The sequence below is a fragment of the Carya illinoinensis genome, chromosome 4, assembly GCF_018687715.1.
Source record: "Carya illinoinensis cultivar Pawnee chromosome 4, C.illinoinensisPawnee_v1, whole genome shotgun sequence".
NCBI lineage: Eukaryota > Viridiplantae > Streptophyta > Magnoliopsida > Fagales > Juglandaceae > Carya > Carya illinoinensis.
The window spans coordinates 18,947,459-19,091,637 of NC_056755.1; the positions used below are offsets into that span (position 1 = coordinate 18,947,459).

The window sequence follows — 144,179 nt, forward strand, 5'->3', positions numbered from 1 at the left end:
CGAGACTCACCAAGTCATAGATAGTATTGGAATCTGACTTATTAGCCAAATTATTATTTTCTTGTTGCAACATGACATCAATGGTAGCTGCAGAAAGGACAAGAGATTGAGGTGTAAAATACCTCATGGATGAATCCAGAGGAATGTTAGTAGAATGAGCCATTGAGAAAAGAATTGAAAGCTTAAAGTGAGAATGTTGAAGAAATGCAGATGAGTTATAGAGATGAGAAGAAGATTTGATGCGGATTGGATGAACTTTAAGACTGATTTTATAGAGATAGCATAAAGAACAAGACAAGCTATCATCCAAGTCAATGAGTAATGTGATTTCTTTTTGGTATCCAATGAATGAAAATAATCATTTTTTCAACAACACCAGACGATTTTTAAAATCTCTTGCCACACTTGTCGGGTTACAGGCTGCTCCAATTTTTCAACTATCTATAGTATCTATTAACACACCGTTTTTTCCCTTCAGTCTATTTACTTGCTGTGGATCCTTTTGAATGATGCCAAAAGGGGGAGAAGTTTTAGACTAGATCTTTAACATTGTCTGAAGTGCTAAACTTGTTATATATGTTTGAAATTATATTTATACTTTTACTTGAAAAACTAACACACATTCTCAGTAGGAGCTTAAATATTAATACATGCTTCATGTTTTATCAAGTATTTGTCATCGTCAAAAATGGGGAGATTTTTTAACCCAAAGTTTCAAGTTTTGTGTGATTATATATCTACACATTGATTTTGATGATAACAAATGAATTCAAAGAATAAAAGAGTCTCAAGCTCAAGTTGTCTAATAATAGAATCAAACACATCAAGGAACTAAGAATGAGTAAGAAGGAAACAAGTTTACATTAAAGTCATAGAGTAATGTTATAAATCTCTTAAAAATTTGAAATTAGGATTAAGGTTCAAAATTAATATTTTATCATAAGCATTAAAATACATTTTCCATATGTGCATGAATATTTTGAAAATTAAATTTGAAAATTTTGAAAGATGATTGATTGTCATCTTTCACATGTGCATGACATGATTAAAGGTTTGAATTTTGAAAATATTAAAAATGATTGATTGTCATCTTTCACATGTGCATACTTTATTTAAATATTTTCAAAAGTGATTGATGCTCTTTTTTACTTATGCAAAAAGTAGATGATTTTGTTTGAAAATTTTTAAAATATTAAAGGTGATTAATTGTCATCTTTCACGTGTACATGCTTTATTTAAATATTTTCAAAAGTGATTGATACTCTTTTTGACTTATGCAAAAAGTAGATGATTTTGTTTGAAAATTTTGAAAAGTAAACTGTGCTCCTTTTATCATATGCAAAAAGTAAAAAGATTAGGTTTGAATTTTTTGAAAAGTGAATGATGTTGTTTTTTACATGTAAATCTTTTTAAATTTGAATATGAAGTCTCATATGCCTATAAATAGATCATTTGAGAGTTTCACATTCACAACACCAAGAGCATACAATATTCATTCAAAATTTTCATTCTCTCTTCTCTAAGCATTGAGTCTTGATCTTTGTTTATTTTGAGAGATATATATTTTACGTTGTATTGTTCTTATTTCAGTCATTGAGGAGTGTTTTTTGATAACCTACCCACTATCAACTCTTGTATCAGTAAAAGGGTGTGTATAACCCCTGTGCGTGTAGAAAGTGTTCTTCATAGAGAATAGTTGAATCACCACGTGTAAGGTGATTGTAAGTGTAGAGGGTGTTCTAGACGGATCCTTTGTAGCGATGTTGTTCAAATGTGTGATAGATTTCTATCTCTACTTGAAGGAGGTTGAATAGTGAATTTGGGAATGCTCAAAAGGTAGCTTGAGGCTAGGACTGTTCAACTGAGCCGGATTTTTATTCGGCCCGGTCAGGAACTTGGATAACCGGATTCCGGTTTCAGATTTCGGCGTGGATTGAATCTGGGCTGGAACCCGTATTACAAAATCCGAACCTATCTAGTCCGGATACGAGTTGTATAACCTGGGTTCCAGTTTCAAAACCAGGGTATCGGGTTTATTTACCACCCAGTTTCTATTTTCTAGGGTTTTTACTTAGCTTCAACCGCACCCCCCTCCTTTTGTTTCTATTTTCTAGGGTTTTCACTTAGCTTCAGCCGCGCCCCCCTCCTTTCGTTCTCTCTCTCTCTCTCTCTCTCTCTCTCTCTCTCTCTCTCTCTCTCTCTCTCTCTCTCTCTCTCTCTCTCTCTCTCTCACTCATGCCAAAACCTTAGCCTCATCTGCCGATCAAAGCGTCGTTTTGATCCTCGTGCCGTCGTTTTCATCCACGGGTATTTTTTGTTCTCTTTGTTTGTTTTTTTCTCTCATTATTGATTTTGGGTTTGTTTTGATGAGAATGTTTGAAAGGTTGAGGATTATTTTATAGGTTAGATTTATAATGTTTTTATGAGTACGCTTGTTCTCTCTATAATGGGGTGAAAATTTTTATGGGTTTGCTTGTTTTGTTCTACATTTTGTTTTGGTTTGTTTGGTTTGGAACCTGTCGGATGGGGTTTTTATGGGTTTCCTAGTTTTGTTCTGTTTTGTGTAGATCTAGTGAACTGGGTCTTTTTTTTGTGCAGATTTTGGTGCCATATTTTGGGGTTCTTCACCATCACTTCGGCATTTTTTTTTTCTATTCCAGATTTGCAAAGGATCCCTAATCAGTGGATGCTGGTGGCTATTGCGGAGATCTAACAAAGGGAGAAACTCTTTGCTTTCTGTTAGGGGGTTAGTACATATACTTTAATTGATGTTTCATTCATCTTTCTGGGCCTAGATTTCTAGAGAAACAAAACCCCTTGCAGGTTGACTAGTAACTGATTTTTCTAATAAAGGTTCTTAGCACATAATAGTAGTAGAATACGTGTTCTTTTGTTTCTCTCTCTCTCTCTCTCTCACCTGGAGGAGACGATTCAATAGAGAAAGGTACAAATAATAGAGTTTGATAAATAATTGGATCAAGCTACCATAAGTTCATAATTGAATTTCTTGAGCTGCACATTCTCAACTTCGTTATTGATTTTCACTGTTTGAGTTGATGATAGTAAATCCAAGAAAAAGGAGACGCCAATCTTTGTAATTTTTCTTTTTTTAAACAGATTTTAAGTGAAATACAAACTTCTCCACCGTTGAGTAAGCAATTTAAATAGAATTTTTCTCAAGACTGGTGAGAATTTTCCTTATTTTCAACAACTTGAGGAAGAAAGAAACTTTTTTGGCATATTTGGTGTGTTTATTCTTTGTTTTAGTTGATGTTCTGATTGGATTTGCTGCTGTTAGAACTTTGGTTGGTATGATCCATGGGTCTTTGACTAGCCTTCTTTCTTTGTTCATTTTTTTTTAGTTTCTGATTAGGAAGTTTGGGTTGGATCTGGTTGCTTTGATGATTAGATTTCTAGATTTTCTTCCTTTAATTATATGTGGTTACGTATGAAACATAAAAGATTTTGTGTTTTTTTTTTTGGGGGGGGTCAGTTAGTGTTCTCCGAATGGCAAATGAAAATTTCCGTTTGGGTTCATCGTCTCGATGCCTCTCTCTCTCTCTCTCTCTAAACTCTAAACCCCTATCTCTAACCTATGTGGCACTTCTTCTTCTTCTTTTTTTTTTTTTTTGTCAAAAATGGAATTTTTCTTGATGGGTTTCTACGGTTTTATTTCCGTGTGGTAGTCACCAGTTTTGAGCAAAACAGAAGGCTGTAATACTTTGACTGTGTTCAAGAAATGTTAACACGAGTAATGCTGAGATTTTAGTCCTTTAATTTTCAGCCTTGTCATGACCTTGCTTAATTATTAGCAAGAGCAGTTCTTTTTAAGTTGAGAAATCTGAAATTTAGTTTCATGTGATGTTCATTAGGTGAGTTGATACTTTGACTATGAAGATTCAACTGGAGCAGTGAAGAAGATCTGGCAGAGTATTGCAAAAACTCCTCTGATTGGACTGAAGATGATCAATCTATGACAATGGCTTGTAAGTTTGTATTTTGTGATGAAATACCAAATAATGTAATATGAAGAGAGTTGAATTAGGTGTTGCATGCATTTTATATTATAAATATTGAATTTCTATTTTTTAGATGCATTTAGTTAAAAAGATAATTAGTTTTATATAAAAAAATGTTTTTCAAAATTTTTTCTTGAAAAACATTGTAATAGAATATAGGCTTTTAGATAAACATAAAAAAAAAAAAAAAAAAAAAAAAAAAAAAAAAAAAAAGATTTTCAGCAATATGTTTTTCTAGAAAAGAAAATTAACAATATAGCCTCTAAAAAAAAAAAAAGGTACAGCCCGGAACCTGGAATTCTGGGTTGTTACAATCCGGATCCATCCAAGTTTCGGCTCGGGTCGGGTCAAAACCTGTGTATACCCGGTCCGGAACCCAATCCGGATTTGAAATCCAGGTTCCAGGTCGGGTATACCCAGATATCAGGTCTGAAATCCAGATGAACAGCCCTACTTGAGGTGAGGACGTAAACAGTGGGTCTGAATCTTGTTAACATACTGAGTTTGCTTATCTCTTACCCTTACTCTTTATATTTATTATTGTTTCGTATTTTGTTTATATTTTATATTGTATATTTGATTTATAATTGTTAATTTTTAAATACAACTCAATTCACCGCTCCTCTTGTGTTAGTCATCTGGGCAACACGCTTGCACTTCACGTGGTCGAGCTTATCCCCTGTTTATCTCATTAAGACGAGCTATGCTCGGACATTGCGATGTAGAGTCCATCTCTTGCCGTAACCGAGCTCCGTGCTCACACCCTGTTCAACAAAGGTCAGGGACCACTTGGCCTCCCAGGCGCCTGAATAGGTGGGTACGACGCTTAACTGCCTGACCATCCTTTGCAAGCACTCTACGCAGTCGAGCCCATCTTCTGCCTTAGACAAGCTTAGCACTCGTACTCTATGCGATCAAGCCCATTTCTCACTTACTCGTTAAGACAAGTTTACTCGCACGTTACGCGGTTGAGTCCATCTCACGCCATAGCTGAGCTCCATGCTCGCACCCTATTTAGGAGAGATCCGAGACTACCTGACCTCCTAGGCTCCTGGATAGGCGGGCAGGCAGCTTGATTGTCTGGCCATCCTTCGTGCACATTTTATATGGTTGAGCCTATCTCCTACTTATCTAGCCAAGATGAGATGTGCGCTCATATTTCACGCAATCAATCCCATGTCCCGCCTTATCCCAACTTGGAAATCTTTATTACTTAGTGCGAGGAATGGATAAGGACCAGCTTCCATAATGATGAGCCTTTTTTTCTTGTATCAATCATCCTTCACTCTATTAGTTTATAAGTTCCTATGGTGTTTGATTTACTTATCAATTATGTTCTAAATGCCATATGGTGCGCATGTAAACCCAGCCAGAAGTATACTTTCCATCTAAACCTTTTTTTCTTTGAAAGAATGGCTAGGCTAACTTCAATTATATATGATGTGTATTGTATGTTTTCTTGTTTTTATTTTTATTTTGTAAGCATAGAAAGTTTTCACCCGTTTATGAGATTGTTGCCCTATGCTTTGCAGGTCTGGTTTGTGAGATGGTGTAGAGGAACGATAGAAGTTGATGGGCAGGATCTTTTTTATTTGGAGGTTCTTTTGTGTATGTCTGTATTAGGGGTGTGCAAAATCCCAACCCCTCCAATTCCGACCAATTCCCGCTCCAATTCCAACTTCGTAACAGAAGTTTGAGTCAGAATAGGTAACCCACCGGTTCTGAATTCCGACTCCGAATTGCAATTTTTTTTATAAAAAAAATCTCCAGATGCAAAACGGTGTCTTTTTGCATTTGAATTTTTCCAACTATTGATTGGAACGGCGTCGTTCCATTTAAATGGGAACAACACCGTTTTGAATATACGACTAAATGCCATCGGTCTGCTCTTTCTTCCTCGCTCAATCATCTCTCTCTCCTCAACTCTCAACCTCTCACAATGACAAAAACTCATCATGCCCTCTCACATCGCACGACACCACAACCCATGACCAAGCAGGATTCCGCCGTAGATTGCCAGAGGTCACTATCGCTGCAGTGCCAAAATCCTCTCAGTTTTTCCCAATTGGTAATTTTAAATTTTAAGGTTTTAAATTTAAGAATTTACTCCAAATTTTTTATATTATTTCTTATTCAAGTTGGAAATTGGATTGTGTATTATATCTAATTCTGTGAATGAAATCAATGAATGTATTGAGGAAATGAGGGTTCTGATGTTTCCACCCTTAAAGTTTGTGATTTTGGACTTTGAATGCTACATGTTTGTGAAAATGTCACAAACAAAAAAAAAATTGTGATTTTGGACTTTGAACGCTATCTGATCTTAAGACTTGAGAGAGGAGAGTTTCTATTGTAAAAAAGGTTGATTCAGTTTTAACTTTTGGAGCTAGTTCTTTAAGATAGCATGCACTGGTTTATATAGGCAGAGTGATCATATATAATAAAAGTAAGACCCGTGAACCACAAAACTGCTTGTTATTTCAATATAATACGCACTAAAACAAGCAAATATCTAATCTTTGTTATAAACTATCTTGAATTGTATGACCACATTTATCTAGTCGTCAAATGCATAGTGCATAGTGCTAGCATAATACCAGCATAGTGAGTTGGCCGACATATGCATAGTGCATAGTGCTAGCATAGTACTAGCATAGTGAGTTGGCCGACATATGCATAGTGCATAGTGCTAGCATAGTGAGTTGGCCGACATATGCATAGTCCATAGTGCTAGCATAGTACTAGCATAGTGAGCAAGCATAGTCCCTTTGTACGCCTATATATATCATTGAATTCTTTAAGAAATTTATAAGTTTCATAACCTTTCTGAGCTCTATCTCTTTCTCTCTCATTTTAAAAGTTTTATAATACGTTATGGCTCTCTCTTTTCTATGATTTCATAACACGTTATCAGCACGAAAGTTCTGACGATTTTGAAGCTAGTAGTCCTCTACTTCAAGTAAGTTTTTCAATATATTTTTATATTCCTGATTTATATATGTAAAAAATGTCAAATCTTACAAAATTGGAATTCATTGCTTTTGACATTTCTGGAAAAAATTATTTATCTTGGATCCTTGATGCTGAGATCCATCTGGATGCGATGAACCTGGGAGATACAATTAAAGAAGGAAATCAAGGGTCCCTGCAGGACCGTGCTAAGGCAATGATTTTCCTTCGGCACCATCTTCATGAAGAATTAAAAACTGAGTATTTAATGGTGAAAGATCCACTTATTTTGTGGAATGATTTAAGGGAGAGATATGAACACCAGAAAATTGTAATCCTCCTAAAAGCTCGTCATGATTGGATGCACCGAGGTTGCAAGACTTCAAGAGTGTTAGTGAGTATAACTTTGCACTCTTTAAAATTAGCTCACTATTGAAATTATGTGGTAAAAAAGTCACTGATGATGACTTATTAGAAAAGACATATACTACTTTTCATGCCTCGAATGTGCTCCTGCAGCAGCAGTATCGAGAGCGAAAGTTTAAAAAATATTCTGAACTTATATCTTGTCTTCTATTAGTTGAGCAAAATAATGAGCTTTTGTTAAGAAATCACCAGTCACGTCCTACTGGTTCTATATCATTCCCTGAAGTGAATGGTACTAGATTTACATCATTCTCAGAAGCGAATGGTGAATCTTTTCAAAGAAAACGAGGGAGTGGACGTGGTAGGAAAAACTATAGAAGTGGAGGTCCTAGAAGTGACCACACTAAAAGGAACAATAATAGATATACACCGTACCAACAGAAGTGATTCAACTCAAAGAAGGGCAAAGGTCCTCAAAACAAATTTTTAAAGAAAGATGAAGATGGATGCCATAGATGTTGTATGACTGGACATTGGGCTCGTATTTGTCGTACAGATAAGCACTTGGTTGACTTATACCAATCTTCTATAAAAGAAAAAACAAAGAAATTTGAAACAAATTTTGCTGAACCATCATATGCTTTAGATTCTATAGATGGAGAAGATATTACAAGCCTTGATGTTTCTGATTTCTTTGAGGATTCTAGTGGTAGAGTTAATCATGAAAGTGTTCCTTTTTAATTAATGTATTTCTTTTATCTTATTATAAAATATTTTTATATTCTGCAATGTTTTGTAGTAATGAAAGTTTTATTTATTCTTTTATACTTGTTATAAATTATTGATGATATGATTTATCTGAAAATGGAAATGGAGCATCCCTGAAGGATCGCCCTAAATCAATAATTTTATTAAGTATCTCATATGAGTGATACTTGTACCAAAAGCTCATTATGATTTATGCACCTGAAGTTGCATAATTGAAATTGTGGAAAGAATATATATTTGAATAAACGTCTCGAATGTGCTCCTGAAGTAGCGATATCAAGTATGCTCCTGAAGTAGCAATATGAAATGCAAACGTTCACAATATATTCTAAATTTGTATTAGGTCTTTCAGTGATTGAGCAAAATAATGAGCTTTTGATAAGAATCATTATTCACGTCTTACTAGATCTATATCATTCTCTGAAGTGAATGATAATGAATTTATATCATTCTATTCCCTGAAGTGAAAAGAATGATGCGTTTCATTCAAAGAAACTAAGAGATTGGACGTGATAATGAATATCTTTTCGGGCCAAAAGCTCGTATTGGAAAAGCTGTAAGCTTTCTCTTTGAGATGATATTATACAAATTATTGAATCAAATATTATGATGCATCAAAAGGTTATATGATTCAAAATATTTGTATCTTTTCATGGTTATCTTGATCATCCAAAATCAATTACGATAAGTCGAATGATTTTCATTTGGACGTCCATAAAAGAACCAGAAGATTCTTTTACTATAAAGTTTTACCATCAGAAGTGGAAAGAAAAATTTGCTTGAAGCAAATAAGATGAAATTATTCGATGTTATCTTGATTATCATATGTGAACCAGAAGTTCAGATGATAATTAAATTTTGGATACAATAAGATAAAAATGTCTCATATTCTAGCTGCTAAAATTTCAGCGAGGATTGAAGTCCCTGTAGGACAATTAAGAAATTCAGCAGTCTAAAGACATGTATAAAGGCATGTGAGACTTATCTATACAAAAGATAGAGTATCTCAAAAAAGAATGGCACAAATAATTTGGTGCTCCTGAAAAGGCCATACCCACAAAACAAGCAATAAAGTCCATCCAAATTCTCTGTATAAAATTCTCCTATATAAACTCTTGAAGAGTGCCTCCTGAAGAGATTTTTCATGAAAATGTCTTCCCTTAAAAAGGGACAGGTACCTGAAAATAACGAAATCTCGTTATATTTCATGAATAATGGAGAAATTATGGATAGAAATAAAATCTTTGTCGACAACGTATTTCCATATGAAATGGCAATTGACATTACCAGAGGTAATGATGAAAGTGAATCAAGAATCGTCGAAGAATATGACGTAAAATATTGGCCAAATTTGAAAGAAACAATTCCTGCAGAATTGATTCACTAGTAAAATATAATGCATCGGGACTTATAGTCTAAACACCTAAAGAGGTGATGCTTGTCGAATGTCAGTGGGCATTTATGGAAAGGAAATAAAAATGTGATATATAAATCACGAGTCAGTTTCTCAATTCCTGCAGAATTGATATCACTAAGTAAAATGTAATAAATATGGACTTGAAGTCCAAACACCTAAAGAGGTGATTTTTGTTAAATATCAGTGGATATTTATATACATGATATAAAAAGCCTGAAACTTTTAATATGAAAATGTAATATAGAAATCACAAGTTAGTTTTTCGAAGAAACAATATTGATATGATTTTAAAGTGGTTGAAATCATATTGAGATTTTTATTAGCTTGAAAGTTACCGAGAGTTTGGATATGCGTGATTAACTGCATATTTATATGGATCATTGGATCATGATATATATATATATATATATGAAAATCCCTGAAAGATAGAAAATGTCTGAAACTTCTAATATGAATACATCTGGAAATATGTATTCTATCAAGTTTCAAAGATTCTTATATGATCTAAAGCAATCCAAACGCAAATGGAAACAAGCTATTATTGCAGTTTATATAAATGATTTAAATGTCATTGAGGCTCCAGAAAAGCTCATAAAAACTGCATATATTTGAAATATAAATCTGAAACCCTTGCGGCTTCAAAGGGAAGATGGATGATATTATTAGTCATGAAATACGATCTTTTAATACAATTAGTATTTCAGATTCATATTATGGGTTTGATATGAAGTGTGCATTATGAAAGAAGAAATAAAAGGGAGCACACAGAACATCTACCAAAAGATAAAAACACAAATATGAATATTTGTGAAATATTATTTTATTATCTTGAAGCAAGAATTACAGAAATTTGAGGCACTTTGCCTCATTCTTCAAACGCTCTTGTTCTTCAAGAATCTGCATGGCATCCCTATCTAAAGGGGTGGGTAATCGAAAAGAAGATTTAAGCAAGGATTTTAAATTCCTATTCTCTTGCTTTATTGATTCTATCTTCATGTTGGACTCCAGAAGAAGTCGCTGAAGCATAGCAATATTCTCATGGAGATTGTCAACTCCACAAGTTCTAGATTGCAGTCGCTGAGAAAATGCAACAATGGATGATGAGTATCGGGTACCGAGACTCACAAGCTCATATATAGCTTCATTATCTGACCTATGAGTCAGATCATTATATTGCATGATAGCACCTGTGGTAGAAGCAGGAACAGCTGATGAACGAGGTGCAGAGTACCTCATATATTGGCTATGAGAAGATCGCTGAGCCATTGCAGGATAAGAATACAGAAAGAGATTGCAAAGTAAAAATGCAGTATGGTTACAGAAAATTGAAGAAGATGAGATGCGAATGAAGATGAGCTGAATATCTCTTTTATAGAGAAAAAATTATGATACAGCATCTCTCGTGAAGCAAGAGAAAAAAGACGAAATATAGCTTCATAGCTCTGCAGCGCCTGACAGCTGCGACACCTGACAGTACGCCTGACACCTACAGAGGAGTTGAAAATCCGCGGTGCTTGTCTGATCTTAAAAGGATGGCCACCGTTTTTATTAAAAAATGAGGTTAGCGGTTTAATATTGATGAATTCTCCACTAACTGTGTTATTTACAAGAACTCCAGAAGAGTACAACTCTAGAAGAGTAGTGATGAGCAGAAAGATCCAGTTGTGATTATTTTATCAATATGGATCAAGTCCACAATTAGTTGGATGTACAGATGCGAGTTATCTTTCAGATACACACAAGAAGATCATTGCAATTCATGAGAAGAAAGTTGAAATTGATATCAAGAAGGTACGGTCAAGTAAAAATTTGGCAGATTTATTCACTAAAGCATTACCAACTGCAACATTTAAGAAGATTATGCAGAACATTGAAATGCGAAGGTTTGAAGACCTGTTATCATGCACTTTTCAGGGGAAGTAATGTCTTGAAGACTTGTGCTGATTGTACTCTTTTTCCTTCGCTAAGGTTTTATCCCACTGGGTTTTCCTTTGCAAGGTTTTAATGAGGCAATCCTAAAGCACTCGGCAATACACATGAATACTGTACTCTTTTTCCTTCACCATTGGTTTTTTCCCACAGGGTTTTTCCTTGGCAAGATTTTAACAAGGCATATTCTTTAAATATGGTCATCCAAATGGGAAGTGTTATAAACTATCTTGAATTGTATGACCACATTTATCTAGTCATCAAATGCATAGTGCATAGTGCTAGCATAGTACCAGCATAGTGAGTTGGCCGACATATGCATAGTGCATAGTGCTAGCATAGTACTAGTATAGTGAGTTGGCCGACATATGCATAGTGAGTAAGTGAGCAAGCATAGTGCATAGTGCTAGCATAGTGAGCAAGCATAGTCCCCTTTGTACGCCTATATATATCGTTGAATTTTTAAAAAAATTCATAAGTTTCATAACTTTTCTGAGTTCTATCTCTTTCTCTCTTCTTTTAAAAGTTTTATAATATGTTATGGCTCTCTCTTTTCTATGATTTCATAACAATCTTTACAATATTTCAATTCAGTATTAAATAATGTGGGGTCTTTAAGATAGCATGCACTAGTTTGTATAGGCAGAGTGATCATACATAATAAAAGTAAGACCCGTGGACCACAAAACTGCTTGTTATTTCAATATATTACGCACTAAAACAAGCAAATATCTAATCTTTACAATATTTCAATTCAGTATTAAATAATGTGGGGTCTGAAAGTTGATTACTAGGTGTTCATGGGTGAGGGTCATCCATTTGGAGCGCCATGATAGGTTGCTCTATCTTTCTAGTGGTTGTTAGTCTCTTTTCATCATGCACAACATTAATGATATATATTGATTGAGTTGTCTGTTTAGATACTGCATGAATTACCATAATTGTAATAAGTTTCTTCAAAAGTTGAACACTAAGGTAAAAAATGTGAAAAACTCAAATGCTGATTTTGCAATTAACCATTTTTCCTTAAGCATGACTTCATTAATTTAAATGATTGAGATCCACGAGTGGCTGGACTCTCTGAATTTGTCATGGTGTAGCCGTCAAAGATGGTGGTCGATTGTTTTGTACTGAATTTGCAATGGATAGAGGCCTGCCTTAAGATGTTGTGTGCTCATTTTCCCCAAATGCCTCTCTCAGGATTGGTTTTTTTAAGTATTGCAGTTTGCATTTTTTAAATTTTGGCTAATTCATATTCGTTTAATATGAATGCAAGTTCATATGAAACTCATGATAGAATTCGTATTATCATTGGGGTGATAATAAAATGTCAAGAAAAAACCTTGAATGGATCCACATTAATGCATCGGAATATCTTGGGAATAAATATATTTTTCATCCGTAAAAATAATAAATTGTACTCTCCAAGGATTAACAAACAGTAATACCTGTCAAAATTGAATAATTGAGATAGCAAAAATGTAGATAACCCGAGGCTCACTACTTACATACCCAATTGAAACTAACTCTTTGCCCAATCAAATCACCCGTTTGTTTTCATAAATTATTTTATTTTATTTAATTATTACAATTTTTTCAATTTTTCACACAAAATATAATGAAGAATTCAATTTATATACCTATATATGTGTGTGTCAGATTTCAAGGTATGGATGCGCAATCATATGGGACCCCAGAACAGGATCAGGATGCCAAAATTCCATCCCCAGCACCGAGATCCAAACTCACTTCCAGAATACAAACTTCGTGTGCAAGTAGTCGATTCCTACTTCCGATAGACATAGAAGATGAGGATACATCTAATGAGGAGAAGGAGATGGCTATTGCGGATGAGCTAGATGTACCACATCCATCCGCGAGGCCACCACAACCAAAATCAAATAAAAAAAGGTCATGGAAGTGAAAACATTTCACCAAGGTTGACAGAAATCCTGAGGAACCGCAGGCGGCTTGCAACCATCATGGCCAAAAAGTTGGATGTCATTCAAATAAACAAGGCACCGCTTGTTTGATATTACATCTAAATGTTAGCCAGAGGTATAAGATAGCGAAGGGATTAGCAGCCAAAGATCAGACAGAGCTTAGTTACGAAACTTGTACTACAACTGATGGTATGCAACTTAAGAATGGTTTTTATGATGTTCATAAATCTATTTAATTTATATTTTTTTATCATTTCACAGATGTAATTGTGAACCCTAGTATAGTTGTCGATGATTGATGGAGTATGGATAAGGATAAGTTGACATAAAAACTAACTTACATTTTATTGGTATTAATGGTAATTAAATTCTACTTTTACTGTGTTCAGTTTTCTGAATCAATTTTGGCTACATTTATTGATTGACCACTTCTTTATCTTAATTTTAGGTACTCCGAATGACCAAGTACGATGTTACAGATGATGTTTTTCTTTTTAACTGAACTAATATGTTTATTCTTATAGACTGTTATATCAAACTTTGAAATGGAGTGTTATTTCTATTATCAATTATTTAGGACTTTCTGAATTATGTATAATAATTAATTATATAGTCTAACGTGTTCAAACAGATTTGAGCTTTTGGGATGAAATATTGTCCCTAATACTCGTTCATTGAAGATAATTTTCATTTGAACAGTACATACTGCTATATAAATTCCATTTGAAGTTTAAACGGTAAATAACATTTTAAGCTATCCAAAAAAGTTTTGCTTAGATAATAATTACATATTCAAACTACAAAAAATAAAATAAATCCTATTTGTTTAATTGAGAAATATTAAACAAGAATAAAATCTATACAAAGTGAGTTTTTATTAAACAAGAATAAAATAAATTTAAAACAAGAATAAAATGGATGGCTTTTTTCCAATCGAAATTCGGAATTCCGATTCCGATTCCGACTTCCCGACTTCTGATCAGAGTCGAGTTTCGATTCATTTCGAAATCGGAATTGGAGGATGATTTTCGGAAGCTCCGATTCTAACTCCGTTGAAGTCGAAGCACAGGCCGGGTCTGTATAGATTCTATTATATTCCATTCTTGTAGCGTGGAGGTAAAGGACGATATATACTTTCTTATTCTTCATCGATGCTTGATATTTCCTTCCTTTCTAAAGTAATTGTGAAAAATGTTCTCATCTTTTACTCATATTTGATAGGGAAGCTCTTAGTTATTGTGCTTTTACTTCCCACTTACCCGTTCTTCAAAAGTTAGAGCTCTTTGCATAGTGTATAAACTCTGCACCGAGTATAGAGCCTAGTTTGGTAGTGTGCTCAGGTTAGAATATTTGTTATTCTTTTGTCAGAAATTGAGCTTGTATATGTTTGTTCATACTTTTAAGCCTTGCTTTCTCGTTCCAGCTACAGCACCAATCATGTTTATTCATATAAGGTTTTCTACAATTTTTTACCCAAATTTTATAATTCAGATAGAGATAGACACAATATAGATTCGTTTAGAACAGTAATCAAGCTTAACCGAGTCAAGATGAATTTAGAGCTTAGCTCATAATGGTAGAGCTCGAGCCTTTTTTACAAACTTTGCTCAAGTTTAGATGGCTTTAATTAGCTCGACAAGCCATCGACCAAAGTGCTTTAGTTAAGTCTTGAGATTTTTAACTTTTTAAAAGAAATGATTTGTACAAGATTTAAATAAACAAATTTCATACATGCTCTTGTAAAAAAATGGACTTCATCTAAAAAAAGCAGAAAAACAATTATTTTTTATTTGTAAAACCCATTTTTTTACAAAGGGTTTGCATGAAACTTTTTTAGTTGAAACTTATACCTAACAATACTCATTGAAGAAAATAAAATTAATGAGTAACTTTGCCTAGCAAAAGGCAAGAAGATGATACAAAATATAGAATAAAAATAAATTGAAATATAATTTGATCAAATTTAAAGTAAGAAAAACGCCTAAGTGGTAAATGCCTTGGATTTGGGAGTATGCTTCTCAAGTTTAAGATTCAAATCTCCTTAAGTGCAAACAATTTCTAAAAGTCATTGGATTGAGAGATTTTTTTTTTTAAAATTACCTGAATTACACTTACGGAAAACTCTTTATCAAAGACTTGTGCACCTCTGGAATTAGTTAGGAAGCTGTTCTTGGACAACAATAAAAAAAAGGTTTTAAGATTTAATGTTAAATACTAAAATAGTCCTTGTGTTTTGCCTCTAATACAAATTAGTCACAAGTTCTAATCTTGAACTTTTTCCTTCTTATGCTATCAATTTCATCAAATTAATCTTTCTGCCACTATTTTGTTAATCAGATTTTAAAAGTATAAAGTAAACACCAATAAATACTTGACACGAGTGCATCATATTTTATAAATAAAAAGCACAAAAAAAATATAAAATAAAAATAAAAAGTTGTTTCAATTTTTTTAAAAAAATCTTAAAAACAAATATCCATTTAAAATGAATAACTATGTATTTCTTGTGAGTTGTATTTTGGTTAAAAGAAAGTAATTTTTGACACCTACATAGTTTTTTAAAAGTTTTAAATTTAAATTAAATCCCAAATTGTATTTAGAAGTTTACGTTGAAATCAATCTTAAAAATTATATTCATTTTAACTTGACATTTGTTTTTTAGATTTTTCTAATTTTTAAATGACTTACTTTTTTTTTATATTTTATAAATATTGAAGCACATTTGTCAAATATTGGTTAGTATTGATTTGGTGCTTTTAACAGTCGAGCAAGTGAGTTTTTATTTTCATTGACTAAGATTGAATCAAATTTAACCAAACTTAATATAGAGCATAGTGTCAAGTAGACTTATTTATTTATAGTTTTAATTTTATTGTTAATTTATATTTAATGACGGGTTCATGTAACTCATAGGTAGCATGATCTCGTTTGGATAATGAAAGTGTTTCATATTATTTCATCTCATTATTATAATTTTTTTCAAACTTTCAAATAAAATATAATAAACAATTCAACTTTTTTAAATCTTAAATTAATAATAATATTAAAAAATAATATTTTAAAATATTTTATTCAACTTTCCATTTTCATTTAAACAATTTTATCTTATCTCATTATCTAAACTACATCATTTTATCTTATTATCCAAACCAACTTAATACAACAGGGTCTTCACATGTCTATTCAACATGTAGAGAGGATTTGAATAAAAAAAAATTGGAAAAATTTCAATCCGTTTGATCATTCAAAACGACACTATTTTCTCTCTCTTCTTTCAAGGGAACATAAACCCTGAGCAAACGCTATTCAAAACATCACTTCAAAGCATAGGTTTAATCTGGAACCATGATATATATACTTGGGAGGATTATAGCACGGAAAAGAAAACACGTGAACAGTGTATAAATTTATCCCTTGTGTCTCATTTTCGTGCATTTGCTTACTACAGAAGCTTATGGATTATTAGTGGGAACACGTGTAAGGTATGCGTTTAATTTCCCGAGCACAAATTGTGATAAATAATATAAAAATAAATAGAATATTCTTTTTTTCAAGAAATGAATTCTTTGCTTGTATGCAGAGGTGTATAAGAAATTGTAGAATCGGCTGTGATCGACTTAGACCGGCCGTCGGAGGCCTGAATCGGCCGAAACTGTCAAGAAATCGGTCAGCGAGCGGCAAAGTTTAAACAAAACCGACTATCGTCGGTTCAGTTGCGGTTTAAGGCCAACTCAAATCGCTGAACCGGCCGATATAATAATACTCTTTTTTTTTTAATTTTATTAATATTAAACAACGCCGTTCCACTTGAACTTAAGTGGAACGACGTCGTTTCACTCGTACATTTGTGTTTTACACACAAATTAAATGACGTCGTTTGTTAGTAAACTAAACGGCGTTATTCTGTCTATGAGGTGAACAAAAAAAGTAGAATGGCGTCGTCTGGTATTAAACCAAACGGCGCCGTTTAGATATTACACAATTGTCGTCTTCGTTCTTCTTCCCGTATCTGCGTTTCTAACCCTCCCTCTCTCTCCCCTTTGCAACTTTCTCTCTCTACTCTCAAACGAACGATGCTGTCGAGGGGAACCGAAAACCGACCATGAACCGCCGGAGTCGATACGGCCAGTTTTTCTCCTCCCTGTGACCGGTTACGATCAGTTGCTCCACCGTTCAAACTCTAATTGGTCGGCGGTAGTTTTGCCCAAAAACTATGCCGAAGGGATCGGTTTTCACCCCTACTTGTATGGAATTAGTTCATGTGATGGTAAGAAGGGTAATCGAACTCCTAATTTTTTGGAGAGACATTCATGGTAATTATGTGAAGGACGTGTCCCACCATCAACTGTGACTATTGACCTACAACTAGTAATATTGGAGGCACGATATGTCTAAGACATTTCCGATATTTAAGTTAATAATAAATTAGGAATAATATTTTAAAAATACTCAATCAAATTATCAGAAAGTTACCCGTTATCTCTATATATGCGTGGAGAATAATGAATGAGTACTATTAATTGATCAATTTTGCATAAGACTAACAAAAAATAAAAGTCTATCTTTGATATCACGAAATTATCTGTTCGCCATTCTATTCATATCTTCAATATAAGAGTCTATGTGTCCTAATAAATAGGATAGCTAGAGTCTATGTACAATCCATAACTTTTTTTTAACGGTTATCCTTTGTGAAAGATAAGCCTTGAACCCTTCCTCGGACCAAGTCAACATTGACTCTCCACTCGGATTACAACAATATGTAAGATGGTTCGATTTTGTCGTTGCTTACAACGTTGATGTGTTCAATGACATCCCACGACAGCTCTACGAGCCTCTAATTGAAGACCCATGAGGCCGTCGTGAGAACGTGGTTTGGTTTTATCAATCCACTACGCTATTATTATAGGTTGACAAATTCCAATGGCAATGCCGTCAGTCTAGGACTCAAATTAACATTGCTGTCGGGGGTTTCATAGATCTATTGGCGTGGGTCCCTCATTCTACGCTATTATTATAGGTTGACAATTTCCCATGGCAATGCCGTGAGTCTAGGACTCAAATTAACATTGCTGCCGTGGGTTTCATAGATCTATTGGCGTGGGTCCCTCATTCTCATGTTGTTGTGCATCTGCTTTGGGAAGTTTGATTTGTTCATTGGCTTGATTTATGGATGGATGGTTTGATCTGAATTGTCTAGTTTGATTGGCCGAATCATCTGATTTATGTTGGATGGTCTAGTTTGATTCAGAGAGGACATTTTAGTCTAACCATTATTTGTAATAGAGGCATTTTAGTCCAATCCAATTAGTCGCAATGGTACTTGAGTTAAATCCGAAATCAGCGGTAGGGTTATTTTGATCTGATGTGTACAGAAGCATTTTAGTCCAACCAATAAATTATTAAATCTATAGCAAAGATATTTTTAGTTAATCAACTGCAACAAAACCTACGTCTTTAGGTTCGTTTTTATTTTTCAACCGCTTTTAATGCTCTCTCAACTATTCCGAACTCCCAAGGGGCCTACATCATCACAGTCTCATATTGGCTGTACTGATGGGACCCTGCCTCTTTCCTTCGGTCTCCTCAATTATCCTCCTTTTTCTCTAGCCATTCACTCTTTATCTTGGTCAAGCATTCCGGCCACGAGTTCCATGCGCCGTTGTGCTCTACTGTTAAATCCGCAATTTCGGCTTTCCTTTCATTCCCGTCAGGCTAATCACGTATGCACCGTCTCAAAACTCGCTCTTACCACCACCATCAGATACTTTTTAGTGTACCACCTTTATCCCAATTAAATTTTTTGAATAGTTCACAAAAGTTTGTTGGCAATATGTAATTGGAGCATTGCTATGGAATAAAAGGCGTTTCCGGTTTCCAACAGTATAACTAATTTTTGGAACTTTTTATATAATGGGGATGTTCCTGAATTCTTACCGACAGTTTTCTTAATACTTTTTTTTTTTTTTCCAATACAGTTTTCTTATACTTTAAGTGGACGGAAAGAAAATATATATATATATATATATATAAATAATTTCTTTTTGCAGATTTAAAACAAATTGAGACCAGTAAAATAGTTAATTCTTTTGTCTGGGCACAAATTTTTACTATCATTATTTTTAAAAAATAAATAAATTCATTGAAATTACAAATTTTAAAACTATATTAATCATTTTTTTAAAGATATTCAGGACAATTTTTTAAGTCTTAAATGTTAAACTGAGTTAAGATAAGTTAAGTTCTGTATAAATAATAATAAGTTAAAATGATAGAAAGACTTTCGTGAGATCCACTTAAGAAAAGTTTAGATGTATTTAGATATTAAGATAAATTTAAATATAAAAAAATTAAAAAAATTATAAGTTTCACATATAAAAAAATTTTGATTTAAAATTAATTTATCAATTTAAAAATTAGATGTTTAAATATTAAATTTAATTTAAAATTATTTTAAATTGATCGGAGCTTACAGACCAGATTTAAATAATACTTTTTGGACTTATCGCAATTCTCTCCTAATATTTTAATTAAAAAGTTAAACGAACGCCAAAAAAAAAAAAAAAAGTTTTAATGATAAGCGGATTAGGCCGCTCGGACCCAAGAAGTACCTACTTCCATTCTATACCCATATTATTATTATTATTATAATTATAGCTTCGACTTTCGGTACCGTAACTGTTCAGATGTTACAGATTTGCTAGAATAGACGTTATATGTTATTTGCCGCAGATATTTTGTAATGATAGTATGTGATCATTTTATGATAGCTCCTATAAGCTCACTTCAATTTTATTTTATTTATCAAAAATATTACAAAAAGAGTTCTGTTGCATTTCTTTTAAAAACAATATTATAAAAAAATTTCATTATATACAGTTATTTTTATATATTTTATTGATATAATTTGGTCTAATAAATTATTTTATATTAAAAAATAAGGTAGTCAATTTTATTAATAAAGCACATAAAAAACATATAAAATTGACTGTATATAAAATTTTTATTATAAAAAATATTAATTAGTTATTTTTTCCCCAATTGTATTAGGATCTGTTGATTATCAAAAATAAAAATAAAAACAAAAATACACTGCTTAAAAAGCAACGACACTTTCTCTTAATTGCTTTTCATTAATAAGTAATTAATATTTCTAAAATCTTTATTCTAATTTCTAATTTAAAATTAAAACATCTTGTTATTATTATTACTATTATCAAATTCACTAGCTTTTGTGGTAGGTATTTAAATATAATTTAAATAATTATATTGATTTGAGTTTATGATTTTAAATATTTAAAATAAATAGTAATTTAGTACATTGCAGGAATAGAATTACTAAATTTGAACTTTTAACTCTACATTTTATCCTTTTTTATTAAAATTATGGGAAGTAGAGAGATTGCGTACTTTATCTTTTGGCCAATTAATTTCTCTCATCTAGTAGGTAAAGTATGATTGCTTGCAGTCCAAGCAGAATGTGTTAAGGAATAAGGATATCCCGATTCCAAATAGTTAACCAAAACTTCCTCGTTCAAGATTTGCAACTAACTAGCTTCATGCATGGCCAGCTGTAGGTGAACTACAGGCATGAATATTGCCCTATGCTTGGTAACATATTTATGTTTGAGACAACATGTTTATTTATTTATTTTAGATAGATAAAAATATAATATAAATAATTAAATTTATCTTTTTTTATCGGCTTAACTTTTAAGAATATGTATTATCAAATTAAACTTGTGAAATTAACGATGATTTCACTATACCAATTGAGGGAAATAATATAAATATTTTTCAACTTGGATTTTATGGTTCTTAGTCACATCAATTGGTATGGTTCAAGTGGCTTATTCTAGGGAAATAAGTGTCTTTTTTGTATAAATTGTTGACATAAAATGTTATTTAAAATGTGTCACATTAATAGACGTGATTAAAAATAAAAAATAACATTTATTAGATATTTATTTTCTGTTACTAAAATTCAAGTCCTATTTATATCAATTTCCAAAAGTCTTTTAGTAAAAGACTGTTATTTTATATAATTAAAAGTTCTACATATTATACTTTTATTATATTTTCTTATATGATGAGATGACATATCCTATAAACTTTTGAATTTTTTCCTATAAAAAAAATTAGGATATGAAATCATCACATGTGCAGAAATTTAAATTGATGAAAAGAGATAAATTTAATTATTTATATATTTATCTTAATATAAGACAATTAGTAGTGATAAAAAGTATTTTTTTTTTTTTTGAAAAGGAGCACTACTTCATTGATCAATAAGCCGCAGCACGAGATACATCAAAACGGACAGAAGCTTTGACCACAGAAGGGCCATCTTCTAGCCAAAATTTTCACAAGAGTCCTTAATAGCTTCCTTAGCTGCAGCGTGGGCAGCTTGGTTTGCTGATCTATATACAAAAAATAGTCTCCAAAATGGATGAGCCGCCATCCATTGTTGAAGGTCCTCAGTTTCTTGGCCATGCCACGAACTATCCATCTCCTTGGAATTGATTGCATCGATAACAACTTTGGCATCCCCCTCAAAAATGACTTGATGCATACCCATCTCAAAACACATAAACATAGCCCTTTGCAAAGCTGCTCTTTCTGCTTGTGCAGCTGAGAAGACCCACTCTTTAGGAGCTGTTAAGCATGCTTGGATCTTACCTTCACTGTCTCTCACAATGATGCCCATCCCCATCCTGTTTAAGGACTTGTCAAAAGCTGCATCGACATTAACTTTGAACATAGGCCACTCAGGAGGCTGCCAAACTTGGTTTGATGTTGCTACAGCTGTTCTTCCTTCAGGTCTGTTGCTGTTCTGCTGTTTAACCTCCCTATGCATATCAATCTCGGTTTGAGCCCTTGCTATAATAGATCCTGGGTTGCTGAATTGGTCTTTAAAAATGAAGCCATTTCTTCTACTCCATATATGATAGCAGATGACTGCGGCCAACTATAATTCTTCACTTTTTAAACTGTTTGTCATCTCTTCCCACAACTTCTGGAAATCAGGGAAAAAACTATTCCATTTTTTGAGCTTACTACCATCACTTCCCCACACATCCCTTGCTGCTGGGCAAGCCCAAAGGGTATGTAAAGAAGTTTCGGCCTCCCTTATACAAATGGGGCATAGATTGCATTCCACAATGTTTCTTCTGTATAAATTGCCTTTTGTTGGAAGGATGACTGAGAGGCTTTTCCTAATTAGCATTTTAACCTTGCCCGGGACCTCAAGTTGCCACAACTCCTTCCATGTCCCTTTGTTCATTCCACCTGAAGATGATTCAGCTACCCTTCTACTAGCCAGCTTTGTATCCATAAAATATGCACTTTTGACAGAAAAGATGCCTTTTTCAGTCCCCACCCATATCCTTTTATCTCTGGCCCCTGTACTACTAATATGAATCGAGAATATGGACTCTTTTTCCTCTTCATTGAAGATAGTACTTACCATGTTTACCTTCCAAGTCCTAGAATCTTCCTCAATTAAAGCTTTCACTTTGCTATCCGGATCAAGAGAGTTAACATGGGTCTGAATCTGAAAAGTTACTGGTTTAGGCATCCATTTGTCCTTCCATATTTTTATGTTTCTCCCATTTCCAACTCTCCAAACCAGCCCCTCCTTTACTAGTCCCATATTGGACCAGAGGCTCCTCCAAATGTACGATGGTGACCCTTTTAACTCAGCCTCCATTACATCACAATGCTGAAAATATTTCTGTTTGTATACCCTCGAGACTAGGGATTGGGGTTGCTTTACCATTCTCCATATTTGCTTGGCTAAGAGTGCTCTGTTAAAGCTGTTGAGATCCCTGAAACCTAAACCTCCTTGATTCTTCACTTCCCCCATTTGTTTCCAGGATTTCCAGTGTATGCCCTTCCCTCCCTCTTTATGCTTCCACCAGAAACTGGCCATCATTCCTTCAATCTCTTTAAGGAGTTTTCCAGGCATCTTGAAGACACTCATAGAGTATGTAGGTATTGCTTGCAGCACACTTTTAATTAAGATTTCCTTTCCAGCCATTGATAGAAACTTTGATTTCCAGTTGTTTATCCTCTTCCATATCTTCTCTTTTAGGCTACTGAAGGTGTTGTATTTAGATCTTCCCACTAGGGTAGGAAGCCCGAGATATCTATTGTAATTATTACACCTTGCTCCATTAATCTGCTGCAGAATAAAATCTTTTGCTTCCTTCTTTGTGTTAGAGCTAAAGAACACACTGGTTTTCTCTTTGTTCAAGGTTTGGCCTGAAGCTTCCTCATAAACAGCCAGTAGACTCTTGATCTGATACCACTCAACTAACTTGGCTCTGCAAAAGATCACACAGTCGTCAGCAAAAAGGAGGTGGTTTATCCTCAGACCATTCCTCTTCACAGCTATCCCTTCAATAAGGCTACCATTTTCTGCATTATTCAAGAGGGTACTGAGGGCTTCAACACAAATTAAGAACAGATAAGGTGACAGTGGGTCACCTTGTTTTAGCCCTTGTGTGGGGAAAATTGTCTCTCCCGGTATCCCATTAACAAGAGTAGAATAGGTTACTGACCTGACACAAGCCATCACTATTTTGGTCCACTTCAACCCGAAACCCATCTTTATCAGAATAGCCTCTAAAAAATTCCACTCCACTCTATCATAGGCTTTTGACATATCCAACTTGATGGCCATTGACCCCTCCCTACCTTTCTTTTTTGAGTACATAGTATGAAGAAGTTCATAGGCAACCATAATATTGTCAGTTCTGAGCCTATTTGGAAGGAAAGCACTTTGGTTCCAGGATATCACCTTTTCCAACACCCCTATCATTCTATTTGGAATTACCTTAGAGATGAGCTTGTAACCAATGTTGCATAGAGAAATTGGTCTAAAGTCATGGACCATGGATGGGGCATTTACCTTAGGGATTAAAACAATATGTGTGTGGTTCATGATCCCTGGCATATTCCCTGAGTTTAGAAAAAACAAAACAGCTTCTGAAACCTCCTTTCCCACAGTCTTCCAATGCTCTTGGTAGAATCCTGCACTAAAACCATCAGGGGCGGGTGATTTATAGGGGGACATCTGCTTCAAGGCTGTTTCTATTTCCTTTATAGAAAAATTCCTTTCCAGATTGACTCTCATGTCTTCTATTACCCTTTGCACAACTCCCTATAAGCAGAAACTGATGCACTCTGGGTTAGCCTGAGTTGACTGATACACTGACTTAAAGTATTCTTTAAAACCCGCAGCTATGGCTTCCCTCTCCACTAGCTCAGTGCCATTCATATCAATCAGTAGTGATAAAAAGTATTAATGATATAAAAATAAGATAAAATGTGATATCTATGATTATTCTTTATATGATGCATGAATGGTGCATGCATGTGAAAATAGATAGTAGTTTTTGATTTTGGCTTACAATATGTAAAATTTTATCTATTTAGATATTGAAAGTGTTTTATTTTATTATTATAATTTTTTTAAATTTTAATATAAAATATAATAAATAGTTTAATTTTTTAAAATTTAAAATAATAATAATATTAAAATAATATTTTATTTAATTTTTAATTATTTATATGATTCAAATTTAAATGAGAGTGCATGGAGTGGGCTGGAGGGCTACCTCATCGTAGTCCAATTCGAAGTAATAAGTTATTACCGGCTCTGACACCGCCTCACTAAATACACTTCATTTCATCCAACTCTGTCTGGCCACCACCTTCTTCCATCAACTCTCTATCTCTCTGTCTCTCTCTCTCTGTATGATTTTTCATTGAGAGAGTGTGAGTTGGTTTTCTCTTCTCGCTGGTTTTCTCTTCCTCTCTCACAAATGGAGAGGCCTTTTCTGGGCGGAGAAAGCAGTGGAACTGGGGCTCGTCGGAGAGACCGCCATAATCGGTCTGATGCTATAGCTTTTGGGTCGCCTTATGAAAAGGCTGCGGCGCTGGTTGATCTGGTCGGTTACATTCGTTGTTTCCTCTGCCATTTTTTCATATTAGACATAGTTCCTAAAAATGCTGATCCCTTCAAGTTTGATTTTTGTTCTTCTGGATAAGCTAAGGCGACTTAGCTGTGGCTTGGTACTGGTTTGGTGAATTCGGTGGTGGGTTTGCGTTTTAAACTACTTGAAAAGTACTGAGTGATAGTTTTGGAAGTGGAATAGAAGTTGGATGTCACCCTAAATTTCTGTTCAAATTTTATAACGCGTTCGAGATATGAACTATAATGAACGATCTTAGTTATGGTTGTTTACATTCATTTTGTTTTCTTTGGATGTGATTCGAGGATATTGAATTGAATTTTCCAATGGGTTTATGTGCTAGTATATGCAGTCTAATGAAAGATCTTGGTGTTGGTTTTTTAGACTTATCCAACAAAGCCTTCATATGTTAGCATTTGTCCAACATTTATACAACAAAGATCTTGGTGATGATAAAATGATTCTAACTGCATATATGGTTTAGGCTTTGGTTTGGGGGTTGGCTTTTGAAAAATTTAAACGTACTTATCTGGTTCTGAGGTGAATTTCATAATGGATTTTTATTTGATTATATGCAGTTTGATGAATGATATTAGCTTATGGCCGTTTAAAATGATTTTGCGTTCTTTTGGATGTGGAATATTATGGATTTAGCTGTGACTTCTGAGTTCGAAATGGAATATAACGCAGTTTAATTAATTATTTCAAGATATTCAAGATTAATGTTTGGTTCTACTGTTGAAGTACGTGGTATATATACATTCATTTTTTAGTGGACTACCATTAACCTTATATTTCAATAGAATTTGAATTCTTCTTACATTTTTCGTGTTTGAATTTCGAACTTGATCTCAATGAAGAAGAGTTGTATGTGTGTGTGTGTGTGTTAGAACTCATCATAAATGTGATTTTGAAATTTTAATTTGTAATAGAAGTACAAGTGGTGGCATATGTGATATGTTTGACATTGACTGCAGATAGATATATATTTTTTCTTTTACAAATAATGCTAAGTGGTGGCATGTGTAACCTATTTGACATTTACTGCTGAGTGATACTTATATAATTTTCATTTCAAGTATGGGGTCTTTGAAGTCAGATCTTTCTACAAAGCCCTTCATCCCCATTCTAACATTTCTCTTCCTTGGAAGAGTATTTGGAGGAATAAGACTCCACAGAGAGTAGTTTTTTTTGATGGCTGCTCTAGGAAAGAATTTTAATGGATAATCTAATTAAGAGCCAGGTATTGGCAGTGGATCGGTATTGTATTTACAAAAGTAGAGGAGAATCTGTTGACCATCTGTTACTGCTTTATGAATTAGCTAGTGCTCTGTGGAATTATATGTTGTATCTTTTTGGAGTAGATAGGGTAATGCCTTGAAGAGTGGTACTGGACATCCTTGTGTCTTGGAAAGGGCAATTTGGTAGTCACCCTTGCGATTTTTTGTGGAAATTGACTCTGTCTTGCTTAATGTGTTGTATTTGAAGAGAAACAAATAATTCCAACTTCTGAGATTGTGAGAAACCAGTGGAACTTTTGTTTCCGTACAGAGTTTTCAGGATTTTCTTCTTCTTTTTCCTTTTATTGCTTAGGGTTAGATCTTCTATGCTCACTGTGTACATGGGTTGGACCTTTTCGAATTTTGGCAAAATCTTATTTACAAAAAAAAAAAAAAAAAAAGGAACAAGAAAAAGAATCCATCAACAAATTGACAGCTTGTGAGGTTTTCGTATTACTTCAATAAGAATTTTATTCTCAATTTTCTTTCAAACAAATAATTAGTTTTATTTTAAATGCATTGTGCAGGCTGAAGATGGTATTGGTTTACCTGAGCAAATTCTTGAACAATCAAACTTCCAGAATGCTGCAAAATTCTACTTCATGCTTATTCGACTTGATTTCATTTGGGTCCTCAATTATTTTGCATTGATAATCCTAAATTTCATAGAAGTTAGTACACTTTCTCTTCAATTTTGGTTGCTTGGTTAAGGCCCTAAGCAATGCACTTTCATAAACAGAAGTTGTTTGTTTATTCTTAACTTGCCAATGTGTGTGCAGAAACCTTTGTGGTGTACCAACTATTCTACATATTCTTGCAACAACAGGGACTACTTTTATCTTGGGGAACTGCCCTATTTAACCGGGGTGGAGTCTCTTGTATACGAGGTAAGAGTTAGATATTGAAAAAAGTTATATTCTGCCTACTTCTCTATGCATACATGCATTTGTGCTTATCAAGAAGTGCTATGAATATATTCACTTCAAGTTTGAGTGCTGACCCACTCACACAAAATTTAAGATATCATGAAAGGTTGGGAGTGATGATAAATTCTTTTGACCAAGTAAAACCTCACCAAGGGATAACCATTTGGAACCACCCTAGAAGAGTAAACCTGGGGTAACAACCTCGTCCACCATAACCGTGTATTTGATTATCTTGGAGAACTCCTAGTGTTAAGCTGAACCTTGAATGTCTGGGTCTACAGCTCATCTGCCCTTTGACCACTTGGCTGCAATATGACGGGTGGCGTGATGATAAAATGATTCTAACATTTATCCAACAAAGCCTTTTATGTCAGCTTTTGTTCCTTCAAGTTGCTATCTTTATGTGCCAAGGGGGTAGGTCATAAATCAACTTGATTGGGGTTTATTGTCTTTCAGATGTGTGATTTATCCCTAAAATTATCATCACGATTCAAGTATACTGTATATTTAAAGCAAAGCATGCTAGGCATAATATGAAAATATTAAATGGTATTCCATGGTGAGTAAAATGTTTCAATACTCCATTTTAATTAGCATTTCCAGAAAGAAAAAAATTAATCGTATATGGATTCTGTTTGTTTTCCTGGATTGCAGGGCGGGGCCCCATTGGTATCATCCTGCCCTCTGCCCCCTGCCCCCGCATGGGCAGAGAGGGGTAGCCCGCCTGCCCATGCGGGTGTGGGGTACTGGCCCCTGTTGCCCACCCCTAGCTGAATGTACTGTAGGTATTGAAATATCACCTAAACATCTGTCTTTGACATGACCCGAAAAAAAATCGATTTAGATTGATTTTTCCTGTTTAAATTGAGTCGGTTATAAATCGAATTGATTCCACTGCATGATTGGATTCCACCACCGAAGTAGTTAAATTGGCCGATTAGACTACTTCTAGCCGGCTCCAGCTAATTCAGGACTCTATTCCTTGTTTTTTGGATTTTGTTTCAAAGGCTATATTCATGAATTGCTTTCATAGTGATGCTATTTAGATTCATATTATACTTTTGTTGAAGTTGGCCAATGAAGGCACATATTAAACTCATTCATACTGTTTTCAAATGCTTAAATTGCATTTTGTATTTTTAAAATATGTTTATAACAATAAAATACCTGATTCAGAATATGTCTTGGATCATTCGATTCAATAAATCCGATTCCTGTTTTTTTAAGTTGGTCTTATTGGAAGAAGCCCTCAGTTTGTCTACTTTGCTCAGAACACAAGTATGATCATGGTGGGCGATTGGGTGTTTTTTTGGTTTTTGTTTTTTGGGGAGGGGGGTTACTTAAACTCGCACGATAATTAGTTCTTCCATGGAAATGGGTATTAAATTGTGGTTTAGGTAACTCTGTGCTCTCCTGTTAGTGATAATTCAATGGCGCTTTTATTGTCAAGTTTTTTAATTTATTTATTGTAGTTGCTATGGTCAGAAATTTAATGATGCTAAGGTGGTACCCAAGTCTTGTGTGGATGCTTCAAAGTGCAGAGCTGTTTGCTTTTAGGGATTTTTAGATAGTTAGTCATTTGCATGTTGCATAAGTTTCTGTTCTTATGCAGGGCATAACTCTCATCATAGTTGTGGCACATGCTTTCTTTCCAATCTCGTATGAAGGGCATCGCCTTTATTGGAAAGATCCTCTTAATCGCTTGAAGGTACTTCCCTCCAGATTATTTCTTAAAAGTTAACTTTTGAGTAGCCAAAAAAGAAAGTTATTTTCTGATTTTTATCTTATATAATTGCCAAGAAGCTATTCTTTTTTTTGTTTTTTTGTTTTTTTTTTTTTTTTGTTTTGTTAGGTAGCTAGAAACTCCTATCTATAGTTTGTGCTATGGTTTCACATTATTGACTCATTTAGCTAAGAAGTTTACCAAAGAAACTAAATCTTTTGCTGGGCTTGACCTGTTTTGTTTTGAAGTCATATTCTCAATTATATTATTGCCACTTTTAATTCCATCTACCGTAGCCGATTTTTTTTTTTTTTTTCTTTCCTCTGTGCTTGATATTGCGTTATTGTAATACCTTTAGTTTGAATCAAAATACTCTGAGCTTTTGGTGCATTTTTTGGGTAATTAAACATGTTAGTATTACCTTGAATGAAGTAACCTCATCCATACTTGCATTGTCATTTTTTCATCTTCATATTCTTGATTGTATTTTTTAGATCTACGTATTGCTTTTCGACTGCCTATTTTGTACCTTAATAAACTGTTGTAATAACTTTTAGCACTTCTCTTGTAGAATTCCCATATATTAGGGTACTCCTACTTTAACAAAATCATCACTTGTAAAAAAACAGTCTTCTTTCTTCATTTGATGGGGGCTTAAGCAAAATTATCTATCATGCAAGACAACCTGAATGTTCCTTCATTTGGAGTTTTTGTGAATGAATTGGCAGAGTTGGTGGAACCTACAATGGTGTATTATTTGGGACTTATTGTAATTTTTCCCTAGAAGGAGATCATGTGAAGCACATTTCTGTCAAGCTATGTTTAAATTCTTGAATTTTATTATTAAATGAAATCTCATTGATCTTTGTTTAGTTACTGGAAGTTTCGTTTGAGCCAATAATCAAGTTTCACCCTCATGGGATTAAAATGATAGTTTTCTCATTTCCTTAGACTGGGAAAGCGCAGTTTCTAGAGCTTCACAAAGAAGGCTACCATGGCCTTGCTTGAATCATTTCCCTCTTCTTCTTGATTGTGGGATTTTTTCTGGTGGTAAAAGGAGCTTGAAATTATGTGGTAGAAGTTTGACGGATGTGTAGAACAAGTAAAGTAATGGCACTAGGTCACCTTATAATCTTCATCAGTCTCATCTTGCCTTAATTAGTGAGGGACTCCATTGGGTCATCATAGGCACTAGGTCCAAACCTAACCAACAGTGCCTTGACAATTGTGTCCCAATCTGTAAGCTGACCAGATTCCTCTAGATCTTGGAACCAAACCAGGGCCTTCCCCTCCATGTGGAGGGTAGTGTAATCGGATTCTGTGGTAATGTGTTGTGAAAGTTAAAGAAATGGTGTACCTTATAAAGCCAGCCTGTGGTGTCCTCTCCCTGGAAAACAGGGAACTCTAGGCGTACCTATTGTGTACGGTTCTGGTCTGGACATCGCCTCCATGGTGGTTGTCCCCCTCTCCACGCAATAGTATCCCTAATGATAATTCCCCTTGACTGTAACCTTGATTTTTTTTTTTTGTAACTTTGTTGTTAAAGTTGTAAACTGTTGCATGACAGATGCTGTTTGGCTGTGCTTGGGTAGTTAGATGAGATCACTCCACTACTATTCAATATTTTAACATGACTTTTTTACTACATTTCACTACTTTTTACTACTATTCATTACTATTCAATATTTTATTATTACTTTTGCACTACTATTCACAGATCATCTGAGATTATCTCACTACCCAAATGTAGCCTTAGTCTTTTTAGGGCCATCATCTCAGTTTCCAGGGTTTGGTATTGTGCATCAGTGGCTTTCTTGAGTACATTGAAACCATCCTGTAGCTGAGTCAGTCGGTTTCCTTCAGCAATGGCAGTGTATTTACTTTTCAGTTTCATAGAAATTGGTGTTCTTTGATACCAAAAATGTAAGACACCCCTTGGCTTGTATGGATTAGTAGTGTAATTTCTCACTTCTAGGGTGAGAAAACCTCCAAGAAATTTAGATTACGGAAGAAAAAGAGAATAGGGGAAGAAGATTCTATTACTTTCTGGACAAAAAACTCAGTCCATCCCACTACAGCTATTTGCCTGAATCCCCAACGGAATTCTTCTCATCTAATGCGCCTCATGGGCCAGGGCTAAATAAAGTAACACACAACAACATAAGGAAGTTAAAGAAAAGTCCACTACATCTTTAATCTATGTGGGCTGAAGCCCATTACAACTAATAACCCAAATTTACTAACTTTTTAATGACGCCCAACAGCTGCTACGAATGGTAGCCCAAGCCCAACTCTTGAATTGCTTTCCTCCCGTACGACTTGAACTCAGAACACTTCAGTTGTACTCTTCTCACTTAAGCAGTTCACTTCTTCTACACTTTTCCTTTTCTGTTCTTGACATTATGTGGGGTCCAAAGATGTAGATGATTTACTGATTTCGTCACTTGTTTGCAGATGCTAAATTGGTTTTTGGTGAGGCAAATTCTGATAATCTTTGCATCATCTGTTCTTTTGTTTTAAAGTAGTATATGTCCTAAAGAATAACCGTCTAATCTGAATTGCTCCTTGTTGGCAATGTTGGTGAATATTCTTGGCTGTAGGGTTACTTCATTCCCATGAATTAGGTCTTCCTATCCCTTTCAAGGAAAAATTTATTTGGGATGGGACTCTTAAGATGATAGAATGTAGTTTATGCAGGTGGAAGTGGCTGCATTGATAAGAGTTTGGATTAAATTCATCAAAATGACTGTCGAACTTACCTACTTAGCTTTTGTCACTCTTTCTGCCTTCAGGGAATTGTTTGGAGAAATTACAAAGGGCTTTCTTGTGTTGTGGTACTTCGGTTAAGTGGTCCAAGATGTGTTCTTTAGTTTCCTTGGGAGGATTGGGGGTCTGAAGTTTATTACGGTTTAATAGAGGCCCCTTGTAAAAAGGAATTTGGCATTAGGCAAATGAGAGAATTTTTGGAGAATTGTGTTGGATGCAAAATATGGGAGATCATGGGATGGGTGCTGTTCTAATGATGTTAATGGGTTGTATGGTGTAGGCCTTTGGAAAAATATTTTGGAGAGTTTGCTTGTTTCACTAGCTTTTCTAGAGTTATTTATCATTGCTCGTTTTGTGGGAACTACAGTTCCGGATCACTTGTAGTTTATCAGAGCAGTACAAGACTGGGATTGCTTTTGGATCCCTCGAATTTGAAAAGGCTTATAAGGGGTGGTGAGGGAGGATTATATCTGTCGGGTCCACTCAAAGTGTGGGGTGTTTGATGTAAAATCATTCTATGCTTCATTGTATCCAGAATATTATTGCATTGTTAGGTGTCTAGTGCTCTTGCAACTACTATTCTCGGTTTTGTTGGCTTAGATTGGGTTAGGCCTTGCAAAGTGGTGGAGCTTTTGGTAGATGGTGGCGGACTTTTAGGATTTTTTTTTTTTCCCCAAAACCCTTTATCTTTGGAGGCGTACTCATTTTGTTTTTTCTGTTCTTTTATGGGCTTGTTTACACTTCTTTCATTTCTTGATTAGTGTTACTCGTTTATGCACTGCATACTCAGGCAACACATTTTGTTTTTTACTAATAGCAGTGGCTTATTTCATCATTAATAAAGTGTAAACTAAGAACAATAAATTGAAAATTCTTATGCTGTTGAATTTTCTATGGTCTAGGATTCTAAACTGTACAGATATAAGTGAATAATCTTGATGAAAACAATGTCTCATGAAGTCCAATTAACAAAAAATCCTATATAGGATAAAAATGGACATTCCTAAAGTGTGTTGCGACTGATGTTTGGAATCATTTAGAGCATTGGCAGCTGTAGCATCATGAAGAATAAGGATGAGCAGTCAGAATAAGTATTTCTGCATCTTACAAATCTTTTGATCTTCCACTTTTTGGTTTAATTCATAAGTTCTGTCTTTGTATGAAATCCGTAGAAAATATTGTCTGTTATAATAATCAGAGGTAAAGGCAAGCTGACATATCTTATTTATCCTCTGAAAGTATAATGTTATGATGTTGTTTTCCTTGAGTCTGATTTAAACAGTTCCCTTTTATGGTTTTTCAGGTGGCTTGCTTGTTAATTTTGGTTGCTGACATATTGGTTTATGCCATCTATTTGTCTCCAGTGGCCTTTGACTATCTTCCATTCAGAATCGCACCATATATCAGGGTCGTGTTTTTCATGCTTAACTTTAGGTAATATGTGATAAATGGGTAGTTTTGTTTTTCTTTTTCATGTGACCAATCCACTTGTATGCTTAAATTCAGGAAATGTAGGCGTGCACACTGATTTTGAAGATGTCTGTACTATGAACTTGGGCTTTGAAAAATTTATGCTTTGATATATGATATCGCATAGATGGTAAATGGAATCCTGCATTATTTGAGAGGGTGAAGTTCATGCTCTTTATGATGATTGCAAGGGACTCCAATTGTACCATGGACTAGTCCTTTTGGATTATGGCTCAAACATGGTTTGGACCTTCCTTTGGGGCATTATAAAAGATATCAGAACCTATTCCAACAGAAATGTGGGATTTGAGCTGTGCCACCTATAATGGAATGGTCCAACGAGGATGTTGGGAGTCTTAAGGGGCTGCATAGATTATGATACCTCCATATTGAGTGAGTATAGGTTGTGAATGGGATCCCATATTGCTTGGCAGGAATGTTCATGCTCTTTATAATGATTCTAAGAGACTTCAATTGTAACATTGACTAGTCATTTTGGAGTATGGCTTAGATATGGCTTGGGCCTTCCCTTGGGGCATTACAGAAAGTGAGAGAATAAGAAAGAGATAATAATATGAAGCTGGCACAATTCAACTTCAGTTTCTATTCTATGCTGGTCACATGAAGAGAGAGAAGAGGAGGGAGAGAAAAGAGAGAAGAAAAAAAAGATTCTTCAATTTTCTTCAGCTTTAATTTATAACTAAGGCTGTTTGTGCATTACACCTGACCATTAATTGTCTTTATAAGATCTTAAAAGAAGTGGGAAACTTCTAGAACTTTTCCTAGCCTATACACACACACAGATATATCCTAGCTAATACTTAAATTTACTTAAGCAGGAATAACTTCATAAAAAAATATAGCAATCTTTAGTAACATATTTAAGTGCTGTACTTATAAAGAAAAAACATACCTAAGTACTGTGAAGCAGCCTTCCATGATCTTACTGAATTCTACTTCGTTCTGCCAGTAATCCCTTAAACTAGTAGCACTGTCACAGAAACTGAAGCACTTCATTAAGAATTCTAGGTGCATGCAATTACTTATTGGATTTCCCTTCACGTCGCCCAAAGTTTGGGTGTTGACATAAAGTATTCAAAGGACTTGCTGCTTATGGTGCTTTAAAGTGAATCCTAGGTAAATGGATCAGTTATATTTTGTCCAAAGGAACCTCTTGTTCCTTCAGTCATTAATGTTGACAACTGCAAAAGAACTGAAGGCATCATTGAGGTAGACACGGAGTTTACATCAGATATAGCAAATGAGAGAAAAGAGAAAAACAAAATCCTGGAAGCTAAAGCTAGAAAGACACGTGTGGGCTGCCATCCAATGATAAAGAGAACTGAAAAAGAAAGCCTTAAGGCCTTCCATGGCACTTGTTCTATCCACTAAACTTTGGCCATTAATTTCCCCCCACATGTCCCACATCAAACAAGTTGAGATCATTTTCCACAAGGAAACATTGTGATGATTATCAAACCATCCTTTCCAGGATTCCTATTGATCAACCACTCATCTTGGCATCATCCAATTAGACCAAAAAGACTAAGAACAACCTTGACATAATGAGCTAGCCACTTCACAATGGAGTAAAAGACGATCAACGGATTCTCCATTTTGCTTGCACATACAACAAATCTATCACCATAATGTGTCTTTTAATAGAAGGATCTTTGCTCATGCACCCATCTACAAAAAGAAAGCTGTGTTCAAAGGAGCATTATTCCAAATGGTCTTCCATGCGGATCTTTGCTAGTGCACACATTTTATGCTCACTTGAATTCTTTTAAATGGAAACAAGGTGGCAGCATATCTTTTCCACCTTGTTTCCATTTAAAAGAATTCAAGTGAGCATAAAATGGGTAAGACAACCCACCTCCCAATCTATTGCCACGTGGATAAACTCCACTTTAGATTGAGAAGGGCCGATATCTGTAAATTGTTTCTCACCAATTTTTCCTTGGCCCCAATGATTGAGGAGAGCCTTCATGTATTACCACCTCCCAACAAGTTTTGAAAACTGCCATAGGATATCCATTTGGTCCTGGGGCCTTGTCCCCACTCATTTCTTAACTACTGCATTTCCTTCACAGAGGCTCAAAAGCCAAACATCCATCTTAGGTCTCCATCTGAACTTTTCTGTATACAACCTCTTGTAGAACGACATAATGTGCTCACTAATCTCTTGATGTTGGGATACTTATATGCCATTCACATTCAAGGAGTCAAAAGAGTTGCTATGCGGGTAAGAATTAGGCACCTGGTGGAAAAACTTGGTACACCTTTCAGCATCCTTTAACTACAAATCCCTTATCTTTGTCTCATAAAATCTCGTTCAAAAGGCAAGTCTCTACACCTCACTTCATTACTAGTTTTTTCTTCAACATCTAACACCTTTTCCTCTAGCATAGCTTCAAAAGTGCACACTTAATCTAGAAGAAGCTTTTATAACTAATAAAAAATCTTGTTTCAAAGGGTTAAGAATTATTATTATAGAGAGTTTGATAGGCACTATATGGTAACCATTTATCGTTTTAAGTTAGAATTACTGCGTGAGATGATTTCTAAACAAATTGGCATAGGTGTGCTAACCTAGCCTTCTTTGTGGTTTTTTTGATTATTTTTTTATTGGCACTGGGTGTATGGAACAAAGTTCAGACTGATCTTGTTGGTGCACAAGCCTTCAGCAAAGATTTTTCTGCGAGTGCACCTTCGGTAATTTAAGGAGAAATTCCCTCAATCTGATGGCCTCTAGAAATCGTTTACACCCAAGGGAGACCTAGAGAGTGCATACCGCAAAGTCCAAGATTCTTTACCACCATTTTGAGTCAACCCCGAGGTGTCCAGTTTGATTATTATTGTGGCATGTTAGTTGTGCTCATTATTTTGTCTTTATTTGAGGTGTAATGGTTGATGTCCAGTTTTGTGGTGGAGATGTAAGCAAGTTGGAAATATTGCAATGTCAATAATGTGGTTTTAAAGGGCACTCCACTTTGTATTGTGAGGACACTTTTTTAGGAGAAAAACATTTGATGTACAAAGGATTAATGGAAACTTACTACATCCACTTTTATAAAATCCTTGCATGATTCGATGCGGATTGTAGGCAGTATTCATTGTGATTCTTTCCTCCATATTTGTGCTCATAAAAAATTTGTTTGTGTTAAGATATAAAATAAACAATAAAATCTACCTCTTCCTATCAGCTTAAGCTTTTGGGACAAGTGGTGATTTAACATGGTATCAGAGTAGAGGTCCTGAGTTTGAACCCTGACTCTACACTCTACCCCATTTCATTAAATATTCCACATGTTGGGCCATCTATTGAGAATGAGTCTGACCCACACGTGAAGGGGAGTGTTAAGATGTAAAATAAACAATAAAATTTACCTCTTTCCATCAGTTTAAGTTTTTGGGACAAGTGATAATTTCACAGTTTGTAATTTCTTAGGGGAACTTTTCATTTTTATTTTTATTTTTATTTTTTAATTTTTATGACCTATACTTATTCCTTTATTTTTAGTAAAACATTTACTTTTTATCCAAAGGGAAAAAGTTACGTTTTATTTTTCATGGTCTTCAAGTAATTTTTTGAAGGTAAGATAAACTTTATTTATTTTTTAATTGGTAAAAGAGATTTTATTGATCCATGTAAATAGGCAAAGCCCGAGTTCAGAAGGAGTATACAAGAAAGATCCTAGTTACAAAACTAAGTGCTACTGATAGTAGCATAAAAGTCATTAAGACTCTTTCCGTTTAGTACAATAGAAGATGCCAAAAGTAGTAAAGTATGAAAGAAAAAAACTCTGAAACCCTCTGGAGAGAGTTCCCTGTTCTCAAAACATCGTCCATTTCTTTTGGTCCATGTGCACTGCATTAAACATAGAGGTACCATCTTCCATACAGCTGCAATCTGGTGATTGCCCCTTATCCCTCGCCAACAAGACAATAGATTTATGACTCTCCTAGGCATAGCTCATGCGATACCAAGCCTCAAGAGAATTTCCTCCCACAATACCTTAACTACTTTGCAGTGAAGAAGAAGGTGGTCCACAGATTGATAAACTTTATTAATGATAAAAAAAAATTGATGCTACCTAAGTAGTAAGTACCAGAGGGTATACATGAGAAATACCTAAGAAAATGAAAAAAGAGTAAAGTAGTTCCGATAACTAGAAGGCCATAATGAGCAATCATCCTATGATAAGAGGGGTTTGAAAAAGAAATGATTAAGGTCTGTTGGATAAAGCATCCATGCATGTAAGGTGTTATAAGACTGTTAGGTCAAACATGAAGGCTGGTACAACTGTGACACCCCCTTTTTATGTGTATTTTCACTGAAGGAATATTTTAATTTAATTAATATAATAGTTCTTTTATTTTAAATTATCGGATTTTAATTGGATTTTAATTGCTGTTGAGTTTAAATTGCTGTTGAATTTATTTTAGCTTGTCTTTGGATTTAAAATTAAATAGTTTGTTTTTACTAGTTAATTATTATATTTTAGCTTTACGTTGTGTTTAAAATATTTTCTTAGTTTTATTGCTTTTAAACTTATTTTCGTTGGATCAGTTGTTGGACTCCAGAGGTGAGGATTGAACCTCATTTCTTTTCTTTTCTTTTTCTTTTTCCCTTTTTCCTTTTCTTTTCTTCTTTTCTTTCTTTTCTTCTTTTTTCCTTCTTCTTTTTCTTCCCGTTTTCCCCCTCTCCCCGTGCGCAGCTCCTCTATTTTCTCCTTCCCGTCGCCTCCACTTTGACCGCCCAGTTCTCCGCCGTCCGGCCACCGTTTAGTGCATCGCCACCACCATTCTCTTCCCCTTCCACCAGATATCATTCCCACCAATTTTTAGAGCCATCGGACCAGCCGTTAGCCTTCGAGAGCCGCCGGAAGTCGCTGCACCTGCTCTGTTTTTGCCCCTGTCGCCGGTTGCTTTCGCAGGCCAGAACCGCCGCTTGCCGGCCGCGTGGCCTACACCACCCACCCAGTTTTCTTCCCCTCTCACCAGTGAACATCCCCACCAAGTTTCACCTCCATCCGAGCCACCGTTAGCCACCACGAGCTCCTCCAAGCCATACGGTTTTTCACTGTTTCCGGCGCCGTCGCACCACCTCCGGCCACCATCTCTTCACAGCTTCTTCCCCTACCTCTTGCCGACCTAAACCACCCATTTCCGGCCTCGATCCGTTGCCGGAGCAGCTCCCACGAGCTCAACTCCGTTCAGCTCCTTTTTGGTCTTCAACCGCCATTTCCACCACCACCTACGGCCAAAACTCATTTCTCTTAGCTTCATAAATATCTCAAGGCCATTCTCTATCAATTCCGAGCCTTGGTTTGTCCCCGTTCAAAAGTGGGTATTTTACAACCCACGGCCACAGTGTAAATTACACTGTTACGTTGCTTTTCCTCCGCCGTTTGCAACACCGCGAGCTTTCAAAAAATACCATATAGCGCTGTAAGTATTTTTCAAACTCTACTTTTAGATTTAAATATATTTTACTCTTACAATAAATTATTGCTTCTGGTTGGTTGATTCCGGACTGAGTCCGAGGAGTTCGGGGGTCGGATGGATTGAGGACGGAGTGCTTGGTTTTGCTTGTTTGTGTTTGCTTGATTATTTGAGCCATGAGGCGTGAGTTGCATATTGTGTTTATGTGCATATTGTTTTAATCGAGAAAATTCCGTTTTATTGGCGTAAATGGTTTTTGGGTGCGTGTGTCTCATGAGCCCAAGCCGGGATGGGTTATTATCTCGGTGGAGCTCCTCTGGTCACTCGGGAGTGGATAAAACTGAGTGACATCCCCTGGGTTGTCGCAGGGCGACGACCGGATCGCATGATACGGTAACGCTATCGTGTCGACTCCGTGGTCCCTAGAGTGGCGGGGACTAGAGGATGGCCTGGCCAGGTACACGCGGGGCGCGAGTCTGGGCATCGCTCGTTTAGGTGTCACATGCATAGTCGTTACCTACGGTATGGCACAGAGCCAGGGTGTGCGGGTGATCCCTAAGGGAGATCATGGTGCATGCATAACCGGACTGTTTTTATGGTTTTCGGATGTGGGCCATTTTCTGGGAAAATGGCGATGTTGGTTTTCGAGGCTTTTGATCCATTTTCTGGGAAAATGGTGGTTTGGGTCATTATCTGGGATAATGACGAGACTTGGTTTTAAGGATATGTTTTTGTGGGCCAAATGGATTTTTGGCGTGTGTGGAAAAATATGATTTTATGGGTTTTGCGCATTGGCATCACTTTACGCATATTGTCTGAGTTTTATATGTTTTTATCTGGTGGTGTTTGGATTTTACTTACCTGCGACACCATTTTTGGTACCGTAGATTTTGGTGCAGAGATCGAGGATGAGGAGGAGGAGGCTGAGCCCGAGGACGCGGCTCCGCCGGGGTGCTGAAGTTTATGCTTTGTATTTAGTTTAAAATTATGTTTGTATCCTGTAATATTTTAATATGTATATTTTGAACAGCTTTGTATTAAATTAAGAAAAATTCTGGTACTTAGTTATATGACTTTGCTATCCGCTGCGTGTCCCTTCGTGCACATTTGTTGCTTTTGCACACTTTTAGCACACGTCGATAGGGTGGTGACCCGTGATGTCATCATCCGGACGTCTCAATTTCCCCGTGTCCGTGCGTGGGGATTTGGGGGCGTCACAACAACTATCAAATTACTTGTTCAAATGTGCACTACTATGTCCTAGGAGATTGTTTTAGGCCCATAAAGGGCTTTCTTTAGTTTACATACTTTACCATTGGCTGGGGATAATTGAGGGCCAAAAGGAAGTTCTTATACACTTCAGATCTCCATAAAGGAATGAATTCATCATACCAAACTGCTAAATGGGCAATCTGAGTTTCCTGTCAAAGAAAGCAGTACATAAAGAATTCATTTTAGCTATTGGAAAAAGAAGTGTCTTGCTGGGGTGGAATAATTGGGATTTTTCCTGTATCATTATCAGAACCCTGACTAAAACTTTGGATATAAATTGGAATTTTTTATTGCGTACAAGGGCAATTCAGGTTGAGTTATGCACACAGTGTTAATAGTGTTGGGACAAAAAAACTTTTCATTTCCTGGGGACTACCTGATTAGAAGAATTGGGCCAGTGATATGTCATCAGAGGCTATAAATCAAGTCTCAATGGTCTGAGGGCTTAGACAATGATTAAATGGATGGTGCAAAAACATTTTGCAACTAGAACTTGCTTAATTGCTGTAGGTACCTATAAATGATGACGTACATGCTTGGCTTACACAGTTTTTTACTGCTAAACAATTTATAGTACATTAGCTTGATGTTTTCTCATTCTATCTTGGTATTAGGGAACTACGAGCAACCATCCTCATCCTGGCCGGAATGCTTGGCACGTTCTTGAATGTCTTGGTATGTTCACTATCTTATAAATGTACCTATATCCTCCCAGGTTGCAAATCTTTTTAGTTTCTAAATGATAAGGGTATCACTCTTTATAGAGAAAGAATTGTTGTACATTTTTTTTTTTTCAGTTGTGAAAATATTTTTAGTTGTGTGACTTACTGCACGAGTGGTCTATTGCTGTTTGCCAGAGTTCTCCTCCTTTAATGGATCTTGTTGGTGTCTTCATTAGTGTAAGCATTAGGGGCCAGAGTTCTCCTCCTTTAATAGATCTTGTTGGTGTCTTCGTTAGTGTAAGCATTAGGGAAAACCCCTAGGGGTTGGCTCAAGTGGTAAAGGATTTGGTCTTGGTGGTATGCACCATCTAAGGTCTAAGATTTGAATCCTCTTGGGTGCAAACAATCTCTAGGGGCCATTGGACTGGGGGATTTTTCCCTTGAATTACCTATGGTGCACTTGTAGGAAACTCCTTGCCGAGGGCTTGTGCATCCCTAGGATTAGTCGAGATGCAGTTCTTGGACACCCAGTGGCAATAAAAAAAAAAAAAAAAAGATTCATTAGAGTACTGTTTTATATAGTTACTCTATTTGAGGGTCTCTTTGCAATAAACTTTATTGCTTCTTAAAACGAAAAATATCTCTTTTTCAGCATGTAACTCTAGGAAATTAGGAATGGTGCACTTTCATTTTCATCTTTTTCATTTTAATCCGTTGTCTTGTTTTTTAAAATACATACTTTGTAATTCTTTTACTTTTCATACTAATTTCTTACTGATTTTGTTCAATTGCAGGCTTTAGGGCTGTTGTTTCTTCTGTTTTCCACTTGGTTAGCCTATGTTATTTTTGAAGATACCCAACAGGGAACAACAGAATTTACTTCATACGGTACCACTCTCTACCAGATGTTTGTTCTGTTCACCACATCCAACAATCCAGATGTCTGGATTCCTGCATACAAGTAAGCGGGAGCTTCAAAATTCATTAAGATGCTTTAAAAATAGTTATTTTCTTTTTCCAGCAGTGTTCAACTTCCAGCTCGCTATGGGTAAACGATCTTGTTTTCAGGTTCAAATTGTACATGTGTCTGCCATGTGACAGTTTCTGTTCGTGATTGTATAACTAGTTGGTCTATTAGGATTTATTGGTTGTGATTTAATACAAAACAGTTGAGAAATGGTTGGCTTTAAAATATGAACTATTAATTTGGGTGGGTTTAAATAATTCAGGCCTGGTCTGCTGCTGGCAGCAATTCAGAGCTCTGTGTAAAGGAAGCTTTAGTAAAATCAGTGCCAAAATCTTAAGCTATTAGAGGGTACGCCAGTAATGTTTAAAGCTCAAAGATTTAATGATCTGAAGATTTTCCTAAGGATTGGTACACCATATAATATTGAGCAATTTGCATGCTTAACAGTGCAGAATAAGCAGAATAAACTAACAAATGGAGGCTACCAGTGAACCATGGACCACTTGCATGAAGGCTCTGACACCATTTTAAGAACTACCAGTTTCCAAAGCATATTAGGGACTAGGCCAACAAAATGTATATATATTACCACTTACAGGGACAAGAGGATAGACAATTATCTGAGGTCATTACTCCTAGGAACTAAATCATGCCCTCAAAAGAAGCTTCAATAGCTGCTGCATGAAACTCTGAATAGGTGACAGATTATAACATCTTTATCACAGGCCACCATCATTAATTCCTAAAAGGACATCATTCCTAAATAAGAAAGATTATGAAAATAGTAAACTAAGTTAGACGCATCTCAAACAAAGGAATGACACTGTGACAAAAAAGGGGATGCTTGGGAAATGAGATGAGATGAGAAGTCTGTGAATAATACTGAAATTGTTTGAGTTATGATGTTTTATAGGGTTTTGAAAAAAGAGAGAAAAAGTTGAATAATAATATTATAAAGTTAAAATATTGTAAAAATATAATCTTTTAATATTGTTTTTGTTTTGGGATTTGAAAAAAAGTTAATTTTTTTTATGTTTTGTTTGGAAGTTTGGGAAAGTTGTAATGTTGGGTAGTGATTAGATGAAAAAGATGAAGATTTGAAATTGAAAAGTGTATGTTTGAGTGTTGTTTGGATGTTGAGATGGGATGGGATGGGATGGGATGAAACCATCTCAACATCCAAACAACCCCTAACAATCATGTCCACTGCTACAGAGCATTCCACCAACTATATAACCAGCAACTTATGACCCCAAAGGAAGCATAAGATAAGACTGTAAGATACAACTACAAGACTAGAAATATAGAGGTGTTTTATCATTTGTATACCAACTTTCTAAATTTATTTGGTCTTTGGACTTGCTTTCCCCGAGCTTTTGGCAGCTTGCATCGTGTATTCTATCTATCTTCTTTTGAGGCAGTAATTTATGCTCGCATAAACATTTAGAGTTTTCTTTGGTAAGAAACTCAGAGAGCCCATGTACTTCATGATTGGTTATTTTTTGACTTGTGTTATCCATGTGACTAATGTTCAAGCATTAAATGACGTGATATCGACATGTGAGATAAGCTTGTTAAGTTGGCATAGATTCGATTTTAGAATACCACCGCCATTTTTTCCTTCAATGAAAAGGTATTGTAAAATTATATAATCTGGATAGAAGCTTAAAATTTCCCTTGGAAAAATGTTTGGAGATGCAAGGTGCTTGTTAAGGTGGCTTTTTTTTGGTGGTTGGCTTCTCATGGGAAAATTCTTACCATTGATAAGTTGAGAAAGCGTGGTATCGTTGCAATAGATTGGTGCTTTATGTGCAAAAGATGTGGTGAATTGGTGGATCATCTTCTTCATTGTGATGTGTTGAAGGCTTTGTGGGACGAGGTCTTTGCTAAGGTGGGGGAATTGCTTGGGTGATGCCCAAGAGGGTGGTGAACCTTTTGGCTTGTTGGAGAGGGATTCTAGAAAATCATCAAATAGCAACCGTTTGGAGATGGTACCTCTGTATCTTATGTGGTGTATTTGGAATGAGAGAAATGGACGCTGTTTTGAGAATAGAGAATGATCGGTGGAAGGGATGAAAGCTTTCTTTTTTCGTAATTTGCTGCTTTGGGCTTCGCTTATTGTATTGGATGGGAATAGTCTTAATGAATTTTGTCCTGTTTTTCAGTGTTTGCCTGTAATTAGGTGTCTTTCTCTTATACACTTCCTGTGTATTTGGAATTATGTTTTTTAATAAATTTCCTACTTATAAAAGAATATATATATATTTTTTTTGGTATTTGAGATCATTGTTTAATTTGTTGTCTACTTTGTGCAGTACCCTTTTTGTACTTTTTCTGGAATTTTAGGATTTTTATTTTAGGATTGTTATATTCGTAGGGGATATTTCATATGCTTGACTTGTACCTGAATTGTTGTAGTAACTTTTTGCCATTTGCCCCCAGTCCATTAAAGTTATCAGATAGATATGGTTCTCAAGACGCTAGAAATGAATGCCCTGGAAAAGTTACATCCTAGTGACATAACTCATTAGATATGGTCAGGAGTAGAATGAGTTATAAATACCTAAGATGAGACAGGTTAGAAGGAGTGGTAAGAAGGCTTTCTGTAATTTTTTCAACCTTTTTCTTTTTTAAAAATACTTTCAGTGCATGTTAAGTATATACACGTTAAGTTTATTTACAGCCAACCTATTTATCTACTATACTATCTAGATATAGACGGTTACTAAAAGTATCTCTGTAACACTTTTCTCATATTTCTGTAATTTCTCAGGGATTTTCATTAGAACCAGATCACATCTTCGTTGACATTCTTTTTTTGGAGTCTTGAAATTTCTATTGATGAAATATTAACCAGGATCTAATATTTCAACAATTTACATTTTCTTGTAAGGGATTCGCGTTGGTATTGTTTGTTTTTTGTACTCTACGTGCTATTGGGGGTTTACTTCGTCACCAACTTGATTCTTGCCGTTGTATATGACAGCTTCAAAGGTCAGGTATGGTTTGTTCATCTTTTAAGCTGCTCTTATAAGCAGGAACTTTGAGATATAACTATTGTGTTTGTTCATGTATTAATGTCAAGCTGCTAGTATGTTGCTTTCTAAAGGCCTTGTTTGGCTACACAGATGAGATGAGATGAAAGTTGAATAAAATATTGTTAGAATATAATTTTTTAATATTTTTTTTGTTTTGGAATTTGAAAAAGTTGAATTGTTTATTATATTTTTTATGGGAATTTGGGAATGTTATAATGATTAGATGAGATGAGATGAGATGATTTGTGTAACCAAATGAGGCCTAAAATGTTTCATATAAAACTAGGTTTAGTGCTTCTTCTGTTCTCGATAACATAAATGGACATGTTTACATATTTTTTGTAGCTTGCAAAACAAGTTTCTAAGATGGATGGTAATAGAAGACGTATCTTGGAGAAAGCTTTTAATCTCGTAGATAAAGATGTAAGTGTGGTGTTCACTGACCCCTAAATCTACTCTTGGCATGCTTCTATGACAAGTTTTGCAGTTTTCTTGATCTACTCGTCATGGAGAATAAATGTTTCCATTATAGCTGCATTTCATTTGCTAGTGGATAATATTATTATGAATGGTAGAAATAGCCCACGTACATAGGTTGTATATATTAAAAACACCTAGTTGGAATTAGATACCAATACAAGGAATCATGGAGAGTAATCCACAAATCTACAATCCAATACAAGGAAATCGTGGAGATTTAGTCCATTAAATCTATAGCTATCCCATGGAATTTTCTCTCTGTAGACTTTTATGATGGGAGAACTGTTCTAGTGATCTTTGCTGGAACCAATTTTTCTTTTAGCCCTTTTATAATATTCCGCCATTACTTGACAAGGATGGGTTTTCTAAAACACCTACTAATATAAACAAAGGTGTTTGTTTTAATGCTGGAGGGGGGAAGCTACTTTCGTATAACTGAGGGGAGTATGAAGGTCATCAAGGAGATGGTGTTCAGCCATGCCAATGCTTGTTGGAAGATGAATACAATGGAAGAGTGCTCACTATCGGAGGGAAGGAAATATTTTTACAAAACATATCACAATGGGATTGTGTCATTGTTCGCTTCTAAGCTTCTGGGCGTTACTTGAAGTAACAGACTATGGTGGCAGTGGGCATCGAGCACTTCTAGTGATCACGGAAAGAACGAAAGGACGGGGTTGGAAAGCCTTTCTATGGATATAAAGATGCTTTGTCCATGCATATTCTGGCAAACAAGGCTCCAGCGTTAGCTCAACCTTGTATTGAGCAATAGACCAGGGGAGGAGATGGGGAGGCTGGTCAAATTGTATGTGGAGGAAGCGATGGGTGGTGCACTAAAAAGGGTGGTGGTACGGGCCACTCCTTGGTGTTACAGAAATGAGAAAAGGACAAAAACGGAGGTGTAGTAGGGGAGAGTACCACTGTATAGAGGGGGTGGAGGTTTGTTCTATGTTTGCTTAGCTGAAAGTGAGGAGCAGGGGGTCTTGTTTGGGCTAAAAGAGGAACTTGCTGGTGTGAAAGAAGAACTTGGATCATTGAAGAAGGCGGTAGAAACTCTTTCATATCAAGTGGACATGGGCTTGAGCCTTGGCCTGGGCCAAGGCCAACATTATTCTGATAAAGGAAAACCAAGGTTGGAAATGGGCCAAATCCCTTCAGGCCCGACAAAGGAAAAGCCAAGATTCGCTTGGGCCGGACAGGCTCAACTCGCTCACCTAGAATGGAATGGCGACTAAAACAGATCGGGCCTACGTCTACTTAGGCCCAACATTATTCCTATTTCGAAAAGGGTTCTACGTCTAGGCTTGTTGTGGTACACTGACTAGGGGTGCCATAGTCCTCTGTGCCGGCACCATATGGTGCTGTTTCTGGCGGCACCGGTGTCGAAAACCTAGCGTTGGTACTGACCGAGAAGGTTGTATAGACGAGGGTGCTGACGTTGAGCTGTGAAACACAGTCCACGTCTCGGCCCGTTGTGGTACATCGGCTAGGGGTGCCACAAATCTTTGTGCCGGCACCATCTGGGGTTGTTTCCGATGACAACTGTGTTGGTATCGACCGAGAAAGTTGTGCAGAAAACCACTTTGTTTCCAAAGTGGGTGCACTCAGAGAGAGGGAAGTTGGTACCAATCCAAACAGAGGCCACAGTTTTATACTTATGTTAAGGTCAGAGCAAGGCAGAAACAAAGCCAGATACAGAATCAGAATGTCATGCAAAAAGTTTTCAGATGCCACATCATATCAAAAAAAAGTATTGAATAGAATCATATCATTTTCATATGATCAAAACAGATTTAGAGCATCTTCACATAATCATGCACAAATTTCAGATTTCTTATTTTCTCTTTTTGCACAATTTAGAAACAAAATGCCAAAAATATTGCTCGTGTCTACACCAGTTATGACAGAAAAACTTTTATCTTTTATACAAACTTCATGAGTAATGTAGAACAAATAACTGAGCTCGTTTCAAATTTATTTTCGTAACAAAACATGCATATTTTTCCAAATTCAATCTTAGCCTATTTCTTTTATAAATCTAGTATAGGAAACCAGCTTACTTGACTCTGGTAGTGTATCCTCTATTTTTTGGGACCGTAATCTAGCCGTGTCACGATGACGTAAATCAGAAAGTATTGGCATACGCGTTAATAACCCATACCAGCACATAAACTTAGCTAACAAAATTCCACCATCCTAAGAATGGAATAGAACAAGACTATAAACAGTTAAATTTATAAACAGCCCAACACCCGTCATATCTAAAAATCAGCCAGCCCCTGTTTACTCCTGACATGTAAATTACTCCACCATTTCACAGACTACGCTTGTCGAAGTGTATGAATTGGCCAAATTAATTTGGCTTTGAGTTATCTGTATATTATATATCAGCTTTACAAGAATGCTATACATGGAAAGAAATAGCTGTACATGGAAAGAATGTAATTCCCGAAAGATTCTAACCCTATATGGAAACTATACTTTGTCAAATATCTTTCAAATATTCTAACTATACAAGCCTAAGTAAATTACGAAAAGGTGAAAATAAGGAAAGAAGAATCGAATCTTTGAATGATCATAGACAGCAAAAGCTGTCCATTGACAGCCCCCCTCAAATTGATGTGGGTTGATCAACAAGCATCAATTTGCTACTTAAAAAGCAATGTTGATGGCGAGTGAGAGCTTTGGTGAAGATATCAGCATGTTGTAGTTCAGTGGAAAGGAAACATGTGGAAGAGTGATAACACGAGCTTCAAATGCTTCACGGATAGAGTAACAGTCGACTTCAATATGTTTTGTGTGCTCATGATAGACAGGATTGGCCGTGATCTGAATATCATTCATATTATTGGCAAATAATTTTAGAACACGCAAGAGACATCGCCCAGTACTCAGATTTTGTAGATGACTTTCCTTGTTCACTTTCAGAAAACTCTCATCTCATCACATCTTATCTCAAAATAATTATTACTACTTTTTCAAATTCTCATACAAAATAAAATAAATAATTCAACTTTTTCAAATCCAATACAAAAATAAAATAAACAATTCAATTTTTTTAAATCCCAATACAAAAATAATATTAAAATAATATATTCTAATAATATTTATTCAACTTTTAACTTTAATATTAATTTATCTCATCTTATCTCTGAAAACAAATGAGGCCTTAGAGACTCTGTCTTGCTTCTTACTTTTCTAGGAGATCAATGCATTACCTAAGAACACACACCAACCAGTTTTGGAGTGACGTGCATCCGCACAACCAGCCCGATCAGCATTGTTATAAGCAGCAAGACGAGGAGAATTGCCTGCAGGAAAGAATAAGCCACAGGAAAAAGTGCCCTGAACATACCGTATGATCCTACGGACAACAGCCAAATGAAGATGACAATGAGTATGAAGAAACTGGCTGACTTGCTGTACAACAAAAGAAATGTTTGGTCGAGTAATGGTGAGATAAACAAGGCTACCCACCAACTCGGTATAAACTGGGATTAGCAAGTAAGTCACCCTCCTCTTTGCCAAGCTTGACATTTAATTCCATGGGAGTATCAACAAAGGTAGCCTCCTGTGGGCCAGCTGTAGCCACCAAGTCACTAGCATACTTATGTTGATTGAGTGAAATACCAGAGGGACTAAGATGCACCTTAAGACCAAGAAAATATGTGAGAGACCCAAGATTTTTCATACGAAAGAACTTTGAGAGATGAGTCTTGAGCTGGCTAAGTAAAACAGAATCGGAACCAGTGATCACAAGATCATCAACATAAACCAAAAGAACAACAATACCCATGTCTGATTTCCGAAGAAACGATGAAGTGTCATACTTGCTCTGCTTGAATGAAAATGGTACTAAATAAGTCAGTAACTGAAGTCAGTAACTGAAGTCTCCCACATTCTTGTTGTCTTAAATATTTCCAGAAAATTTCCACGAGGGTTCCCTCACCACACCAAGTGTCATGCCAAAACCTAACCCTAGTGCTGTTGCCCATCTCAAATATGGTATATCTAGTGAAGACTACCCTCCTTTTCTAACCTTTTTCCATAGCTCTATGCCCAAGCGCCACTGTAATTGGAGTCCACGTTAGCCTTTCATAAAATTTCGCTCTCAATTTGATATTGCCACAACTATTTCCCCAGTAAAGCCTAACTATATACAAGAAGATTTTGGTTACCCAATCCTTCCTCTGAAATCAGTGAGAATACCTTGTCCAATTTACCAGATGAAATTTAAATTCTTCACCTATCACACTCCGTAGAAAGTCCTATTGTAGCTTGTCCATGTGTTTTGCCATTCTAGCAGGAAGGGAAAATAGGGACAAGTGGCAAGTTGGATAACGTACTCTTAATTAAATTGATCTTGCTGCCTTTAGACATAACATCCTCTTCCAACTAGCCAATCTGCATTCGATCTTGTTAGTCATGCCATCCTATATGGACTTTTCCTTGAATGAGGCTCCTAGAGGTATACCAAGATACTTCATAGGTAGCTGTGATACATTGCAACCCAACAGATTAGCCAGGCTTGCCACATTGGGCACATCTTTCAATGTAACCAATTCTGGCTTTCCTAATTTTTCCTCTCCAAAAAATAAACGTGACTATATATGCAAATTGATTTTCAATTGCTGCTTTGTTCTCCAAATTGATGGTAGTTTCTAACAATGAAACCATTTATCCATTTAACTTCCTGTATTACTCTTAAAAACTGATTGATACTACCATTTGGGTCAATTATGTCAATTTAAATCAACATAAAGGTGGTTTGAATTTATAGCATGGGCATGGTTTTTATGTGCATATATGGAATGAGTTATGCAGCATGCTTTTGTCAAAATATTGCCCTTGCGTTATCATTCATGCTCTCAACATTTTTTCTTTGCTAACGTTTCTTGTTGTTGGTAAGAGAGTAGTTATTCTCTTCCTGGCATCATGATTAATCTTTTATATGTTGATATAGGTTAGATACTTTTGTGTTTATATATAGTCACACTTATTATTTTCTGAAGTAAATTTTATTTGTTTTTGTACTTTTGTGTTTGTACTTTTAACAGAATCGTGGATTTATTGACAAACAACAGTGCATTCTACTGTTTGAGGAACTGAACAAATACAGGTATTAAATGAACGCAATCTTTAACTTGCTTGACATAATTTTAATAAGTATACCCAATGAGGATACAATAGTCAATTGTATGCTGTAGTATGTCTAGTGGAACAGTAAAAAATGGACAAATGTTTGAACAAATCAATTTCCCTCTTCTTTGTGTTCTATCAAAATCTAACCTTTGCAACATGGTATTGAGAGTTTACTAGATTGTTAATACCTGATTTTCCTGTAATTTTTGCTTCTGTTTGTGTGTATATATTAACAAAAGAACCGAAAAAGAGTAGCCTTCCAGATAGTGATGGTTGTTTGACTGCACTAATGCCATTGGTTGTTAGTTGGTAGGGGTTGGTTGTCATTGTCGGCACTTTCTGCAGTGGTTGGTGGTGCGGCATTACAGCCAACCATGGGTGAGGCTGGAACTGATTTTTCCGGCATTACAATGGGTTTAATATTGTTTCCTGTTTTTTCCGGCATTGTGTCTGGTATCAGCTGCTGAAGTTGAGCTCATCATTGTAATTTGTGCCATCTGGTGACTTTCCCGTTGTGGAAGGCTGCCAGTCAGGCCATTTGTTGTTGGGAATGTTTAAGCTAATAAAGCAAGTGTTGTTTGGCAATGAGAATAAGGTAACCCACTTATTCTTGTTTAAGATCAATCAAATCCAGTTTGCAAGCCCGATCCAGTACAAGGCTGATTTCTACTGGTACATACTCAACATGTACTGGTTTAGATCTTATACTAGCTGGTTCATACTGGTTTGGAGCTGATAACCACTGATATTCAGCTATTTTTGTCAATATTTACAATAATCAACCTGTACAGGCTGAAACCTGGTTATTTAGGTCTGTTTCATGTGTTTTTCACGTAACTTAAACACGGATTTATACTTTTCAAATTGGGCCCAAGTTTGTTTCTTCGATTTTCATCCATATTGCATATTGTGTAATGGTTTGCTACCTTTGGGTTGGATTGTGTTGTATTTTCAGTTCCTATGTCTACTAAATTTGAGTTGTTGTCTTTTACATCAAGCATTAATGTGCCGATGACCTCGGTAAAGTTGAATGGAAAGAACTATGTGCTTTGGGTGAAATTTGTTTAAGTGTTTTTGTAGGGAAAAGGGTTTGTAGCCATTTTGTTGATACAAAACTTGATTCAAGTAGTCCTACATATGCTCAATGGTAAGTATCTAGACAAGTTGTTAAAATTTTAATTTCCTTGTATTTTTTTTCCAGAAAATTTTCAATGGAAGGACCAACCTTGAACCCAAATACTTTCATTGTGACCTCCCCATTTCTGTTGAGAATCAATTTCTTTGTTAGTCACTTGGCGAGCATACCTTTGGTGCCTAAATGTGACTTCATTTATTGGATTAGTTTTCACTTGCTGATAGGAAGTATACGGGTAAAGTTCAGTGCTTGACGCTTTGATTTGGTTTCAACCTACTCCTTTCCATCCGCTCAACCTGTCCACCTTTTGGGCTTGACTAGTTTGGTTTGGTTACCAAATATCAAACTATCTCATAAAGGAACTAGTTATGGTCATAAAAGAAGAACCTATGCAAGCAAAGGTAGACATTATTGATTCCACAAGTCCTTGGAGATTACTGATAGTCATGTTGAGAAAATCTTGATGAAATTTTTTTATAAGGGGGAGTAGTGTAATAACCTGGCCCGCTAGAAGCTTAGACCCAAGATCCTAAGCCAGCTAGCCCGAATTAAAAAAAAAAATAAAGGAAACCCAAAATTGTTTGTTTGATTGCCTAAGCCCTTAGCCCCTTGTTTTTCTTCTTTCCCCCAGACCCTAACACTCCCTCTTTGCCTAAATTCCGGTAAGTCTCCATCCACGTTCGTTCGTTTTTCTCTTCATTTACTTCATCTCTATCTGCCTCTCTCTCTCTAACCCCCTCTGTTTTCTTCTCTCTGCCACACTAATGTTGCTCCATTGCCATCCATTGGGTCGACCGCTGAGTTCAGTGGAAACCACCACACCACGTCCAACTGCTCCATCTCACTCTACCGTGGTAAGCATTTTCTTGATATCTTTCTCTATCGGGTATATGTCAGTCCATCTATGGTTAACTTGGGTTGTTAAGCTCTCTAGATGGTTTGAGAAATTTTGTGTATTAACATTGTGTTTGTGAAATTTGGTTTAATTGGGTTGGTTTGAGTGGAGTTCGGTTTTGAGATATCATGGACATAGGAGGAAGTGGTTTGCGACCTTGAATCGGTATTCAAATATGTCTAGGTGTGAATGTGAATTGTGATGGTGGGTTTGTATGGAGTTTAGGCGAAATTCAAGGAGGTTTGGTTGACTATTTGGTGGAGTTGTATTATCTGGACACATCGTACTTGGGAACTATAATCGTGAGGCACTGAGCGGGCTAGATGTTGAATGGGTCATCTATGGGCTTAAGAGTTGGTTCTTGTTGAGCAGTAGTCTAAACTATAGAATTATTCCATTTATGTTGGTTTAATGATGTTATGAGTTATTAATATACTAGTGATGATTTTTGGTCTAGGTTGTGACATTGCTACCATTAGGTTTCGAAGTCTTAGATAGTACACAACAAAAGTTAGGTAAATAGTGCTCCTATACTAGATTTTGCAAAAAACTGATAGAGGTTGATTTTGTGAGAAACTTGCATATTTTATTGTGAAAAACAACCTCGGGCATTTTCTACACTATTCGTTGTATGTAAACAAAAAAAAAAAAATGAAATATTTCTGTCACGATTGGTGTAGACATGAGCATTTTTGGTACTCTGTTCTCAACTGCGTAAAAAGTGAATATGATGTCTCAAATCTTTATATGAGTATATGATATTTATTTGCTTAGTACATTGTTTTGAGATGTATTGCATATGAAAATCCTTTGACATGACATTTTATTTCTGCTTCGATTATGACCTTACCACGGGTGTAAAACTATGTCCTTCGTTATTATGTTGGTACCAGCAACTATGTTTCGAATGCCCTCTTTGGATACTTAGAATATCTCAATATATCTATGAATAGTAATGAGATAGTTTGAGTTGAGATGTTCTATTGGGTTTTGGGAAAGGAGAGAAAAAGTTTTAATAGTATTTTTGTTTACTAGTATCTTGACATGATATTTGTGACTTGAGTGCTTTTGAATTGATTCACTTTGATGGATGTGGACCAGTCAATATTGAGTTAAACAAATCTCATTATTTTGTCACATTTGTGAATGATTATTCTTGTATGACGTTTTTTTTTTTTTTTTAATACATATATATTTTTTTATGAAGGCATGATATGAACTTCTTTCCATATTGAAAATCTTTCAAGAATAAATTAAACCCAATTTGGACACAAAATTCGAGTTTTGCAATTTGACAATGCCAAAGTATATCCATCTAGTGCCCTTGCTACTTAGGAAATAAATGAATTGTTCATCAAATCTCATGTTCTTATACCCAAATAGAGTGGTGTGCTGAACGCAAATATCGTCATTTGTTAGATGTAGCCCGAGCATTTTTACTTCACATATATTTTTCCTAAACATTTTTAGAGTGATGGAGTCCTTACTGCTTGTTACGTTATTAGTTGCATGCATTCATCAGTCATCGATGACACCTCTCCTTATTCTATTTTGTTCTATACATCTCCTGCATTTTCTTTTCCTCCTAAAATCTTTGGGTGTATTTTTTAAGTTCATAACCGTGGCCTAGGTTCTGAAAAACTTGATCAATGTGCTACCAAATGCGTCTTTGTTAGTCATTCCAGGACTCAAGGATATCGTTGCTATCGTCATATTCTTCGATGCTATTTCACTAGTGTTGATGTCACATTATTTTAGTCCATACTCTATTTGTTGGACACATCTCCGATTGGTGAGTTTGATCTTGTACTGTCATCCTCCCCATATCTTTCGTTACCCACTCTTACGCTTCCATCATTACCCTCATCCACCCTTACCCACTCATCATTGATTGATACCTTAGACAGTTCCCTTACAGGTTTGTTCTTATCACTTGAGACTACTAGCTTCCATGCCTCCAACAACCTCGTCTCATCTTAAAAACCTTAGGGGATGCTTGGGGAATGAGATGAGAACATAAGGGAAAGATTCTATGAATTCATTGATGTGCAAATATATATATATACACTACATACAATTGACACTTATACCCTCACACACTTATACATACTAATGACAAACATGTCTTCTAACACACCCCTTCAAGCTTGGGAATATATATTATATAAACCCAGCTTGAAACAAATAAGTTTTAACTGACTCCAACACAAATATTTAGTAAACACATCTGCAAGTTGATCAGCAAACTTCACAAATGGTATATAGCAATGTCACCAGTTAGTATCTTATCTCAAATGAAGTGACAATCAATCTTTATATGTTTAGTCCTCTCATGGAACACAGGATTAGAGGCAATATGCACTGCACCTTAATTATCACAAAATAACTGGAGAGGGGTAGGAGCTAGAAAACCAATCTCTTGAAGGAAGTGTTGCAACCATGTTAGCTCACTAGTAGTGTGAGCCATTGCCCTGTATTCAGCTTCTGCACTGGACCGAGCTACTACTGCTTTTTTCTTACTCTTCCATCTAACCAAGTTACCTCTTACAAATGTACAATAACCAGTAGTAGATCTTTTATTTGAAGGGGATCCTGCCCAATCAGCATCTGAAAAGACTTCAACTCTTAGATGTCCATTTGGTTGATATGGTACTCCAAGGCCAGCTGCTCACTTAAGATAATGAAGAATATGAATTACAACATCCCCATGTGAGACCCTAGGCATTTGTAAAAACTGACTTAGTACACTCACTGCATAAGAGATGTTTGGTCTAATGATAGTGAGATAATTCAATTTCCCAACAAGTCTTTGATACCTACCTGGATCTCCAAACAACTTCCCTTCCTCTTTCAAGAATTTACGATTTGGGTTTATAGGTTAATAGGTTGTGCACCCAACATGTTGGTTTCTTCTAGAAGATCAAGTACATATTTCCTCTAAGATAGGTTGATACCCTCTTTAGATCTATTGATTTCAATTCCAAGGAAATATCTAAGCTTGCACAAGTCTTTCGTTTGAAACTGATCATGTAAACACTGTTTCTGCCTAGCAATTCCAGCATAGTCACTCCTAGTAATTATAATGTCATCCACATATACAACCAACAAAATGTGACCTGCATTATTATGTAGGTGAAATACTGAATGATCTGTTTGGCATCTATGGAGACCAAATGCCAATACGATATTAGAAAACTTCCCAAACCATGCTTGAGGAGATTGTTTCAAACCATATAATGCATTTTTTAACTTGCATACAGTACCTCGATACTCCCCCTGAGCAAAACCCAAGTGGTTACTCCATCTAAACTTCTTCATGCAAGTCGCCATGCAGAAAAAAATTCTTAACATCCAGGTGAAATAAGGGCCAGTCTAAATTAGCAGCAAAAGAGATCAACACTTGAACAGAGGAAATTTTGGCAGCTGGGGAGTATGTCTGCTCGTAATCAATGCCATATGTTTGAGTGTAACTCTTAGTAATCAAGCGAGCTTTAAGATTTTCCACCGAACCATCAGGATTAAATTTGATTGTATATACCCATTTATAGCCAGTAGGTTGCTTACGAGGTGGTAGTGAAACAAGATTCCATTTCTCATTATGGTGAAGGGTATCCATTTCATTTTTCATAGCTGTCCTCCATCCCGGATCAAATAAAGCATCCTGAACTGTCTTAGGAACAGAAAGTTTTGAAAGTTGAAATGTAAAACATGAGAATGAAGGAGTTAAGGCATGATATGAGACAATTGACTAATCGGATGTTGAGTAACACAAGAGCGAGTACCTTTGTAGAGAACAATAGGAGGAGAGTTAGAAGTACCAGGTGGAGACACGGTTGGTGAAGGCATGGAAGCGGGTAGCCGCGAGCGACGCAAGTAAACATGTAAAGGAAGTGGGGGAGGGTGTGGAGGGGGAGGACTAGCGACAGGGGGAGAAAGTGTAAGAGTAGGTAATGGTAGAGGATCACACTCCACGTTCGAAGCTGTGTTAGAGAAATAGGGTATGGACTCAAAGAAGTTAACATTAGCACTCGTAAAGTAGCGTCTAAGAACATGACTATAACAATGATATCATTTTTGAGTCCGAGAATAACCAACAAAAAAATATTTGGTAGAACGTGGATCAAGCTTATCAAAACTCAGGCTAAGGTTATGAACATAGCAAACACACCCAAATATTTTTAAAGGAAGGGTAAATGGTGGAGATGAAGGAAACAAGATAGAGAAAGGAGAGGAACCATCGAGAACCGATGAAGGCATACGGTTAATAAGGTGACAAGTAGTAAAAACACCATCACTCCAAAATCGTTTAGGAATATGCTTATGCAATAAGTGTTTGGGGTTATATCTAACAAATGGTGATTTTTGCGTTTAGCCACCCCATTTTGTTGGGTTGTATAATAATATGAAGTTTGATGAACAGTTCCTTTGCAAAGGCACTAGATAGATACTCTCTAGTATTATTTGAATGCAAGACTTGAACCCTTTTGTTAAATTGAGTTTTAATTTCTTTCCAAAACACTTTGAATATGGAAAGAAGTTCAGATTTTGCCTTCATCAGAAACACCCATGTCACATGAGAGTAGTCATTAATAAATGTGACAAAATACTGACATGAGTTTGATTCAATGTTGATTGGTCCCCATATATTAGAAAACCAATTCAAAAGGACTCGAGGCTCATTTATCAACTCAAGGTATAAACGACACGATGATGTTTACTAATTTGACATGCTTCACAAGGAAAGAGACACATTTCCTAGATTCCTGACCTAACGCTTCGAAAGGGAAAGAGAGGGGTGACCAAGACGACAATGCCATTCATAAGTAGATGATGTGGATGTAAAGGCTAGAGTGGGTGACTGTTTAACATCAAGATAATACAGGCCACAAGCTTCATTGTACCAATCTTGTTTCCCTCTTGAGATCTTGAAAGACACATGAAGAGGGATCAAATGTTACTGAACATTGAAGACTTCGAGTAATTTTACGGATGAGTAGGAAACTAAAGGGACAACTCGGAGCATATAGAACAGATGACAAAGATATAGAGTTAGTGAGCTTAGTGTATCCAATGGCTGTAACTTTAGCAAGACAATCACTAGTGAGAGTAACACTTTTTGGAGATGTCAGAGTATCTAACTTAGATAAGACAAACATACCAGTTATATGTTTATTAGCTCTTGAATCAATGATCCATGGATTTTGAGTGGATGAGGCAAGACATGCGGATGCTATACTTGATTTGTAAGATTAGTTGTGGAAGAAGAAGTTCGTGTGTGACTGATAAACCGCTCATACTTATCCTTCGATATACTAATCATACCTAGGTTGGAGCTCGTTGACTGTGATGTAGTATCTTGGCAAATGGCTTGATTAGCAGACTCAGATGGTCTACCATGTAAATTCCAACAGTAGTTCACCGAGTGGTTAGTGCGACCACAATGAGTGCACTTACCTCGAGTGCGATTACCTTTGGCATCACATTCCCCACGTGAGTCTCTACCACCTCGGCCTTCACTTCCCACCAGGAACAACATAGGAGGTAAGCACATCATATAACTATAACTCAAATTTAGTTGTCATATCTGAGAAATTCCACACAATATCATAACTGAACTTGAAGATTGAAACTCCACACAATATATGAGAAAAATCACAATTCAACTTGAAAAATCCGAGAAACGCAATCTGTAAATGTAGATACTTAGTCCAAGTACCCAAAAAATAACTCGAACAACAAAATTTCGGTTAGTTTCGGGTCTATTTTGGGTTTGTTTTGGCCTGGGATGTATCAACCTGTATCGTTCAGAGGATAAGGAAGGTTGAAACGGGAATAGGTTATCCTAACCAAGGATAAGGAAGGCTGGGTTACCGTATACGTGTTACCAAATAGGTTTTATTCCTGATAGGAATACACTCTTAGTCCAGGTTAATGCTATTCAAACTCGAGGATTGGATAGCTTGTACTTGCAACCAAACAGTCCGGAGCTTCAACATTTTGTCGGTGACAGAGGCCCTTTCCGGCTGCGATGATGCACCGGTAACCATAGACAAGGCTGGTGAGTCCACCCCTAGTGCCCAGTATAGGAGAATACACCAGAAAGTGGCCGGAAAACACTTCAAACACCTAGAAGCTGCCGATGACTAGGAGAAAAACCACCAGGATGCACGGAAGAAAACGGAGAACTCGGATCTGGCAGCTGCAAGCACTGGTGAGCACTCCGACGAGTTCAGATGAGCATGTTCATGAACCACTGTGATCTATCCAACAACCACTAACCAATGTGATACCACTATGATCTATCCAACAACAGGAGCTCTAATACGATGTCATATCATAGGGGAAAGATTCTATGATTTCATTAATGTACAAATATATATATACACTACATACAATTGATACTTATATCCTCACACACTTATACTAATTACAAACATGTCTTCTAACAGTAATGAAATACTAATTACAAACATGTCTTCTAACAGTAATGAAATACTAATTACAAACATGTCTTCTAACAGTAATGAAATAGTTTGAGTTAAGGTTTTATTGGGTTTTGAGAAATGTGAGAGAAAAAGCTGAATAAAAAATATTATAGATTTAAAATATTGTTAGAATATTATTTTTGTTTTGGAATTTGAAAAAACTGATTTTTTTTGTGTGTTTTGTTTGGAAGTTTGGGAAATGTGTAATGTTTTGATAATAATTAGATAAAAAAGTTGAAATTTTCAAATTAAAAAGTGTTCTTATTTGAATGATGTTTGCGAAAAAAATTATGAGAAATTTTGAGATTAGATGAGATGAGTTATATTTTCCAAACAACCCCTTAGTTACCTAGTATCAAATTCTCACCTTGTTGCTCTTATAAAAGGTACCTATTCTTTTGTTACTCAACGCTCGATTAGCCAGTCTATTTATTGTCAAATTTCGAAAGCTTTATTTCTCAAATTTCGAAGCAATTTATTCCTAAAGCAGTCTAGGATGCTTTATCTCCGGGGTGGAGGACAACTATGAAGAACGAAAGGAAATGGGATGGGATCTTATTCCACTACCATCTAATAAACAACTTGTCGGTTGTAAATTGGCTTACAGAGTCAAGTTCCATCTTGATGGTTCTATATAATGTTTGAAAGCATGCTTGGTTGCTAAGGATTATATTTAAAGTTACGACATTGATTATGAGGAGACCTTCTCTCTGGTTGCCAAAATAGCTTCTATTTGAGTATTGATATTTCTTGCCCCTAATCTAGACTGGCCCTTATTCCACTTGGATGTTAAAAATGCATTTTTATGTGGAGACTTGCATGAGGAAGTATGGGAGTGAGTGCACCATAAGACCAGACAAGTTACTCCCTAGCAGCGGCGGCATTTGTCTTTTAAGTTAAGTCATTTCCTAAGATGGCTCCTCTTATTCTATGATAATCCAAGTAGCAGCTCCCAAAGGAATTGCAACTTCATTTTGCAGAGGAATAGTGACTATGACTTCGTTAATGAATCAAACAAAAGGGAAATGAGGAAAGCGATTGATGAAAATGTGGCGCCAGCTAGTGAGAGTGAGCGGATGATCACTACATGGCTTTCCCACTTTTTTGTCGCTAAGGCAATATGCTAACACTCTAAATGATTTCTGAGACGACTATTCTTTGGCCATAGAGAACAGCCTACATCCGAACTCAAAGGCATTCGAGCTGCGTCTAAACTAAATTAAGCATACTCTCTCTTTGGTAGATACGCTATCCCTTCCGGCGATGGTATGGGGGAAGGGAAGTGAGATCTATTGATTGATTTGATATTAGATGAGCGGCTGTACTATGATGGTTCAGGAGATAGGCCTCCGCATGCTACACACAAGAACTTCTTGTTATGTGGTTTTTAAACTATTTCTACAGGCAGCCTATAAAATTAGATCATGGATTTTTTAATGTCATTCCGTTGTATTCGGTCTTAAATTTTTACGTTTCTGTTCGTGCTGGGATAGAGAATGGGCACGACTCCCCCTCTCCCCATTCTACAGTCCAAAACATGCCGGCTGTTCTGAGTTCCGGGGTTGTGTTGGATAGGACCAGACCAAATCGGCTGGATCTGTGGAATCTGAACAGATCTGATCGTAGCTTCGAGTTCTGGTGCCGTACTGCGGCCGGACTGGAAAGGAAGGGGGTAGCGAACCTCCTGCCAAGAGGCCAAGGTTTCTTGCTAACTCTCAACCACTTGTTAGAAGGAAGTGCAGCTTGATTGTCGGGGAAATCAACGGGAAGGAAATCCCACAACATAGGGCCTAAAATTGCCAGCCACTGCATTCCCAACACTACATCGCACCCTCCTAAGGGTAGCAAGAAAAAATCAGTAGTAAAGGTATGCCCCTGCACCAGAATTTTTGCACCATCTAACTTTCCCACACTCTTGATTCTTTCCCCATTGGCAACCCTTACTTCCATTTGTTCACTAGAATTAAAGGGTAAGTGAGCCTTGGTGACAATAGTAGGGTCTAGGAAATTATGGGTACTGCCAGTGTCCATTAGAATAATACTGGCTGCCCCTTAACCCTTCCCTGCAACCTCATAGTTCTCGGGCTAGGTGCCCCTACAATAGCATGTAAGGAAATTTCAGGGGGTTGAAAACCAATCCATCCAAAATTCAGACTATGCTTAATTGGCCTTTACCTAATTCCCTTAAGTCCTTAAGGGTCTTCCTTGGGCTTACGGGATATTATAGAAAATTTATAAGGCACTATGGGCTAATAGTTTCACCCCTTACTGCCTTGTTAAGGAAAAATTCCTTCCAATGGACTGCATCAGCTTCCAAGGCATTTGAAGAGTTGAAAACAGCAGTAACTAGGCCCCCTATGTTAGCCCCCTCCCAGATTTTTTCTAGCCCTTCTCTATAGAGTGCGATGCCTCAGGGTTGGGAATAGAGGCTATTTAATGCAAGAGGGGGGGCTCTTGGTTTACCTTAGCCATGCTTTAAAGGGTAAAGCCTTGGACCTATCGACCTACGAGAAGGAGCTCTTGGCCCTGGTTTATGCTGTGAAGAAGTGGAGGCCGTAAATTTTGGGCAGGCCCTTTGTGGTAAGGACAGACCAACAAAGTCTGAAATTTCTGTTAGAACATATGATAGGTACTTCTTCTCAACAAAAATGGATAAGTAAATTGATGATTTTTCTATCAAGTAAAGAAAGGGAGGTGAAATAGAGCAGCAAACGCTCTATCAAGGCAGCTTGAATTTGGGAAGGAAATTTTTGTAGCTGGTATCACTGTACTAGACCCTATGTGGTTGCAAGATCTCAGAACTTCTTACAAAACTGACCTTGAACTAGCTGAACTGTGCCAAAAGTTACAACAGGGGCAGCTTCTAAATCAGGGATTCTCATTGGTGAATGGCTTGCTACTTAAAAAGGGGAGGATCTATTTGTCAAATAAATCCCCATTCAAGGAGCAGGTTTTGCATTACATACACGACAACCCTGATGGTGGGCATGCTGGATACCAGGAAACTCTCCATAGGACCAGGGCAGATGTTTACTGGCCAGGGACTTAAGAATTATTATATCAGGGAATGAATTGCAATTTTTTGTAGTTTGGCCTGTGATTGCCGAAATTGATAGTTAAGAGGGGGTAATTGTGATTTACATGGTAGTTTGAGGGGATTATGTGTCTTTTCGCCCCTTTTCCTATTAAAACAAATCCTGCAGGTGAATAGAAGGATGAGAATGAAGGGTTTTTTCCCTTTTTACGAATTTATTTCTGGCACCAAGCAAGATTTCCTTCTCTCTTAACTCCAAAGGGGTTTCAGGAAGTAATGGCAACCTCAAAAAACAGCTTTCTATGTGGCAACATAATGTAATACAGTTGCTTGGTTTTAACTTTTGTAAATATTGTTACATCCCCGTTTGCAATAAGTAAATAATGCAATACAGTAGTAGATTATACTTCTTAAGACGGGAGACCTTTTTATGAAGTGCTTTTCAGTGTTTTTTTGGTAAAAGAGAAAATAAATACTTGAATTCATAAACTTGAAGTTCTAAGTAACTGGCTTATTCAAGAAGTTAGAAAGTGCCGAGTAGTTTTTATTGGAGGTTTTACTTTTTCTTTTTCTGAACTTTAAAATGTTTCATGCAGACTCGCCTGTGATGACTGGAATTCTTGCACAATTTTGCTTTCCTAGCTACGCCTAGTCATCTACTTCTGATTTTTCTGAATTATGAAATCTCAATTTAAATCCTTTCGTATTGTCAATGATCACTGTCATCATTACTCTGTATTACTTTCATATTGCTGCTTTTTGAATTAAATATGCCCAAGGAAACTTGCAGGCAGCATCTTAGTTTCTTTCTTAGTTGTTGTTGTTCCTGGAAGCCTTCTTTTTAAACCATTTAGAAAGTTGCTTTTTCACGTGCTTTTTCTATTTGGTGATGACATCCTGATTTTTAGAATGGAGTCTACAGAAACTTCAGTGAAGCACTCATCATTTTAGGTGAGGTTTGGATAGTGAGTTGAGATAAAAGTTAAAAGTTGAATAAAATATTGTTAAAATATTATTTTTTAATATTATTATTGTTTTGAGATTTGAAAAAGTTGAATATTTATTATATTTTGTGTAGGAATTGGGAAAGTTGTAATGATTAGATAAGATGAGATGAGTTGAGATCAACTCGAAATCCAAATGGGGCCTTAATTGTCTTGTCAATACTGGATGTAGGTCTGGGAAAGAAACAATTAATGTGTTTTCTTTATGTTTATTTGATTCTTTCCACAAGATATCAGCATTTCTAACGAACAAAATGTATGTTCTTATATTAATTATAGCTTGTATTCCTAGCTTGTGATATATGTTTGCCAAGGTTGAAGGATTTCTTATGCATATTTCACATAGGACTTTGCCAAAAATATCGAAGGAAGAATTTGAGTTGATATTTGATGAGCTTGATGATAGTCACGACTTCAAGGTATACTGATTTGCTTAAGCTTTTGGTTAGAATAATTCTGGTAAGCTACATACATATATACATGCATGCATGCATAAATATTTACTTTTTAATTATGAACTTAAAAATAATCTTTGCCATCAGTCTGAAACATCAGTCGGTGGTTTATTAATTGTTATCCTATCATTATGATTCTAAGTTATGATGATTTTAATCCTTAGGGAGGGCACAATTGCCCTGGGACCATTTCCCACAAAACAAATGTCACCACTACGAATCTGTTACCCTCTTCTTCTTGCAGCCACCAAACAAACAAAAAAAAAAAAAAAAAAAAAAAGAAAAAAAAAAAGAAAAGGCCAACAAGAAGAGGTTATCATATGTATTTTTTGTCCTAGATATGCCACTTACAATTACATACAGCACTTGCAGAGGCACAAGCATTCAATATTAGTTTCTGGGTTTGGTGCAAAAACAATTCCTGGATTTTGCATGATTTTCTTGTTTCTCAGTTCCAAGTTTATCATTTCACTTCTTGTGTTTGTGATCTTTTCAATAAAATCTCTTCGCCAAATTTCCATTTAATAATCTAATAGAAATTTGACGTGACATATTAGTTAGCCCAAAATTTTCTATTTATTGGTTGCTTCTTGTATTTCAAAATAAGCATCGTTTACACCATTTTTAGCATGATAATTTATGTGCCTCCATTTGTAGGAAGTCCGAATTTCCTCTAAAGGACACCCAATAACATTGTTCCTCTTAATACTTAGTCACCAAATCAAATCTATATCTATTACTTATATAATTCATGAAACATCGTCTTCATATTCTATTGGGCCATGGTGTTCTCTTAATTAGTTTTTTTTTTTCTTTTATTATTTTTCTTAGATTTTTTAATCCTCACCCATAGTCATTTTATTAAATTTTATTGTTTCCTTAATTGCAATAGCATAAGTCCCTTACCTTTTACTATTACAAAAGACCATTTGATTCTTATTTTAAAAAGACCATTTAGTTTCTACTTCTCAAAATTACTGACTATAAATTTAAATAATTTAAAGGTCAGAAACACTTCTCCTTCTTTCATTGAGCCACCTCAGCAATTTTCTAAATATCTTAGTTTTTTTACTATTTCACTGGATTCCTTAATTTTATTACTTTCTCAATTACAACACTAACCTTTCCACTTCACCCGTTGTGATCATTCAGTTATAAATCTCTTATACTCTCCCTGCTATTTAAATTATCATTTACTGCATGAAAAACCTTTTGACTTTCAATTTCTAAGGAACAGTTCGATTTCCACCTTTGGGTTCCACTTCAATTGTAATTACTACACAAAAATATGAATTTTTTAATTTTTCTTTCTCTTTTCGCTTTAGCCTTGCTCTAATGAAGCCATCTCATCCAGTATCTCATTTTATTATGATTAATTGTTCTTTTAAAGTCACATCATCCTTCCAAGTGCGTTATTATTAAAAATAAATAAATAATACATGCAATTAAGTTAAATTTAATGAACAATTTTGATTTAAAACTAAATTTCTAAATGGAAAATAATAAATTTATCCAGTTACTAATTTTTATTGAAAATTATGAATTTTTTAGTTTTCAAAATGCGGCTGTTAAATTGAAAAATGAATATGAGAAAGAGTATAGAGATGACTGACTTCATCAGCTAATGATATTGCAGGAAAAATGGGTTCACAAAGATGGGTTCCTCAACTACCTTTTTTAATTGTTTTTGCAGAGGAGGGTATAAAATGAATCTAAAACATTTATACATCTTTAAAATATTTTAAACATGTATAAATATTTTGAAATAAATATATTTTAATTTTAATTTTTATTTTTTATATCTTATATTATTACTGCGTGTGAACATAGCTGGAAAAAGACAAGTTGCATTTGCACGGTCTCCGTGGTTCCTTCTCATATAGAATGCTTATATGGAAAACATGATTATTTGTGATGCAACTTGATGGTTAGAAAGATATGTAACAATCTTGATTTTTTTTTTCATGCTTTTTGTTTTTGCTTTTTTGTTTATTTTTTCACTTGGAATGGATATTGCATATGAATTTTTTGTGCAGTTACTATCATTCTATATATATATATATATTTCTCTGATTTTTCTGCTGGTCGTCCTCTTTTTCATCGCTAGATCAACTTGGATGAGTTTGCTGACCTTTGCAATGCCATTCCCCTAAAATTCCAGAAGGAGGAGTCTGTAAGTCCACATTGTCAGGATTTGAATTATTAGGAAGCTCCTTTTTTCTAGTGATGAAGAGCTTTATTCTGCAGTTTTGATACTCTGAGTTTTGGTTGCAGCCATCCTGCTTCGAAATATGTCCATCATTCTACCATTCATCCTTTTCTGAAAAGTTTAAAGGCTTTGTACGCAGACCCATATTTGGATATGTAATATCCTTCATTTTGGTACTGAATCTGTTTGCTGTTATTGTTGAAACAACGGTATGACTTCTATTAAATGAACTTTGTGTTTTACATTTGTTATTTTGATCACCATATAAAGTTAATTAAGTAACGTTTGTTTTGATTTTTTTTTTTAATAAAAGTTCAGCTTTAATATTCTCGTCTATTAACACTATTTGTATGATATGGTGCCATAAATATACTTGCATTTGCTCAATGAGGATGCAATTTCTGGATGCTTTTCATTGTTAAAGCTTATCTATTATGGCATAATTTTTTTCCATCATAACAAAATAAAATTCAAATGGTAATAATTAGGTATCAGGTTTGTTATTTGTAGGGCACTACAAATTCCATCCCAACCCAAGCTGACTGGACAAATCAGAATCCCAAACCACTGATTAGGATGGCAGAAGATATTGGTCATTTATGACTTCTGTCAGATCGAAAGGCTGAACCACATACACAGACCTGCCTCAACCCGACCTCAACATATAAAGAATAAAAATAAAATATATAAAACACGGAGAAATTTTAAAAATAATATGCAAAACAGTGCACATTTGGGGCACAAAGCCCTTTGTTTGAGCCTAGAAAAAAGTCAGCCAGTGGTTTCGGCCTGTTCTGCATTCTGACCTGAATTCTCGGTTGGAAGTCAGTTCAGCTTGGTGGTTTCTACCCTGCAGGCTAGCTTCAGTTTGGGATTTTTTCTTCCCACTTCCATCAATTGGGTTCTAGAAACACTGCTAGCCATTGTTTCTTGATTGGCTTTTTCCCTGTTCCCTGCCTCCAATCCTTGACTGGTGGGCCTCGTTTTAGTGTTATAAAATCAGAGAATGAAATAGTCTAGTTCAGTTCAGAACATTTATCAACAGCAGCAGCTTACAGGATCTATAGCAGCACAATTTGACAGAGAAAAATTATTAATTTGTGGAGACATGCAACCATTGATCTCATAATGGAGATGGGATGTTGTTCATGTCAGCTTACAAAATATAGTCTTGGGGACGTGTATATACATTGAATTTGTGAATTGATTAATTTGAACATGAATATATAATTTACAGATTTATATATTTGTAGGATAACCATGGGTGATAAGAAAGAAATATCATCATAAAAATAATGTGTAATTTTCTTTGCTTAAATGCATTGCATCCTAAAGGTTCTTCAATTTATAGGATAGTTGGTGAATCTTTGTGTCCAAACAAGTGTTAAACATGACTTGGAATGAACATCGCATCTTCAAGCAATGAAATTGCCACTTTTCCACAAAACTATCTGATAAATTGTATTGTGCCATCATTTTTGGCTAGGCTGTGACAAGTTCACAGCTTGAGTCACCCACAATTACAGTTCTAGCTCATTCGCTTTCCCCTTTTTTTACAAAGGATGCAGTAGGGTTTGATATTCAAAAAATGTGCTACATGATTAAACCACAGACCTCACCACAATCAAGCCTTCTGACAGGTTTTCTTTTTCCATGTTAACCTACAAAGAGACCTGTTGAATACTAATTGCACATCCAATGTCGATCTAGTTACCTACCATAAGAGCAGCTGTCTGCACCCTCTTTACATGCCATTGTCATTACATAGGTTTTAGATTAGAAAACTAGAGATACATCTACTCTGACCTCCAATCTATTTAATTTCAGACTTTACTACCTTTGACCATTCTTTCTCATGATGCAAAAGGGAGAGGCCACAAATAGGAACCTTTATCTCTTGACATGAGCTTCTTTAGGTATGAAAATAAACGTGGTGGTTCCCTCTTGCAGTCTTGGAAAGGGATGAGGTAGTAATTCTAGTCAATGCTCCACAAGTGGAGATGGTGGTCATGGTACTTTCGGGACAAATAAGAAAATCGAAAATAACAAAGAATGACATATTTAAGTTCCTTTCTTAAAGATTTTGGTACTCAATCAATGTACACACAAAACATGTATTGGCCCTATACTTCTTGTACTAAAAGTTTATGCTTGTGTTTTTTCGGCTAGTGATTCCTGTACCTTTGATATCTAGGCGGCTCATGTAAATTGTATCCTGACTGGATGATGGGTAAAGCTAATGTGGGATATTTATTTTATTGCAGCTTGATATAGAAAACAATTCTGCTCAACGGGTGTGGCAAGAGGTAGAGTTTGTCTTTGGTAAGTGCCTGTTGAGGATTTACCTCTCCTTATTTATACACATGCGAATTACATAAGTTATGGTCAAGAGATGTTTATGGTGAGCGTCTGAGTTTCTTCAAGCCTAACATTCTCATATCTGGAGATCTTCACACAATTTAGTTTTCCAACATAGATTTTTCTGCCACTAGTTACGGTTCGCTGCTAAAATGGTCCTATTCCACATGTCAAATAAATGCTTCAGCTTAATGGTTTAATTAGTTTTTATCAAATGAATGTCTTAAGTCAGTGATTAGATATGGGAATGATCTGCCATAGGATTTTGAGTTGAAGCTCTCGTACCCATGAATACATACTTGATGAGATGATGAATTGCTGTTCTAACCATCGGCAATGATGCTTGAAATTGTATCTGTTCCCTCCTGAACATTGGTATGTTTACGGGCACTAAAATGTAGCTTAGGGTCAATTCATTGCGTGGGAGGAAGAGCAGAACACATGAATGCTAGTGTCAATAATTAGACACTGATAATATGAGGAAATGTCAGGTAATAGTGTTGGACTGGTGTTGCATGTGTAAGAAGAATGGTGAATTAGTAGATCACCCACTTTTACATTGCAAGGTGGCCGCGACCATGTGGGATGAATTTTTTTTTGTTGAAATTGGATTATCATGGGTCATGCCTCTTAGGCTGGTAGATTTCATAGCAAGCTGAAGAGGCCTCCAATGTAATCCACAAGTGCATTTAGTGGGGGAGAAATCATAGAAGCTTCGAGGATCACGAGAGGACAATGGATGAGCTTAAAGTTACCTTTTTTTTAAAAAAAAAACCTTGTTCTTATGGGTGTGGGTCATTGATTTTAATGGACTAAATGTCCATGATTTTCTACTTTCGGTTGTAATAGTTAGGCACTTCTCATGTATACTTCCTGTGTACTTGGGCTATGCCTTCTTTTATGAATAAAACTTCTTGATTACTTATACAAAAATAATTAGACACACATACCCGAGCGTGGTAGGGTCAATTATATAGCAAAACTTTTGATGGCACTGTTGGCTGTTAGTTGTGTTGCTAGATTGACTTGTAGACATATTGGTGCATACTGGCAGAAAGGGAATTAACTGAAAATCTTGGGTCCCTTTTTCTTTTTCTTCTTCTTCTTCTTCTTTTATTTTATTTTCTTTTCTTTTTTTTTCTTTTTTTTTCCTGTCTTCTCTCACTCTCTCTCTCTCTCTCTCTCTCTCTCTCTCTCTCAATATCGGTTCTTTCGCGTTTAGCAATGTCTAATCAGTCTTCTTCAGTGATGCCTGTTTTATGATTTGAAGTTTCAGGTAGTGTTGTAGCTAGTATTGATTGAAAGTCTTAAAATTTTGCTTACAGAGGCTAAGTTGAGGTCACAATTCTCAATATATCTGAATCAGCTTGTTCTTCCACTCTTTACAGTCATGTATATGAGACTTCTTCAGAGCTGTTTTACTTATTAACTCCTTGATCTGCATGCATTTGGTCTAGTTACTCAAACTTTATATGATATTTTGACATTGGTTTCAATTTCTGAAATAAATAAGTTTTTTTGTTCGTCTCAGGGTGGATATATGTACTGGAAATGGCTCTAAAAGTATATTCATTTGGATTTAAGAATTATTGGATGGATGGCCAAAATCGCTTTGATTTTATGGTGACATGGGTAATAGGTAATTGTATCGGCAGATCATGTCCCTTCTCTAGTGCTACTTACATTTTTTTTCCATAGAAATTAACAATTACCGAGTCAGTTTTCTAAGCAGTAGAATTGCAATTGCTGAAAATTGATAGTCGTAACTTCATTACTTTTGTTTAATTCATGGAGAAATTTATAGAAACTACGTTTGCTATTGTAATCAAGCATTGTTTGAACATTATAAAATCTTTTTTTTTTTTTCATTTTTGTTCTTATGCAGTTATCGGAGAAACCTTAACTTTTGTGTCCCCTGAAGGTCTAACATTTCTTTCCAATGGAGAATGGTAGGGAAATTTTTGTTTTATGTTTTCTGTACATGAAAATTCTTTATTGTCCCTTGCTGTATTTGTCCTATTGTTTGCTACTAAGCTTTTTATCTGATGCTAAAATCTTCTGAAGAATAGGAGTTTCTTGGTCTACGAATGATGAAAATTTTTTGGGATAATCATAGAGTACCTCCCATTATCGTTGTCAAATTGCTTTGAGCGTAAGATACTTCTTCTCAATGATATTTAGAATTTTCTGATGGAAGTATTAAAGCGGCGGGGTATATTGATGTTTTGGGGTCAAAGTAGCTTCTAATTCTAAAATCAAAGATAGCTTTTACAAAGAAGTAGACTTCTTGAATACCACGTGAACTATTAAAAAAGCCCACTGCACTGCCATTTACCAACACTGAGAACTTCGCCGTCGAAATGCACCAATGGATCCATTTCCCCCATCTCTCCCCAAAACCACATCTCCTTAGCAAATTGAGAAGAAAATCCCAATTGACATGATCATATGCCTTTTCCATGTCTAGTTTACACAAGATCCCGGGATTTCCAGCCTTCAGTCTACGATCAAGGCATTCGTTTGCAATAAGCGTTGCATCTAGAATCTGTCTTCCTTTTACAAAAGCATTTTGTGGATTTGAAACAATCTTCCCCACCCCCTCACTTAGTCTGTTGGCAAGAACTTTGGAGATTATCTTATATACCCCATTCACTAGACTAATAGGCCGATATTCTGTGATTTCCAACGCCCCCACCTTCTTCGGTATTAGTGCAAGGAATGTGGTATTCAGACTTTTTTCAAATTTTCCAGCCATATAAAACTCTTGGAACACCTTCATCAGGTCCTCCTTTATCACCTCCCAACAATCCTGAAAGAAACCCATAGAGAACCCATCCGGTCCTGGAGCTTTGTCCCTGGTCATTTTCTTCACTACCTCATAAACCTCTACCTCCTGGAACTCCCTCTCCAATCGTAGCACATCACTCGGCTCGATAGTATCAAAAACCATACCATTCAAAGGAGGCCGCCATCCTGCTTGCTCTGCAAGTAAGTTCTCATAGAAGTCAACTATATGATTGTGAATAGCCTGTTCTTCTCTACACTCCACCCCTTCAATTTTCAGCATCTCAATATTGTTGTTTCTTCTATGCGAATTTGCAATTCTGTGGAAAAACCTTGTGCTTCTATCTCCTTCCCGCAACCATAAAGCTCTAGACTTTTGGCGCCATGACACATTTTCTAGAAGTATCAACCTCTCGACATCAGCAATCAACTCAGCCTTCCAACCTAATTCTTCCTGTGAAAGTGGTTGTACCGCCTGAAGCCTCTCAATCTCTTGAATTTCCAGCATCTTTATTTTTTTGTTATCCCCTACATTTCCAAATGCCTCCGTGTTCCATACTCTTAAATCTCTTTTAAGGGCTTTCAACTTGCCAGCAAAAATGAAACTGGGCGTACCTTGGAACTGGTAGGAAGACCACCACTGTTTGACCCGATCCACAAAACCTTCAGATTTTAGCCAAATATTTTCGAATTTGAAAGGCTGTCTACCATTACCTAACCCTTCGCAATCCAACATAATGGGCCAATGGTCTCACCCTATTCGGGGCAAACGCTTTTGCCATACATTCGGGAAATGGCTTTCCCATTCTGGTGAAATTAGGAAACGATCCAATCGCGACCATGACTGATTGTTAGACCAAGTAGCAGTACCCCCAGCTAGTGGCAAGTCTACCAAATTCAGATCAAAAATACATTCCGAGAACTCCTCCATGGCTGGCCTCATTCTTCTACTTCCATCAACTTCACTACAGAATCTTGCAACATTAAAATCTCCCCCAATGCACCATGGAAGATCCCACCAACTGTAAACCCCGGCTAATTCTTCCCACAATAATCTTCTCTCCATATCTACATTGGGACCATATACACCTGCAAATGCCCATAGAAAATCATCGGACACACACTTAAACGAACAAGCCACCGTATATTGTCCAATAAACTCATCTATCTTCTCCACCACCTGCCTATCCCACAACACCAACACCCCACCCGACGCTCTGTTAGATGCCAAAAATACCCAATCCACATGTACTCCACTCCATAAACTCCTCACAATCCTCCTATCAATCATCTTCAATTTTGTCTCTTGCATGCATACTATATCCACCTTCCACTCCCGAAGCATGTTCCTAATCCGTAGGCACTTATTAATCTCATTAAGCCCGCGGACATTCCAAGAAACAATTTTAGGCTTCATTGGGGAGCAGCCAGCCCCTTGCCTTTCACTCTACCCCTGCTGGAGCTGCCCTCCATATTCATGGACCACATCAATCTTCTCAATTCCCGCTGTTTCCTCGATTGGCCTTTATTTTTTTGATTATGCCCAGCCTCAATTGCTATGAGCAGTGCCATAAATTGCTCCTCGTATCCATCACAATCTAACCCCACGAATTTTTGGATCTCTCTCACCATATGAAAGACCCAATCCGACACTTTCGATTGATCCAGAAAATAGAAATTCAAAGGTACAGGATCCTCCCTCCTACAGTTCTGGAATCCGTGTAAATCATCTTCAAAAGAGATATCTTCCAACCCCAACTAGCCACTGACATCAGATAACACCAAGTCCCCATCCACCGACAGCATTGGATCCTCCGATCCCTCCCCCTCTTCCTCTCCTGAATAAGAATCCATTACAACTCGATTCTGCTCCTCCAACTGCACTAAACCCAGCTCCTCCATGCATATCGGCACTTTCTGGCTTTCCTTAGGCTGAAAACTGCTCTCTAGAATCAACTACAAGCCCCCCGACAGCTTCTGCATCTCGCACTGTTCCAGCCTCATCGGCGGGACCTCATCGGGATGGTCCATCGCCGTCGTCGGCGTTGTCTATGGGCTTGCTTCCCTCCTTTCCACCGTCGGCGAGCTTTGCGGCAGCGTCTCGGGGATACGCTCAACAGAAACGTGGCCTGACCCATCTAAAGGCAACGGGTAATCCGCCCGAGTTCCAGGGCTACTAGGCCCAGCCTTTTTACTCCAGAAAAACCCAGCTCCCTTCCCCCCCCCCCCCCCCCCCCCCCCCCCCCCCCCCCTCTCCTACATGCGATTTCCTTTCCTGTTTCAGCCCGACGAAACCACGTAACTCCTCCATTTCCTTTTGCAGTTTCCTCACCTGTCCCTGTAAATCCGTCAACCTTCTGCTTGTCTCCCACGCCACCTGCCCATACTTCCACCTGCCAAAAGAGGGGCTCTACACACCTCCCTGTCAGTGTAGCTCTTACCTATCTCATCCCTCCTTAGCTCGTGACTAGGCCCCGACGCCGCTAGAACCTCCTTAAACGACCGAGTGAAGACATTACTCCTCCTCCCCCCTCCGTGAGCCTGAGCCCCATCAGAGGGGATACCCCTTCTTCCAGACGGCTGCACCATCTCCGATACTAGCTCCCTCAACCTTCTCCACCCCCACCCTTCTTCTCCTGCCGGGAAACAGAGTAAGCCATTTCTTCCTGCCTAGCCATACTCTGCTATCGGTAGAAAACGACCCCAACTATTAGCACATCGTTGTGCAACGAAACTACGGTAACCTTCCCTAACCACTGAGTACACCTCCTTCTTCCCCTCCTTCAAACAATCATCCAGCACTTTTATGAACCATAAAGACATATTGAGCCCCACCAGCATCTCATGTCTCGCCTTCCATCCCTGCTCTGAGATGCGTAGATTACCTCCCTCCTTAGCGAGCACAATGAGTTTAGACTCTATTACTAATTCCTTAGGCCACACCATTCTCCCCAGAAAGAATGGTGAAGATAATAAGCAGAAAACTAACAAAATGTCCCATTTTCATTTCTACAAAGTCCCAAAGAACTAGACCCAATGATAGGAGCCATTGACCTCCTAAAACAACATCACAGCCTCCCAAAGAAAGAGTAAAAAAATCCAGAGTGAAATCTGTACCTTGTATTTGCACCTCCACCTCAGTACATTTTCCACTACTCAGCAAGACATCTCCATTTGCAACCTTCACTGGCACTGACTGAGACTGTTGCACCTTCAATCCAAACTTAGAAATCACTGTAGTATCCACAAAGTTGTGGGTACTACCAGTGTCAATTAAGATAACCCACTTCTTGAGAATTCTTCCAACAACCCTCATAGTTCTAGGGTTTGGTGAGCCAACCACTGCATGAAAAGAAATGGAAGCAATCTGTAGCTCCTCTTGCACTTCAGTTTCTACTAACTCAGGGTGTTGTTCTTCCTCTAATCTTGAATCAGCATCAAGATTACTAGGCCAATCCATACTTTCCAACAAGTAGAGTTTAGGCTTAACACACCTATGCCCCTGGTGGTATTTCTCATCACAGAAATAGCACAAACCTTTCTTTCTATGCTCCTGCATCTGTGATTCTGTCATCTTCTGCATTGGAATCTTCAATAAGGGCTGAGATTTAGGAACACCCAAGATTGACCTTGCTTAAGGGTACTACCATTTTTCTGAACAGAATCAACATTGTCATTTCTCCATTGTCTCCTAGTGCTCCAAACGTATTGTTCTTGAATCTTGGCTAACCCTAATGCATCATTAAGATTGGTAGGATTCAACATCCTTACTGGAAACCTTATCTCATCTCACAACCCACTCAAGAAACAACTGAATTTGTTTCTTTCTGAAATCCCACGAATCTTATTGGAAATCACTTTAAATTCTATTTTGTAAGTAGTGACTGCCCCACTTGCTTCAGTCTTGTAAGAGCCTCCATTGGGTCATCATATATGTACTGCTTGAAACCACACCAATGCTTCATCATCCATATGAAAAGAAGCAAAAAATATCCTCTGACCAGGTGGAACTTGATGGTACAGAAAATATTAGTTGGTTTTGTAAATCCATGCAGATGGATTCTTGCCATTAAATCTTGGAAATTCAAGCTTGACCCCCTTAGTAAGCCCTCTATCAAAAGTTTCACGGTGATTCGCCTCCCCTATGCCTTCATGTCCATCTTGTCCCTCATGCCTGCTGATTTATTGGTCGAAATTCTTGAAATTTGTCACAAACAGAGGGAATAAGTGGAAGAAAGGTGGAGCCTTGGGAGTTTTCGAGAGACGCCACACGAAGGAAGAAGATGAAGTTTGGAATGTGAAGTCTGTTGGTCAAAAGAGTTAGGGAAAAGCAGCTTGTTCACAACCGTCGGATTACTCAGTTTGGTAGCACCTGAAGCTTACACGTGGAATTGCATAGACTCTTTTTAGTGCAGAATTACTATTAAGGACATTATTACAATTACTACTTATATCAGCTTTTACATTTATATTGCCTTTTATATCCTTCTTGTGGTGTCATCCTCTTATTGGTGTGGACCACTTTTACATTAGGCCTCTGCCGTATGTATTGGCAAGAGCTGGAATTGTTCTTTTCATGCAAAAAGTAATATTCAGTTGCCTTGAATTCCTTTCCTCTACCTCTCGTCTTTTCTGGAGGAACTCACCCTCTAAGTGAGAAACCCATACAATTCCCAATCCGTGTGTGCTGTGTTACAAAATTTGCTGGAACAAATCATTAAACTTCTTTTCTTGGTTCTCTCTTTCCAATCTTGCTGATTCTTGTTTTTGCACCAAGACTGCAATAATATCTTCAAGTTGCTTTTGTTGTCGATCTTGGTACTGCCTGAGATGATTCAAAGAATCCACTACTTGGGCATAGGATTGAGTTCCCTCTACCATGGCTCTAGATACCAAAATGTTGTGGACCCACTACACAGACTAGTTCGAGATAGTCAATCTCCAGAATGAAGAAGAAGAAGAATGAAAAGAAAAAAGAAGACGAGAATTGATTAAACTTGTTCTGATATCGTTATTACAGAGATAATAGGCCTTTCTATTTCTAGATGGTAGAGCAAAGAAATAGGTGGATGTGCCATTGACTTAATGTGTAAAATAGGTGGCTGTAAATTGACTTTTAGGCCTTTCTATTTCTAGATGGTATAGCAGAGAAATAGGTGGCTGTACCATTGACTTAACATATAGATACTTAATGTGTACAGTGTAAACAGCAGCAATCAATTGCTAAAATCACGCTGAAAATGCCGACTCTCTGTTGTAACTCTATTCTATATAAATGAAAGAAACCAATGAAAAGAGGGATTCAAACCAAAACTGACATGGTATCAGAGCCCCTCTTATGATTCCGTTGTTTGTCTTAATCACTAAGTGCGATTTACATCGCTGTTTTGTATTTTGTTTTCTTTGGAGAAATTTTCTTTCTTGTTTTTTGTGGGCATCATCCCTCTCTATTGCGGGATACTCATCTCTGTTGAAGGGAATGTTTTTGTGGTGGTTGGGTGATTCTCGGCAGATTCTGGGCTGTCATCAACGCTTCCAGCGTACGGGTTTGCCATTTCTGGTAGCTGTAAGCATGCGTGTGGCCTTGTGAGGGTCAGTCGGCAACTTCTGTGGAGGAGTGAGTGGCTATTGAAGCTGTCTGTGGGTGGCTGAGTGCTTATCGTCACCTTCTGTGGTGTTCTTCCTGATCAGTTTTTCGTGTTGGTGATTCTCGGTGTCCAGTCAAAGGTGCAAGTAATCCTAGTGTTGCGAGGAACTCATCACACGTCTGTTGGGTTTATTTTGCTGGGCCTTTTACCCTGACTTTGAGCTTCCTTGTAGGAACTTCGCAGGTATTTCTCGTTACCGTGAATTTGGGCTTCTATTTTAAAACAATAGTAAACTGCGGCTGCCTGTTTAAAACTTGGGCCATCTATTATCAGTTTGGGCTTATTTTGGACCTAATTTGAGTTTGGCTTTCCGTTTATTTGGTTGACTGCTTGGGCATATTTCTTTAAAGTGCCTTTCATCATGTCTATTGAAAATACTATTCATTTTACTGGAAAGAATTTTCCTACGTGGGAATTTCAGTTTAAGATGTTTTTGAAAGGAAAAGAATTATCAAATTATAATGATAATTCTGCTAAGGTCTCCACTGATGAAAACGAATTTGCTCAATGGGAGGTCAATGATGCTAAGATGATCTCTTGGTTATTGGGGACGATTGAGTCTCATTTTGTAACCAATCTTTGCTGTTTTACTACGGCTCAGGTTATGTGGGATTATCTCCACCATATTTACCACCAAGATCATAGTGCTCGAAAGTTCCAATTACAGTTGGAAATTAGTAATTATAGTCAAGGCAATTTACCTATCGCATAATTTTATTATGGTTTTATTAACATTTGGAGTGAATATTCTGCCATTATTCATGCCAAGGTTCCCCCTGCGGCACTCGCGGTCCTTCAATTAGTTCATGCTGAGAGTCAACGAGATCAGTTTTTAATGAAGCTTCGACCCGAATTTGAGCCTGTTCGAGCTGGTTTATTGAACCGTAATCCAGTTCCTTTGGATATTTGCTTGGGATATTTGTTGCGTGAAGAACATCGGTTATCCACTCAGAAGAGTATGACTTCTGAGGAGGTTTTTTCTGAGACTGTGAATATAGCCTATGCAGTACAAGGGCGAGGGAGGAACAAATTGCAATGTTTCAGTTGCAAGGAATTTGGTCATATTGCTCGCAGCTGTCCTAAGAAAGTTTGTAACTAATGCAAGAAAGAGGGCCATATCATCAAAGACTGTCGAGTACGGCCTCAGAATCGCCAATCCCAAGCTTTTCAGGCTGCTGTTCAGTCCTCTTCTTTTGCGCCACCTACTATAAGCTCTGATTCATCTGTTCTCACACCAGCAATGGTCCAACAGATGAGTGTGTCTGCTTTTATGGCCTTAGGCCTGCAAGGTACGAGTACTAACACTTCTTAGATTGTTAATTTGGGCGCTTCTAATCATATGATTGGTAATATGACGGATCTACATGATGTTCGTAAGTATCGAGGCACGCAAAATATTCAGATTGCTGATGGCAGTAATTTTTCTATTACTGTTGTTGGTAATTTGGGTTCTTTATTTTGCGATGTTTTTGTCTCTCCTGGATTATCTACCAATTTGATTTCTGTTGGACAATTGGTAGATAATAATTGTGATATTCATTTTTCTCGTGGTAGTTGTCTTGTGCAGGATCAGGTGTCGGGGATGGTGATCACGAAGGGGCCTAAAGTAGGACGTTTATTTCCCTTACAGTTTTCTATTCTTAATGTTGTTTCTCTTGCTTGTAAGGCTACTACCAATACTCATGAAGTCTGGCATAAGAAATTAGGTCATCCTAATTCTGTTGTCTCGACGACTCATCTTATGAAACATGGTTTTGTGGGCAATAAAGATTCCTTTTTTTCTTCCCTTGTATCTTTTGATTGTGCTACTTGCCGTCTCGGTAAAAGTAAAACTTTACCTTTTCCTTCGCATGGTAGTCGTGCTTCTAACTGTTTTGAGATTGTACATACTGATGTTTGGGGTGTAAGTCCTATTATTTCTCATGGTCAGTATCGTTATTTTGTGATGTTTATTGATGATTATAGTCGATTTACCTGGATATATTTTCTCCGTTCTAAAGCTGACGTATTTTCTATCTTTCAAAAATTTGTTGCGCTTGTCGAGACACAGTTCAGTACTTGTATCAAAACTTTACGCTCCGACTCAAGGGGGGAGTACATGTCTCATTCTTTCCAAACTTTTCTTCAGCAAAAGGGGATCATTTCTCAGCGTTCTTGTCCTTATACTCATCAACAAAATGGAGTTGCTGAGCATAAGAATCGTCATCTCTTAGATGTCGTCCATACGTTATTGATTGATTCTTCTGTACCTTTTAAGTTTTGGGTAGAAGCTTTATCTGCTGCTGTCTATTTGATCAATCGTTTACCTACTACCACACTAGATTATGATTATCCTTATTTTCGATTATTTGGCATATCTCCTGAGTATCAATCCTTTCATACCTTTGGGTGTGTTTGTTTTGTTCATCTGCCACCTGTTGAGCATCACAAGCTTGCTTCACAGTCTGTTACGTGTGCCTTTATGGGATATAGTCCTACTCAGAAAGGATTTGTTTGTTATGATGCTCATGCAAATACATTTCGAATATCACGGAATGTGATTTTCTTTGAAAATCAATATTTCTTTTAGTCTCAGGTTATTTCTGATCCTCCTATTACTCTTCTTCAACGCCCCTTCTAGACACTGATCCGTTATCTGATTCTGTGGCTCCTATACCTCGGCACTCCACCCGGGTTACACATCCACTAGATAGGTATGGTTTTCCTCACATCTCGCTTACTGCCACTCTCGACACTATTCTGTTCCTCACTCTTATACCCAGATATCCACAAAAGCATTTTTGCAGTAAGCCATGCAAGAGGAAATCCAAGCTCTTCAAGACAATCACACTTGGGACATTGTAATTTGTCCCTCTAATGTCAAACCTATTGGTTGTAAATGGGTATACTCAATCAAGTTTCAAGTTGATGGCTCACTGGACAGATATAAGGCCCATATCGTAGTTCTTGGGAACCGACAGGAGTATGGTATTGATTATGAAGAGACATTTGCACCTGTTGCCAAAATGACTACTGTACGGACTATCTTGGCACTTGCTGCGTCGCAAGGGTGGTCTCTCCTGTAGATGGATGTAAAGAATGTTTTTCTACATGGGTATTTGAAGGAGGAAATCTATATGTCCCCACCTCCCGGCATGTTTGCTACACTTTCCTCAGAGGTTTGTCGGCTACGCCGATCCTTGTATGGACTGAAACAGGCTGCGCGTGCATGGTTTGACAAATTTCGCTCTAACTTGCTTGCTTTTAATTTTACTCAGAGTCAGTTTGATTCCTCTCTTTTTCTTCGCTAGACTTCTGCAGGAATCGTATTGCTTCTCATATATGTCGATGACATTGTGATTACTGGCTCCGATACTAAGTTAATTAAGCAATTACAACAGCATCTCAAGGCCTATTTTCACATGAAAGATCTTGGTCCCCTGCAGTACTTTCTTGGACTTGAGGTGCAGCTTACTCGAATTGGTACGTTGTTACACCAACACAAATAGACGCAGGATGTTATTTCATTGGGTGGTCTCCAATCGGGTAACTCTGTTTTTACTCCCTTGGAGATAAATCTTAAGCTTCGTCAGGAAGAAGAGGAGCTTCTATCAGATCCATCTTTGTATTATTAGCTTGTTGGGAGTTTGAACTATTTAACGATTACTTGTCCTGACATATTCGGTTGCCGTGCAGCAAGTCAGTCAATTTATACATGCTCCTCGACATCTTCATTTAGCTGTTGTCTGTCGCATTATCCAATATTTGAAGGGGACCACTACATGCGGGTTGCTCTTTCGTAAAGAATCCTCCTTACAATTGGTGGGGTATAGTAATGCTGATTGGGCCAGATGTGCGGATACTCGTCGCTTTGTTACTAGCTGGTGCATGTTCTTAGGCCCTGCACTCATTTCTTGGAAGAGTAAGAAGTAAAACAGAGTTTCCAAGTCCTCTACTGAGTCTGAGTATCGTGCCATGTCTTCCGCATGCTCTGAGATCACATGGCTTCGTGGGTTATTGGGGGAATTTGGTTTTTCTCAACTGCATCCCACTCCTCTTCATGCTGATAATACCAGTGCTATTCAGATTGTCGCTAATCCTGTCTTCCATGAGCGTCTGAAACATATTAAAGTTGATTGCCATTCCATTCGTGAATCCTTTGAAAAACATAGGATTACTCTTCCTCACATTTCCACTGAATGCCAAATTGCAGACATATTCACTAAAGCTCTTTCTCGACACCGGCATCAATTCTTGGTTGACAAATTGATGCTTCTTGATCCACCAGCATCAATTGGAAGGGGGATGTTATAGTGATAATAGGCCTTTCTATTTCTAGATGGTATAGCAGAGAAATAGGTGGCTGTAAATTGACTTTTAGGCTTTTCTATTTCTAGATGGTATAGCAGAGAAATAGGTGGCTGTAGCATTGACTTAACGTGTAAAATAGCTGGCTGTAAATTGACTTTTAGGCCTTTCTGTTTCTAGATGGTAAAGCAGAGAAATAGGTGGTTGTACCATTGACTTAACGTGTAGATACTTAATGTGTACAGTGTAAACAACAGCAATCAACTGCTGAAATCACGCTGAAAATGTCGGCTCTCTGTTGTAACTCTATTCTATATAAATGAAAGAAACCAATAGAAAGAGGGATTCAGACCAAAACTGACAATCATTCCTTCCTTTTCCCTCCATTTATATACTTCTTCATCAACGGCTTTGTACAATTTTAGAAAGTAAAATAAAAAACGTTATGTTTCTACTTAAAACTATTACATCACAGAATGTTAAAACGATGTCGCTCTATTTAATCCAAACAACACCGCTTGCACATTTATCTTCTTTATTCAAACGGTGTTGCACTAAGTAACAGGCTTAACTGCCACCTTCCTTGCATACTTCACGCTGCTGCTCCTCCATTCCTTGCCAGCTTCCGTCATCTTCCATGACTCCAGCCCGTGACATTGGCTTAAGCTTTTGACAGCACAATTAGGCTCGGTTTGGCTTAGGCTCGGTTTGGATTGAGAGGGGCTCTCAAACCCTCTAATCTCATCATTTCAACTTTCACAAATTTCCACATAAAATACAATAAACAATTCAACTTTTCAAATTCCAAAACAATAATAATATTAAAAAATAATATTATAACAATATTTTATTTAACTTTCAACTTTTCTCTCAACTCATCTCATCTCAACTCACTATCCAAATCTCACCTAAGAATTATACCAGTATCTTCATTTTGTTAATCTTTATGCTGGTTTCTTCTGATGTGCACTAAGGGTGAAGTTACAAGTTTAGAGTTTCCTCTTATGATTGTTATCGAAATTGGAAGGAAAAACTCAATATTCCAATATATCAAAAATGATTACATTCCCCTCTATATATATATAGATGATAATACTCATCTATTTTAGGGATATTTACAACTTACTTAGGAAAGAATCAAAACTACCTAAAACAGAAAGCTATAAAAATGGAAACTCATATCTACAGATTTGGTAACAGACTACCAAATCCCCTAAAATCTTGGGATAAGAAAGCATGATCTGTTAGCTGTAGATCTCCTGAATCTTAGCACCTAACATTGCTGACAGATCATCAAATTAAATCTCCTAAAATCATGGGATAAGAAAACATGATCTGTTAGCTATAGATCTCCTCAATCTTAGCCCCTAACATTGCTGACAGATCATCAAATTAAATCTCCTAAAATCATGGGATAAGAAAACATGATCTGTTAGTTGTAGATCTCCTCAATCTTAGCCCCTAACATTGCTGACAGATCATCAAATTAAATCTCCCTATAATTCTACACTCCCCCTCAAGCTGGGTGGTAAATATTTATTAACCCCAGCTTGGAACTCAGATCATCAAACACCTTTCTTGGTAGAGCCTTGGTAAGAATGTCAGCTGTTTGAAGGCATGTAGGCACGTACAACATCTTGATTATTCCTTCCTCTATCTTCTCCTTTATGAAATGTCGATCAATTTCCACATGTTTTGTTCTATCATGATGTACTGGATTTTTGGCAATGCTAATTGCTGATTGATTATCACAGAACATTTTCATAGGTTCTTCATCTGAAATCTTTAATTCCTTTAGTACCCTTCTTAACCATATTCCCTCACAAATGCCGTGTGCCATTGCCCGGAATTCAGCTTCTGCACTGCTCCTTGACACCACTGATTGCTTCTTACTTCTCCATGTGACCAAATTACCCCACACATATGTGCAGTACCCTGAAGTTGATCTTCGGTCTTGTACTGATCCTGCCCAATCTGCATTGCTAAACACTTCAATATCTTTTCTTTTGTTCTTCTCAAAAAATAATCCTTTACCTGGTGTTAGTTTCAGGTATCTCAGGATTCTATACACAGCCTCCATGTGTTCTTCATTTGGATTATTCATGAATTGACTTACCATGCTGACAGAAAAACCAATATCTGGTCGTGTGTGAGATAGGTATATTAGTTTACCCACTAATCTTTGGTATCTCCCTTTATCCACGGGTGCACAATTTTCCTTAGTGCCTAGTTTGGTTGTTGGATCCATAGGAGTATCTGCTGGCTTACACCCGAGCATTCCAGTCTCTTTTAAGAGATCTAGGACATATTTTCTTTGTGAGACAGAGATTCCCTTTCTTGACCTTGCAATCTCCATGCCTAGGAAGTATTTGAGATTCCCAAGGTCCTTGATCTCAAATTCTGCAGCTAGAAAACTTTTGATGGTGCTGATTTCCTCTTCATAATCTCCTGTTAGAATTATGTCATCCACATATACAATGAGGACATCAAGCTTTCCTGCAGGAGAGTGTTTAACAAATAGAGTATGGTCAGTCTGACATTGAGAGTAGCCATATTTCTTAACTACCTTTGTGAATCTTTCAAACCAGGCTCTTGGAGATTGCTTGAGCCCATATAGAGATCTCCTAAGTTTACAAACTTTGTTGCGTGTAGTTTGTGTCTCAAATCCTGGAGGAATTTCCATGTAAACTTCTTCAGCTAGGTCCCCATTTAGGAAGGCATTCTTGACATCTAGTTGGTGGAGAGGCCAATCAAGGTTTGCAGCCAAAGATAGTAGAACCCGAACTGTGTTTAACTTGGCTACAGGGGCAAATGTCTCCTCATAGTCGATTCCATATGATTGGGTGAATCCCTTTGCAACCAGCCGTGCCTTGAATCGATTAACACTCCCATCTTCATTATATTTGACTGTGAAGATCCATTTGCAGCCTACTGGGCGTTTTCCAGCTGGTAATTCTGAAATTTCCCAAGTTCCATTTTTTTTCAAGTGCATGAATTTCTTCATACACTGCTGATTTCCACTCAGGTGAGCTGAGAGCTTCTTGTATATTATTAGGAACCTGGATGTTGTCAAGGTTGGCAACAAATGCTTTGAACTTCGGTGACAGTCCTTCATATGACACAAATGTGTATATAGGGTGTTTTGTGCATGATCTTACACCTTTTCTCACAGCAATAGGAAAGTCACTATCATCATTAGTTTCAGGATTATAGTTACCTGATGGATCTTCACTTGATCTAGGACTTGGGTCAGACTCTTGGGGTTGCTCAAGAGATGCTTCTTGTTCCATCTCCTTTTGGTTCTTTCTCCTCCTTGAGTAGGTAATCAACTCATCATTCTTTGTTGATTGAATAGTGTCCAGATTTTGGGGTGGATTATTGGTTTGATCTTGAGGAGGAGATTCTAGGAAGTAAGGAGATTCAAGGAAGAGATTTTGAGGAGGAATGGATTCATGATTTAGTGATGGGCAGGTTTGGTCAGAATTAGGAGAGAAATGAGGTGATTCTTCAATATCCCAAAGCTGGTATTCTTGGATAAAATTAGTCTCCCCCTGAATATCAGATTTGGGGAAATAAGGTTGTTGCTCAAAGAATGTGACATCCATGGAGTGATAGAACTGTTTAGTGACCGGTGAGTAGCACTTATATCCTTTTTGAGTTGGAGAGTACCCAAGGAAAATACATTTAAGAGCTCTAGGATCAAGTTTGTCCCTGTGTTGTTGATGGACATGGACAAAAGTTGAGCACCCGAAAACTTTGAATGGGATGGTGGAGATGAGACGAGTATTGGGAAAGAACTCAAGAAGAATTTGACAGGGAGTCTGGAAGTTCAGAATACGAGATGGCATCCTATTTATGAGATATGCAGCAGTGAGGATGGCTTCACCCCAGAAAAATTTTGGTACATGGGTAGAGAACATTAAGGAGCGAGCAACATCAAGAAGATGCTGGTTTTTTCTTTCGGCAATACCATTTTGCTGGGGAGTGTTGACACAGGAACTTTGGTGAACTATACCATGACTCAAGAGATAATCATTAAGAATGGAGTTGAAATACTCTTTGGCATTGTCAGTTTTCAGAATTTGGATTTTTGCTTGGAATTGTGTTTGGATCATGGTGTTGAAGGTTTTGAAAATCTGGTTTGTCTCTGATTTTTCTTTCATGAGGAATACCCATGTGAGTCTAGTGTGATCATCAATAAATGAAATGAACCAGCGAGAACCAGTAACATTTTTGATCCTAGAAGGACCCCATACATCACTATGAATCATGGAAAAAGGTTGAGATGCTTTGTAGGATCAGTTAGGATAAGAATTACGAATATGTTTAGAAAATTGGCAAACCTCACATTGAAACTCATTTGGATTTTTATTATGGAATAATGAAGGAAACAACTTCTCAAGATACAAGAAATTTGGATGACCTAACCTATAGTGCCACAACATAATTGCACTATCATTAGTAGACTGACTCACAGACAAAGAAATAGGACTACTGGACACTGAACAAGCAGATTGGTAAGTTGTTCCTTGAGGAGGATCATTAACCTCTAGAAGATAGAGCCCCGAACACATCTTAGCACTGCCAATCATCTTCCCCGAGTCCAAGACCTGAAATTCACACAGATTGGAGCCAAATTTAGTAACACAATTGAGATCCCGAGTGAGTTTACTAATGGACAATAAATTGCAATTTAATTTTGGCACAAGGAGAATTGAATCAAGAGTGATGTTCTTAGAAACTCTAACAGAACCTGTACCAGCCACCTTTGAGAGTGAACCATCGGCTATTCTCACAGTTAAATTTTTATAGCATGGATTGTAAGTGGAAAAAAGCTTCTCATCTCCAGTCATATGATCAGATGCTCCTGAATCTATAATCCATGGACTTAGCTTCTCCTTTTTAACATTTAGAGCACTCAAAAAATTACCTTTTTGTGCCAAGGAACCAGTACCAACCACAGTGGGGGCAGGTGCAGGCAAGGATTGGCTGAACAATTTCTGTAAGACTTCCATTTGTTCCTTGCTGAAGGGAGTGGGTTCGGGTGATGGTTTTTCATCCATGGAGACGAGGTTGCCCCGTCCTTCTTTGTCATAGACAAACCGGGAAGGCTTCCAATCTACAGGTTTGCCGTGAATCTTCCAGCACGTGTCCTTGGTGTGACCAGGACGTCGGCAATGATCACACCATGGTCGCCCTTTCTTTGGTCTGTGATCATTGTTGTTGGATGGATTTCCTCTAACTGTAAGGGCTGAGCTCTCAGGATTTGTCACAGAATCTTGAGAGCCCATCATGATCTTCTTTCGACTTTCCTCTCTCCAAACTTCTGAAAATGCTTCCCAGATATTTAGTAGTGGTTTGGATCCTAAGATTCTTCCTCGTACTTCATCGAGATTCTTATTTAATCCAATCAGAAATTTGTATATTCTTTTCCGTTCAATAATCTGTCTATACCTGATTCCATCATCCGGACAGCTCCAATTGTGCTCCTCGAACAAGTCCAGCTGCTGCCAATAGCGAATGAGTGTGTTGAAGTACTGAGTCACCGTTAACTCTCCTTGGCGGAAGTCATGGAGAACACTCTCCACCTCGAACAACTCCGACGTATTCTCATTGTTAGAATATGTTTCCTTGGCAGCGTCCCAAATCTCCTTGGCTGTTCCATAGAGAAGAAAATTTTCTCCAATGTCATTTGTCATGGAATTAATGAGCCATGACATGACCATATTATTTTCAGCATTCCAGACTTTGAACTTTTCATCCGTCTTGTTCGGTTTGACAGCAACTCCATTGAGATAATCGTCTTTGCCCTTTCCGCATATGAACATCATTATGGAATGGGACTATTGAAGATAGTTGTTCCCATTCAGTTTGTGTCCTGTAATGGGCGTGAGGTTACTAGCTGCACTACTATTTCTGGAAGCCATTGCTTCCTGATTGGAGGTGATTTGGAAAACGGTAGTAGTTGAATCACGTTTCCCGTATTTGGTCATATGAGGGAATTAGGGTTCAGAGAATGCTCTGATACCATATCGAAATTGGAAGGAAAAACTCAATATTCCAATATATCAAAAATGATTACATTCCCCTCTATATATATATAGATGATAATACTCATCTATTTTAGGGATATTTACAACTTACTTAGGAAAGAATCAAAACTACCTAAAACAGAAAGCTATAAAAATGGAAACTCATATCTACGGATTTGGTAACAGACTACCAAATCCCCTAAAATCTTGGGATAAGAAAGCATGATCTGTTAGCTGTAGATCTCCTGAATCTTAGCACCTAACATTGCTGACAGATCATCAAATTAAATCTCCTAAAATCATGGAATAAGAAAACATGATCTGTTAGCTGTAGATCTCCTCAATCTTAGCCCCTAACATTGCTGACAAATCATCAAATTAAATCTCCTAAAATCATGGGATAAGAAAACATGATCTGTTAGCTGTAGATCTCCTCAATCTTAGCCCCTAACATTGCTGACAGATCATCAAATTAAATCTCCCTATAATTCTACAGTTGTCATGGCTTTTTAAGTACTTGCTCACTTGTGAATACATGTCTTCAATTAATTATTCTGCTTTAATGTCAACAGGATCCGCTACCTTCTTCTTGCAAGAATGTTAAGGTTGATAAGGTTGCTGATGTATGTTCAGCGTTACCGTGCCTTCATTGCCACTTTCCTAACCCTTATACCAAGTTTGATGCCATACCTTGGGACCGTATTTTGTGTCCTATGTATATATTGCTGTCTTGGCGTACAGGTAAATGTTTCTCACCTGTTTGGCTAAATATATATTTTTGGCCATCTTTCTTTCTTCGTTAAGTTGAGCTTCCCTTTGGAAAATATAAAAGAAATTGTTGAATGATGATTTTTTTACTATTTTACTTTTTTTATTAATTTGTGCTCCCCTATGGGAGTATAAGAAACTTGTCTAACACGTACTGACCTTTTTTTCATTGGTATATTTGAAAAGACTCAAGTTTTACTGTCCCAAATCTGCATTTAGTTATTTATTTTGCAGTTTAAAGTTAAATACTCAATGTGGTGGCTGTCCATATTGATAATTGATTGTCCTTGTCTTAAAGGTTCCATGTCATATACATCTTGCTCGTTGACAGTTGTAATTATTTGTTACTCAGCATGACATATCTTTCAGACAGCTGATTGTTATATCCATGTGTAGAACTGAAACGTTTCCTATTTTATGTTATTGTTACAACATTCGTCACGTCTGATTTTAGATATTTGGTGGGATTGTCAATGCTGGAAATACTAGTTTGGAAGCAACAGATCTTTATGATAATGAGTATCCTTGATTTACTGAAGACTTTCCTTGGCTTTGATTTAGTCCATTCAGCGTACAAACTGTGATATCTCTGTATGATATTGACAAAAAGGCTAAATGTAGGAAAATTCTTTTAGATATCAATTTTCAATCATCTTCTGAGATGTTTACTGCTCCTGCAAAGTTTCTACTGCAAAAGTGAATGCCATTTCTTCGATCAGTATTCTTGACAAAATCAGCTATTTACTTTTCAATTTCAACGACTATCCGAATGGGATGGTGACACTTTTCAATCTACTAGTCATGGGAAATTGGCAAGCATGGATGCAGGTATGACTGCCATGCTATTAATTATAAATTTTGAATATTATGCTGTGCATCCTATTTTTCTACATGATAAATGGTATTCCAAGTGTAGATAACTTATGATGTATGTTCCCACGAAATGCTAGCAGGGCACTTTTTAACAACTACCTTTTTGTCTTATATATTTTCACATGTGATTATGAGCATTTGGGTTTTTTTATTCTACACTGGTAGTGATGGAAGTGTTGGGTGGCTTCTTGTGAGCGAGCTGCTAATAGGTTGGCAACTCTAAACAACCTCGCCCAAATATGAGTAGGCAGTCTGAAAACTATGACTATATCATCTGCCATGCATGCATGGATCTACACCATTCATGCAGCATGCTGATCCCAATCAGGACCAGGGGAATCATGTGTTGAGTACTGTGGAGTCTGGTCCACACCGCTCGAACGGAGGCATTGGCCGCTCGAGCGAAGTCAGGCAGAGTCGAACGCTCGATGTCAGCTCAACAGTGAGCTCGAGCAGGAGGAGTTCGCTTGAGCGGAGGCATTGGCCGCTCGAGCGAAATCAGGCAGAGTCGAACGCTCGACGTCAGCTCGACAGTGAGCTCGAGCGGGATGCGGAAGGGAAGTTCGCTTGACGCGCGCTCGACACGCCGCTCGAGCGAACATGCGATTTAGGGATTCCGCCGTTTGAACTATATATATGATTTTTTGCCTCTTAAGTTTGTACACTGTAGACACGAAAAACACTGTGGACGAACAGTGTTGTGACCCATCTTGTAGTGTGATTCCTTAATAATAAAATCCTCTGCAGCTCCCGTGGACGTAGGCAATTTGCCGAACCACGTACATCTTGTGTCGTGTGTGATTGCGTGTGTGATTGTTTTTCTCGTTCGGTGTTATTTCAATTCATTGTCATCGTTTTTTTCACAACATCATGTAGGCCCCACCTAATGTATAATATAGTTCTGTATGCCAGGAATAATAGTATATGGGACCTGATCTCTTGGGAACTTAAATGCATTGTCACTTGGACAATTGGTTCATACAAGTTGCGGTTTTGTGTTTGATACCAAGTCAACCCTTTATTGGCACATCTACAACATGTACACCAAGCATAATAGGAAAGCGTTGAGCCTGACTCAAATTCCCTGTCCTTTATATATATTTGATTCACTTGGCAGGATTTAGATCATTTTGCCAGGCCCAATACCAAGCTAGAATCCCTTTTGATTCATTGAAGTTACTTTCTTAGCAAAAAGGATTGCCTTAATCAGGCTTCTCTAGAGAAATCTGTACAGTTAAAACTGTTAGTGAACTTTTTGCATACAGCTGATATTCAGAATATATAAGATGCTGTGCATTCTTAAGTTGTTTTCAGTAGTTCATCAATGCTAGTGTGCTATTAATTTTATGGCTTGATTAGCAAAGTTGATACGTAATTGTAGCCTGTACTTTCAAGTCATTAATTGATTTTAGCTTCACTATTACAGAGCTACAAGGATTTAACGGGAACTGCATGGACCCTTACTTATTTTGTCAGCTTCTACTTAATAACTGTGTTACTGCTCTTGAATTTGGTGAGTTGTATTCATTACCACTACGATGTTCCATTTTTTTTTCTTAATTTTGTTATTTGTATGTTTTCTTATATTTGCAACTCATAATGTGATTACCAATGAAGGTCCAAATCACATTTGGGCTTATACTCCAAAAAGACTAATCAATGCTACAATTAGCATTCATTGTAATCATCATAAAGTCCAGTTCACCTAGTAAGATAATCAATATGTGTGATTTGGCACTTAATGCACCTTTATCGCTTGCCATACTTCTCCCATCCAATATGGGACTTAGTGGGGCTTTAGAAACTCCCCCACTAAAATCTCTGATATCCTCATCATAACCCATGTCACACTAAGTGCCTTAGCAGTACATAGTGTTATTAGGTCAGTGCTGGCTACCATTTGTAACGAGACAAAATGGTCAAGTCACGTTTGGGCTTATACTCCAGTGGGACTAGGTCAATGTTACAATTCAAACTCTTATAATCATTATATAGCTCAATTATGCCTGTAAGGAACCAACGTGGTACTTGGCAGTCAATGCATCATTATTATTTCACTTCTACCATACTTCTGTGATGCAATTGTGGGATTTAGCGGGCTGTTACTCATGAATGCAACCAATTTGAAGTCATATAGGGGGCGAAGATGTCATTTGAGCTAAAACTTAATGGCTGGTTATCTATTTGTTGCAACAGCATAATGCCTGCCGTTTAGGAATTTTGGGGGATAGAGAAACTTGAATCTTGAAATATACACTGCAGAAACACATTGTCTGCACTAAAAACCAGGAAGTTGAAATGTCTACATTTTTGTTTGCCTGATTTCACATAACTGAGAACCTGTACAAGTAGTTGAAAATAACTTGACATCGGTGTCAACCCATAACCGATAACCCATACAACTAGTTTCTGTTTGATTGATTAGGCCAGGATCCTTGCTTCTGTTCTCCAGATTTTACACGCGATTGTCTTCAGGGTCATTGAGAATAAATTTTAATATTTTAAGGGTCTCTGTATTAGGAGTCTAGATTATGAACTCTTCTGCCTTCACTGCTGTGGTTGTCCTCTTTATTGGAAATGTAAAACTTATTGCGCTCTATGGGTAAAATTTAACTTGAATATCTGTTTTCCATATAATTTCAGATTGTAGCTTTTGTCTTAGAGGCATTCTTTGCTGAAATGGATATCGAGTTATCAGGAAAAAGGGAAGAAGAGGACAAGGTTGGTAGCTTTTCTGATGTTTTCGTTGCAATGGAAAATTACACTGCCAGATCCATATGTGAAAAAGTGATCATGATGAGTCTCCCTCATATTTAATTATGATATGAAAAGATTCTTCGAGGACCGTGCTGCTGGGTTCTGAAAGCTATTTGATATCTAGATTTTTTCAATTATTTTTGATAAAGTATTTGATATCAGACACTTTCTGTTAACAGTGGCCTGGGTCTTGAACCACTGTTCAAATAGAGCAGGGTCTTATTGAGATATAACGATAGCTTTTGTTGCTTCTACCCATGTCTGTTGTGCGGTAGTTTTTTTTTTTTTGCCATTCCAGTCATGTCTAATATACACGCGCACATATAAATTGATGTTCTACCAAAATTCTTGTTTAAATCTTAATAATTTTTTACTTCCTCAATCTAGGATGCGGATGGAGAAAAGGACCGTCGACGAACTGTTGGGTATGTATGCTAACTATTTATTCAAAGCTCGTGTCTAGTTTCATTTTGGATGTTAACAGTAGCCTGGCCTCATTTTTTTGGCTTGGTGCAGCACAAAATCACGAAGCCAGAGGATTGATGCTCTTCTCCATCATATGTTGAGTGCAGAGCTCGAGCAGTCACAATCCTCCAATCCATAGCTTCGCTTCATTCCAATTATAGAAGTGAATTTGCCTATTAATATCTTTGACTCAGAAGATTTGATTACTTTACGAGACTTTATAAACCTACATCCTGTTGTCCCATGGATTTGGTATTGTAAATTTAAAGTCAGATCTTTATAAATTGCTCATATTTGTGTTACGTTCTTCCTGCTCAAGATATCTCCAAAAGAAGAACTCTGTTGTAAGCAACTGGAAATAGAGCAACAGAATGCAATACACTTCACAATCGCACAAATCAAGAAGTAAACACAAGAACAACCAAGAAACTACTATAATTCCTTGGCAGAGATTTTCGAGCAATTCCTAAGCTCCACAAGTTCTCTCTGTAACAATTACAAGAATTCAAATCCTCTTTCAGTAATCAGAACAACCTTTTTATACTACACTTCTGATCCTAACAGAAAATCAACTAACAAACTAAATGCAAATGAACATGACGTCGCTTTGCTTTCAGTCACCCCTTCCTAAAGTCTTCTTGCAACGCACCGTTTTACTAATGTCTCAATGCAGTGTTTTATAGTTTCACAATCACTTCTCCCTTCTCATCAACACGCACCGTTTAACAAAGGTAGTTAAAGCTGTTAGTCTTCCTTTCAGCCTTCAATCAGACATTCTCCCCTCCTTAAAGGACTTGCCCACAAGGCCTTCAATCAGACACACCTTCATAGGACAGTTCCTACCACATGAGGATAAAGCTGTCGCAGTTTATTCAAACTTTCCCAAGAAGCATCTTCAGCCGTAGCCCCTACCCAACTGACCAACACTTCTGTAATAGCATGATGGCCCTTCCTTTGTAATCTCCTCTCAAGAATCTGTTGAGGCTTAGGTTGTACTTGACCAGAAGAATCTGTAGGGGGTAAAGTAGGCAATAGCACAATATGCTAGCCTCATTTCTTTTTAAGACAGGAAACATGGAAGACTGGATGTATTTTTGAAGATTCAGGCAAATTCAGCTTATATGCCACAGTCCCTAACTTTTGGACAATCTGGAGAGGGCCATAGAAACGTGGGGCTAACTTCATATTGTGTCTCATAGCTACTATCTTTTGTCTATAGGGCTGAAGTCTTAAAAATACCCAATCTCTAACCTCAAATGACTTGTCACTCCTTTTCCTATTAGCAAAGTACTTCATTCTTTGTTGTGCTATAAGCATATTATCCCTTAATAAAATCAGCAACTCTTCCTTGGACCTGAGTTGGTTATTCACAATATCATTTGAAGAGGTACCTGGCACATAAGCCAGCAATTTAGGAGGAGGGAATCCATAAAGAGCCTCGAAAGGAGTGATGTTAATGGTAAAATGGACAGTGGTGTTATAACACCATTCAGCCATTGACAACCATGAATTCCATTCCTTAGGTCTTTGACTGCAATAACACCTTAAGTAACTCTCCAAACATTTGTTCAATGCTTCTGTCTGCCCATCTGATTGTGGATGGTAAGAGGAACTAAAATCGAGTGAAACTCCTTGCAATTGAAATAATTGTTTCCAAAATGCACTGGTGAAAAGTGTCTCTATCTGAAACAATTGAACGAGGTAGGCCATGTACCTTGAAAACACCATTAAAGAACACTTGAGCCACCTTAGCTGCTGTATAAGGGTGTGAGAGAGAGAAAAAAAAGGGCAAACTTGGTTAATCTATCAACCACAGAAACTCCATTTGAAAGAGGCAATTCTTCAATGAAATCCATGGAAATGTCCAACCATGGAGATTCTGGTATGGACAAGGGTTGCAATAGGCTAGGGTACAAGACATTCTCATTCTTATTGACTTGGCAGACATCACATTCTTTGACCAATTTCCTGACATCTTTCCTCATACCCTCCCACCAAAAGTCTCTTCTAGCATGATGTAGTGTTTTGTGATACCCCACATGACCTGCTTGTGGGTTATTATGAATATATTCAAGAATTTTGGACTGAATAGAGGATGCAGGAACAACCACCATCTTACCCTTCCTCAACAACAACCCTTGTTGCATGGAGAAATGTTTAGGACTTGGTTACCCAAGCTGCAACTTAGTAACAATATCTGCTATCCTCGGCCACAAAGAATAACTCCCTTTAAGCTCATCAATCCACAAGGAAGTGGGAAAAGAAATTACTGCCAAAAGAGCTTGCTCTTCCTCATTCTATCTTGAAAGGGCATCAGCCACCACATTCTCCTTGACTTTTTTATAATCCACTAAAAAATCATAACCAATGAGTTTTGAAACCCATTTATGGTGTGCTTCAGTTCCAATCTTCTGTTCCACCAAGAACTTGAGTGCTTGTTGATCAGTCTTGATTTTAAAGGAATGGCCAAGAAGATAAGGTTTCCATCTTTGCATAGTAGAAACCAAAGCCAACAATTCCTTTTCATAAGTTGATAGCAATAATGCCTTCCCTTTCAAAGCTTTGTTGTAAAATGCTATAGGTTGAGACTCTTGCATTAACATTGCACCAAGACCCACACCAGATGCATCATATTCAATGGTGAATGGTTTACTAAAATCTGGTAATCTCAACACAGGAGGATTGCAAACTGTTGTTTTCGACATGTCAAAGCAATAGCAGCTTTTTCATTCCAACAAAAAGAATTTTTCTTCAAGAAGAGGAGCTGCTATTGAACCATAGCCTTTAATGAGCTTCCTATAATAGCCAATCAAACCTAAAAACCCTCTTAATGACTTTAAGGTTTTAGGAATGGGCCATTGAACCAGAGTTGCTGTTTTTGCTGAATCTGTTTGCACACCTTTCCAGAGATAATATGGCCCAAGTACTCAATCTCATGTAACCCAAACTTGCACTTTGATATTTTAGCATAAAGAGTATGTAGTCTTAATATGCCTAAAACATTTTTCACATGCATCAAATGGTCTTCAACAGTTTTACTATAGACCAGAATATTATCAAAAAAGACTAGCACAAACCTCCTTAAAAAAGGTTTGAAGATGTGGTTCATCAACCCTTGAAAGGTGGCAGGTGCATTAGTGAGCCCAATTGGCATCACTAAGAATTCGTAATGGCCTTCATGTGTTCTAAAGACAGTTTTCTCAATATCCCCTTCTCTTACTCGAATTTGGTGGTAGCCAGCCCTTAAATCTAGCTTGGAAAAAATCTTTGCCCCAAATAATTCATCCAAAAGTTCATCTATAACAGGGATTGGAAACTTGTCTTTAATAGTTTCCTGATTTAAGGCTTTATAATCAATACACATATGCCAAGTTCCATCACCTTTCTTAACCAACAAAACTGGAGAAGAAAATGGACTCTGACTAGGCCTCACCACACTAGAATGCAACAAGTCATAAACAATTTTTTCTATTTCAGACTTCTAGTAATGAGGGTACCTATAAGGTCAAATAGAAACAGGTAAAGCCCCTTCCTTCAAGTTAATTGGATGGTCAAATTCTCTTCTTGGTGGCAGTCCCACTGGTTCCTCAAAAACATCAGCAAACTCCTTGAGAAACCCATACATTGGTCCTTCACCACACTCTTTAGTAGGCTCTTTGTTAATAAGCATCAATTGCAATAACCAACCTTGCTTATTCACAAAATCAGACTTGAAGCCTTTAGCACCAGCCAACTTTTGAACACTTGCAAAAGCCAATCCCTTCAGTTTAATGGCTTGACCATCCCAATTAAAGCTCATGGACATATCCAAGAAATTCCAAGTAATTGAGCCCAAGGCCTTCAACCACTGGACCCCAAGTACTACATCACAACCTCCTAATGAAAGAACATGAAAAGGAACAGGGAATCTAGAGCCTTGAATCTTAATAACTTCCTGCCCACTGCCTTGAGTCACAATTTTTTCACCATTAGCCACACAGACTTGCAAACAGGAATCTTGCTGAACCCTTAGCTTTGCTGCTTTAACTACTAAAGGGTCCAAAAAATTGTGTATGATTCCTGAATCGACCAGAACTTCAACAACACAAGAACCCACATATCCATGCAATCTCATAGCATTACCACTAATACAACCTGAAATGGCATTGACAGAAACTTCCAAGTTATCAACCTTTTCAGACTTTGGCTCTTCAGGTATAGTAACCTCAGACTCCTCAACTTCTAGTTGGTTTTCTATATCAGAATCAAGTTGAATAAAATAGACTTTTGGTTTCTTACACACATGATTCGGGTTCCATTTTTCCTCACAATGGAAGCACAGTCCTTTTTTCCTCTTTTCATCAATATGACAAAGGTTTACCTTCTTGGAAGGCAACAACCCTTTGTGGTCCTTATAAGCTGAGTCATTAAGGCCAGTATTGTTAATTGGCCACTTATCAGCATAATGAGTAGAAGGTCTCCAAGATTTCCTAGAGGCCAGCACATATTCCTCTTGTAACTTTGCCAGACCAAAAGCAGCCCCCAAATTTAATGGATTAAACATTTTAACAGAAATGCGAATGTCATCTTTTAATCCACTTATGAAGCAACTCATTTTGTCTTTCAGATAATCCTCTCAACCTATTAGTCAATGCCTCGAATTGAGAAGTGTACAAACTCACAGAAGAAGTTTGTCTCAATCTAGTAAGAGCTTCCATAGGATCATCAAATGAGGATGGTCCAAATCTTGTTTGTAAACCTACCACCAATGTCTCCCAAGAATTAAATTGCCCCGAATCTAAACCATTTTGGTACCAAACCGAAGCTTCCCCATCCATATGCTCTGAAGCTACCATGAACTTCTGATAGAATGGAACTTGAAAACAGTCAAAGTATTGATTGGCCTTAAAGACCCAACCAGCAGGCTTAGTTCCACTAAAATGTGGAAAATCTAATCTAAAATTTCTTTGAGCCCCACCCCTTTCATCATGAGTTCTAGTATCATTATCTCTATCACGAGGGCTCTCTCTCTCTCTACGAGACATTACATTCACTGTTTCAACCAAAGTTTTTAATAAATTAGAAAATTGATCTAAACTTTCTGCCATACTAGAAATTACGATTTGGTGATGCTCCAATTGTTGCTGCACCATTTCTTGCTACTGACCTTTCAATGCTCCTCGTGTCCCTTCTGCCATTAGTTTCTGTATGGTTACACCCTTAGTTTCTGTATGTGCTAGTCGTTGCAATTGCTACCTTAGCCATTATTATCTTCGTTAAACTATAGAGAAAAAAATGAAGGCATTTGCAGCTAAGGCTTTCAGTGATTTATGAAGGAAAACATGTCGATGTAACTGTTTCAATTAGCATGCTGTGGACCCACCATAATTGACCTTGTTTGCTCCCAAATTTTGGCAGGGTGCTTAAAATCAGTGAGCATGCACATTCTATGTTATCCCAATTTTCAGAGCCTTTCTTTTTAGTTGGGTTGCAAGTGTTTGTTCCACCACTACAGGTTATATTAGAGGGTTGCAAAGGTTTGTTTCTTAGACTCTTGTCTAAGAGGTAATTTTTGATTCCCAATATGGATGAAGATAATTCTCAGTTGCGGAAAGTCCTAAAACTCAGAAGAAGAGAGTGGAGATTTCCTTACCAGAAAAACCTATTAAAAATTCCATTTCAAAGGGAAAGTAATGGCTTATAGCACTCGTTATTATGGACAAAAGTGTAAACAAAGAAGCCTTAGGTCGGCCTTCAATGAAGTCGGGGAGAATTGTTTTTTGTTGGATTTTTAGAAAGGGGCTAATAAAGAAAGAGTACAACTTTGTAGACCATGGTCCTTTGTTAGACATTTAGTTTGTATCCAAGAGTTTGAAAGTGGTACCCCTCCTAATGATATTTTGTTTATCACTCAACCTTTTTGGGTCTGACTCCCCAATATGCCCTTGATTGCTATAACAAAAGAAGGGGGAGACGGATAGGCTCTGCTATTGATGAAGTTATAGCAGTAGATGTTGATAGGGTAGGAATTGGATGGGGGAAATTCTTAAGGATCAAAGTTAATATTGAAATTACAAAACCACGGCACGAGGGAGATTGTTAAACATTGGTGTGAAACAACTACGAATTGATTTCAAGTATGAAAAGTTGCCAATTTTCTATTTTCACTAAGGTGAAGCATAAGGAGAGTTCATCTACAATAGAAAAAAGTTGCCAATTGAGGCAAGCCGATCACTATATGGCCAATGGTTGAGAGCATCCTCAATAATTAATCCAAGTGTATATGGAAGCATAAAATATGTGGGTAGCAAGATAAAACCCAAACAAAAGCTCATCAGCATGGTAGTTCCGATGTGCTAGAAAGTAGCAAAACTACATATGAAAAGGATGATCAGTCACTAAAATTGGCAGCACATTGAAAGGCCTCTCAAATGGAAGCAATTGTTGTAGGTTGTGAAGATTATCCTGATAAGCTAATAATTTAAATACAAAGAAGGGATCCTTTCTAAGTCATCATCCTATCAATTGCCCAAATGGTATTGATCTTGATATGGTAAGTCACCCTGATTTAGCTACCAGAGTGAAAGGGCACTCAAAAGAAATGGAGGATAAGGAGCCATATGATAGCATGAAGCTTGGCATGATTAAAGATAAGCTCTCTTCTAGCCTCATTAAGAGTCCCAGCTTGTGCACCAATCTAGTAAGTATTATTAAAAATTCTATTATGGGTTTGAACTTTACTGCTGCTAAATTTACAAAGAAAATTGGGTGGAAGACGCGAGCAAGAGGGGCTCACCTGTTAGAAAAAAATATCTTTGACTAGTATGACCAGTATGGAGCCAAATGGTGGTGTGATAGATGAGTGAAGAAGAGAGGGAGGGCTAACTCTGCAGCTGTTATTTTGGACAATTCTATAGAAAAAGTCCAAAACCAAGCTCAATCCTAAAAGGAGCATAACTAAGGATGAAGTGTTGGAGTTTGCTGGATGGCACTACCAGTAGCAATGATTTACTCAAGTTGGAACTTTTTACAACTTGAGAACCTTCAGATAGTTAGAGAACTTCATCTCTTGGTGAAAACAAAGTGTCCCAACATAGATTTTCTTATGGAAACAAAAAGTAGTAGGGAAAGAGTCAAAAAATTAGAAATCATATTAGATTTTATCGAAGTTTGTGGTAGATAGTAAAGGATGGAGCAGTGGTTTAGAAAATTTTGGAAGTCGACCACGAAGGTAAAATTGGACGCTTTCACTATAAGGCATATCTCTATTAAAGTCACTGAAAATGAAAGTGGGGAGGAATGGGTAATTATTGGTTTTTATGCGTAATGCCCCAAAAGAAGTTTGATGCAAAGAATTTTTTTTATTTAGACATTGGGCATGTCATGCAAATTTAGGAAAAATTCATGGATTAAAAACAAGTTAGGTTTTCGGTTTGATAGGAAAGTTGATGCTAAGGGACTGTAACATTTGGATTGTCTTGGGCATTTAGGATGATAATATGCAAAATGGATTGTACTGTCAGATTTGTGAGAAATTTTAGGATCTTATGTTGCAATAACATTTTTCATGATTCTCGGTTGCTAAATGGGCCAATTGTAGGTGCGGCGCATCATCAACCAACTTTCACAATGCCATTAGGACACCTAAGTTAGCCAAGAAACACTAGGAAATCTTGTTGACACATGGCACCATCACCATCCTCTATTTTGGACCTCATTTACACATTCCAAGCTTCGTACACTTGTGTAAAGAACTTGAGTGTAGAACAAGACAAGGCCACGCTATTCTTACAAAACCTTACACACTTTTTTAGCACCATGCCCTGCCTTTTCAGCCTTGTACCTTTTCAGCCTTGTACCATGTCTGTACACCCTTCTTCACATTTGAATTTCACTCCCCAACTGCCCAACACAACACATAGGTGGCTTGCTTTCACACACATATAAGTTTATTTTTTTAAGCAACTTATCACATGCCACTTACAACCCTATACCCTGCCATTGTACCAAGTTTTTCCAACCCACAACTCACCTTTACACTCAATCAATCCGCCCCTCACATGCCTCTCGGTTACTTCATCAATTTCTTTTAAGCACAAGTCTCATTTCACTAGCACCAAAGCCCATTGTCCTGCATTGTACCAAGCCATCAATCCCCATCTCTAGTCCGTTTTTATTTCCTAGATCCACCACTCACTCATCCTCGTTTGGTCATCCTCACTTACACAAGATTAAGCACTTCAAACTTTTCACAAGGGGGAAAACTGAGTGAGTGATAGAGAACAAGTTTGGTAAGCCCCTTTCCTCATCCCTTCCTCTTATATTTTGAGTACTTAAGTTAGGAGCATGATAGCTTGTGCTTGAATATTTTCTTTAAGTGAAAGGGTTGATCTTTGGTAATGTTGGGATATGCAGACTTTGGCTAGCATTGTTGTTTGCAGTTGTGAATTGGATTGCCATATAGTTTTAGGCTTTACTTGATGATTTTAGTTTTGATGAAGTTGGTGACTTGTATTGTGCATAAAATCTTGGTTTGAGCTTGTAACACAAGTTCTCTCATTCATAAGTTTGCATGAATCACTTAGGGTTAGTAAAACCAAAAGTTAATGTGAGCTTTTTAAGTGAGTTGACTCTTTTGGACTCTAAAGTTTTGGTTTGGTGAGTGGATCCTTTAAACCCTTTTTAATGGAAGTTAGATCTATGTGTTAAGGTTGATTTGAAACATGAGACTTGTGATTGAGTTGAATTGGTGATATATGTTTATGGATACGTGATTTTGGTTCAAGCTTTGAAGTCTTAGCTATTGACTTGATTTAATCTTGAAGTTTCATTATGACATGGTTAAAATGGTGCTAAACCTAGCTAAGGCTTGACTATGATGATCATAGTTGAGTTACTTCAAGAAAATTAACATGTTACATAAAGATTTAGTCAATTATTCAAGAGGAAAGGACATGCATATTTGGGTTTTAGGGTTTATGGTATGAGTTGTATTCTATCTCCTTGACATCATGAATTAGTTGTTTAGTGTTATGTAATACCATCTACAAATGACTACTTAGCATGTTAGAGATAAGGATGTGTGGTTTATTTAAGTTCTTAGTGTTCATGTGCAAAAGAAAATTTAAGAACACTATGTTAATTCTCGGGTTGTGTTTTGTGACTATGGTGTCTTTATTGTTTGATGGAGATTCGTTTGATGATAATGTTTACTGATGATAGGGAGTTGGATAAGGCGACGATATAGAATAAGTATCTATTACCTAGAATCAACGATCTATTAGAACAACTACAAAGAGCTTCAGTGTTCCCAAAGACAGATCTGTAATTAGAATATCATCAACTTATAGTTAGAGAGTAGGACGTTTTGAAGATTGCTTTTAGGACAAGATACCGCCACTACGAGTTCTTGGTGATGTCCTTTGGGTTAACATATACTCATGCAACATTCATGGATATGATGAATGGAGTATTCAGGCCATACCTGGATAGCTTTGTTGTCATGCTCATTGATGACTTTCTGATTTATTCAAAGAGCGAGGAAGAGCATCGAAGGCACCTCAGTTTGGCTCTAACCAAATTTAAGAAATAGGAATGTAAAAGCATGTATGTATCAGAATCTAAACTTCATAAAAATAGGGACTTCTTGCCCTTCATAACCTCAAAATGTTGCATCATTTAAGATACATAGAGTTAGTCACCTTAGGCAGTTGACTAAGTTATAAATGAAAGCTCTGCTCAGTTATGAATATCCTACAAAAGGCATAGGTTAACTATGGTGAACACTAGTGCTAAAACAGGTCATAGCCTCCTTAGTTAGGACTTAGGTAGTGTTGACTCCTCTTCCTCAGGCAAGCGCTTGAACTTGCATCAAAGTCTATAGTCTCATTCTGTCTCAAGAACGAGACTATAGATAGGTTAGGCAAGTATGACAAGACTGTAATGAGGATAATGCTATCGGGATGCAATGAAAGCATGAATCATGCAAATACTAGAATAATACACAAGTGCATGGGAGGTATCATCCTCTTTCCTTGCAACTACATGCATTTCTCAAAACCTGGCAAGGAATCATCCTTGTGGAAACATATATATATATTTACATATATGTATGGTGAGGAATCAACCTCTCTGGACGTAGCCCTCTCTTTATGCAAAATAGATGAAAACTCAATAGTACTATTATGGCGAGGAGTTACCCATCTACATATAATAGAAAATTTGTAAAAACCAATATTGGGTCAAGTATCATTCTTTTCTCATAGGCATTCATTCCTTCAATTGCTGATAAGCACAAATTGAAACTTGTTGCCCCCGGTATGCTACTCTACTAGCACATAATATGCTGGGAGATCCCATATCTTGACTATTATGTAAGGCCATCTACAATATTGTTCCACCCCACTTCTCACAATGCATTCTCCTTCTCGTGTGATGTATGTAGTAATGCTTCGCGGAATGGTCCTGATAAATTCTCCATCCCATACCATGATTATAGACTCTCACTGACTCAACAGACACTTACACGCACACATTGGCATCCAAAGTTCCCATTCAAGATATTACAACAGAAGCGAAAAACAATTAAAGTATCGAAAACATTGAAAGCATAAGAAGTTAGTGAGTAAATACTTATTTATGCTTGTAGAAAAAGGGGAGAAGATTATAGAAGTGATGCAATATTTTTCACACACAATATTCACATTACATTATCCAGCACTGTTTTAGAAGCTAACCTACCTTCCTACGTTAGAAGTCCTCTCATTGCTTTCTTGCTCCCTTTTTGCAGCAATTGCCTTCTCAATCTCTTTAGTGAATAAGGTTTCAATAGTGAGATACTATCCCATGTCTAGGTCCTTTAAATAAAGTGGGAATGTCTGATGTCCTTTTTGACATATCATTGGTTGCATATATGTTTGGATAGGAGTCTTTCATCCTTAACCTGTCATATTGCAGGATGAAAAAGACAAGTGATCAAGGCATGGTTCGCACACCCTACAGTCTGGCAACTCCTCATTTCTCCTTTGAATGAGGAACCTCCACGTGGAGTTGGGTCATACTACTGGGTCCTGACGACACGACTTGTCGAGCTTTCACCTTTAAATGTAGAGCCACTCCAGATGTGACCTCTCAGATGGAGTGAGTGCTTCTGCACTTGTTGGTGACACTTCACTGAACTCTTCCATGTTATCCCAGAAAGTTCCCATGATTGGTTGTGTTAGTCATTATCTGTATTTCCTCTTTGGTGAGTGATCCTTTCTCGCCTTGGGCAGGTAGCTTACAACTAGCCCAAACTCATTAGTTCCTTTAGCTCCTTGTTCTCGTCCTTACAGGGGATGAATTCTCTACCTCTTCTGTCGTGGTCGAGTTCCTCATCTCTACCTTGCTTTGGGACATGTTAGCTAGGATTCCCATGTGGTACTTGCTTGCTCAGATGTTTGACTAGTTGGACTTGGTGTCTCCTGCTGTTGGCTTTTAAGACCATTGGAGTGCTCCTCATTTTTGCCTTTCCTTCAACTCCATGAATGGACCATTCCCTTTCGTGTTAGGTAGGACCCTCACTTTCTTCAGCCATGTACCATTTGCCTAGCCCCCTCTCTTTGGGTTTGAAAGTCAAACCCCAAAACCAAGCAACACAACTCCATTAAATGCATACCCCTAAACTTGATTTGCTCTTTCGTTCACAACACAAGCTTTCTCCTTTTAAAATCAAGCTATCCCATGACATGCCCAACCCCATGCCCTGCTGTGTATTGGCTTTTTCAACCACCAAACCCACCTCCTCACTCAAGCCAACCGCCCCTTCCCTTATGTCACTCAGTTCTCTTCAAATCTTGCATCAAATCACTTGGTTAGCTTTACAAGCAATAGCATTTTAGCCCATGCCCTGCCATGTACCGAAACACTCTCCCTTAGATCCCCTCATCTCAATTTATTTTGTTCACATGTCCCCCATCACTCCCTCTCACTTGTACACAAACTTGCGCATCAAACCTTGCACAAAAGAGAGAAGCCGTGTGTGAGAAAGGAGAAATAAGGGAGTTAGCCTTTCTCTTAGTAAATAATTTCCATAAGCCCTTCTTCTTCAACTCTTCCTCTTCTATTTTTATGATACTCAAGTTAGGAACATGTTAGCATGTGTGTTAGAATGTCTTTCTTAACGGAAATAGTTGATCTTTGATAATTTTGGGATATGCTCAATTCAGCTAGCTTGAGTGTATGTTGTTTTGAAGTTTTAACTTGAAGTGCCATGTAGTCTTAGGATTTTCATAAATTATGTTTTGATGAAGTTTGGTGACTTGTATGGGGAGTCTAATCTTAGTTTGAGCTTGTAAGACAAGTTATCTCATTCAAAACTTTGCATAAATTGATTAGGATTAGTGAATCCAGAGGTTAGTGTGAGCTTCCTTTATGAGTTGATGCTTTTGAACTCTAAAGTATTGGTTTAGTGAGTAGATCCTTGAAATCCCTTTCAATGGAAACTAGATCAATGTGTTAAGCTTTAATTTAAATCAGGAAACTTGTGTTTAAGTTGAGTTGTGATGTACTTTTATGGATTCAAGATCTCGGTGCAAGCCTTGAGGTTCTTAGCTTTTTGCTTCTGTTAATCTTCTAACTTGGTAATGATATAGTTAAAATGACACTAAAAACTAGCTAAAGCTTGAATATGATGGTCATGGGTAAACTATTTCAAGAAAAACTATCAAGCTACATAAGGATTTAGTCAAAGACTCAAGAGTGAAGGACATGCATATTTCGGGTTTTAGGTAGTGGTATGATTTGAATTCTATCCCTTCGATATCATGAACTAGTTGCTTAGTGTTGTGTAATACCATCTAGAAATGAGTATGTGGCATGTTAGAATTATGATATCTAATTTATTGAAGTTTTTAGTGTCCATTTGCAAAACAAAAGTTAGGAAAATCATGCTAAGTCTCAAGTTGTGATATGTGACTATGTTGACTATTTTATGTGATAGATATTCGGTTATGACATAACCTAGGGTGCCAAAATATTGATCATATTTGATTTAGTTTATGTCAAGTGTCAACTTGTGAATCAAGAGATTTCAATATGATCTTAAGACTAAATCACACTTAGTGAAACATGGTTTAGTATGTGTTTCGGTTTTGGTGAATTCCTTGTAATAATTGCATGATTCATTAAATTATAAGTTCAAAAATGGATTTAAAATAGAAAATGGAAATAGATAGGGTTTATAAAGTCTTGTGAATTTTGGGGCCAGATTGCAAATAGTGAAAGTTTAGGGGAATATTTGCAAAGTTTAGGGGAATTATGGGGCATATTTGCAAAGAGTGCTCAAAGAGTGTTAGATTTTGTAATTGCCTTTGATAACATGATTCCTAACCTTAGATATATCTCTCATTTCAGTCCACGAAGATTTATAGAACTCAAGAATTTTGTAAGATTACTTATAACTTACTCTTGGTAGGGTGGTATCAGAGTAATTATGTCCCTGGGTAAAACACAAGTCCTTAGGAATTTGTCCCAGAATATAGGTTGGATTACCAGTGTCATGTCTAGGCTTGAATTATAAAAATATTGAGTTTGACTTTTAATGTGCTACACATGAACCTATGTGTATCAAGAATAGACACATGACCCATGGTTCACCACCTTGAAATCCAGTCAGAAATGATGATCAAAGGGAGCAGAATCCTCTCATGGATGGAGGACACACAATGGCAGAGGATATTCTCCATATGATGGAGATTCTGAGGCAGCAATTGCAGTTGTTTCAAAGACAAATGTAGTAGCAACAAGCACAAGGGCACCGACCGAAACCATCACAAGTGTAGGCCAGAGGTTGCCCCAATGAAAAGTTTCTAGTGTATAGATACCCCAACTTCATGGACACTAAAGGAACCATAAGGGTAGGCAAATGGCTAATTGATTTAGATTGAACATTTGAGATCTGTGGGCGTATGGAGGATCAGAAGATGTTGTTTGCCAAATACCTGTTGCTGGGACACTAGAAGGCAACTGCTGGTGAGAGATCTAGGAAACATTGCTGCATTAACTTGGGGAAGGATCAAGGAAAAATTTGATAATCGACTCTTCCTAGAATCAGTTAAGCAACTGAAGGTGCATGAACTTGCATCATTAGTAAAGGAGAGCATGTCAGTTAAGAAGTACACTTTTAGATTTATAAAATTAGGGAGATTCACACCTCACTTGAATTCTACAGAGAAGGTGCAGACATAAATATTTCAAGGGGTTTGCAGCTGAGAATTTGCAGCCAAGTTGACTGCTTTTGAATCAACAATTATCAAGAGCTAGTCAATGTGGCAACAATTGCAGATATGCCATGAAGGCCTATTTTAGGTGTGGCCAGCTAGGTGATATGATCAGAGATTTCCCCAATAATGCTCAAGGAAGTGGAGTGGCCCCCAACATAGATAGCAAACCAAAGTCGTCGTCCCAAATACTAGCTCAAGTGTATGCTGTCACTTAGGGAGATGCGGATGCCAATGCTCTAGTGACTTCGTATGGTCCTACATACCAGGGACTCAATTTTCCTCTCTTGCCAAATCGTACAACTCCTTTCATTGGTGAAATCTTAATATATACCCAATCTCTTATGGCAAATTCCAGATTTATTTGTCGATTATCGACATAACTTTTCTGTCGATTCTGGGCTACTTGCATTCTTTCTCTAATTAATGCTACTTGCTTTTGAGCTTCTTGTAAATATTCAGACCCTAGTATTTTCTTCTCTCCGACTTCGTCCCAATACAACGGGGATCTATACTTTCTCTTGTACAATGCCTCATAAGGCACCATTTGAATTGTGGCCCGAAAACTGTTGTTGTAAGCAAATTCTATCAAAGGCAAGTGACTTTCCCATTGCCACATAGTTCCAACACACATGCTCGCAACATATTCTCTAGTGTTTGGATCATATGTTCAGTTTGTTCTCCAATGTTTGGATCAAACGTTCAATTTGTTCATCTAGTTGTGGATGATAGGCGCTACTAAACCTCAAACTAGTACCTAGCAACTTTTGCAAACTCTGCCAGAAACGTGAAGTGAATCGCATATCTCTGTTTGACACTATGGACTTGGGTACTCTGTATTATTGAATTATCTCTTTAACATAAATTAGAGAAAACTTATCCATGGAGTCTGTAATAGCTATGGAAAGAAAATGTGTGCTCTTCGTCAGCCTTTGACCACAACCCAAATCTTCTTTCTTGATTATGTCCTTGGCAGACTTATCATAAAGTACATGGACACATCTACCCATTTCCATTCTGGGATCGACAATGGCTACAATTCTCGAGCTGGCCTTTGATGTTCAGCCTTCACTAATTGGTAGAATGGTCATTTTGCTACAAATTCTGCTACGTCCTTCTTGATTCCTTCCCACCAAAATTGACCTTTCAGATCCCGATACATCTTAGTGCTTCTAGGGTTACAATGAGCTTCCCTCAAAATCATTTTCTTCAATTTTGGGATCGCAGGAATTACCTTCCTCTTCTTATAACACAGTATCACGTTCTTACCGATGGTAAAATGCAGCAGTCCTTTGGATTTCGCAATCCTTTGTTGAAATTTCTCAAGTTTATGATCTTTTTGTTGCCCTTCTAAGATCTCTTTCTCAGTTAACGGTGTGATCTCTTGTATTGCTGCTAATATGGCATTTCTTGGTGGACATCCAATCAATATGTTCCTCATTTCAGCCAGTAGAGATGGCTAGTCGGTTTGAGCCTTGCGAGTGAGGGCATCGACGATGATACTTTATCTTGCACTGATAATCGCTAATCGTTTTGACCCATCTTCTTTGCCTCATGTTCAAATTATTCTAACTAAACAAATACTTATGATCTGTAAACACTTCGCATTTTTCTCTATACATGTAATGTCTCCAAATCTTCAATGCGAAGACTACTGTAGCCATTTCTAAGTCATGGATATGATAATTCTGTTCATGATCTCTGAGCTGTCGCAAAGCATAAGATATGAATCATCCTTCCTTCATCAATACACATCATAATTCCATTTTAGAGGCATCACTATAAACTACATAAGGCTTATAAGGTTTAAGTAAAGCCAATAGCAGTGTTGTGGTTAACCTCTTTTTCAGCTCTTAGAAACTCTTCTCACACTCCTCATTTCTAACACACTTTACATTCTTCTTCATCAATGCTGTTAATAGACCAGAGAGTTCAGAAAATCATTCCACAAATCTCCCTTAGTATCTAGCCAAACCAAGAAAACTACATATTTCGTGGGCATTGGTTTGCCTTTGCCATTCTGTTACGACTTCTATCTTGGTAGGGTCTACAACTACTCCTTTACTATAAATGACATGTCCCAAAAACTTCACCTCTCAAAGCCAGAACTCACACTTACTAAGTTTGGTGTAAAGCTGGTGTTCTTACAAAGTTTCCAATACTAATCTCAAATGTTCCCTATGTTCTTTGTCATTTCGGGATTATATCAATATATCATCTATGAATACTACCACAAAACTATTCAAGTACTGTCTAAAGATCTGATTCATTAAATCCATAAATGCCACCAAGGCATTAGTCTACCTGAAAGGCATTATTACTCAAAACTCGAAATGTCCATAAAGAGTTCAAAAGGCGATCTTAAGTATATCTTGATCTTTGATCTTGAAATGGTGATATCCCGATCATAAATCTATGATATCCCGATCATAGATCTATCTTAGAAAATACTAAAACTCCTTGTAACTAGTCCAATGGATCATCAATCTGTGGCAAGCGATAGTTGTTCTTGATAGTTACTTGATTCAATTCCCAATATAGTGCACATTCTCAAAGTTCTGTCTTATTTTTTTTTTTCACAACGAGGATTGGTGCTCCCCAAGGAGACAAGCTAGGGTGAATAAAGCCCATCTGTAGTAGTTCCTTGATTTGAACCTTCAATTCGTTTAATTCTGCTAGAGCCATTTGGTAAGGAGCCTTGTGCACTGGGGCTGTTGCCAGCTCTAGTTCTATTACGAACTCTGTTTCTTGGTCTAAGGGTAATCCAGGCAAATCGTTAGCAAAAACATTAGGAAAATCTTCTATCATTGGTATTCCCTAGACTCCTTTGGGCTCCTCCGTTGTACTAGTCACCACAAGATAAGCGGCAACTCCACCCATCAAACTCTTCTTAACTTGTTTGGCTATTACTAACGATGGAACTAACTTAATTGTCTCAGCCATGTAATAGATTCTATATTTGGTAGGCAAATCAAATACCACTTCCTTTGGCAGTCTATCTTGGTGTAATGCCTTGATAGCCAATCCATCCGTAGGATTAAGTTGAATTCCATACAAAGTTAAACCTGCGACTTCCAATGGACATTTCTTAACCACTCGCATGCACCCAACTATCTTCCCACCTGAAATAGCTAGCAGAACCTATTGAGGCAAAGGTTTTGTATTCAACTCTCATCTTTGCATGCAACCAAAAGACACAAAAGATCATGATGCTCAATCAAATAGAGCACAAGCTGTGTGTTGCATCATCTTAACCTGGTGATTACTATTTACTTCTCATACAAGTACTATTTACTAGTTAGTGTAGTGTTGGAAATATTATTGGTGATTACTCCAACATCAGTTGCCTTGTCAGCCTCCAAATCTACCTCTCTAGGTGTGATGGCATAAACCTTAGCCTTCACAAGGGTCTTTACTCCACCACCTAGTGTTGCTACTCCTCCAGGCGTGTTGCATGGACAATCTTGGATAAATTGGCCAGTCTAACCACATTTAAAGCATGCTCTGGTGATTAATCAGCATTCACCGCTTTGCCTTCATTTGCATCTTTGGCATGGTGGTGGTGTGATGGGTATCGTGCTCCTAACTATTATACCTTTTCCTTTATCCATGGTGGCAGGGACCTTTCTCTTCTCCATATTTCTCCCAAGCGAGTAAGGCATTGCCCCCTTTCGATCCATGTGGACTTGGGAGATAAGACTCTGTTGCTTCACCTCTTTTATTGAAGCAACATTGAACAACTCTTGGAAGTTCTCAATTCACAGGCATGCAACTTGATTCCAAATTCGTGGTTTTAACCCATCTTGAAACTTCCTAACCTGCATCTTCTCTGTATTAATTAAATGACGGGTGAATCTCCCCAACTCCATAAATTGGGCTGCATATTGTTCCACTATCAGATTGCCTTGTGTCAGATTTGTGAATTCCAATGATTTCTGATGCTTCATTATTTCTGGAAAGAAACAACTATTAAATTCCTTCTTAAACGGCTCCCAAGTGAGAGTAGCTATGTCTGCCAACTTGTGTGCCAACAACTATCGATTTGTGTCCCACCATATGCTGACTTCTCCTTGAAGCAAGTGTCCAACATCTTTTGCTCATCTATACACCCACTAATGTTGAAAGTCCTTTCCAAGTTGATAAGCCACTTGTTGGCTCTTAGGGCTCCTTTTGTACCCATGAAGTTTAGGTATCTATATACTAGAAATAACTCAAACGGACACCCTCGTTTTCTTCTCTAGGCAGCTCTTACCTAGCATTCTACCATTACACCATCTGATGTCATACCACTTCTGTCATTTAGCGAATAACTTCTATATTGCTTGTCGTCTCTTGATCTTGAAGAAGTTTCCACATGTCGACCACGTGCCATAGATTCTCTTTCCTCCTAACCATAATCTCCTTTTTTATTACAAATTTTTAAGATCCAACTCATAAATCCTATAAGATTTTCTCTAATTTTCCTTGTCCTTGTTGATTATCTTCCTTAGTTTCTTAAAAAGCTATAGGACTTCAATTATAAACTGATCAATGGCTTCTAGCCTCTCCACTAAGGATGGCTCCATCGATTACTCAGGGCTTTTTAGGGCCTCCTTGACTATGCAGAGTGCTGGCCGCTTGCGCTTCTCCATATCTAATCTCCTGTCCTATAACAACTTCTATCATTCTGGGTTAGGAATCGTAGTGGGAACTACCACGGTGATTGAGCTGAGATATTGCATATTTTAGCTATTTAAAACCAATGTATTTTAAATTCATCATGACATTATTATTGGTTTTAAATGGAAAAATGATTAATAAGGATAAATCAAAGTTGTGATTTTAATTGATTAAAAGCATGAATTTCTGCTTGAATTCTACCAACTATTGATTACTGTGCATTCTAGTCCATAATTTTTCTTGCTTTCCATTATCATTTGCGTTTGTACCATTGTTTTTCTTGTTCTTCATGTTCATAAAGTTTCTTGAGCTATCTTTCCATCTTTTGGGTTCAATCCATGAACCTCAAAAGATAGAAGCACTTCTTGCCATCCGTGAATGGAAGTTGCTCAAGCTAATTTTTTTAGTGTTATTTTGTTGTTGAGTATTTTCTTTTTTAATCTCCATCTCCATTTTTTCGTGCATACCATGGTTTATTATGTTCATGCCTTGTTCATACTTTGTCTTGAGCTTTCCCACCATTCAAACACTCCCAACTCCATCTAACCTCATACACGGCCACACCAATCACCCCACATCATGCTCACTTAAACCATGACACACCATTGCCCTCCAACAAGCCACCAAACTTCCAAATCCTAGCCCCCACTTGCCATCCAACCCATCCCTCATTTCCCTCAAAACTCACGGATCCCCTTTTCACACTCAAATAAATCCACCAACTCATTTCCAAACCACCTAAATTATACATTAATTGGGCGGCTGCTTGTTTGGCTTAACTTACATCGGTTGGTGCAGCTAAATTAAGGTGAGGAACATGTGATGGATTAGAAGAAGAAGGCTGCTGCTGTCCACCAACTACTGTCCATCGAAATGAAGGAAGAAGTCATCAAAGGCTGCTGCTGTCCACCGAAATTATATGAAGAAGAAGGCTGCTGCTCTCCACCAAATTTAACATTGAAAAAGTCATAAAAGGCTGCTTCCTTTCCATTGAATTGGACAAGAGCCGAATGAAAGAAGATAGAAAGAGAACATGTGATGGATTGGAAGAGAAGTCGGCTGTTGTTGAAGCGTTAAGACATGCTTGAGTTTTCAACCAAGTGTGAATTGAAGATGGATTTCGGCTGAAATGAAATTGATTGGAGGAAGGGCAGCACCAACTTGAGGCAGCCATCTAAAGATATATATATATATATATATATATATATGTGAGAGTGGCTGGACGGCAGAATTGAAAAACAAATTGAAGAGAAGAGATAAGAGAAGTCGGCTGGAATTATTCTTAAAGTAAAGTGTGTTGTGCTGAAACTGAAAAATAAAAAGGAAGGAAGTAAAGTCGGTGCATGAAAGAAAAGAAAAGACATTGAGGTGTGAAAAACGTGTTGGTGAGGGAGTAGGTGTTTGGTTTGAATTAAGAAACCAATTGAATAAGATGAGAGAGGAGAAATGCAAGAGGTGGCCGAAATTAAGTGTGAATGCAAGATTGAAGTGTGAAACCAATTGAGTGTGAATGCAAGAGGTGGCCGAAATAAGGTGTGAATGCGAGATTGAAGTGTGAAACCAATTGAATGTGAGATGCAACTAGCTAAGATGTTCGGCTATAAAAGAATGCCGTCCGAACTCAACAAAAAGAACTTACAACACACAACTACAACTTACATTTTACAATTTTCTGCTTTTATTATTTCTTTGTTATGTTCTTGAAAGAGTTGGCTCTTTCTTGTGTTCGGATTTTTGTTTTTCCTTTTGGCTTCAAAGCTTTGTTGTTTTAGCATTTTTATTAAGTGTATTAAGATTTGTTTTAGAATTTTATTTCATTAAGAGTAATACCTTAATATTAAGTGTGCTAGTTTGTTTCATTACTAGTTTGTTTCATGTAACAAAAGGAAATTGTTTTAGAAGTTTTAATCAAGTGTGCTAGTTTGTTTCATAAAGAATTGTTTTAGAAGTTCTAATTAATTGTGTTACCTTAATTTATTGCAAGAAAGGTTTGGTTTTAAGCTTTTGTTTTTGTTTTTGATTTTTCTGAACATCATACGTGAGAAGTTGTTTCCTTTTTGTTTTGAATTTCAATTGAATAGTGAAAGGAAGTTTTCGTTTAAACTTTTCGTTCTCTATTTTTATTTAACTTCAGTTTAAAGTTTATAGAATACTTTTGAGATATTTTTTTACTTAGAAGTTTGGTTAATTTATTTTCTGTTTACTTATTTTGTGTTATTTATTTTTCTCACTTCCTTAAGTTTTCATTTAATAGTGATTACAATTGTTATGTGTTATTTTGAGAATTTGTGATTTAATTACAAAGATGAATTCTAGAATCTTGGTTTTGGGCATTTTCAATTTTCAGTTCATGTTTTGACAATCACTTTCTAATTTAGTTTAATTCTTAATTTAGTTTTATTAATTTCTGAGTTTAATTTATTAGTCCTTTACATTTCAATCCAACAATCAAAATCTAAAAACATGAATCTAGTCCATGACTAGTACCCTTTTCCATCCATTGTACATACCATCATTTTATTTTCTCTCTATGAAATTTTTCACATTTTTTTCAACGAGTTTAATTTTAAGCAACTTTGCCTGAGGAGGCGATCTAGGAATTTATTCCTAATTATTACACGACATCCTCCTGCACTTGGGATAGCATTAGTGCTACTCATTTTTGAGTGAGTCAAGTTTTTGGCGCCGTTGCCGGGGAAAAGTTATCTAACTTAAATTTAAACTTGTTATTTTATTTTATTTTTTCTCTACCATATTAGATTGATGTTTCATGTCTTGGGTAAGAGACACTTCAAATAGGTTGCTTAGAGTCACATCGAGTGTTGAGAGTAGTATACACAGTTTGGAGATAGATAGTTCGTCTATCTTTTCTTTGAGTGAGCCAGGTGACGAAATTGAAATTGAATCAGAAAACATGGCTGCACCTGCACCACGCACTCTTAAGGACTATTTGCAACCCACTCGTACCACTACACCTTCATGCATAATTTTATCTGAAAATGCACCTAATTTCTCTATCAAGTATGGCATGATGTCAGTGATACCTCAGTTCCACGGGATGGATTCTGAGAGTCCTTACCAACACTTGACAGATTTTGAGCTGGCTTGTGCTACTTTTATCACTAGGGCTGTTACTGATGAATTCATTAGACTTCGTTTATTTCCTTTCTCTTTAAAGGATAAAGCGAAGATTTGGTTTAACTCTTTGAGACCTAATTCCATTTCTAGTTGGTCTGACATGCAGCGTGAATTCTTACAGAAATTTTTTCCTTTTCAGAGAACTCAATTTTTGCAAGAGCAGATCAGCCAGTTCAATCGGAGACCTGATGAGACCTTTCAGGCCAGTTGGGAAAAATTTAAGGATTTGGTGAACATTTGTCCACATCATGGTTTTGAATCCTGGAGGCTGGTGAGCTATTTTTACACTGGTCTCACTTCGGAATGCAAGCAATTTGTTCAGACAATGTACAATGGGGAGTTCTTCAGCAAGGAACCTGATGAAGCATTATCATTTTTTGACTACCTTGCTGAGAGTGCACAACAATGGAACACTTGTACTGATCGAGTTCCATTAACAGCACAGCCACTGAGGGCTATTTCTGGAGGGGGCAGATATGAGCTTAAAGGAGACACTGATGTTCAAGCCCGAATAACTGCATTGACTAGAAGAATGGAGGTCATGGAAATGGAAAAAGTAAAGGCTGCGAAAGTAGCAGAGGCATGTTCTATATGTGCTGATTCAAACCGTAAGACCCAAGAATGCCAGTATTTCAAGAAGGTGGGTCTGAGCCAATGCAATCATCTAACTAGGTTAATAGAGCACAGAATCAGCCTTTCTCCAACACATATAATCCGGGGTGGAGAAATCACCCAAATTTCTCATGGAGAAATGATCAGCCTGGTCGGTCCCCACCACCTCAGCAGCAGCCATTTAATCAAGGTGCTCCTCAGCACCAGTATCCACCATATCAAAATCCTCAGAGCTATCCTTATGTAGCTCCTCCTGGATTTCAGCCTCATGTAGCTGCACAAAGTCCTCAGCCTTCATCATCTGCCAAGAAGACTCTAGATGACAGTATGGCTCAGATGGCCAATACACTTCAGCAATTCATGCAGATTCAGGCCACCACAAATAATCAAAATACTCAGGCCATAAATGAGTTGCGTGGCACTGTTAATAAGATGAGCACAACCTTGAGCACCCTAGAGAAAGGGAAATTTCCTGCACAGCCTCAGCCTAATCCTCAAGTATACAGACAACAACAATATCAAGTGCATAATGTCTCAGGAGACGTTGTTGAAACAACAAAAGCTGTTCTTACTTTGAGAAGTGGGAAGGAAGTTCCCCGACCTGAGATGACCATAGACACAGAGGTAATTGCTCCTACGCCTAAAGATGCAGCAGAGACGGATGAAGTTGAAAAAGAACCAAAGGTAGCGAGACCAAAACTGAAGAAGCCTGTGAGTGCAGATGCTGAAACTAGTAAGGGATACCAACTTGTGGTACCCTATCCTCAGAGATTGGCAGCTGGCAAAAAGAACAAGTATCACACGAAAATTCAAGAGATTTTCAAGCAAGTGAAAATCAATATTCCACTCTTGGATGCCATACAACAAGTGCCTTCATATGCAAAATTTTTGAAGGACTTGTGCACGGTGAAAATGAAGCTGAATGTGACGAAGGAAGCTTTCCTAACGGAGCAAGTTAGTGCATCGATATTGAGCGAGACTCCTCAGAAGTTTGGAGATCCCAACTCTCCCAACATCTTCATTATGATTGGTGAATCACGAATTGGGAGAGCTTTACTTGATTTGGGGAGTAGTGTGAACTTGCTACCGTTCTCAGTATATGAGCAGTTGGGATTGGGTGAGCTGAAAAAGACCTCCATCATGCTACAACTGGCTGACAGATCAGTTAAGGTACCGAAGGGTATTGTAGAGGACGTGTTGGTCCAGGTGGACAAATTCTACTACCCAGTAGATTTTGTGGTTCTTGACATGCAGCAGCCGGTCTCCACTATTTATCAAGCTCCTGTCATCCTAGGAAGACCATTTCTAGCTACATCAAATGCTTTGATCAATTGTAGAAGAGGAGTTTTGAAGCTTACCTTTGGGAACATGGCACTTGAGTTGAATGTTTTCAACGCTTGCAAGATGCCGGCACATTTTGATGACACAAGTGATTTGAATGCTGTGGAGAGTTTGACACCAACAGATTTTATTTGCTCAACTTCTCCTTTCTCTGATGATGATTATATTTTTCAGACACCTGAATTTTTACTTGATGAGAAAATTGATCATATCAATGAAGATGACTTTGATTTTTTTGATTGTTTTGCAGATTCATCTTTACCACTTGAAGTACAATTTGCGGGAGCAAGATGGAAACCCCAGTTCGAAGCTCTACCACCACCAGACATACTTAGATCTTCAGAGGAAGAAGTTCCTCAGTTGGAACTGAAACCGCTTCCTCAAGATTTAAAGTATGCATTTCTTGGACCTGAAGAAAGCACTTTTCTGGTGGTGATTTCCTCAAAGCTAAATCAGAAGGATGAAGCCCAGTTGATTGAAGTATTAAAAAAGCATCGAGGTGCAATTGGTTGGACAATAGCAGACATCAAAGGCATTGATGCCACTGTATGTACCCACAGAATCCATCTTGAAGACGATGCTAGACTGGTTCGTGATGCTCAACGTAGGCTCAATCCTACCATGAAGGAAGTCGTGAAAGAGGAAGTGCTTAAGCTACTTGCAGTAGGTATCATTTATCCCATCTCAGACAGTAAGTGGGTAAGTCCAACTCAAGTGGTACCGAAGAAATCTGGTTTGACTGTCATAAAAAATGATAAAAATGAGTTGATTCCAACTAGAATGGTTACTGGCTGGAGAATGTGCATTGATTATAGAAAACTTAATTCAGCCAGTAAGAAGGATCATTTTCCTTTACCATTCTTGGATCAAATTTTGGAATGAGTAGCTGGTAATGCATATTATTGTTTATTGGATGGCTATTCTGGTTATTATCAAATTGCTGTAGCACCTGAGGATCAGGAGAAAACCACTTTCACCTGTCCTTTTGGCACTTTTGCTTTTACTAGAATGCCTTTTGGTTTGTGTAATGCTCCAGCTACTTTTCAGAGATGCATGGTGAGTATTTTTTCTGATATGATTGATGATATTTGTGAAATACTCATGGATGATTTCTCTGTTTTTGGAAAATCCTTTGAGAGTTGTTTGTATAATTTGGCACGTATTCTCCAGAGATGTGAGGAAAAAAATCTTTTACTTAATTGGAAGAAATGCCAATTTATGGTTACTCAGGGCATTGTGTTAGGGCATATTGTTTCTTTTGAGGGTATAAAAGTTGACAAGGCAAAGATTGAATTAATATCTAAACTTCCTATCCCTAGAACAGTTAGGGATATTCGTTCTTTTCTTGGTCATGCTGGTTTTTATAGGCAGTTTATTCAAGGGTTTAGTTCCATTGCAAAACCTTTGTGCACTCTTTTACAAAATGATATTGAATTTGTTTGGACTGATGAGTGCCAAAAAGCATTTGATTCCTTGAAAAAGTCGCTTACCACTGCCCCTATTGTGCAACCCTCGTAGTGGGACCTTCCCTTTGAGATTATGACAGATGCTAGTGACTATGCCTTAGGAGCTGTTTTGGGGCAGCGAGTGGATAACAGACCTTTTGTGATTTATTATGCCAGTAGAACCTTGAATGATGCCCAGAAAAATTATACCACTACTGAAAAAGAATTGCTTGTAGTTGTTTTTGCACTTGATAAATTCCGGGCTTATATTCTTGGTTCTCCTGTTACTATTTTCACTGACCACTCTGGTCTTAAGTATTTGTTGGCTAAAAAAGATGCAAAACCACGCTTGATTCGCTGGATTCTATTACTTCAAGAGTTCAACATCAACATTAAGGACAAGAAAGGAGTTGAAAATGTGGTAGCTGACCACCTCTCTAGATTGTCATCATCTCCTTCTTCAAATGTCAGCCTTCCTCTTGATGATAGTTTCCCGGATGAGCATCTGTTTGTGGTTGATATAGCTCCCTGGTATGCTGACGTGGTCAATTATCTGGTGACTGAGCGAATGCCTTCTGAATGGTCAACCCAAGATAAGCGTCGGTTTCTATCTGAGGTAAAATATTTCTACTTTGATGACCCTTATCTTTTCAAGTATTGTTTGGACCAATTGATTTGGAGATGCATTCCTGATGATGAGTTTTCTTCAGTATTGAGATTTTGTCATAGGGTGCATGTGGTTGTCATTTTTCAGCAAATAAAACAGTGGCAAAAATTTTGCAAAGCGGTTTTTATTGGCCTTCCATGTTTACGGACGCTTACAATTTTTGTAAAGCATGTGAGTTTTGTCAAAAGTTGGGAGCCATTAGCAAAAGAAACATGATGCCCCTTTTCCCCATTCTTACTTTAGAAATCTTTGATAGTTGGGGAATAGACTTCATGGGACCTTTTCCGGTTTCCTTTGGAAACACATATATTTTATTGGCTGTGGACTATGTTTCAAAGTGGATTGAGGCCATCGCTTGCAAAACCAATGACCATCATGTTGTACTAAAATTTTTACAATCTTTGTTTGCTCGATTTGGCATGCCCAAGGTTATCATTAGTGACAGGGGTTCTCATTTTTGCAATAAACCATTTTCTACACTTGTGAAGAAATATGGTATCACACACAGAGTTTCTACCCATTATCAACCTCAAACAAATGGGCAAGCTGAATTGGCAAACAGAGAAATAAAAATCATTCTGGAGAAAACAGTAAATCCTAATAGGAAAGATTGGCCGATTAAGCTTCTTAATGCTTTGTGGGCTTATAGGACAGCTTTTAAAACAAATCTAGGGATGTCTCCCTATCGATTAGTTTATGGTAAAGCTTGTCATTTACCTGTTGACATTCAGCATCGAGCTCTTTGGGCCATAAAACATGTTAACATGTCACTTGATAAAGCTTCAGGGCTGAGAAAATTGAAGATCAATGAATTGGATGAAGCTCGTCGGAATGCTTATGACAACGCGCAACTGGCAAAGGAACGCAAGAAAATTCTGCATGATCAGAAAATTCATCCAAAGCATTTCACACTTGGCCAGGAAGTTCTTCTTTACAACTCTCGCTTGCATATTTTTCCTGGAAAGTTGAAATCCCGATGGAGTGGGCCGTACACTGTAAAGACCGTTCATCCTCATGGCGCGGTAGACATTGTCAATCCAAAAAATGGTAATAGCTTCACTGTCAACGGACAACGTCTAAAGTCATTTCTGAAGGTCTTTGATCCACATGATGAGATCTTGCTTGTGCAAGACCTCAGGGAAGTATTTTAAGTTGTTTTTCCTTCTTTACAGTTTTCTTTACTTGCTTTGTTTTTATTTGTTCGTTTGCTTTGATTTTATATTTCATGTTGATTGTTTGTTTTGTTTGCTTAGTTCTGTGCACTTTGTTTTCTTTTGTTTGATTCATTGAGGACTATGTCTCCCACTAGTTGGGGGGTAGCATGTGTGCACATATAAAAAAAAATAAAAAAAAAAAAAACCCAAAAATTTGAAATTTGAGATTTGTGAAATTTGAGCATCTTGATGGAGTAGTTGAGCGAGATCATTTGTGAAGATTTATCTTCAAGCTTAAACATAGAGCATGATTTTTGATGCATCATATTATGTTGATATGTGGCTTGAAACATCAAGATGTTATAGTTATTGAGATGAAACTTGATAAAAAATTTTGTAGAACGAAAGGCAAAGTTTGAAGGACATTTTGCACATGCTTACGCTTGTAGTGTTCCTTATTTACCATTCATTGATTTAATACTGGAGAAGTAAACTGCAGGACTACCGAGCCATGCCAAAAAGAAAAAGAAAAGAAAAGAAAAGAGAAAGGATTGAAAAAAAATAATAATAAAATAAAATAAAATAAAATAAAGGCAACTTAGTGAACTTTCCTAAGTAAAAAGGGCTAGAAACAGTTACCCAAGACTTTGGGGGTTGAGTATCCAACCTTTAAAAACAGAGCTGGCGTGAAAACTGCTAGTCCCTTTGGCTTTGAGGTAGTTAGAATCAGCAATGATTAAATCTTAAGGCTGAAAAATCCTGTGACAAATCATGGCTAGTAATGAGGAACACACAACCAGTTTAGCTCCACACACACATTTAAGTCCTGAGATATTTGCCTTAATTCTATGTGAAAGATTGTTGAGATAGTCTTGGTGGGTATAACCCTTGGGGTTGAGTAGTAACATGTCACTTTTGTGAGAATTCAGAATTGTGTTCGATTGTTTTTGTTTGAATTTCAATCTTTATGCAATATTCATCTCAATTAATTTTCACTATTTTGCTCAAGGATTTGCAAAAAGCTAGTTGGGGGCTGTGATTGAGCTGAGATATTGCATATTTTAGCTATTTAATATTCATCATGACATTATTATTGATTTTAAATGGAAAAATTATTAATAAGGATAAATCAAAGTTGTGATTTTAATTGATTAAAAGCATGAATTTCTGCTTGAATTCTACCAACTATTGATTACTATGCATTCTAGTCCATAATTTTTCTTGCTTTCCATTATCATTTGCGTTTGTACCATTGTTTTTCTTGTTCTTCATGTTCATAAAGTTTCTTGAGCTATCTTTCCATCTTTTGGGTTCAATCCATGAACCTCAAAAGATAGAAGCACTTCTTGCCATCCGTGAATGGAAGTTGCTCAAGCTAATTTTTTTAGTGTTATTTTGTTGTTGAGTATTTTCTTTTTTAATCTTCATCTCCATTTTTTCGTGCATACCATGGTTTATTATGTTCATGCCTTGTTCATACTTTGTCTTGAGCTTTCCCACCATTCAAACACTCCCAACTCCATCTAACCTCATACACGGCCACACCAATCACCCCACATCATCCTCACTTAAACCATGACACACCATTGCCCTCCAACAAGCCACCAAACTTCCAAATCCTAGCCCCCACTTGCCGTCCAACCCATCCCTCATTTCCCTCAAAACTCACGGATCCCCTTTTCACACTCAAATAAATCCACCAACTCATTTCCAAACCACCTAAATTATACATTAATTGGGCGGCTGCTTGTTTGGCTTAACTTACATCGGTTGGTGCAGCTAAATTAAGGTGAGGAACATGTGATGGATTGGAAGAAGAAGGCTGCTGCTGTCCACCAACTGCTGTCTACCGAAATGAAGGAAGAAGTCATCAAAGGCTGCTGCTATCCACCGAAATTATATGAAGAAGAAGGTTGCTGCTCTCCACCAAATTTAACATTGAAAAAGTCATAAAAGGCTGCTTCCTTTCCATTGAATTGGACAAGAGCCGAATGAAGGAAGCTAGAAAGAGAACATGTGATGGATTGGAAGAGAAGTCAGCTGTTGTTGAAGTGTTAAGACATGCTTGAGTTTTCCACCTAGTGTGAATTGAAGATGGATTTCGGTTGAAAAGAAATTGATTGGAGGAAGGGCAGCACCAACTTGAGGCAGCCATCTAAAGATATATATATATATATATATATGTGAGAGTGGCTGGACGGCAGAATTGAAAAACAAATTGAAGAGAAGAGATAAGAGAAGTCAGCTGGAATTATTCTTAAAGTAAAGTGTGTTGTGCTGAAACTGAAAAATAAAAAGGAAGGAAGTAAAGTCGGTGCATGAAATAAAAGAAAAGACATTGAGGTGTGAAAAACGTGTTGGTGAGGGAGTAGGTGTTTGGTTTGAATTAAGAAACCAATTGAATAAGATGAGAAAGGAGAAATGCAAGAGGTGGCCGAAATTAAGTGTGAATACAAGATTGAAGTGTGAAACCAATTGAGTGTGAATGCAAGAGGTGGCCGAAATAAGGTGTGAATGCAAAATTGAAGTGTGAAACCAATTGAATGTGAGATGCAACTAGCCAAGATGTTCGGCTATAAAAGAATGCAGTCCGAACTCAACAAAAAGAACTTACAACACACAACTACAACTTACATTTTACAATTTTCTGCTTTTGTTATTTCTTTGTTATGTTCTTGAAAGAGTTGGCTCTTTCTTGTGTTCGGATTTTTGTTTTTCCTTTTGGCTTCAAAGCTTTGTTGTTTTAGCATTTTTATTAAGTGTATTACGATTTGTTCTAGAATTTTATTTCATTAAGAGTAATACCTTAATATTAAGTGTGCTAGTTTGTTTCATTACTAGTTTGTTTCATGTAACAAAAAGAAATTGTTTTAGAAGTTTTAATCGAGTGTGCTAGTTTGTTTCATAAAGAATTGTTTTAGAAGTTCTAATTAATTGTGTTACCTTAATTTATTGCAAGAAAGGTTTGGTTTTGAACTTTTGTTTTTGTTTTTGATTTTTCTGAACATCATACGTGAGAAGTTGTTTCCTTTTTGTTTTGAATTTCCATTGAATAGTGAAAGGAAGTTTTCGTTTAGACTTTTCGTTCTCTATTTTTATTTAACTTCAGTTTAAAGTTTATAGAATACGTTTGAGATATTTTTTTACTTAGAAGTTTGGTTAATTTATTTTCTGTTTACTTATTTCGTGTTATTTATTTTTCTCACTTCCTTAAGTTTTCATTTAATAGCGATTACAATTGTTATGTGTTATTTTGAGAATTTGTGATTTAATTACAAAGATGAATTCTAGAATCTTGGTTTTGGGCATTTTCAATTTTCAGTTCATGTTTTGACAATCACTTTCTAATTTAGTTTAATTCTTAATTTAGTTTTATTAATTTTTGAGTTTAATTTATTCGTCCTTTACATTTCAATCCAACAATCAAAATCTAAAAACATGAATCTAGTCCATGACTAGTACCCTTTTCCATCCATTGCACATACCATCATTTTATTTTCTCTTTGTGAAATTTTTCACATTTTTTTCAACGAGTTTAATTTTAAGCAACTTTCCCTAAGGAGACGATCTAGGAATTTATTCCTAATTATTACACGACATCCTCCTGCACTTGGGATAGCATTAGTGCTACTCATTTTTGAGTGAGTCGCACGGTGAGATTTTAAAAAGTCACAGTAAGTAAATAGACAACATACAATAGATAACATAGGCATATAAAGGCAAACCATGAAATAAATGCATGGACATGTACTTGACATAGAACTCAGTTCATTCAATTTGAAATTTCAATAAAACATCTTTTTCATTTTTTTCATATTGAACAATATACATATAACATGTCTTTAATTCATTGCCCTGCTCACTTCTTATAACATGTAGTTTGGATACCTCCTGGCTTCCTTCTGTACCATTGGTTCCCAGCTAGTTGCCTCATCATCCAATGGCCCACTTGACTGTGGTGACTATGTCATAGTCCTTATTATGCGAAAGTTCACCATTTTACCTTCACCACGTATAACACATGTCGCACCCACCCGCTCCGATATCGTTTCCACAAGGATCCATTCAAGGTCCGCTGATTGTATTTTGTCGACCTAGGCGCTACCACTCCAATTTATGCACTCCAAAATGAAAAAGGGAGTTCCACCAGGACATTCCCCCATCCTAGCATTTGGGGTCATGGTAAAACATGAACAAACTCTTTTCTTTGGAAAACAATACATAACCCATACGATGAGACATGAACTTGTTACACTTTTTGTTGCCCAGATTACTAACACAAGAGGGGGGTGAATTGAGTTGTATTAAAAAAATAACAATTATAAATCAAATATACAACATAAAAAATAAACAAAATACGAAATAGTAATAAATATAAAGAGTAAGGATAAGAGAGAAGCAAACTCAATATGTTAACGAGGTTCGGCCCTACTGCCTACGTCCTCGCCTCAAGCTACCCCTTGAGGATTCTCAAATTTACTATACAGCCTCCTTTAGGTGAAGATAGAAACCTATTACATCTTTGAACAACACCGCTACAAAGGATCCGTATAGAACACCCTCTACACTTGCAATCACCTTACACGTGGTGATTCAACTATTCCCTGTGTAGAAAACTTTCTACACGTACAAGGGTTATACACACCCTTTTACTGATACAAGAGCTGATAGTGGGTAGGTTATCAGAAAACACTCCTCAATGAGTGGAATAAGAACAATACAGTGCAAACTATATCTCTCAAAATGAACAAGAATTAAGGCGCAATGTTTAGAGAAGAGAGAATGTGTGATGACCTGCTTTTACGTGTATTTTCACTGTAGGAGTGTTTTTAATTTAATTAATATATTGGTTCTTTTATTTTAAATTATTTTATTTTAACTAGTTTTATTTTATTTGATGTAGTGTTTAATTTATTTTAGTCGTTTTATGTTTTTAAAATCGTTTTCGGCGAATCAATTTTTGGTTTCCGGAGTGAGAATTGGACCTCATTTCTTTTTCCTCATCTTTTCTTTTTCTTTTCTCTTTTTTTTTTTTCTTTTTCTTTTTCCTTTTCTTTCTTTTTCTTTCTTTTCTTCTTCTTTCTTCTTCCTTCCCTTCCTGCGTGCTCGAGCTGCTCCCTTTCTCCTTCTCGTCGCTGACCTGTTGACCTACCCAGACCGCCGACATCCGGCCGGCGTGGCCAACACCACCCCCACCAAAATATTCCCCTCCGGCCGATGATCACCCCCACCGAATCCCAGCCCCATCTGAGCCACCGTTAGCCCCGTACGCCCCATCTAAGCCGCATGACTTTTTGCCGATTCCAGCATCGTCGCTCCACCTCCGGCCACCACCTCTTTATAGCTTCTTCCCCTACCTCTTGCTGACCTAACCCACCCATTTCTGGCCTCGATCCATTGCCGGAGCAGCTCCCACGAGCTCAACTCCTTTCAACCCCTTTTTGGCCTTCCACCATCGTTTCCACCGCCACCCACGGCCAAAGCTCACTTTCTTTAGCTTCATAAACATCTCTAGACCATTCCCTATCAATTTCATGTCTTGGTTTGTCCCCGTTCGAAAGTGGGTAATTTACTACCCACGGCCACAGTGTAAAATACACTGTTACGTTGCTTTTCCTCCGCCGTTTGCAACGCCGCGAGCTTTCAAAAAATACCGTATAACGCTGTAAGTATTTTTCAAACTCTAATTTTAGATTCAAATATATTTTGCTCTTACAATAATTATTTATCTGCTAGTTGGTTGATTCTGGACTGAGTCCGAGGAGTTCGGGGGTCGGATGGATTGAGGACAGAGTTGATTGATTTGGTTGTTTTGTGATTGGTTGGTTAGTTGGTTCCTTGAGTTGTGCATTTCACTGTGCATTCTCGTGCATTTTATTTAATTGAGAAAATCATGTTTTGTTGGCGTAAATGGATTTTTGGGTGCGTGTGTATCACGACCCCAAGCCGGGATGGGGTATTATCTCGGTGGAGCTCCTCTGGTCACTCGGGAGTGGATAATACTGAGTGACATCCCCTGGGTTGTCACAGGGCGACGACTGAATCGCACGATACGGTAACGTTGTCGTGTCGACTCCGTGGTCCCTAGAGTGGCAGGGACTAGAGGATGGCCTGGCCAAGGACGTGCTGGGCACGAGTACTGGGCATCACTCGTTTAGGTGTCACACGCGTAGACGTTACCTGCGGTGTGGCATAGAGCCAAAGTGTGCAGATGATCCCTAGGGGAGATCATGGTGCATGCAACAACTGGATCGGTTTTATGGTTTTGGTTACGGGCCATTTTCTGGGAAAATGGTGAGGTTTGGTTTGAGGCTATGTGATCCATTTTCTGAGAAAATGATGGTTTCTGTTTGGGCCATTATCTAGGATAATGGCAAGGACTAGTTTTAATGGTTGTGTTTCTGGGCCAAATGGGATTTTGGCGTGCGTGGAAAAATGTAGTTTTTTTTTTATGGGACATGTGCATTGCGTTCTTTTATACATTTTGTTTGAATTAATATGTTTTTATCTAGTGGCGTTTGGATCTTACTTACCCGCGGCACCATTTTTTGTACCGTAGATTTTGGTGCAGAGTTCGAGGAGGAGGAGGAGGCTGAGCCCGAGGATGCGGCTCCGCCGGAGTTCTGAGTTGGAGTTATGCTTTATAGTTGGCTTTGAAACTATATTTGTATCTTGTAATATTTTATTATGTATGTTTTGAACAGTTTTATATTAAACTAAGAAAAATTCTGGTACTTAGTTATGAGACTTTCGTTATTCGCTGCGTGTTTCTTTTTGCACATTTGTTGCTTATATACACACTTGGGACTCGTCGATAGGGTGGTGACCAGTGTTGTCATCATCCCGACGCCTCATTCTCCATGTGTTCGTACGTGGGATTTGGGGGCGTCACAGAATGAAAGCTTTGAATGAATGTTGTATACTCTTGATGTTGTAAATATGAAGCTCTCAAATGATCTATTTACAGGCATATAAGACTTCATATTCAAATTTAAAAGGATTTACATGTCAAAGACAATATCATTCACTTTTTCAAAAAATTCAAATAAAAGGTTCTTCTTTTTCAATTGTCAAAGACGACATCATTCATTTTTCAAATACTTCAAACCTAATCTTTTACTTTTAACATATGACAAAATGAGCACACTTTACTTTTCAAAAAAAAATTCAAATCTAATATTTTACTTTTTGTATATGACAAATGGAGCACACTTTACTTTTCAAAATTTTCAAACAAAATCATCTACCTTTTGCATAAGTCAAAAAAAGTATCAATTACTTTTGAAAATATTCAAATAAAATATGCATATGTGAAAGATGACAATCAATAATCTTTAATATTTTCAAAGTTCAACCCTTTAATCAAGGTATGCACATGTGAAAGATGACAATCAATCATCTTTCAAAATTTTCAAATTTAATTTTTAAAATATTCATGCACATGTGGAAAATGTATTTTAATGCTTTATGATAAAATATTAATTTTGAGCCTTAATCCTAATTTCGAATTTTTAAGAGATTTACAACATTACTCTATGACTTTAATGTGAACTTGTTCCCTTCTTGCTCATGCTTGTTTCCTTGATGTGCTTGACTCCATTGTATAGACAACTTGAGTTTGAGACTTCTTTATTCTTTGAATTCATTTGTTATCATCAAAATCCTTTTGTAGATATATAATTACACAAAGCTTGAAACCTTGGGTTCAACAATCTCCCCCTTTTTGATGATGACAAATACTTGATAGAACCTGAAGCCTGTATTAATACTTAAGCTCCCCGTGAAAATGTGCGTTAGTTTTTCAAGTAAAATTATAAATATAATTCCAAGCATATATAACAAGTTTAGCAATTCAAACAATGTTAATGTTCTAATCTAATTCTTCTCCCCCTTTTGGCATCATTAAAAAGGATCCGTAGCAAGTAAATGGATTAAAGAAAACAATGCGTTAGTAGAAACTGTAGATAGTTGAAAAAATGGATCCGTCTGTGACTCGACAAGTGTGGCTGGAGATTTGAAAAAATCGCCTGATATTGTTGACAAATGAGATTGAAGGCTTGAGTTTCTAAAAAAACGTCATTTTCACCGATCAGTAAAAAAAATCACATTGCTCTTTGACTTGGATGATAGCTTGTCTTGTTCTTTATGCTATCTCTATAAAATCAGTCTTAAAGTTCATCCAATCCACATCAAGTTTTCTTCTCATCTCTATAACTTATCTGCATTCATTCAACATTTTCGCTTTAAGCCTTCTATTCTTTTCTCAATGGCTCATTCTTCTAACATTTCTTTAGATCCATCCATGAGGCATTCTACATCTCAACCTCCTGTCCTTTCTGCAGTTGCCATTGGTGCCATGTTGTAGCAAGAAAATAATAAGTTGGCTAATAAGTCAGATTCCGATACTATCTATGACTTGGTGAGTCTTGGGACTCGCTACTCTTCCTCTAGTGTTGCTTTTTTCCACAGGCTACAAGTCAAAAATCATGAAGTTGAAAAGCTCAAAGAACAAATTGTTGTACTTCAATGAATTGTTCAAGAGTCTCACATAAGGGAAGGAATCATTCGGCAGAAGAATAAACAGTTGAAATCTTTATTAGATTCTTTATTCCGCTTGCCGGTTCCCATGGATAAGAATGACATGATATTGTATGAAGAGAATGAGCGTCTCAAACATGAGGCTAAGAATCTCAAATTTATGTAAAAGTATTTAAAAAATCTATCTCTATTTTTGTTGACTCTGGTCTATCTTTTAAAAGATATTCATAGCATGCATCATACCTATTTCTCTTCTGATCATACATAATTTATCTTCTGGTAAAGGTTTTGTGAAAATATCTGCTAACTGATCGTGTGTGTTTATGAACTCTAGTACTATATCGCCTTTCTGCACATGATCTCGAAGAAAATGATATCTTATTTCAATATGCTTAGTTCTAGAATGTTGTATTGGGTTCTTTGAAAGATTTATAGCACTTGTATTATCACATTTGATTGGAATGTGATTATACATGAGTTTAAAATCTTCAAGTTGTTGCTTCATGTAAAGAACTTGAGCACAACAACTACCTGCAGCAACATTCTGCCTCAGCAGTAGATAGTGCAACAGAATTTTATTTTTTACTAAACCAGGAAACTAGTGCATGACCTAAGAAATGACATGCTCCACTAGTGCTTTTTTGATCTGTTTTACAGGCAGAATAATCTGCATCTGTGTAGCTAATTAGATCAAAATATGTGTGCATAGGGTACCATAACCCTAGGTTAATTGTACCACTAAGATATATAAGAATGCGCTTAACTGCAATTAAATGTGATTCTTTTGGAGATGATTGAAAGCGTGCACATAAGCACACACTAAACATAATATCTGGTCTACTGGCTGTTAAATATAATAAGCTACCAATCTTACCTCGATATATCTTTGAGTCAACTGGCTTACCGGATTCATCTTTATCAAGTTTAGTTGATGGGCTCATTGGTGTTCCAATTTTCTTAACACCTTCCATCCCAAACTTCTTCAGTAATTCCTTAATATATTTTGATTGATTGATGAATGTCTCACTTTTTGCTTGCTTAATTTGCAATCTGAGAAAGAATGTAAGTTCTCCCATCATGCTCATCTCAAATTATTCCTGCATAGTCTTAGCAAAAACTTGACACATATTTTCATTAGTAGCACCGAATATTATATCATCAACATAAATCTGAATCAAAAGAATATCATCATTTTCATATTTAATGAAAAGAGTTGTGTGTATTTTTTCTCTTGAAAAACCATTTTCAATCAAGACACCACTGAGTCTCCCATACCAAGCTCTAGGAGCTTGTTTAAGTCCATATAATGCTTTTGTGAGTTTGAAAACATGATTTGGGGAAATATGATTTTCAAAACCTGGAGGTTGCTCAACATATACCTCTTCATTTATAAAACCATTTAAGAAAGCACTTTTAACATCCATTTGAAAAAGGTTGAAATCTTTATAACAAGCATATGCAAGTAGCATTCGAATAGCTTCTAATCTTACGACTGGTGCATATGTCTCATCATAATCGATTCCTTATTCTTGATTAAAACATTGGGCTACAAGTCGAGCCTTATTTCTAGTAATGACTCCAGACTCATCTTTCTTGTTTCTAAAAACTCATTTTGTTCCAATAATAGTATGATTTTTGGGTCTAGGAACAAGTGTCCAAACATCATTTCTTTCAAATTGATTCAACTCTTCTTGCATAGCTAGAATTCAAGATTCATCAAGCAGTGCGTCATCAATATTTTTGGGTTTAATCTGAGATAGAAAAGCAGTATGATTGCAAATATTTCTAAGAGATGATCGAGTACTTACACCTCGTGAAGGTTCTCCCAAAATTTGTTCCACTGGATGATCTTTCACAAATTTTCACTGTTTGGTTGCATCTTGTATTAAATTTTGATGATCTTTCCTGATGGTTCCATGTTGAACTTCTTCTATTGTATTCTCTTTGTTGAGATTGAAACTTTCCGTATTATTTATACCTCCTGTTTCTTCATCAATATATTTCTTGGAGAGTGAAGAATGAGATTCATCAAATACTACATGCATAGATTCTTCTACAGTCAAAGTCTTTTTATTGAATACTCTATAAGCTTTACTATTAGTAGAATACCCGAGAAAAATATCTTCATCAGATTTTGCATCAACTTGCCTAAATTATCCCTGTCATTCAAAATAAAATATTTGCATCCAAATACATGAAAGTAACTAATGTTGGGCTTTTTCTCATTCCAAAGCTCATAGGGGGTTTTATCTAATTTAGACCTTAGCATAACTCTATTTATAACATAACATGCAGTACTTACCGCTTTGGCCAAAAAATAACTAGGCAAGTTGTTCTCATCGAGCATTGTTCTTGCCATCTCTTGAAGAGATCTATTTTTCCTCTCTACTATCCCATTTTGTTGAGGAGTTCGAGGAGCAGAAAAATTATGTACAAAACCATTTTCATCACAAAATGTTTCAATATTTTTATTAACAAACTCTTTTCCTCAATCACTTCGGATACTTGAAATAGTATAGCCCTTTTCATTTTGAATTCTCTTGCATAACTTGGTAAAGACATTATGTGCCTCATTTTTATGAGCAAGAAAGATGACCCAAGTATATCTAGAGAAATTATCAACAATAACAAATGTATAATATTTTCCTCCTAGAATTGCAACTCTATTTGGTCCAAAAAGATCCATGTGTATCAGTTGCAATGGTCTAGTAGTGGAAATATGTTTCTTGGTTTTAAAAGAAGTTTTTGTTTGTTTACCAAATTGGCATGCATTACAAATTTTGTCTTTAAGAAAACTTGTTTCTGGTAAACCTCTGACAAGATCATTTTTTGAAAGTTTGGAAATAAGTTTGGAAATAAGTTCCATGTTGGCATGACCTAATCTTCTATGTCATAGCCAACTAGTTTCATTTTGAACTGAAAAGCAAATAGTATCTTGTGAGGTAATTTCTTCAAAATCGATTGTATAAACATTGTTGCTTCTAAAAGCAATAAAACAAATATTATAATCATGATCATTCAAAATAATGCACTTATCCATTTTGAAAGTAACTGTAAATCCTTTGTCACATAATTGACTTATATTCAAAAGATTATGTTTTAGACCTTCAAGAAGTAGAACATCTTCAATTATGAGACAAGATTCATTACCAATTTTACCTATTCCCATGATCTTTCCTTTCGAGTTGTCTCCAAATGTCATGTGTCCTTCTTCTTTAGATCTAAGATCAAAGAACTTAGTCTTGTCTCCTGTCATGTGTCTTGAACATCCACTATCTAAAAACCATTTGTTTTTGCTTGTGGATGACTTCATGTATACCTATAAAAACAATTAAAATGATTTTTTTTTGTACCCAAGTTCTTTGGGTTCTTTATTTATTAGTATTAGAATAAACAAGATTTTTAGGTACCCATATGGCCCTAATAGTCATTGTATGATTTCTTCTAATAGGACAAGCATGATAATTATGACCATTTCTATTATAGAAATTGCAAATAGTATGTGACATATATGAACCACTTAAATGATTATAATAATATCCTTTTTTGACAAAATTATTTTTATGAAAAGAATTTTGAATATTGGTCTTTGATGTAGAAGGATTATCAAAGAAATTTTTATAAGGTTTGTATTTTTGTTTTGGCATATATCCCAAACCTGGCTTGTCAAAAACACATCTTTGACTACCAAGAAGTTTTTCAAAATTTCTTTTTCTATTCGTAAAGTTTTCAACAATATTTTCTAAATCAGTTTTCTTTTTCTTTAACTCAAGATTTTCATCTTTCAAAACGATACTTTCTTTTCTTAAAATATCAATTTCGTTTGTTAAAGAAAAATTTTTCTTTTTCAAAACAATATACTTAATACCTAATTTTTCAAATTTCTCATATACCTCTTCTAAAACATTTTGCAATTCTTCATATGAAGGATTTTCAATATTATCAAGATTTGTTATCTCAATGTCATCTTTAGCCATAAGACAAAGATTTGCTGATTCTCCATTACTTGCTTCACTATCTGAGCTACTTGAATCATTATCCTATGTAGTTTTCATTGCTTTCTTACCTTTGTTTCGATCTTTCTTTAGCAGAGGACAATCTGGCTTGATATGACCAGGTTTATTACATTTATAACAAATTAAAGTGTCATTTTTACCTGAATCTTTCTTGGAAAACTTTTTGAAGGATTTCCTCGGAGGAGTTTTAGTTTTCTTTAAGAACCTCTGAATTCTTCTTGTTATCATCGCAACTTCTTCATCTTTGTCTTCATTTTCCTCATCTTCATCACTTTCACTTTCATGAGGAACAACTTTAAGTGCCAAGCTCTTCTTTGGCTTTCCTTATTCTTCTCCTCTTTTCAATGTGTACTCATGAGTGATAAGTGACCCGATGAGTTCATTCACTTCGAGCTTCTTGAGGTCTCTATCTTCAAGAATCGCTATCACTTTTGATTCCCAGTGTTTTGGTAGAGAGTTGAGAATTTTTCTTACTATCTCCACTTTGGAATAAACTTTGCCAAGAGTTATCAAGCTGTTTATGATGTTAGTAAAACGAGTGTGCATACTAAAAATAGATTCATCATCATTCATCTTAAACATTTCATATTTATGAGTAAGAATATAAATTTTTGATTCCTTGACTTGCGAAGTTCATTCTTAAGTAACTTCCAAGTTATCCTAAATTTCTTTTGCCGTAGCGCAAGTCATTATTCTATTAAACTCATTTCCATTGAGAGCATTAAATAATAAATTCATAGCAGTTAAATTCAAAGTATAAAGTCTATTATCTTCACCATCAAACTCTTCTTCTTCCTTTTTAACCTTTACTCCATCAACCACTTTTGTTGGAATATAAGGTCCATTTATAATGCGTTTCTAGATTTCTCGACCTTGAGCCTGAAGGAATATTCTCATTCTAACTTTCCAGAATGAGTAATTATCTCCAAAAAAGAGTGGAGGCCGACTGCTAGATTGGCCTTCATCAAATGAAGCTGCAATGTTAGTCATAAGATCTTAACTCAAAAGATAATTAATCTTATAATAGAGCTCCTAGCTCTGATATCAATTGTTGCCCAGATGACTAACACAAGAGGGGGGGGTGAATTGAGTTGTATTAAAAAAATAACAATTATAAATCAAATGTACAATATAAAATATAAAAAAATACGAAATAGTAATAAATATAAAGAGTAAAGGTAAGAGGGAAGCAAACTCAGTATGTTAACAAGGTTCGACCCCACTGCCTACGTCCTCGCCTCAAGCTACCCCTTGAGGATTCCTAAATTCACTATTCAACCTCCTTCAGGTGGAGATAGAAACCTATTACACCTTCGAACAACACCGCTACAAAGGATCTGTATAGAACACCCTCTACACTTGCAATCACCTTACACGTGGTGATTCAACTATTCCCTGTGTAGAATACTTTCTACACGCACAAGAGTTATACACACCCTTTTACTGATACAAGAGCTGATAGTGGGTAGGTTATCAGAAAACACTCCTCAACGAGTGGAGTAAAAACAATACAGTGCAAACTATATCTTTTAAAATGAACAAGAATTAAGGCTCAATGCTTAGAGAAGAGAGAATGAAAGCTTTGAATGAATGATGTATGCTCTTGGTGTTGTAAATGTGAAACTCTCAAATGATCTATTCAAATTTAAAACGATTCATATGTCAAAGACAATATCATTCACTTTTTCAAAATATTCAAATAAAAGGTTCTTCTTTTTCAATTGTCAAAGACAACATCATTTATTTTTCAAATACTTCAAACCTAATCTTTTACTTTTGACATATGACAAAATGAGCACACTTTACTTTTCAAAAACATTTAAACCTAATCTTTTACTTTTTGCATATGACAAAAGGAGCACACTTTACTTTTCAAAATTTTCAAATAAAATTATCTACCTTTTCCATAAGTAAAAAAAAACATCAATCACTTTTGAAAATATTCAAATAAAACATGCACATGTGAAAGGTGACAATCAATCATCTTTAATATTTTCAAAGTTCAACCCTTTAATCAAGGTATGCACATGTGAAAGATGACAATCAATCATCTTTCAAAATTTTCAAATTTAATTTTTAAAATATTCATGCACATGTGGAAAATGTATTTTAATGCTTTATGATAAAATATTAATTTTGAGCCTTAATCCTAATTTCAAATTTTTAAGAGATTTACAACATTATTCTATGACTTTAATGTGAACTAGTTCCCTTCTTGCTCATGCTTGTTTCCTTGATGTGCTTGATTCCATTGTGTAGACAACTTGAGCTTAAGACTTCTTTATTCTTTGAATTCATTTGTTATCAACAAAATCTATGTATAGATATATAATTACACAAAAATTGAAACCTTGGGTTCAACACTTTTCTTCTAATGCATCATGCAAATGTGTAAATGCCGAAAATCATGTAACCATGTGATACAACATTGAACATCTCATGTTATGGCTTGAAACTATTGGAACATTTGAATATTTAGTTCATAAATTCTAGACAATAGCATTCGAGACATACCAAAGTAGAAGAGCAATACTTTTAACCCAAATACATATGCATGGTTAAATCATTTGAGACTTGAAGAAAAACATGTTATAGCAAACAACTTGAACCAATATTTCTAAGCATACTTGAAAACATCATGAACAAGTAAACATAGCAAGAATATCATGCAAATTCGATTAAAAGGCATCATATAGCAAAAGATTATCATCAATCAACGAGTACATATGAGAACAAATAAGAATGCAAAGTTCGCGCGGCATATAAAAATATTATCCAAAGTAGGTTGAGAGTCTACTTAAGAATCCAAAGCAATGAAACATGATCAAGCAAGCTCTGAAAAGTGTTTATTCAAAATATTAGAAACAAGAAGACGTAATCTAAATCCAACGTGGGAGGTCATGCTAGGGCTTTTTTTTTTTTTGCTCATGGTGACACTACAAGTATTTGGCCTAGAGATCCTTGGTTAAGGGTGGTTGTGTTTTTCCCTCTTGACCTTGGCAAGGTCTTGGATGTGTGTGTGCATGGTGAGTTGCATGTCATGCATGGTGGCCGAGACTCCTTAGAAACGAGGTGGAAAAATCCATCTCTAGTTTTGGCCTCCCCCTTAAGAAAACCCGAATTTCCCTTTAAGAAATTCTCTCAAGAAAGGTTGAACACTTGGGTAGGATGGTGGTGGTCTTTCTTGGTCCCGAGACCCTAGTGACCCCATCACCCTAGTATATGTGTGTGTGTGTGTGTGTGTGACTAGTGAGTGGTGAGGGTTAGAGAGGTAGACTGCGACGTGGCTCCAAGTTTCTTCCTTGCTTGTGACTAAGATAAGAGAGAGTGGGAGATGGTGTTTGTTTGGAGAGAAAATGGAGAGAAAGTTGTCTTGGGTGTGTGGGAGGTGAAGAGATTGCAAAGCAATCACAAATGGCATCCAAAAGGCCTTCTAACCATCGGCCTTTATCCTTTTATATGCCCCTTTGGTTTCCTCTTACACTTCACCTTGGAAATGGTTGAAACTCATCCATGGACACCATGAGGCATGCCCTTCATCATTTGGCTGAATCCCTCACTTCTTCCTTCCATATCTTTGTTTTCCTTGGAAACTCAAATTTCTCTTGACAAGTGGTGTGTAAGACTTGAAACTGAAACCCTTATGCCTCTTCGAGTCCCTCCTTTGTGTCCTGGTTCAATAAACCTTTAGGGCTTAAGGGTCTTTTCACAAAAAACCCTAATCATCCTTTGGAAGAGTGGGCATGTGCATGCTAGCCACTTGTCAATGTCGTGTGTGTGTGTTGCTGACCACCTCTTTTTCCTACAAGACCTTTTCCTATTTTTCCCACTTGGAAATGCCGTGTGTGTGTGTGTTACTTGGAGTGGCGTGTGGTGCACATTTCCTAGGCATCATTTCCTCTTCCCCATGAATCTTTTTCTAGAATTCCTAAGTGAGTGAAATTTGGTGTGTGTGAGGGAGAATGGTGTGGTGGCCGAAACCTAGGGACTAGGTTTTTGTTAGCTAGGCATGAACCTCTCTTTCGGTTGAAACTCTAAGGCTTCTTGGAAACATGTGCTTAGGCCTCTTGACATCCCCTATGCACCACTTCCCTATAGAATCATTAGGGAACTCACATAGTCTTGACAAGTGGCAAGAAATGTGGGTGGTTGGTGAGTGGGTGCATTGGCCTAGAGTCTAGGGAAATGGATCATATCTTTCCCTGAGCATCTCATGATTGCTTTCCTTCTAGAACCCTTCTACATGCATGACAAGTGTAAAACATGTAGCCTTTGTCATGGTAGGCGTGCTAGGGATTTTGGATTACTGAAACCCTAAAGTCTCTCACCACTATTTCCCCTAATCTAGTCTAGGTTCATTATGCCTTGTGTGTGACATGTGGCCAAACCTTTAGTGTGTTGGGCGTGTGCCCCTAATTCCCTTAGGGTTTTGGGCTTTAGCTTAGTGGACTAGTCAAATTCCTAAGGCCTTACTAGGCTTATCTTATGGGCTTAGATGCTTAATGCATTAGAACTAGGTAGGGTCCAAGGTTTCTAAGTACTCTATACCTCTTGCATGGTCCAAAAACTAAACATAAATTGGTGATGAAAAGCAGACGAAGACTTGGCTAAGTTCGGGTTGTCACACTGTGTAAAACTATCCAGATCCTCCTAGATGATAGTAATGCATCCCTCAATCTCTTGTAGTCAAACCATGATGAGCGCAATGATCCTCTCCGCAATCCTCTCCATGTCATGGATCAAAAGTGTGCAATACTCCTTGAGCAGGAATTGCATCTCCGTGGTAGTAGCCCTTGCAGCCCGTCTATCAACACTAACATCAGTAGAAGCTAGATCACGCTCTGTACCACTATCTTATGCCTTTGGAACATTAATACGAGCCTTCCTCAAGTGGCCCTCACTCTTTCTAAAGGTGATCTTGTTAAGGGGTCCGATTTGTGGTTGCCTCCACTTTGTCATTAGCACATTAACCCCCATTAGACTAGGATGTTAGAGATCATCAATGCATACGGTAGACTACCTACACTCGAATACCATGACTCAAATCAGATTTGGATGAGGAAGTATAAAGGTAGATCAGTTGGCTCTCCTTGTACTATCCATAACATAAATCGTGCTCGTTCAATGCTAAAGTCAGTCTTGTGTTTCCTCGGATCAATATTATAAGAGACAATCAAATTCAGCATTCGAAAAAATGTAATACAATCAACCTGTTTGATCAACTTGTTGCCATCATATAGAGGAGCCTAATCATCATGCATCTACTAACGAATATCATTGTGTGTGGGATTGTCATTTAATGGAGCCTCATCCTCGATGGCATCTTCACCATCTGTTCCTGCAGCCGATTGTTGTGCAGGGTATGCACCAAACTCACAGAGGATCCCAAGAAAATAAGCAATAATGTCTGCTGAGAAAGTAACACTCACTCCCTGAATAATGAACAAGAAGGACTCCTTATTAGCCTCCATCTGATCCATGGACCGATAAAACTCACTCACCATGTTAGGATAGGTCACCCCCCCTTTTGTTGACAAATCGGGCCCCATTCTCTATCGCTGATAATAGAAAACAGGCTCCACCCATCCAAGACAAAATTGTGGAAGTCTTGTATAATGATCTCTCGGCCTCCTCATCTCACTAGCTTCACTGCTATGTTGGCCCTTTCTCCCACATTTTCTTCCAATGTACACCATTAGTTTACTACTTATAAAACAAATGCACAATGAATATAAATAAAATGAAAATTTATAATTATATTATATACTATGACGTTTGAATAGAAACAACTCCATTCAAACTTGAACTATGTTGTTTGAACTACCAAGTATTTAATTCAAATGCTAAATAACACCGTTCAAACAATATCGATCCATGTTTGAATGGTTTATACCCATTCGAACAAAATTGGGACCTGTTTGAATGGTTACTATGGATTTGAATGGATAAATATGCAATTCAAACAATATAAATTCTATGGCCATCGAACAACATAAATTTTTTTTTTGAACAAAAATCAAAATAGAGCATAAATGGTAGAAAATTATGTTTTATGGGACATCATTGATATTTACCCCATGATCATAGATGGCGCTCAAATAGAGCGATGTTTGATGGAAAGGTTGAGTGAAGGTCATCACTGCCAGAGTTGTCTGGGCTAGATATTATCATGCAGTTGATGGATATTTTAGAAAATAGATTTAGCAAGGATGCAAAAGCTTGAAATAGGAAATGACAAGCATTGAAGTTGAATTGAACAAAAAAAAAGCATATTCTTTGAGTTACCATATTGGTCTACCTTGACATTGTACCATAGTCTAGATATTATGCACATTGAGAAAAATATATGTGAAAATATGCTTGCACTTTGATGTCAATAGAAGGAAAGACGAAATATATAACTAACTCTCGTAAAGATTTAAACGAGTTGGGGATAAGGAAGGAGTTGCATTTACAAGATAATGGGACATCATCCTATATGCCCCTTGGGTGGTATACATTGTCAAATGATGAGAGAAAAAAATTATGTGAGTGGCTTATGGCAATCAACTGACCTGATGGCTATGATTCAAACATGTCAAGAAGTGTGAGAACCCATGATTGGAAGATAACTGGTTTTAAAAGTCACGATTGTCATATATTTTTGTAGTGTTTGTTGCTAGTTGGGGTGTGTGGAAAGCTTACTCAAGATATTCATGTAGCTCTGACAGAATTATGAGGATTTTTCAAGAACATTTGTATTAGAATGTTAAAGGTTGATGCATTAGTAAAGATGAAGCTAACACTACAGTGATATTGTGCAAATTGAAGAGTTTGTATCCACCATCATTCTTTGATGTAATGGTTCACTTGGTTGTGCACTTGCGTTATGACGTTTTAGTTGCTGGCCTGGTCCAATATAGATGGATGTATCCAATTGAACGGTTTTTGGGAAGACTTAAGCGATCCATGGGGAATAAGGCGTGTTCGGAAGGTACGATTGCAGAGTTATATATTGATAATTAATGGCATACATTTTGTTCTATATATTTTAGTGGGGTTGATACCAGATTCACGCGACCAGTCTGAAATTATGAAGGTGGACATTTGTGAGTTAATTAAGCATTCTTCGTATTTTCTCAAACCATACGTCCCATAGGTGCATAAAAGGATTATGACCTATGTGGATGAGAGTTTGATAAAGCCCAATGGTACATATTGAACAACTGCGCAGAGATTGACAACTACTTGAGGTTAGTGATCTATGCGTATAAAAATAAATTAAAAGTCCTAAAATATAATATAACTTATATGAATTAATTGTTAACTTTGAACATATGGAGTGAACATATTCAATTACTTCGAATGGATGTTGTAACTGACGTAGAAAAGAATTAGAAGAAGATTTTGCCTCATGGTTTGAACAAATGGTAATAATGAATAATGTCCTACTATCTACAAATTTCATAGCACTAAAATAGATTTTTTCCTATATATTACTGATAGAATTGGAATAAAATTTATTGATATAGGTTGTATTGAAATATGATGATAATTCAGAAGAAATATCAAGTGAATTGTATGCTTTGGCAAGTAGTCCGTCCAAGCCGGCCATTCAATACTCAACATGTTTGGTGCGTAGATATAGATTTCACATGGCTAACAGAGAACGATATAGAAAAAATCAAAATAGTGGGGTCGTAGTTGAAGGAAGCCATGGGAAGAGAATATTGACTTCTACGGAGTTGTTGAAGATATCACTGAGTTAAAATAAGTGGGGTGACATATGGTTTATTCATTTCAATCTAATTGGTGGGATGTCTCAAATCCTAGGTTAGGAGTGCATAATGATGAATATTTTGTGAGTGTCAATACATCTCGCATATAGTACAAGGATGATCCTTTTCTTCTTGTTTACCAAGCAAATCAAGTTTTTTATTTAGATGATTTGGAGTATAGAAATCCATGGCGAGTAGTACATAAGTTTTCACCAAGAAATATATATTATTGCAGCCTAGAGGTAGATGGACAACATCAAGAATTTGATAGTCCAACAAATAAAGAAGCATATCAAGAAAACGAATCAGGCATCAATTTATTTGTTGATCTTAGCCAATATGATATGGTTTCACTACGTAGAGAAGATATTAAACTAGAAGTAATTGAGGGCGCCTTGTCAGAAGAGCACGAGTCAATTGAAGTGTCTAGTTAGGATGAGGGTTATTGGTCCAAAAATACTGATAGTGAATGATAGTTATTTCTATATAAGTATAGTTGTTGTAAAAATAATAACATTTTTGTGAATAATAATTTATTATAGTTTAAAACGGATATGCCTCCCAAATGCAAAGCAACTCATGTGCCATCTCTATCCATTACCGACTCCCCAATTGGCTAGCATGCCACGAATTATGGGCCAACATCACCAGACCTAGAATAAGGTATGTTAAATAAAAGTTGATTTTATGTGATTATTTAAGTAATAGTGTTTTAAAAATAAAATAATTTTTTTGATATTATGTGCTTTAATTATTGCATAGATGTTGCAAGTCATCACCGGGGTGGAGGTGCTACTAGAGCTATATGCATAGAGAAAGTAAGGAAAATAGAAAAAAAAAATTAAAGTTGATATTCTTGATGATCACACCGATAGCTCTAGAGATTTGGCAGCTTGGCTTGTTTCCTATGTTGGTACCCTTACCTACACATATGCACCGATAGCTACATCCTCCTAAGCTAAAATTTTCCAAGATGTGAAAAATCACATAAAAAATCATTGCCTGATAATACGTTACTTAGAAAACAATTAAGTATAACTTTTTACTTAATTTATAATTAGTTTGTATTTGGACTAATCGTTTATAATTTTTTTAAGGATGAGTTTGATCTTAATTTTGGCAAATGAGAGGATCAACTAACGGTTGATGAGCTGATGTCTAATGGCTAATGCATTCGAAAGGTACAAAGGTAGATGTCATGCACATTATCAAAAGTTTAGTAGTGTAATAGAGGCACGTCAAAATCCATTTCAAGACATGTCACCAACGAATGTGAGAAGTTTTGTAATATGTTTGAAGATCCCACATATCATGTAATTTCGCTACTATCTTTCTTTATGGTATATGTTAGATACATTAAACAAATATAGTGATAATGTTGTTTTTTTTGTAACAACAGAGTACTGTCAACAAAGCAAATTGAGCAAATTTAACGATACACCATTATGTGAGCTCTAAATCTTTTTATTGATTATCAAAAAACTTGGTAATGTTATACTAGTCTTTGTTAAATATTAACATATCAACATTTAAGATGGAAGTTATAATATAGATTTTCCTTTTGTAGGAACAAGATAGTCTTAAGTGTATGCTAAATCACATACAAATCGTGATGGTGTTTGGACCAATCGAAAAGCAGAAGCAAATTATGTAAGTTTAGTTTTTTTATTTGTATTTTCTAATAATATTCTTGTTATTTAGACTATCTCTAATGATTTTTTTATAAGACAAGATGGTATCACTTCTGGAAAATGCTACGGCTTCATCTAATCAATCATCTATGAACAATGTTTAGATCTTTTCTAAGGTTCTTGGACCACGTTCTTGGACCGCATTCTGGATATTTGAGGGGTTTAGGACATTGCATGAATCCTTCGTCAACATTATCCTCTTCTCAAGTCAAATCGAATAATAATTGTCGGGAATTAGAGGAAGCAAGGCTCGAGATCAAACATTTGAGGTCTAAGCAACGAGAGTTGCAGACTCAATTAGATCAGGCAACAGATATAGAGGTGAGATTACAACAGAAGAAGTTGGAGATTCGATCCCAAAAAATCTTCGAACAATGATAATTAATGATGTCCAAAAACTCTATACCACCACCTTCCTAGAACTTATTTTCTTTAGTTGTCTTTAGACTTATTTTGACTTTATGCAACATTTGAACAATTGTAATGTTTGAATTACAATATTTAATATTAGTTTCTTATTTTGAATTTACAGCTTACTGTATCATGAGTATCGTTCGAATGTAAAATGCCTAGTTCAAATAGTAATTTATAATTTATTACCCTTTGAACACATTTTAGCTTCTGTTTGAATGACCAATCAAAACCATTCAAATGAATTGAGAATCATCAATTCTGTTCGAATACATTAATTGTTTGTTTGAACAGATTGCATGTTTGAACATTAAAACAAATAATAATTTGTTCAAACACATTTGTCATCATTCGAATGTACCATACAATGTTCAAACAAAAAATATCTAACCAGTCATTCGAATGGAAGTTTTCAATCTGAATGTATATAAATCGTGTTTGATTAGGTTCTTTTTATTCAAACATAAATATATATGTTCGAACACAAATAAACTATTTGAAAACTTGCTCTATTCGAATAGGATCAAATAAATTTGCATTGTTAGAATCAAATTTCGATAGAGTTCAAATAGATACCCTGATCAAACATTACATGTTCCATTTGAACTATTTTTTGGGACAAGAATGTTTCATCCCAAAATAATATTCTCGTTTGAACACTTTTGATTGGTTCTGCTAGATTTAATTTCATTCCTAAAAGTATTTTTTGGGATGAAATTCAAATTTCATCTCTAAAAACTTTTTAAGACAGATCTTTTGGAATGAAATAGAGATGAAAATTTTTCTTCTCTAACTCTATTTTGAGATGAAAATGACATTTTTTTTAGACCGAATTCTTCATCCTAAAAAAAAAAAAATGCTTTCTCTTGTAGTGGCTGTACAAAGCGTACGTTTGGAAGTATTTTATTCTCGCCGAACTCTTGAGTCGCTTGGCTTTCTTGCTTGTAAGTGGTTTGAAAATTTTGAAAAATTTGAAGGGGTTTAGAAAGGAGAAATCTATTGTGAGGCTTGAGCGGCGGACTCGCTCAAAAAAATTTATATAATTTTGATGCATATTCTTACTTGGAATATTAGAGGAATTCTTTCGTCGAAAAGTAGGCTTCGGCGTATTTTGAATAAAAGTCGCCCTTTAGTGGTGGCCATTTTAGAACCTTTTGTACAGGCAAATAAATGTAGTAGATAGGGATGATGGGTGAAGCTGTAGTCTTTTATTAATAATGCAGGGGTTAGAGGCAAAATTTGGATTTTTTGGGAGGATGATTTGAATTTGAACTCATGGTAATGTCGGATCAAGCAATTAGTGGATGGTTTGTCAAAGGAAACTATCGAATTCTAGTTATGATTGTTTATGCGAGCTGTTTTAGGGCTAAAAGATTGGAGCTTTGGGATTTTTTGAGAGAGCAAAACTCTGGTGACAGTCCTTGGTTTGTTGGGGCAGATTTTAATATTATTCGGTGTGATAATGAAAAGGTGCATGGGAGGTCTTTTACAGGCCTCTCGTGTGAAAAGTAATGGTAATAAATTATCATGGTGTAATGGAAGGTTAGGAGGTAGAAGAATATGGGAAAGATTGGATCATGTGCTAGTTAACTTGCAATTTTTGAATTTATTTGGTGATATACAGATGTCCTATTTGCCGCGGTCTTCATCCAATCACGCACCGATGTTGGTACAGATTAATTGAGATCGGAAGAGTAGTGTTCGTCCATTTAGATTCCTTCGTATATGGGGTTCACATGACGGATTTATTCCTCTTGTGCAGGAAGTGTGGAATTCTAGTATTAATGGATGTGCTAGTATTACGAATAAGCAAGAAACTAAAATTGCTTAAAGGTGCTCTACGGAAGTGGAATAAAGAAACATTTGGTTGAGTAGAGGATGAACTCAAAAAGCTGGAAGATCGAATTGTCGAACTGGAAATTGATGTTACGAATAATTACTCAGGGCAAGTTGAAAATGATTTGTTAAAGTGTAAGCATGAGCATATTCAATGGGTTCATAGGGAGGAGAAGTTGGCGTGCCAAAAATCCAGAGTTAAATGGATGGCAGGGGTTGATTCTAATACTAAATTCTTTCAAGCTGCTATGCGGTTAAAGAAGAAAAGTAAGAAAATTGAGAATATGAGGTTGGTAGACGGTACCTTGCTAGCGTCTTTGGAAGCAGTACATGAGGGGGCGGTACAGTTCTTCCAGGATCTACTTACGATGTCAAGGGTAAGGTGTGAATCGGCTGATTTGGAATTAGTTGAGTAGATTGTTTCCGAGTCTGAAAATGAGAGGTTATGTGCTGAACCTTCTTTAAAGGAGGTGAAGGAAGCTTTATGGTCGATACCAGTAGACAGCAGCCGGGGTCTAGATGGTTTTGCTGCAAGTTTTTTCATGATGGCATGGGATATTGTTAAAAATGATTTGTTAGAAATGGATTCTGATGTTTTTGCAGGACAACCATTTTCCACTTTATTTGGTGCTACAAATTTAGTACTGATTCTGAAAGTAGATGAACCTTTGGGATTTAGCCAATTTCGGCCTATCAGTCTTTGCTCAGTGGTGTACAAAATTTTGTCTAAGATTATGGTTTTTCGAATGGCCCCAATTCTGGATAAAATCATCTCCCCTGAGCAAGCTGCGTTCATTCGGGGAAGGAGTAATTTTGATAATATGTCGATTGCTCAGGAATTAGCCCAAGGTATTAACAGGAAAGTGAGAGGTGGAAATGTGATGCTGAAAATTGACATGGCAAAAGCTTATGATCGGGTGAATTGGAGATTTCTATTGATGGTAC

The 144,179-nt window shown here is 36.8% G+C and overlaps 3 protein-coding genes across 8 annotated transcripts; 1 reads left to right on the plus strand and 2 right to left on the minus strand.

Annotated features, from left to right (window-relative positions):
- Positions 1-21,741: 21,741 nt before the first annotated feature.
- Positions 21,742-22,248, minus strand: LOC122306328. Its single transcript, XM_043118760.1, has one exon. It carries the CDS (start codon positions 22,246-22,248, stop codon positions 21,742-21,744), a length of 507 nt encoding a protein of 168 aa, XP_042974694.1.
- A 2,820-nt stretch (positions 22,249-25,068) lies between these two features.
- On the plus strand, positions 25,069-92,034 carry LOC122307466 (two pore calcium channel protein 1A-like). 6 transcript variants are annotated; one of them, XM_043120360.1, is made up of 23 exons: positions 25,071-25,345; positions 27,177-27,320; positions 27,429-27,536; positions 29,188-29,283; positions 33,368-33,498; positions 40,869-40,929; positions 41,711-41,877; positions 44,777-44,882; positions 45,267-45,344; positions 50,459-50,520; positions 63,443-63,515; positions 65,659-65,724; positions 65,826-65,969; positions 68,025-68,082; positions 69,650-69,757; positions 70,004-70,067; positions 87,442-87,610; positions 88,092-88,156; positions 88,375-88,465; positions 89,937-90,023; positions 91,154-91,231; positions 91,655-91,692; positions 91,784-92,034. In XM_043120360.1, the coding sequence occupies exons 1-23, from the start codon at positions 25,220-25,222 to the stop codon at positions 91,869-91,871; spliced, it is 2,208 nt and encodes a 735-aa protein (XP_042976294.1). In that variant the 5' UTR covers positions 25,071-25,219; the 3' UTR covers positions 91,872-92,034. The 6 variants fall into 6 exon arrangements, with proteins under 6 accessions (XP_042976299.1, XP_042976297.1, XP_042976298.1 ...); XM_043120363.1 differs by lacking the exon at positions 89,937-90,023 and having other exon boundaries at positions 25,070-25,345; XM_043120364.1 differs by lacking the exon at positions 69,650-69,757 and having other exon boundaries at positions 25,070-25,345.
- LOC122307467 lies at positions 85,145-86,729 on the minus strand. Its single transcript, XM_043120367.1, has 2 exons — positions 85,768-86,729; positions 85,145-85,447 (listed from the first exon to the last, which is right to left on the minus strand). The coding sequence occupies exons 1-2, from the start codon at positions 86,666-86,668 to the stop codon at positions 85,413-85,415; spliced, it is 936 nt and encodes a 311-aa protein (XP_042976301.1). The 5' UTR covers positions 86,669-86,729; the 3' UTR covers positions 85,145-85,412.
- Positions 92,035-144,179: the final 52,145 nt, after the last annotated feature.

Bases quoted from the DNA above. Each gene is read 5' to 3' on its own strand.
- LOC122306328 (XM_043118760.1), bottom strand. From the start codon at position 22,248: ATGCATAGGGAGGTTAAACAGCAGAACAGCAACAGACCTGAAGGAAGA.
- LOC122307466 (XM_043120360.1), top strand. From the start codon at position 25,220: ATGGAGAGGCCTTTTCTGGGCGGAGAAAGCAGTGGAACTGGGGCTCGT. The intron at 63,516-65,658 runs GTATACTGATTT...TTTCATCGCTAG, and splicing joins ATGATAGTCACGACTTCAAG to ATCAACTTGGATGAGTTTGC. The intron at 65,725-65,825 runs GTAAGTCCACAT...TTTTGGTTGCAG, and splicing joins AATTCCAGAAGGAGGAGTCT to CCATCCTGCTTCGAAATATG.
- LOC122307467 (XM_043120367.1), bottom strand. From the start codon at position 86,668: ATGATGTTCATATGCGGAAAGGGCAAAGACGATTATCTCAATGGAGTT. The intron at 85,448-85,767 runs GTAATTTTTTGA...TGTGAATTTCAG, and splicing joins TGGTTCCTTGGCACAAAAAG to GTCTTGGACTCGGGGAAGAT.